The sequence below is a fragment of the Tenrec ecaudatus genome, chromosome 12 (genome assembly GCF_050624435.1).
Source record: "Tenrec ecaudatus isolate mTenEca1 chromosome 12, mTenEca1.hap1, whole genome shotgun sequence".
In the NCBI taxonomy this organism is placed as follows: domain Eukaryota; kingdom Metazoa; phylum Chordata; class Mammalia; order Afrosoricida; family Tenrecidae; genus Tenrec; species Tenrec ecaudatus.
In genome coordinates this window covers 21137984-21282162 of record NC_134541.1, presented here as the reverse complement: position 1 = coordinate 21282162, position 144179 = coordinate 21137984, and the positions used below count along the sequence as shown (strand labels likewise).

Sequence of the window (144179 nt, the reverse complement as noted above, 5' to 3'; positions counted from 1 at the left end):
TGCGCCACTAAGCATCTCTAGAGTCCCGGTGGTGGTGGCTTTGAAGGTCCTGGAGCTGGCTCCAGCTGACAGCGAGCCTGGGTCCCGCAGAATGCAAGCCTGCCCTGTTCCATGCCACCCTCACCCTCACTGCTGTTCTTGAGTCCATTGTTACAGCCACGGGCCAGGCCGCATGGAGGGTCTTCCTTTGTTTCTTTTGGTTTTTTGGCTGATCCTCAGCTTTACCAAACATGATGTCCTTCTCCAGCCCCTGTTCCTTCCTGATGAACAGGTCCACAGTACCTGAAGCAACATCTCGCCATCCTCGCTTCTCAGGACCATTCTGGCTGTAGTTCTTCCTAAGCTTTTGCGAACCATGAATCACACACCTGTGGGCTTCGTAGCAGTCATGGTGAACAGGGAAATAGGATCCACCCCATGAGTCATAGCACTGTCAATTATAAAAAAGCAAGACAACGTGCCCTGCCAGAACATGCCTATTGCTAATAGTAAAATGCAGAAGGAGTTTCTTCGGGGGTGGGTCGCGGTGGAGAGGGTGGGAAAGGAGTTCTCCCAGAAAGATCACTATGAGCGGAATACGTGGACACTGTCCTCAGTAAGAGCCTGACAGTGCGTCACAAGCTGTCTCTTAGAGCTGTTTTCTAGAACTGTCCTCAAAGGTCTGGCTTAGCGAAAACCGCTACTCCTGGAAATCCCTCTGGGTTTCAGCACTGTAAAATATTTCATCGGTTAAGCATGATGAAGAATCAGGGGTTACATGGTAGGTGTCCTCTATGCATTCTTGAGTTTGGGAAATTTCTATATATATTTCAGTTTAAGAAATTTACTTTAGATTTGCGGGAAAGTTGCAAAATTTGTAGAGACCCTTGTCCCTGTCATCCCGCTTCCCTCTCATTAATACCTGCCATCGCCATAATATAATGATCTGGAACAGGCCGGTAGTATTGCTGCATGATTAATTCAGCTGACACATTCAAAGGTTTGACAAACTAGCTAAAACGTTTCGTTTGGATTTGAGAGGCACCGAGCTGGGTTCTTTCCGAAGGTGGGTACTCAGACAGCAGGGCCAGTTTCTCATGAAGACTACTGCTAGTTGTTCACAGCAGAAGCATCCCATCTACATAGAAGCTCAGCTGCATCTCAGGCTCGGGCACAGGCCATGCAGCAAGTCAATGATGGCAAAGGCAAAACATCTCTAGTTAAATCCTAGAGGACAGAGAGTGATTGAAATGCACATACACCTGGAGAGGGTGTGTAAACTGATACAACCATTTTTAGACAATTATTTATTACCATCTAGTCGAGCTACACAAATAGAGACCCCATAATCCAGCCAGTGTGCTCCTAGAGACAGAAATGCCTGCAAGTGTTCACTCAGAGACCCCTACTAGAATATTCATAGCAACGGTTTCTCAATATAGAAACCCCAAGTGCTCATCAACAGTAGAGTTGAACAACCACATTGCGGCATAAATTCACACCAGAAAATGCTATACCCCAATGCCTATGAACAATTGACCACTTCAGGGCCACCTCTACCTCAGCGCTATTGTGGTTACAGGCCACTGCAATACAGTGAGTGTCGAAAGAAAGTGAGTCACACACATATTTTGGGGTGCACTGTAAACATAATGTTACATTTAAAAGCTTGAACTATTGAGCGTATTGCCCAGACATGACACAGAGACACGGCGTCAGCAAGGGATACAGGAAACCTAGGGAATCTGTGCTCATGCAGGATGAGCTTCATCCTGGGACACAAGTTAAGAGCCAGTGTGTGGCTGGGTCAGGGTTGGGCCTAGGATGAGGGCTCAATCACTAATGGTTGCCTTTGCTCCCTGACTCCGGTGTGATCACTGCAATTCCAGGACCGAGCCACTTGGGACCTCCATTTGACATGTCTCTAAGTGAGAAACTTCTGGAGGGAGGGAGCTGGTGGACCCAGGGTGAGCCTGAGCGGGATGGGGTCAGGGGAGGACACTGCTTTAAGAGAGATGAGATCTGAGGCTGCAAGATTGTCAGCCCAGTTCACAGCCTCAGAGCAGTTGCACTTCCTCCTTCGCAAAAATAAACATGATGTGGAGGCGGAATTACCTTCTGAGAGACCTAGCAGCCTCACTGGTTAGATGAATGGGAAATATGAGTCAACAGAGGCACTGCAGGAACCGGCCAGGGGCCCCCTCCCCACCTCCACCTCCAGGCATCTTCCCACCACTTCTATCCCAGCTAGCCAAGATGAAGGACAAACAGACCAGCTAAAGTGGGAACATCCTGGGAAAGAGACCTGGGGAATGGGGTGGGAATTGGCTCTGAGGTAAGGACTGAATGAAGGAGCTCCAAGAACCAAAGTTACAGGAGCATGCTCCCTGGAGGGAAGAATGAGAGGCCAAGGCACAAGCTTGAATGGCCGTGTGGGTGTGGACGGCGGCTCTGGTTCTGCACAGGACTCTGGCATTGGCCCATTTCCTTGGGCACCAGAGCTAGGGGAACTAGAATGAGGCTGCCCATACCAGGGTCTGCCAGCCATTGCGCAACACACATCCAGTCAACATCTGTGTGTCCTGCTCCACTGGAGTCTTGAGCGGACCAGCACTGTTGGGTAGCACTTGATGCAATGATAGATATCTTCATTTTTTAAAAAATTTTTTTGATAGATATCATCTCTAGCTAAGTTGTCCATGATGGTAGCCAGGAGCCATGGCTCTAGACTGAGAACAGAAGTGGAGGAGAATGGTTTTCCAACCTTCTTTTCCCTTCCTTCTAGTGTCTGCAGCCTCTTCTTGGACTTCGGGCTATGTCGATAAGTCGACATTGTAAGGGGTTTGAATTCCACGGGCCATACACTCGGATGAAACAAATCGGTAAAGATACCTTATTTTGGCATAATTGGATTTCCTTTCTATCGCAAGCATCTATCCTGTCTAGTGGCAGACGTGCTCTAAATAAATTCAAGTTTCAATGAAGTCAAATGAGAGTTTCCTCTTTCCCCAAAGGGTGTCTAATTCTTGTGTAGGTCAGAGTGCATTGGTGGTACCCAAGCATTGTGGAAGGGGGACATTTGGGGTCTTAGGGAGCCACAGCACCTACTGACGTCCAATGTTCAATCCAAGTCCTTTTCTCTATTTTTTTCCTCCCTCATGTGTTTGAAATGAACTTGGGTCCCTAAAAACTCCTAGTCCTCTTCTGCTTTACTTTTTCTCCTTTTTTCAGCCACTCAGACCCCTGTTTAGATCTGAGGGGTCAGGAATGTGGTAGGGTTTTAAGTAGTCCATGTCCTTTTCATTCAATCTTTTCTTTAATCTCCAAACGTCAATCCTAATCTGTACTATTCCCAGCATTCCTGCAGGGGGAGGAGAGGTCAGTCAAATGTCCCTTCTCAGAGACCCATAGCAGCATCCAACCTGCCCACAGACCCCATGTTTCCTTCCTATCTCCTTCATTACAATACAATTAGCTGCCATGGATTGAACACTTCCTATGCACCAGGTATATTCTAAGAACTTTAAAACCTGTTAGCCCATTCCTACTTCCTAATAACACCAGGAGGTAGGCACTCTTATTAGCCCCATTTAACAGATGAAAAACCAAGACCCAGAGACATAGCATGAAAACACTCACACAGAAAGTATCCTTTGGCTAGGACCTAAAAAAAAGTCAACATTTTGCCATGCATTTACCCAGCAATACTGCTTCTAGAAGGGGATCCCGAAAAGTACTGGCAAAAGCCTGGAATGCCCAAGACTGCTCGCAGTGTTCTTTGTAATAGCAAGAGGCCAGGAACTGCCCACATGCCCGTCAGCAGGGGACAAAGTGAATAAATTACGTGAACAAACGCAGTGCATTTACACAGTAGGGTACGGTGCAGCTTTGAAAGAGAACGAAGCCTAGCTAGATACTCATTTTACGTGATGTAAAACCCATGAACCCAAGGCTGCTGAGTCAATTCTGACTCATTGTTACCCTGTAGGACAGAGTAGAACGGCCCAGGGGATTTTCTGAGCTGTGATCTTTATGAAGTTCTGACTGCCTCAGCTTTCTCCCTTGGGGCAGTTGGTGAGTTCGAACTAGTGACATTGCTTGAGGGAAAGACGAGCGTCCTACATATGGTTGCAAACCTTGTGGTGAGCAGCCCAGTGCTTACACAACAGCGCCACCAGGGCTCCTTGTGTGTGTATGTGTATACATGCAAAGCTACATACATACATGCACACAAGCCGGTTGTATATTGTAGATGGCTATATATCTATACACACACGGCATAAATACATAAAGCTAGAAAGTCGAAGCCCTGATAGTGCTGTAATTGAGCAGTAAGCTGTTATATAGTCACAAAAGCTGGCATTTCGTGAGAATGTGGAAGGGATGCTCAATGAAAGCTGACATGGGAAAACAGAGAGAGAGAGCTTGTGCCTGATTGTTTTACTGCTCAGCCGATATTGATTCTCAAATATATATCAGCGGGGTGCTCGAGCGCTGCACTACCAGGGACCCTTGCTGCGTGCATATCTCCATCATCACTTTCCCTCAAGTCTAACCCATGTGTGTCTGCGTAGAATGGGGTACCTGTGCCAAGCCGACTTTTCACAAGCTGATTTCTTACCAAGACTTGCTAATCTTTTGGTTCACAGCGGAGGATTAACCATCAACCCTCCCTACCCGCACACTCGTCCCCCCCAAAGGATTCTGGGGTTGACCTGAGAAACTAGCATGGGATTCGGCTGCTATCAGTCGATGCTCACCCAGATGACTGTGAGCCAGCTGGGGTCCCTCAGAGTGGCCCTGGACAAAGCGGGGCGGTGTTCCAGGCAGAAGGCGTGTCTGCGCCCCAGGCCTCCTCTTCCTGAGTCCAGGCTAGAATTGGTGCCATGGCCAGGGACTTGGGGTTCTCCTGTGAGAGGATATTGCTCAAGAGGAATGAGTGAAACGTCACTGGGGGCTGGCACCTGTCACTTCCACACAGAGCGCGTCACCTGGCCAAGCCCAATCTCTGCAGGGTAAGGACGTACTCTCCTCCCACAGGGCAGAGGCCCGAGAGTAAATATTTGCGGGCGAGTCATACAGCCTACCATAAACTCCCTCTCTTTTGTTCCCCCTCAGCGGCCACATCCATTGCGTCATCTGTCCATGTCTCACGAGATGCCCTCTTTCAGGAATCAGTGAAGGAAGAAAGGAGGGAGGGAATTGTGTCTTCCAAGTCAGGAAGATCCTTCCCCTTCTTCAAATGAGGAACCTCCCCTCAGAGAGGGGAAGTAACACAAGGCCTCCCAAGTCCCTAAGCCCCCACCTGCTCTGGTCCCCCGCAGAGTGGTGGGAGTGAGAGGAAGCTAGTTTCTGAGCCTCAGGCCCCAGTTGAGAAAGCCTTTCTGCCCTCTCACTGCGGCTCCATCCTCGGTGATCACTCCAGAGGGAATCTACCCAGAGTCTCCGGGCTGAACTGAGTCGGGCTGAGTCTTACTCCACAACAGGTGAGACCTTGCTTCATCATTTCCGGCCGGAACCCGAAATGCTCAGCGTATGCTGAGCTAGTGAGTCATTGACCCCACTGAGCTTTACTTGCTGACTAAGTGTACTGTGACATTCTGCCTCCCCCACCCTGGCTGTGCCCGCCCCAAAGGTTCAGACAGCGGCTCTGAGCTTCCTTGGACACCCTGCCATGCCGAACTCTGAGTTTGGCACACGACAGAGCTCAACAGATCGGACTAGGCATGTGGGCCGTCTGGGAGGGCATGCGTCAGTCAGCGTTGAGCTTGATTTGCCAGGCCAGCGTTTCTCAGGACTTGCCTTCTCTGGTGTCAATATTGATGGCATTCACAACGTGTACAGATTGTTTCTGTAATCAAAGGAGAGCCAAAACCACCAGGAAACATTTTAAAGTTCATGTGATCGAGCAAAGAGCAATCCCTGGCTGGTTGTTCGGGAACTCCTGAAAACCATCTTCCTGCTGGTTCCTACTCCCACACGTTGCCAGAAAGCCCGTGTGCAGAAACACTGAGTCAATTCCCCACCCCTCCTTCAGGCAGCAAGCCGACAACACCTGCCACTTGCCAAAGGTGGAGTGTGCCACCAGGGTGACAGGCAGGAAAACAAGTGGTGGCCAGAGTCAGCGAAGCCTGCATTTATACCATAGCTGCCATGGACAGAGCCCTGACTGTGGGCCAGACACCGTGCGAAAGGCTCCCCGGGGATTATCACGTTTAATCTGCACAACCAGCCCAGGCCTCTGGAGCTATTCTTAACCTCTCTTACAGCCGGGGAAACTGGAGTGCGGAGAGGCGAAGGAACTTGCCCAAGGTCACTTAACTAGCAGCTGGTGGAACTGGCATTTCAGGCCAGAGTCCGTGCTCTGAACCACTACCCCACACTGCCGCCCACCAGGGACTAGTCCAAATTCCACTGGGCAGCTAGAGCCTGAGTCAGAATTCAAACCACGCGAGGTTCCTCTGCCTCCAAAGCATATGATCGGCACAGAGATGACCGACTTCTAACTTTGCATCCGTCCCCATTTCTGTATCCAACTCTGACTTGCTGGGTGACCTTGGGTTACAGTTTCCAGGGTGGCAAAATTGGAAGAGCATTGCTTCCTCCTTAAGGCTGTTGTTGTCTGCTGGTCGTGAGTGAGTCTACTCCTACTGGCAGTGACTTTAACGAAATGTTGCTTGGTCCTACACCATCGCCATGCCTGTTGGTGTGTCTGAGCCCATCCGTGTAGCCCTTGGGTAGTGTTTTCCAGCCTGGCTGGCTCATCTGCCAGCACCATACTGGATAAGATTCTGCTGTGACCCGCAAGGTTTTCCCTGGCTAATTTTTGGAAGTAAATCTCTAGGCTGTTCTTCCTAGTCTATCTGAGTCTAGAAGTGCGGAGGAAACCAATCCACCATGGCAGACCCCTCGGGTATTTGAAATCCTAGGGACATCACCTCCAGATCCTCGCAGCATGGCAGCTCCACAGCGTGCCAAGCTGGCAGTGGGTGTTGGCCAGAGGGTGGTAGAGAGGCTTGTATGGAGAGAGAGTTCCTCCCATGGAACAAGGTAGACACACTGCCAAGATGTGCCTGTTCTTTTCTGCTTTCCAGGAGTTCAGTGCACACGGCCAAGTGGACGTGGGAGCGCGTCTGTCTGGGGAGCTGGCGGAGGACCAAAGATGCACTGGAGGCTGCAGAGCCAGGAGATGGCCGGAGTCTGAGCAGAGAGTGAAAAGTCAAGGGCTACTGTGTCCTCAGAAGATTCCTGAGGGAACACTGAACCAAACAACCCCCAGAAAGAGGGGAGCTTCGTTCGTCATCTTTCCCGTTTTCCCTTCCTGGACTCGGCCCAGAGCCTCTTCTTTATCTTGTCAGGATTTTTGCCCTCTACCTCAGGAAAAAGCCGCCGGTGAGCTGACGGCGAGCCAAGCCTTCTGGGAAGTGATGTCTTTGGTAGGTCAAGTACCGGGAAGAGGGTTTCAGGAGAGAGGGACAGCAGCAGGGAAGGACTCAGCTGGAAGACCCTCCTGGAACCAATGCAGAAGCTGAGGCCCAAGTTTCGTGCTTGTATTAGTGACATTGTTAAGACGAGACAGTAGCCTGTACTCTACATTCCTGCCGGCCGGCCCAGGGTCCTGCTCACTCACGGCCCGCTCTAGGACTCCCTGGGCAGAGCGGGGCCTGAGTCCAGGGGTGACTGGAGGTGGGAGCAGTAGCGGTAAAACAGTGTGCATTAGCCCACGTAGGACATGAGAATGACAAGGCTTCTGAAGGCAAAGAACCAATGCTTCCTGATAACCAAGTGTGTTGCCCCGGCAAACCATCACACTGACTCTGGAAGACGAGGCGCTTGAGGCCCCTGAGCCCCACTCTCAGAACTCTTCTGACGAGACCCCTCCAACCACTCTGTCTTCAAGAGCCCCACGTGCACCGCCACAAGCTTCTCACACCGACCTGAATGCATCCTCCTCACTCTGACTCTACTGCCCAGACATCATTGCTGGGCACTGCCAAGTCCATTTCAACACAGAGTGACTCTACCATTGCGAGCAGAACTGCCTCATAGAAGATTCTAGGTGGAAATCTCTATGGGAGATCAACAGTCTTGCTCCTGCAGAGCCACTGGGTGGATTCAAACTGCCAACCTTTGGGTTAGCAGTCGAGCACTTCACAGTTGTGCCCCAGGGCCCCTTGCCCAGGCACTAGCTCCCCTCAATTCTAAGGCGTGTAACAGAGTTCCAGCTGTCATCAGCTCGCTCCTGGATGACTCCTACAGCTTTGGAACAAGGAGGTGGGTGGCGGTGTCTCCCTGGCCCCACTTTCTCCCTACACCATCTATGACGTCAGAGTATCTTCCCCCAGTGAAAATCTCCATCCTGCACCCAACTGAAAAGCCTTCTCAGTGCCTGGGAGACAAACCTCTCACCCGAGCTTGGCAACCACCAACCCACTCCCGCTGCCAAAATTCTGACCTTTGCTGCTTACTCTGGCCCCGCCCCCACCCCCAGTCCCCAACACACACCCTGCCTTCAACATCCTAGAGTATTTTCAGTTTCTTTTTCACATCAGGGCCTTGGCACGTGCTGTTTTCGCTGCCTTCCCCTGACAAACGCCTTCTCGTCTTTCAAAGCCTAGTTTAGTCCCCACCTCCTCAGCAACTGTCCCACCAATGATCGCCCGGCATTCCCCTACACTTCCTTCACATCACATCCCCCCCAACCCCCTCCCCCGTCACCCAACCACTTCCCCACTATCACTGTGCCCGGGCAGCACTGGCCAAGAGGAGAATCTGTGTCCCCTGTGTACTTTTAAGCTTTCTTTCTCCCCCCTCAAAAAAAACCCAAACGTCTTATTGGGACCTACACCTCCATTTAACAACCCCCCTCCCCCGGTACATCCTCCCCTAGAAACCCTTATTCTACTCCCTGTACCTATAGGTTCATCAGTCCTGGGTTTCATATACTGAAAAACATGTAACAAAAATTCAAGAGCCCCCCCACCCCCAATGACAAAACGCACGAGAAAAACCCCAATGTGAACAAACAGAAAATGTTGAAAACACACACCAGGCCAATGTGCATCAGAGGGGGATCGACGACAAGGTTGTAACTGTTCACGTCAGATTTCTCCTTTTGATCTTCTAGAGTCAACTCTCCAGTGCGCTCTGTTTGGTAACCAGTTTCTTCCCATCCCTCCTTTATGGACACAGGAAATTCCCTGGAGGCTTATTTCCTTTGTAGGTCTCAAGTTGAAGCTTTCTTAGAGTCACATTACTGAAAAAAAGAAATCCATGAAGTTAATTTTTGGGATATCTTTTCATCCAATACTTTCAAGAGTATTTCGACCCAGGATCAGTATGTTGCTAACAGGTGTTGAGCTCACTCCTGACTCGTGACCCCAAGCGCAATGGAACGAGACAAGCGTGACCCATAAGCTTTTCACTGGTGAGCTTTTCAGAAGTAGATCACCAGGCCTTTCTTCCTAGTCTATCTTAGTCTGGAGGCTCCACTGAAACCTGCTCAGCATCATGGTAACAGGCAAGCCTCCACTGCCAGACAGGCGGTGGGTGCATATGAAGTGCAATAGTCGCAAACTGGACCTAGGTCTCCCACACGGACAGCAATATTTCTACCACTGACCTCTCCCCTGTCATCCATATGAACATTATGAATGTGATGTTTTGTTTTGATACGGGTCCTATGACATCAAAATGCAATGTATGTTTTACACTCGGCACATCTCACTTTGAACCAGCCACGTTTCAATAGCCCCGTGTACTGGTGGTCATAGCCTAGGGAACACCCACAGGACAGGGTGCTTCCAGCTAACTGGCCTGTGGTAATGATTCTGAGAAGTCATGAGGAGAACTACTCCTAGGCTTCTGGAAAGGGGTGGGGAGAAGATATCAAGTCAGAGAAAGCTCGAAAATGCAAAGTGAAACAGGGGTTCCTTTTGCAGAACCTGAGTCTCCACTGTGCTCAAGTGAGACATGGTGGTGGAAACAGGCCCGAGAGCAGGCAGCGTTTTCCTCCACTTTTTGAGCTCAGGTCTCTCTGTGTGAAGCATCGCTGGAGATTCGTGTCTTGTGGAAGGTTCCATGGTAAATGCTGGCTTAACCACAGCTGTGATTCATCGGAAAGAGCGCAGGAAGAACCAGGGGTTCTGGGAGCCCACCTCATCGTGCACTGCTGAGTCTAGCCCAGAGAAGCACCCCAAACCTGATTGAATTAACTAAATCTGGGAGGCCCCAAAAGAGTACATACATGCAGCCATACCCAAGACCTTTATTAAGATCATATTTGGGACTAGAATTAGGTGAACGAAATTGCAGTACATTTGCTCTCAAGCACAGTTTGTTTTTAAAAGAACACTAATTGGTCAGTTATATCTAGAGGTTATGTGTTGGGCTGCTAACCACATCAGCAGTTCAATACCACAAGCTGCTCCGCAGGAGACTGATGAGGCTTTCTACTCCCATGAAAGAGCTTCTGGCTAGGAAACTCACAGGGGCCGTTCTGCCCTGTTCTGTAGGGTTGCCGTGAGTTAGAACCACCTGGATGGTTGTGAGGCTGTCTTAGAGTCTGGAACATGAGTCGATGGACCTGTGAAACAGTAACTTCTGTGACACCGTGACAGTTGAAGGGACCCTGGTTGTCTCGTGGCTATGCATGGGCTGCAGTCTGCAAGGTCTGTCACTCAGAACCACCAGCCACTCCTCGGGAGACAGATGGGGCTTTTTGTGCCTGTAAAGAGTTCCAGACTCAGAAATGCACAGGGGCAGTCCTAGCCTGTCCTCTAGGGTCACTATGAGTCGATGCGGATGGCAGAGAGTTTGGTTTCTTGGTTATGACGATTGAATGTTCTACTACTGGCCAAAGGGTTGATAGTTCAAGTCCATCCAAGGATGCCTGGGAAGACAGTCCTGCAATCTACTTCCGAACGGTCACGGGCTTCACAACCCTGTGGAGAGAGCAGTTTGATTCTGTGCAAAGGGGTCAGGCACCACGAGTTGGAATTGGCAATGAACAACAACAAAGGGGTGGTCAGCAGGCCTTGGTGGTTCGGCAACCAGAGTTCTTCCCTTCCATGCAGGACTCAGATGCGATCCCTGGCCAGCATGCTCAGCCACTCTCCAGTCAGCGCAGGCTGGTGCTGTTGAGAGGACAAAGCGGGGCCAGGAAGAAAGACCTGTTGACCTGCTTCTAAAGCTGGCTATTGACAATCCCGTGGGTCGCAGAGATCTACTCCCTAACTGACCATAGACCTGGCTCAGGACCGCACAGGGCTTTGTTTCAAGGAGCATTGGGGGGAGGGGGAGTTGGGGGCTGGCTCCTGGCTAACAACTGCAGGAATGATGAAGGCTGCAGTTCTGTGTGGAGAGGAAGTGCCTCTGGGCCCCCCTACCAAATCTCTAATTTCCCTCTTTCAAAACTGGAGGGGGGAGGAGGGGAAAGGAAGCGCAGGCATCAGAACCTGAGCTGGACAGGAAGTCATGGTATGTGGACGCAGGCAGGTGCAGGCCCGTTATTAAGCATATACCTTGAGATTCTGGAGGGGAGGACTTGTTTACGGCCAAAGACTCTCTAACTTCAGAGAATTCTTGAACCATTTGACTCCTGGTCAACATCTGGTCAAAGAATAATCTAAACAGTCCATTGGCAATCAGTTGAAATGTGTGGGTAGGTGGCAAACAAGAGGTTCTGGGCGCAATACCAGGCAAGAGAAGTCTGCTGTGAGAAGTCACCGGGACAGCAGCTATTTGTGGGGAATGACAGGAAGGAAGCACAAAGTCGGGGTCCTGGTACTGTGATGTCCACCAATGGTCAGTTCAGTTGGTGAAAATTCACCAAGCTGCACACTTTTTTAAAGATCATTTTATCGGGGCTCTTATAACAACCCATACATCAATTTATCAAGCATATTTGTACATATGTTGCCATCATTATTTTCTAAACATTTACATTCTGCTTGAGTCCTTGGTATCAGCTCCTCTTTGTGACCCCTTGATAAATTATAAATTATTTTGATATCTTATACCAGGGGTGTCAAACTGGTGGCCTGCGGGCCGCATGCGGCCCCCGAGGTAATTTTTGTGCCCCACGTTGCTCTGAAATAAAATGTAATAAGGGACCACCAGTTTGACACCCCTGTCTTACCCCAACCACTGGCTTACTCCCTCCTCTCCCCACCTTCCCCCTACCCTCCTGGTATCGATACTCCCATTTCTGTTCCTGAAGGATTTATCTGACCTGGATAAACCAGTTGTACATGCTCCGGACTAGCCCACAGTGAAAGGCAGGATTGGGGTCATGATGGTGGGGAGTGAGGAAGCCTCAAGGAAGCAGAGGAATATTGTGTGTTTCATCAGTGCTGTACTTCATGCTGGTTGACTCATCCCTTCCCTGTGTCCCTTCTGTGAGGGGATGTCCCAATGTCTACAGATGTGTTTGGGGTCTCTGCTCCAACAGCCCTCATTCTCAACAATATGTTTTTTTTTTCTTTTTTGGTTGTGTTTGGGGTCTTCTGATGCCTGTTACCTGATTCTATCTATACCTCATGATCACACAGGCTGGTGTGCTTCTTCCATGTGGGCTGTTGCTTCTCAGCTAGATGGCCGCTTATTTATCTTCAAGCCTGTAAGACCCCATACGCTATATCTTTTGATAGCCGGGCACCATCATCTTTCTTCACCACATTTGCTTATGCATCCATTTTGTCTTCAGCGATTGTGCCGGGAGGGTGAACATCACCGAATGCCAGGCTGCTAAAACAAAGTGTTCTTGCATTGAGGGAGGGCTTCAGCAGAGGCCAAAGTCCCTCCACTTCCTCAATGTATTGCCATATAAATATATGTACCTATGCCAATACCTCTATTTTTAAGAATTAATATATTTACATAGTGTACACCTATTTATACCTGTATCCATAGCTTTGCTTCCTAAATCATTCCTCTGTTTCCTTTTATCTTCCTCCTTTCCCACCATCATGCTCACCCTTCGTTTGCCTCTTAGTAATTACTCTCAGCTAGATTGCTTTTGCTCCAAACCCCCAGGATCTCTACGTCTTCTTCATTTTTTATTTTAATTCCCTAGTTGTTCCCCTGCCTATGGCATTGTTTGCTCACCAATCCCTTCCCCTGCCTCTTCCTCCCCCTAAGTCCCTCTGGAACCTTCAGTCCTGTTGCCTTCTACTCAAGCTTGCTTCCCATGCCTATCTCATATAGGTAGGCAAAACAACAATAACTTAGACAATACAAAAAGAAAGCAAAATTGACTAAAAAAAGGAAAAAATACATAGAAAAATATATCTTAAATAATAACTATTAAAAAATGAAAAAGCGTAGATAATTCCAGGTTTGTCTGCTGACCTTTATGACTAGCTCCCCACTGGCCCTGGGGGGAGTTCCGGAAACTGCCCCTCCTAGCCTGAAGTCTATTTTGGGGGCTATTCAGGGGCTTTGTGGCTTTGCTTTGCTCCAGTTGTTGATCTGTTATACTCCCTTCTTGGTTCGCATAGAAGCTAGAAAAAAAGAACTTGTGTTTTTGACTACCTACCTCTTTATTACACTAAGAAAAGAATGTGTGGAGGATAGTTAGATGATTAACCCAACTGAAACTGTCGGGCTGTTCTGAGATTGGGCAGGGGAGGAAGAGGTTAACTGTCAGCCAGATGTTTCTCGTGCAGGGCCTAAGGAACATGTGTTCTGGCTCAGAGGGCAGTCAGCTGTACTGTAGAGAGAGCTCTAACCTTCCACAGGCATGCCTGACGGAATCAGACTAATTCTCTTGGAGCCTCCAGGTACCTGGAAGTAACTGGTACTGGGGCTATAAAAGCTTGGGCTCTGTGTCTCCATGCCAAGCGTAGAGCCTGGCACAAATCAGGTGCTCAACTCAGAGTCTCCGACCTTGATTTTCAGATGCACAGTCCTCAAAGTGTCCAGGCAGGCTGTGAGAAAGGGATGGAGCGCCCCATTTACGGCTAGCGAGGGTGATGGAGGTTGACACGGCTCAGCTGAGAATGGAAGGGGAAATGAAACCCTTGCATGGCTCACACACACTCCAGCAACTGCAAAGACACCACCTGGGGTCGGCTGATGGTGTGAATGCGGGAGAAAGAGGAAACTTCAGAGAGGTGGGAGGTGGTGAAGAAGGTGGGTTTCGGGTGGCAGATATGGGGGGAGGTCAAAGGAAATAACCGTTAAGCATGACAGGCAATAACGCCATGGTTGCAGGGCAAGTAAACCCTGCACTTAGAACTCTGTGGCATGGTCAAAACACATACCCAGCCAGTTCTCTCATCTGTAAAGACGTAGACCATAACAGTCCCTTCCTTTCTGGGTTGTTGGGCAGATGAAATCAGTTGATGCGTGGAGAATATTATATAAACCATGTAGTTCCTATTAATACTACTCGTGGTACTGAGAATAGTGTGGCGATGACACACTTCTGAAAGGAGACCAGGTGGACTAATTTTGGCATGAATACTACCAGAAATCTCAAAGGGAGAGGAGAAGGGAAAGAGAGTAGTTAGAAGGGGAGGTTCTTAGGCATCAGGAGAGCAATTTCTAAAAATGTTTATCAACTTACATTCAAAATACTGTATTTAAGAATATATGTATTTTGAGGGGTACAAGAAGAAGATCCCTAACCCACATCAAGTTCTCCAAAAGACCTATGAGCAGAATTACTGCTCTAGAGAAGAAGGCCCGAAATAAGAAAGCAGATGAGTTCAATATGTCATTTACAAGAAACATGCCTCAAACACAAGGTCCAAAATGACACACACATAAAAAAAATCAAAGGATAAGAAAATGCATACCAAGCTAACAGCAATTTAAAAATCAAGAGTAGCTATGTTAATTTCTGATAAAACAGATGCCAAAGTAAAAGCCATCAGGAGAGACAAAGACCATTACATAAAGATTAAAGCCATAATTTAACAATAAGACATAACCATAATAAACATCTATGCACCCAATGAAAGACCCTCCAAATACAAGAGACAAAAAGACAATACTACAGTAATACCGGGAGACTTCAATACATCCTCCTAGAGGAAAGACAGATCAACTAGAAAGAAAATCAACAAAGACATGGAAGTACTAAACAATACAATGAATCAACTTGATTTTTAAGTTCATACATTTTTTGGTTCATATATTTTAAATTCAGATAGCACAACCCACCTTTTCAGGTCACCATGATATAAAATGAGAAATCAACAATATAAAAATCAAGGGGGGGAGGATATCAGGGGAGGGAAGGAAAAAAAATGAGGAGCTGATGCCAGGGGCTTAGGTGGAGAGCAAATGTTTTGAGAATGATGAGGGCAATGAAGGTACAGATGTGCTTTACACAAATGATGTATGTATGGATTGTGATAAGAGTTGTATGATCCCCTAATAAACTATTAAAAAAAAGAAAAAGAAATTCCTATAAAAAATAAAATAAAATTGGAGCCACGGGGGTGAGTTCAGCAGTGGTTAAGGGCCATAGCCTTAGGGATTCCCTTATTCTCTACATGTTCAGTGAACCTGGTGTCTTTCACTACTTGAGGTCTGCCCTACATTTTACTCCCACTGCACCCGGGACTTTCTAATGGGGCCCCATTTGATAGAGGAGGTAAATAGTAGGTTGAATGCTAGCAATGGGACATGGTTTCAAATCTTGTCTGTTTAAGAGTTGGATTGCAGAAAAACCCAAATTTTAACAGATTCTCCCAACCCTCTTGCAGGGAAATTCCTTTTAGACTCAGTCATCACCTTTCGGCAAACCAGCCCATCAGGACAAACAAGACCATTTTGAGGAGCAGTGACGCTTAAGACCTTTAGTAAAAACCCAACGATGTCTCTCTGCTTCCTGTGACCCAGGCCTCTTTTTACCCTTCCTGGAAGATTGTAATAAACCTGTTGTAATAAATCGTAATAAACCCATTGAAGCTTTCCTGCGTTTGCTACAGAGTGTAGCGTATATAATTTGCTTTCTTTTCACTGAATTCCTGAAGCAGCCTTGGGAGTTTTCAAACCCAGTGTTTCCTTCTGTCAAGTTCTTCCAGAAATAAACTTAGGATTTCTTGAAAAAAATCAATTACATGGAAATTGAAAAACATCTTACTTAAAAACCACTGGGTAATTGAAGAAATAAAGAGTGCAAATTTTCAAATTCCTGCAAACAATGAGAACAAAATACAACATACCGAAGCCTTTTGGATGCAGCACCGGCAGTGAGTACTCAGAGGGCGATTTACAGCAGTAAGTGTGCTCATCAAAAGAGAACCCAAATCAGCACCTTCACCCAAGACCCACAGCAACTAGACTAAGAGCACCAAAGCAAACCCTTAGGTACTAGAAGAAGAGAAATAATAAAAAGGGGGTAGAGATGTACAGATGTGCTTTATACAATTGATGTATGTATATGTATGGATTGTGATAAGAGTTGTATGAGCCCCTAATAAAATGTTTTTTTAAAAAAGTGAAAAAAAAAGGGGGTAGAAATTAATGAACCAAAATAAAACAAAAACAAGGGAAAAAATCAACAGGAAGTTGATTCTTTGAAAGAAATAACAAAATTAACACCGGCAAATTTAACAAAAGAGGGAAGGCAAATATTACCAATGAAACGTGATATGGGCAATATCACAACAAAACAAACTGAAATTAAAAAAAGATAGTTACACAATATTATGAGGAACTGTATTCCAACAAATTACAAATCTTAGAAGAAAAGGATACACTTCAAGAAGTGTATTGCCTACATGAATAAACTCAAATTCATATAGAAAACCTCAACAGACCTATAACACAAGAAGTAGAGCAGGCCATTAAAAAATCCCAAGAACAGTGCCCTTGTTCTCTGCCTTTCTCTGCGCTAGCCACTGACGCCTCCCGGTGCTCGCCAACCTTGGGCCCGCTACCTCCCGAAGAGAGATCACCATGTCTTCAATTAAATTGCGGAGTTCTGATGGAGAGATATTTGAAGTCGATGTGGAAATTGCCAAGCAATCTGTGACCATCAAGACCATGTTGGAAGATTTGGGAATGGATGATGAAGGAGGTGATGATCCTGTTCCTTTACCAAATGTTAATGCAGCAATATTAAAAAAGGTCATTCAGTGGTGCACCCACCACAAGGATGACCCTCCTCCTCCTGAGGATGATGAGAACAAAGAGAAAAGAACAGATGATATCCCACTTTGGGACCAAGAGTTCCTGAAAGTTGACCAGGGAACACTTTTTGAACTTATTCTGGCTGCAAACTACTTAGACATTAAAGGTTTGTTTGACGTTACTGCAAGACCGTTGCCAATATGATCAAGGGGAAATCTCCTGAGGAGATTCGCAAGACCTTCAATATCAAAAATGACTTTCCTGAAGAGGAGGAAGCCCAAGTGCGCAAAGAGAACCAGTGGTGTGAAGAGAAGAGAGACGCCGTGCCTGACACTGTAACACTGTGAGGATCATTCCAAGTACTAGTTGCACCGCTCTGTTTGTAATTGTTGATATTCGACAAAACAGTAGGCAAATGGCAGCAGCACATCTATTGTATTGGCAGAATATTGCTCTCATTCCATGTGGAGTATGGATTCTAAAATGTATAACTGAGATTCTCCTGGTGTGATCAAAAATTTTGTTTTTCTCTTAATAAACTGAACTGTGGGTTCTCTATAGAAAGTGGTATTTCGGGCTTTCCCTCTTTTTGTAAAGTGATTTCTGCCTAGTTTGCTGTCTAGTTAACTTGAGCAACCTTTTAAAATTAGGCAGTGTAAATAAAACAACATGCAAAGTTTGCAGAAGTAGACTTAACAAAAGTATTATCTTTATTCATGTACTGGGCACCGGAAAGGGGCTAGTTAAGGTACATAGTCTGCATGGGATTATTAGGATCGTTGCCAGCCCCCTAGAGTTGAGGAGTACCCCTGGTCTTGGTTAGCTGTATGTAGCAAGACTCCCTTAACTGAATCTGAGGACTGTGTGTTGTTTTTAATCCTCAGCTTTGAATATTTTAGCCAGATACTCAGTTATCACCCAGTTTATGTTTTTGTGGTGCGAAATGTAACTAGACAGTTTGTTAGCTTTTTAATTAAAACAGACACTTAACTCAAAAAAAATCCCAAGAACAAAAAGTCCAGGACCCAATCATTTTACGGAGGAATTCTACTAAGCATTTAGAGAAGAGTCAACACTAATTTTACACAAAATATTCCAGAATACAGAAAATAACAACATGCTACCAAACTCATTTAATGAAGTAAGTATAACCCTAATATCAAAACCAGGCAAAGACATCACCAGAGCAGAAAACTATAGACTAATATACTTTATGGACAAAGATGTAAAATTCTCCTTAAAAATTCTAGCTAGTATAAGTCAACAAAATGTATTTTAAATAATACATCGTGATCAAGTAGAATTTATACCAAGTCTGCAAGGATGGTTCAATATTAGAAAAATAATCCATTTTTCTATCATGTAAATAAGACAAAAGAAAATCATATAATCATGCCAATTGAGGCAGAAAGGTAATTTGATAAAACTCAACATTCATTTTCTATAAAACTCTCAATAAAATAGGAATAGAATGGAAATTCCACAATATAATGAAGGCCTCATACACAAAACCAGTGATCAGCCTTTCACTCAACGGAGAAAACGGAAAGCATTCCCCCTCCTAATGGACACCAGACAGGACAGGACTGTCCTTTATCACAGCTCTTACTTTATATAGTCCTGGGAATATTAGCCAGAGGTTTAAACATCACGAAGAAATCAAATGCATTCAAGTTGAAAAATAAGAAGTAAAATTCTCTCTGTTTGCCGATGATATGATTTTATATAGAGAAAACCCCAAAGACTCATTAAAAAAAGTTACTGGAACTAATTGGAAAACGTGGCCATGTGGCAGACTATAAGATCAACATGCCTCAGAGCAGCCAATGCACAGAGAGGACCGTAGGGCCAGCCCCACCACGGGACAGGACCTCCTCACTGACCCACCCCTCCAGGGCGCAACACTAAGGGCATGCAGCAGAACAGCAAGGGGGAAAAGCAATGAAGTACCCGGGGAAAACCAAAAATAGACTTTGGGGTCAGGGCATGGCACCCCATCAGACTTGACTGGAAAACACTCCTAAAGGTCAACAAACAGATATGGAACTATTTACAAGCATTTCTTTGTTTGTCGTTTGTTTTTGCTGTTGTTTTGATTTTTGTTTTCTTTTGTTGTTTTGCTTTGTCTTGTTTTTGTGCTTATTATTGTCTCTGCCTGTCTATCTAGATAAGACAGGTAGGATAAACAATCCAGAGGAGAAAACAATGGGACTGGCAGTTCTGGGGGGGACAAGGGAGAGGGGAAGGTGGGGGGGGAAGGAAGGAGGATGTTAACAAACCCAGGGACAAGGGAACGAGTCATCTAAAATCGATGGGAAGGAGGGTGTAGGAGGCCTGGTGGGGTTTGATCAAGGGCACTGTAGCCAAGAGGAATTACTGAAGCCCGAGTGAAGGCTGAACATGATATAGGGATAAAAGGAAAGTAAAAGGAAATAGAGGGGGAAAAGACTAGGAGACAAAGAACATTTATAGAGGTCTAAATATAAGCATGTACATATGTAAATATATTTATATATAACAATAGGGAACTAGATCTATGTACATATATTTGTATGTTAAGTATTAAGGTAGCAGACAGACATTGGGCCTCTACTCCCTCATTCTGTGATGCTCACCTTCCCAACACGATCGCTGAAGACAAAGTGGGTTCATAAGCATCTGTGGTGAAGAAAGCTGATGATATAGAGATAGTGTCTGGGGTCTTAAAGGCTTGAAGGTAAACAAGCGGCCATCTAGCTCAGAAGCAACAAAGCCCACATGGAAGAAGCACATCAGTCTGTGTGATCACGAGGTGTCAAAGGGATGAGGTATCAGGCATCAAAGAACAAAAAATCATATCATTGTGATGAGGGGGAGTGCGCAGTGGAGACCCAAAGCCCATCTGTTGGCAACTGGACATCCCCTTGCAGAAGGGTCACGGGGAGGAGACGAGCCAGTCAAGGTGCAGTATAGCACCGATGAAACATACAACTTTCCTCTAGTTCTTCAATGCTTCCTCCTCTCCGCCACCCCCACTATCATGATCCCAACTCTACCTTACAAATCTGGCTAGACCAGAAGATGTACACTGATACACACTGGAAATAGAGGGAATCCAGGACAGAAAAACCCCTTAGGACCAATGAGAGTAGTGATATCAGTAGGGTAAGGGAAAGGTGGAGGGAGAAAGGGGGAACCAATCACAATGATCTACAGATAACACCCTCCCAGGGGGATGGACAACAGAAAAGTGGGTGAAGGGTGACAGTGTTTGGTGTAAGACATGCAAAAAAATTTATAACTTATCATGGGTTCATAAGGGAGGGAGGGTGCAGGAGGGGAGCAATGAACTGATACCACGGTCTCGAGTAGAAAGAAAAAGTCTTGAAAATGATGATGGGAATATATGTACAGATGTGCTTGACACAATAGACGTCTGTATGGATTGTGTAAGAGCCCCAATAAAATGATTTTAAAAATCAACATACAGATATCAATAGGATTCTTGTATATTAAGGAAGAATACTCTGAAAATAAACATTTTAAACAGTACCATTTATAATAACCTCCCAAGAGATAAAATATCTAAGAATAAGTGTAATGAGAGAAACAAAAGATTCATACCAAAAAAACCCACTGCTACAAGAAACAAATGGATCCATTTTTCATGTTCATGAATATGAAGACAGTATAGTGAAAACGTCAATATTATCTAAAACAATATATTAATACAATGCAATAAACACAGTACAATTTTTATCCAATTTCCAGCACAATTCTTCAAAGAAATGGAAAAAATGAATCACCAACTCTATATGGAAAGGAAAGAAGTCCAGGATAAGCAAACCATCGCTAAAAAACAAAAACAAAGTAGCAGGTCTCTCATTTGCCAATTCCAGAACGTATCACACCATCTCGGTAATCAAAACAGCTTGGGGTTAGTACAGTGATAAATATGTAGACCAATGAATTCTAACAGAGAACCCAGGGGTGAATCTGACCACGTACAAATACCTGATTTTTGATAAAGAACGGAGATACTTTAAATGGGGAAGAGAGTCTTTTCAACAAATGGTGCTGGGACAAAATAGATCTCCACCTGCACAAAACTGAACAGGACCCATTACACCATGCACAAAAGCGAACTCAAGATGAATGAAAGACTTCAATATAAACTTTAGAACTGCAAATTAAGTATCATCAGTGAAAAGATAGGGACAAAATTAAGGACACTTATACAAGGCATAAACGCGCTACCAGACATAATGAGAAACACCCACCCTGTGAAGACAAAATGAAAGACTGGAATCTCCTAAACATACAACACCTATGTACATCAGAAGACTGCCTCAAAAAATAAAAAGAGAACCCACAGACTGGGAAAAATTTGGCAATGATACATTGAATAAGGGCTAATCTCAAAAATCTATAGAAAAGTGTGATATCTCAATAAGAAAAACACCAATTAGGCACTTAAAAAACAAACAAACAAACAGAAGACATGAATAGACAACTCACCAAAGATGACATCCAGGGGTCAGCAATCAAGTGAAGAAATGCTCTTGATCATTAGCTATAAGAGAAATGCAATTGAAAAGAACAATGACATGGACACTGACAGCAAAATTTAAAAATAGCAATAATAATAACAATTGCAGGAGAGGATGTGAAGAGATTGAAAACACAGACATGGCTGGTGGGATTTCAGGATTGTACAGTCACCGTGGAGAACAGCGTGGCACTTCCTTAAACAAATGCAAACAGAAGCATCAAATCACCCAGTAATCTCTCCACTAGATGTATACCCCAAAGAAACAGAGACCAAAACGTGAACAGACACATGCACACCCATATTTATTGCAATGCTATCCACAATAGCAAAAAGATGGAAATAGTCAAAAAGCCCGTCTGTGGAAGATGGATAAATAAACTCTGGTACATACACACAATGGGATATTGTTGTGTTGCTGCTGTTGTTAGGTGCCATTGATTCAGTTCCAATCTACAGAGACCCCGTGCACAACAGAAGGAAACACTGCCTGGTCCTGTGCCGTCCTCACAATTGTTCCTGTACCTGAGCCCGTGGCTGCAGCCGCTGTGTCAATGCAGTTGATTGAGGGCCTTTCTCCTTTTGCTGCCCTCCTCTTTAGCAAGCGTGATGTCCTGCAGGCACTGGTCTCTCCTGACCGCGCGTCCAAACAGACGTGGGATTCAAGTAATTTACCAACCAGTTCACTGATGACGGTATGAAATAGAAATTGTTTATTAAATTTTATTTATTAAATTTAAATATTTATTAAATATAAAAACCCCATATACTGAAAGGTAGCTTATTATTTCATACATACTTAAATAAGAACAATAAAAGAGGTACACATAACTAGATGATGTTATACGAAAGTTTTAAAATATTAATGAAAAAATACTAAATAATAGCTGACCAAAAAAAACAATCAAATTGCTATTTAAGATATTTTCATATTGCTTCTTGAATGGTGCCCTCACTTGCAATATTCTTCCCTTTTATCCGAGCAGCTCAGCGGTGCGGTGCAGCCTTACCCATCTTTCGCTGTGGGACTAGAACACCGCTCTGTCAGAGCTAGGCCAACTAGACAACAGTCACGGGGGCTGCTGTGTTGGAAACAGGCGACTCCTCTTCTCTGGACAAGCTCTGTACTTTCAGGTCTTTGAACACTTTCGGGAATTGCATACTTCACTCATTTGGGGCAGAACACACAGCTGATACAAATGACATGTCATCCTCTGATTGGTCCTTTTTCTCTTTATGTTTGTTTTCCTGAAGTAATAAATGCAAGGGTATAAAAATGTAGCATATCTCAAAAGTATTGGTTTTATGAAATGAATAAATAAATACAAGCATCGTTCTGTCTAAATTTTATACTAATGGGTGGAATGAACATTACTACAGGTTAAAATACGATATTGCACAGATGAATTAAAAAAAAAAGAATTAGGAATGTAAATTTGAGGTTTCTACATTGGGCAGCTGCCCAGCTGAGCATCTTAGAGAGAACCCTGATTACAAGCGCCATTTTAACAACCGGTTCGATGAACTCAACACAAAACTATGTACCGGTTCTGCTGAATCAATGTAGACCACTTGGATCCCACCACTTGTCCAGAATATGAAGGCCTTGTCATCCTTGCCTCTAAGGAGCACTCTGGCTGAACTTCCAAGACAAGTCAGTCTGTCCTTTTAGCAGTCCATGGTATTTTCAACATTCTTCCCCACCACCACCATTCAAAGGCATTGATTCTTGTTCAGTCTTCCTTATTCAATGTCCAACTTTCCCACGCATATGAGGAGATTGAAAGTACCATGCTAGGGACAGGTGCACTGTAGTTCTCAAAGTAACATCCTTGCTTTTCAATTCTCTAATGAGGTCTTGATCAACTCCTCTCTTGATCTCTTGACTGCTGCTTCCTGAACACTGATTATGGATCTAAGCAAGAAAAAGTCCTTGACAACTTCAAGCTGTTCTTTGTTTATCATGATGTTACCCATTAATCCAGTTGTGACGATTTAGGTCTTCCTTACATTGATTGGTAATCACACTGAAGGCTGCAATCCTTGATCGTTATCAGCGAGTGTTTTACCTCAAGTCCTTACTTTGAGCAAGCAAGGTTGTGTCATCTGCATGTTATTCTTCTTCCTATAGTCCAGCTTCCAAAAAGGAGACAACCAGCATGCCCGTCCGCGGAGAAATGGAAAGATGAACTCTGGTACACACATACAGTGGACTGCTATGCATCTATGTAAACCATGATGTAACTGTCAAACACCTCATGACCTGGATGAATTTGGAAGACATTATGCTCAGCAAAGACAGTCAATCTCGTAAAGAAAATTCATTTTCACAACAAAAGAAGCAGACTTTGAAGGATACCAGGAAGCCAGGGAAACGAGAGGGTCAAAGAGGCAGAAGGAAAAAGAAGATACAGCCACGCACACAGGGGTGGGGCGGGGGCGGTCTGTTCTGGGCTACGATCAGTGTTCTCTTTCCTGACCTCGGTGGTGGTGACCTGGGTATTTAGTTTCTAAAACTGCATTGAGTTATACCACTGTGTTTTGCAGACATTTCCCTATGGGTGTTATATTCCCCAATTAAAATAAATAACAGCATGAGTAGATGAGAGAAGAGGCCCACAATCCATCCATGGATGAAGTGAGCCATCTCCTTGAGTCTAAGAAATAGGATGGAAAGGAGAGCAGAGAGAAGAGGCAAAGGAGAGAGAGCTTGTTGGAATAAAGAACCAGGCCAACTCACAGCGGGATGGGTGGGGGTGGGGCAGTGCACTATGGCCCAGAGAAGACTTGAAGAGGCTGTTGCCTGTTGGCTGAGTGAGTGGATGGATGGGCAGGCAGCCCAAGCAAGCAGCTGAAGATTGGGGAAATGAGCGGGGCAGGCTGTGAGGGAATAAAACAGACCTTGACTGTGTGGGGTTGAGCGGAGAAATTCTTTCCAAGTGCCTGGCGTCATGGGAAAGGACTGTCATTCAGTGTGCCCTGTTCTCCGTCTGAAATATTCCTGGCTCTGTGGGTGAAGATGTACAAGGAAGTCCCTCTGTCAGGGGCGGAACTCTTTCCTGTTGCTTAGGTGACCCTCTTGGGGACACCCCAGGGTGGAGCTGGGTGGGCAGAGACTTTGCTCCCTGACAGTTGTGGTCTGTAAACCTGGCTTGGCCTCTGGAGTCATAACGATGACAGCATTTTTTAATTAATTTGGATTTAATACATAACTCGTGTCATTCCACAGTGCAGTCGCATCAAGTAGAATTGTACAATTGCTACCACAATCAGTTTCTAGACATTTTTTCCTACATGACCTCCTTGACATCGTCTCCCTTTTACCTCCTCCCCGCCATTGTCCCCCCTCCCCTGAAAATCCCTATTCTACATGCCGTCCCTATAAATTCATCTATCCTGGGTTTCATATACCGAAAAATGGAAAAGCATGTAGCACAACTTCAAGAGGGTGACCTTCAATGACATGACACCTCTGAGATGCACCCTAGTAGGAATAAACAAAAAAAACCAAACAAACCAAGCAATACAAACCCTCAATACATAAAATATTTCTTATATACCTATTCTGAGATTTCCACTAGGTGCTGGGGATGTGACTGTACATAAGAAATAGTTCCTGAGCTCCCGAAGATCTAGTTGGGGACATGAACAATGACCATGTCAAGCGTTAAGTGCTGGAATGGAGGACACGGATAGACTCATTCTGGGGTGACCTGCAAGATGGGACTCATGCCACTCACTTCAAAGTGTTCCTTGGCGCATTGCAGGTATCTAGTTTAAGTATATTAGGAGTTCATTGAAAACCATGAATTAACTCATGTATTCAACCAATATCAAGGAAGCACCATATATAAAAGGAGGAACCTTGGTGGTGTGGGGAGCTATGTGTTGGGTTGCCAACCACAAGGTGGAAGAGTCAAGCCCATCAGCCATCCCCTGAGAGCAAGAGGCCATCTGCTGCCATCCAGATGTTCAGCCTCAGAAGCCCTGGGGAGCAGTTTTACTCTGCACTAGACTATGGGGTTGGCGAAGAACACTGCCAAAAGAACAAACAGATCTGTCTTGGAAGAAGTATGGCCAGAATGTTCCTTAGAGACAAGGATGGTGAGACTGCATCTCACATACTTTGGACTTGTTATCAGGAAAGGCCAGTCCCTGGAGGAGGACAGCGTACTTGATAAAGTGGAGTGGCAGAGCAAACGAGGAAGGCCCTCGATGACACTGATGGACACAACGATTGTAACAGTGGGCTCAAACTTAAGAATAACTCTGAGGACGGTGCTGGATCAGGTGTTTCATTCTGTTGTACATCGGGTCGCCATGAGTCTGAACTGACTTGATGGAACCTGCCAACAGCACTATGGGGTCGCTATGAGCTGGAATCAACTCCGTGGCACTGGGTGGTCGCCGCTGTATAAGGAGCTCTGAGGGTGTAGTGACGAAGTACTCAGTACGTGGCTGATACACAGGTCAGTGGTTGAAACCCACAAGGGTGCTGAAGGGAAAAGATTAAGCTCTGCTCCTGTAAAGATGTACAGCCTCAGAAACCCTGTGAATCAGAGTAGACTTGTTAGCACTGAGGTTGGGTTTTGGTTTTATAGCTGATAAGGATCCCTGGTAGCCTTGTGGGCCAAGCATTGGGCTGCTAACTACAAGGTGGGAAGTTCAAACCCACCAGCCAATCCTGTCAACATTTGAGGTCTTAGAAACCCTAAGGAGCAGTTTTACCCTGTCCTCTAGGGTTGCTGTGAGTTGGTTGTCAACTCCATGCCAATGGGTTTGTTTTTATATGTGCCAAGCACCGCTTTAATGCTAAGCTGTGGACTAAAGAGGAAACACAAGCAAAAAAACCCAAAAAACCTCTGCCCTCGTCAAGCTTCCATTAGAAACAAACAATACACAAGTAAGTGAAATACCTTATTTAGTAGGTCATGATGAGCAGTGCTTTGGAGGAAAAAATCAAGGCGATAAGGAAAAGGAGAAGTACTGAAGGGAAGTGCCGTAATCTCTTTTTTTTTTTTACAATAATTTATTTTATTTTGGGGGGGGGGTGGTTGAGAAAAGGAGCCACGCGGCGGCAGGGTGGTTAAAGTGCTTGGCTGCTAACCGAAAGGTCTGCCCCACCCATTGCTACGGAGAGATATGACAGTCTACTGCCATGATGATTACAGTCCTGGAAACCCGATGGGGCAGTTCCACTGCACTCCGTCTGGCTAGAGTCGCCTAGGAGTCAGAAGCCACTGATGCCTAAGGGGGAGGTTGTGGCGAATACACACAGCCGAAACACACACTGCTTGGAGTCTCTGCACCCACAAGACAATGACACTGTTGACAGTCTATGGTGGTACAGCCATTCGTCTTTTTTTTTTTAAATCATTTTATTGGGGGCTCATAGTTATTCCTCCTTCGGTAACATAAATTCCTATGTAGCCCTACCCTCCCCAGGCTCCTATCTAATCTCTGTTCTTCAACTACCTTTTGATTCCTTATCCAACTAAAAAGGAAAACAAACCAGAATTGCCAGCCAGCCAATTCTGACTCATAGCAACCTTATGTGACTTGATAGCGATCTTAAAGAACAAAAAAAAAAAAAAAAAAAACGTTTGAGGAGGCTCTGACTTTAAAAGAAGAGTCTTGACGGAGGGTGGAGGGAAAGTGAGGGAGAAAGGGGAAACAGATTACAAGGATCTACATATAACCTCCTCCCTGGGGGACGGACAGTGGAGAAGTGGGTGAAGGGAGACGTCAAATGGTGTAAGATATGACAAAATAATGATAATTTATAAATGATGAAGGGTTCATGGGGGAGGGGGATCGGGGAGGGAGAGGGAAAATTGAGGAGCTGATACCAAGGGCTCAAGAAAAAAGCAAATGCTTTCAGAATGAGGAGGGAAACAAATATAAAAAGGTGCTCGACACGATGGATGGATGGATGGATGGATGGATGGATGGATGGATGGATGGATGGATGGATTGTGATGAGTTGTACAAGCCCCCAATAAAATGATTTTTTTTAAAAGAAGAAGAGTCTTGAAACATTGCATGGTAAGAAGATATGTAAGCCAGGAAGTGAAGGAGATGAGGCCCGTGGAGCAATTAAGGAGGAGACAGAAAGATCCACAAAGACAAAGATGCTAAGGCCGGAGGGTGAGTGGGGTGTTGGAGGTATTCGAGGTTGTCTAGACCAGACTGGCTGCCTAAAGGGAATTGACTAAATGAAGACAGTGGCCTCACTGGGAGGTCACTCATGGTGCTTCCCCACAGACCAGACTATACGGGATCCGGAGTAATGTTTACTATCAATTTTCACCAGAATCACATATGGTAAATATGGTGACAAATGGTTTAAATGCAGAATTCTTAGACTAGATGAATACTGACCACAAAATTGTTTTGTGACACTTTTTGATACTGGATTACAATATTAGTTACAACATTCTTAGTTTGCGTTAAGACTTTTACATTTTGTTCTTTCCCTGATAGCTACTCAACTCGCAAGGAAAAATATTATTGATATGGCTTTTCAAACACTAATTATCATAGTATTGTAGCTAAAATGCCAGCAAACTAGACCAACTCTGTGACTATAAAAACACCAGCAGTCAAAACAAAACACCAGAAACCAGTTGCGTGTGTTCAGGGAGTGTACATAAAGCCATGATCTTCAAAAGCATCCTTGTAATTGGGTACAACACAATGAAACACTGCTTGGTCCGGAATCATCCTCCCAATCACTGCTCTCTTTGAGCCCAATGGTGCAATCCATCGCATTAAGGATCTTTCTCTTTTTTTTGCTGACCTTCTGTGGGAGAAGATTGTTTTAAGATGAATTGTGGGAAAAGAATGCCCGGGCATCCGACGAACACAGTGCATTTACGGGAAACTTTATTTCCTTCTTCAAGTAGTACAAGACCCATGCATTTCACGGTTTAGGCAAGACCCGTGGGACGGAGCTGACAGCTCAACCCAAGGAGCTGAGGCCCTGCATGGTCTGATCTTCAACAAAGATAGTAAAACACTTTCTCTCCTCTTCTCGGGGAAACGGCTGAAAACCAGCATTTTGCAGGTGTCCAGTTATACTCCTTATTTCTGGCTTTATCTTCCCCTCCATAGACAAATTGGCTAAAATAATATGGATTCTTTGTTTGCTTTCAAAGAAATGTCAAGCAACCTTTGGCATGTGAACTTGTCACGGAATGCAGGGTATGTAACAAGTACTGTATATAAACTTGCCTTGAATAAAGTTCTGGACCTTGGAGTCCTGTCTCCTTGTGTCTCTAGTACCCCAACTTCATCTCTTCTCTTTATCTCTGCTATCTTTTTTAATTGGAACTCTACCCCTTCTCGACCCTGGTTTGATTTGTGAGCTGGCTCTCACAATGTTCTCCTTTACCAAGGATGATGTCCTTCCCCAGGAATGGTCTCTCCCGATAACATGTCCAAAGTATGTGAGCTATGTTGCCATCCTTTCTTCTAAGAAGCCTTCTGGCTATACTTCTTCCAAGACAGACTGGTTTGTTCTTCTGGTAGCTTATGGTCCTAATGTACTTCACCGAGACCATAATTCAAATGCTTCAATTCTTCTGCAATCTTCCTTACTCACTGTTCAACTTCCTTAAGCATGTGAGGTGATGGAAAAGATCATGGTCTGAATTAAGTGCACCTTCATCTTCAAAGTGACACCCTTGGCCTGACATTTTAAAGATTTCTCTTGAAGCAGATTTGCCCAGTGCCACGTCATTTAATTTCTTGACTGCTGCTTTCATGAGCATTGATTGTGAATTCAAGCAAAATGAAATTCTTGACAACTTTTTTCCACTTATCAAGATGTTACTTAAAAAAAAAAAAAGATGTTACCTATTCCTGCCCCCACCCCACCCCACCCCGCCCCCCTCGGGGGTATAAACAACAAAAAAGTGAGTGGAGACAGAGGACGATGTAAGATATGAGGATAATAGTAATTTATAACTTATCAAGGGTTCATGAGAGAGGGAGAGTAGGGGAGGGAGGGAAAAAAATAAGGAGCTGATACCATGGGCTTAAGTAGAAAGAAAATATTTAGAAAATGATGATAGCATCATATGTACAAAAGTGCTTAACACTATGGATGGCTGAATTGTGATAAGAGCTGTAAGAGCCCCCCCAAATTATATATATATATATATATATATATATATATATATATATATATATATATATATATATGTGTGTGTGTGTGTGTGTGTGTGTGTTTATATATGTTATCTATTGATCCGGTTGTCAGGATTTTGCTTTAATTTACATGGAGTTGAAATCCATACTAAAGGCTGAAATCCTTGCTCTTCATCAGTAAGTGGATCAAGTTTTTTGTGTTTTCAGTAAGCATAGTTGTGTCATCTGCATATCTCAGGTTGTTAATAAACCTTCTTCTAATCCTGATGCTCTTTTCTGCTTCATATAATCCAGCTTCTTGGATCATGTGCTCAGCATCCAGACTGAGTAAGCATGCTAAAAGGACATACCCCTGGTGCACACCTTTCCTCATTTTAAACAGGGCCACACTGTCCAACAACTGCCGCTTGTTTCAGGTACATTGCACATAAGTACAGCGGAGTACTCTGGAATTCCCATTTTTCTCAAGGTTATCAATAGTTTATTATGATCCACAGAATTGAATACTCTCACATCAGCAATAAAACACAAATAAACATCTCTCTGGTATTGTCTGCTTTCAGCCAAGATTCATTTGACATCAGCAACGATATATGTCTTGCTATGACATTCCTCTGAATCCTCTTGAATTTCTGGCAGCTCTCTGTCGATGCACTGCTGTGACCATTGCTGAATGACCTGCAGCAAGATTTACTTGAGGATGATATTAATGATATTGTTGTTAAGCTATCTCTTCTGTTGGGTCATCTTTCTTTGGAATGACTACAGATATGTATCTCTTCCAGTTGACTGGCCAGCTATCCTCAAAATTTCTTGACATTAGTGTGTTTCCAGTGCTCTAACAGACTATTAAGACATTTCAGTTGGTATTCCATCAGTTCCTGGAGTCTTGTTTTTGACTACTGCCTTCAATGCAGCTGAGACTTCTTTCAGGATCATTGGTTCCTGATCATATGCTACCTATTGAAATGGTTGCGTGTTGACCAGTTCTTTTTGGTACACTGACTCTTTGGATCCCTTCCATCATATTTTGATGCTTTCTTGTATCATTAAATATTTACCCATAGAATATTGCAACTCAAAGTTTGAATTTTTCTTTAATTCTTTCAGCTTGAGGAGCTTGTAAAAATTTGAATCTAAGAAGATTAGAAGTCATTGAAAATAAAGTGGAAGGCATCAAGATCATATCACGGGCACTAGTGAGCTGAAGTGGCCTGGGGCTGGCCATTTTGAATCAGGCAATCATATGGTTTACTTGGTCAGGGATGACAAATTCACAAAGAATAGCATCTAAAAGAACATTTCAAGATCTACCTTGAAAAATAATTATAATTTATAAATTACCAAGGATTTGTGAGGGAGGGAAATGGGGGAATGAGGAGTTGATACCAAAGACTCAAGTAGAAAGAAAATGTTTTGAAAACGATGATAGCAACAAATGCACAAATGTGCTTGACACAATGGATGGATGGATGGATACGAGCCCCCAATAAAATGATGAAAAAGAAAAAAAGAGATCTATCTTGAAGTGCAATGCTGTCTGTGAGAAGATATTTATACATTTACAAGGAAAGTCAGTCAATACAATTATTGTTCAAATTTACACACCAACCACTAAGGCAACAGATGGAGAAACTGAAGACTTCTACCAACTCCTTCGACCAAAAACTAATCTAACATGCAATCAAGACACACTGATAACTAATGAGGATTAGAATATGAAGGTTGGAAACAAAGAGGAAGAAACAGTAGTTGGAAAATATGACCTTGGTGATACACATGAATTTGAAGATCAAACAAAGGACAGAGTTTTGCAAGATCCATGACTTCTTCATGGCAAATACCATTTTCAACAACACAAATGGTGTCTGTACACATAGAACGCACTAGATGAAATGCATAAAAAACAAACTGACTACATCTGCAGGAAGAGACGATGATGATTATATTAGCAGTCAAATTGAGGCCGGGGAAAACTGGAAGAAACCACCAATTGCTCTTATGTAACTTCAGACTGAAGCTGTAGAAAATTAAACCAAGTCCACAAGAGCCCAAATACGACCGTGAATCTATCCCACGTGAATTTCGAGAACATCTCAAGAACAGATTTGACTCTTTGAACACTGCTGACAGAAGACTTGAAGAGCTATGGGAAGACTTCAAGAACATCATACATAAGGAAAGAGATGATCATGAAAAAGGCAAGAAGGAAAAGATCGAAGTGGATGTTAGAAGAGACTCTGAAACTTGCTCTTGAATATAGAGCAGCTAAAAGACATAGAAGAAATGATGAAGTGAAAGAGCTGAACAGAAAATGTCCAAGGGAGTTCAAGAAGACAAAGCAACGTATTATCATGCAATGTGCAAAGACCTGAAGTTCGAAAGCCAAAAAGACACGAAGTCGGCATCAGGAAATATTAGTGGAACTTAACCACATTGCAAGAATCTTAAGAGGACCGTCCTGAGGCTGTGTCTTTAACCAGCTGGAAGGCGGAGGATCTGGTATCTGGTCTGTAGATCCTCTGCTGGCAGTTGAGTCCTGGAAACATAGAGGCAAACCATGCCTGGCTGGACTCTGCCCTTCCTTCGGGGCCTGAATAAGCTATCCTGAAAAACTAGTTCTCTGAATGAAGCCTTGAATGAGTGCTGGTAAGAAAGGACCCAGAAGCCCAGAAGAGTGGCTTTGAAGCGCCTGTGGTGGCCTCTTAGAGGCAGGGAGGAATGTCTTCTCCCAAAGGACCTGCCTCCTTCTTATCCAACCCAGAATTGCTGGTGCATCAGTTCATCTGTGCTAGCACCTTGTCAAGGGATGGTCCAAAGGAGCCTGAAGAACAGAAGTTGATTGCTTCCATTTGCAGTGAAATCTGTGAGAGCTGAAACACCATGGGTCTGCCTTCTGTTTCTGGGTCTCCCAACTTTCCTCCCTTTGACAGGGCGCAGTCTTACCACTCTCCCGCCACTCATCTCAGTGGAAAATATTTGAGTTGTCCTTCTCTGACAAGTTTCTGCCTTGCCCAGCTCTGTCTTTCCATAGGTTTTACTCTACATGAAATATCTAGGACAGCCATGTGTATAGAGACCAGAGTTGGTTGGTAGTTACCAGGTATAGGGAAGTGAAATCGATGATTTATGGCTCCCTCTTCTATTCATTTCTCCAATAAATGACTGGATGAAACCCATGCACATAAAAGTGATGTGGAAAGATTTGTTGGTGTCAGAATAGAGGGTAAAAGAAGGATAGGGAGTGGAGGCATGTCTGACCTCTGCCTTGTCCCAGCAGTCCCTGGGTTAGTAAGGAGCTGTACTCTTCTCCCTACTAAAGCCAAGGAGGCCTGAGATGTCCTCCACGCTGTTTATTAACCAGGGATGGGTGAGAAGGAGAGGCAAAGAGAACCCACCGAGTTTCCGTTAAAGGTTATGTGAAATTTTGCAAATGGGAAATGGTAATAGTTGGACAACGTGAAAAACATAACTAATGTCACGGAATTGTACATGTGAAGAGCATTGAAAGGGCAAAGCGTAAGACATGAAAAAAACAAGAATAATTTCTAAATTATCAAGGGTTCATGAGGGAGGGTGGGAGAGGGAGGGGGGAAATGAGGAGCTGACACCAAGGGCTCAAGCAAAAAGAAATTGTTTTGAAAATGATGATGGCAACAAATGTACAAATGCACTTGACACAATGGATGGATGCATGGCTTGTGATAAGAGTTTACGAGCCACAATAAAATGATTTATTAAAAAGAAAGAAAAGGCAAACGATTTATGCATATGTTTACCACAATTGAAAAAAAAATCTTGACTATAAAACAAGGAGGGAGGTGATTCTGATGAGTCTAGAAACTATGAATATGCCTTATTCATCATGAAACTAGCAAAAGCTCTCTCCTCCCTCACAGGTTACGTCAGTTACCGCATTAATGTCTTCTGTTTACAGCTGAGTTTCTTGAACAACTTGTCTCAACTTGCTATCTCTACTTCATCACCATCTCTCCATTCACTTTCTAACTCCTGCCCATCCCTAAAATTAGGGCTGTCCTTCTAGGGCCCTCCCGGATGACCTCATCATGTCTAATGACTTCAGGTCCCACCTCAAAGCTGACATCTCCAGTCCTCCCAAGTTCCAGGTTCAGGTATTCAACTGCCAACCAGACAGCTTGCCTTGGCTAATCTTCAGCATGTGGAGAACTGAACTTGGCCTCTCCCCCCGTACCAGACTCTCTCCACCTGGAACCAATCTTTGTGTATGCCGCTTCCAGCCACATCCTATACCTTCCCTCCTGCCCCTGACATTTATAACCATCACTGATAGGCCAACCCCATGCATGAATATCTTTTAAGCATGCATCTCTTTCTGATCTCCTGGCTCTTTTACTGACCAGCTTGCCAAAACCATCATCTTTGTCTATATTATGACAATAACCTTTTTAATTATGTAGTCTAGTAAGCCTCATTTTGACAACCTCAACTCCATTTTCTATACTGGAGGGTAATCTTTTCTAAACTGCATATTGATTATATTTTTCTACTAATTAAAACTCCTCGGTGAATCCTCATTGGCTTGAAAAATAAGTTCCCTAGAGCAGCCAGTCCACAGAGAGAACAACATGGCTGGCCCTACTATGAGACATGATGCCCCTCAGTGACTAAGGGCGATACAGGGGACAGCACCGGAGACACAGTGTGGGAATTGCACCTGACCTGATCCCACCACACCGAGGCAAATCACTGGGGGAGTGCAGCGGAACAGCAAGGGAATGGAGTGGCGAGGTCCCCAGGGAATGCTGAAAGTGGACTTTGGGGCCAGGGCGTGGTGCCCCAACAGACTGGACTGGAAAACGCTCCTAAGGGCCAGCAAACGATCCCTGAACTAACTACAAGCTTTTCTCTTATGAACTGTTTTGTTCTGTTCTTTGTCAGTGGTTTGTTTTTGTTGTTTTATTGTCTGGTTGTATACTGTTGCTTTGTTTTCCTCTGTCTTGTTTTCGTGCATGTTAGTGACTCCACAGGTCTGTCTGAATAGGACAGGCTGGATGAACTATCTGGAGGAAAAACAACGGGACTGACAGTTCCGGGGGGACTTGGGGTGGGGGGGTAGGGGGGTAAGGAAGTGGTGTTAACAAACCCAGGGACAAGGGAAAAACATGGGACCCCAAATGGTAGAGAAGGGGGAGTGGCAGGCCTGGTGGGAAATGATCAAGGGTAAGGTTGCTTAGAGAAGAGGTATACTCTAGACCAGGTGGCAATGAAGCATGGTAGTAGGGCAAGAGGAAAGTCAAGGGAGATGGAGGAAAGAGCTAGGAGTCAAAGGGCATTCATGGAGGTCTAGACAAAGACATGTACATGCAAATATATATAGGAGGATGGGGAAATAGATCTATGTGTCTATATTTATCGGTCAAGTATTAAGGTGGCGGAAGGACCTTGGGCCTCTACTCAAACACTCCCTCAATGCATGAATACCTTCTTTTATTAAATTGGAACTCTATGATGCTCACTCTCCCGACACAACGGCTGGAGCCAAAGTGGGTGAACAAGTAAATGTGGTGAAGAAAGCTGATGGTGCCCGGCTATCAAAAGAGATAGTGACTGGGGTCTTAAAGGCTTGAAGATAAACAAGCGGCCATCTAGCTCAGAAGCAACAAAGTCCACATGGAAGAACACACCAGCCTGTGTGATCGAGTGGTCCCAAAGGGATCAGTTACCAGGCATCAAAGAACAAAAAATCATATCATTGACTGCACACCTCCATGATAGGATCGCTGAAGACAAATGGGTGCATAAGCAAATGTGGTGAAGAAAGCTGATGGTGCCCGGCTATCAAAAGAGATAGTGTCTGGGGTCTTAAATGCTTGAAGGTGAACAAGCGGCCATCTAGCTCAGAAGCAAAAAAGCCCACATGGAAGAAGCACACCGGCCAGTGCGATCACGAGGTGTCAAGGGACCAGGTATAAGGCATCATGCAAAAAAAACAACGATATAAGTGTGTGTATATATGTGTATATGTATATATATACCATATTAAATGAAGGGGGAAGTGCAGAGTGGAGACCCAAGGCCCAAGTGTAGGCTAATGGAGATCCCCTCATAGAGGGGTTTAGGAGAGGAGATGGGTTAATTAGGGTGCGAGGTAGTACCTATGAAGAACACAGCTTTCCCCCAGATCCTGGATGCTTCCTCCCCCCAACTACCATGATCCGAATTCTACCTTGCAGGACTGGATAGGGCAGAGGCTGTACACTGGTACATATGAGGGCTGGAGGTACAGGGAATCCAGGGTGGATGATACCTTCAGGACCAAGGGTGTGAGGGGCGATGCTGGGAGAGTGGAGGGTGAGTGGGTTGGAAGGGGGGAACTGATTACAAGGATCCACATGTGACCTCTTCCCTGGGAGAGGGACAGCAGAGAAGGGGGGAAGGGAGACTCCGGATAGGGCAAGATATGACAAAATAACGAGGTATAAATTACCAAGGGCACATGAGGGAGGGGGGAAAGGGGAGGGAGGGGAAAAAAAAAGAGGACCTGATGCAAGGGGCTTAAGTGGAGAGCAAATGCTTTGAGAATGATTGGGGCAGGGAATGTATGGATGTGCTTTATACAATTGATGTATGTATATGTATGGATGGTGATAAGAGTTGTATGGGTCCCTAATAAAATGTAAAAAAAGAAAAGAGGAGAAAAAAATGATTAGGGCAGGGACTGTACAGATGTGCTTTATACAATTGATGTATGTATATGTATGAACTGTGATAAGAATTGTATGAGCCCCTAATAAATTGTTAAAATTAAAAAAATTTTTTAAAAAATGATTAGGGCAAAGAATGTACAGATGTGTTTTATACAATTGATGTATGTATATGTATGGATTGTGATAAGAGTTGTATGAGCCCCTAATAAAATGTTTTTTAATAAAAAAAAAGAAAAAGAAGTTCCCAACTTCTTAACCCAGATACGAGAGAACCTACATGCAGAGGTACACACACACACACACACACACACACACACACACACACAGAGAGAGAGAGAGAGAGAGAGAGAGAGAGAGAGAGAGAGAGAGAGAGAGAGACCTGACATGAATTGGGCCTTGCATAACTCATGTCTCACCACTCTTCCTCACACTCCATTCCTCAGCCATCCTGACTTCTCAATAATTTCCTGAGTAATCCATAAAAAATACCAGTTGCCATAGAATCTATTCTGATTCATGGTGACCCATGTGTTTCAGAGTAGACCTGTACTCTCTGGGGTTTTCAGTGGCTATGACTTTGGGGGAAGTACATTGTCACGACTTTCTGAGGTGCCTCTGGGTGGATTTGAACCACCAATCTTTTGGTTAGTTAGGAACACTGAACCATTTACACCTCCCAAGGACTCCAAATTAGCCATGCCTTCCCACTTTCCAAGTCTTTGCACATTGTCCTCTCACCCTGCAGTGTAGTGCCTATCTCTCTTCCTGGTTTTATCTTTTCTAATCTTCCCTCGGTTGACTTCCGTGCACACTGGCAAGCTTAATTTTAATGTCTTCACTAGGAAGCCTTGCCTGACTCCTCAATACTAGGATGATAGTTCCTCCAAAGGGCTCCTCTGCACCTTACTTCATCTCCTAAGCACTAATCCCACTAAGTGGCAATTACTTGTTCTCTTGTCTGTCCCAGCCACCAGGCCTGAACTCCTGGAGGGTAGAGACCTTGTCTGTCTGGTTCAGGGTTGCATCCCCAGTACCAAGTATAACACATCTGGCTCTGTGTGTGTGTGTGCATGTGCATGTGTTTTGCAATAAAGAGATAGGGCTCACTGAGAACCACAGCAAAAGAGGACAGACAATTACAGAAGTAGGTATTTGGGTAGACTCCACAGACGGAGTACCCGCTAATGGGATACGGAGGACGGGATTAAAGGTCAACTCAAGAGACATAATATTTTGAGGCTCAATTAATTGAATAGGGTACAGCTATTCGCTGAGAAGGGAGGGGGCAGGTTCTGGGAAGTGTTGAACTCCATGCAAGGCAGGTTTGTAAATGTTTCTAAGGTTCTGAAAAGAAGTGGGGCTTGAGCTAAGCATCTGAGAGGCTCCCTACGAATGTCAATATAGAATCCGCAAAGCTATCCAGAAGAGTGTGTATAAAAGAGACAACGGAGGCTAGAAAGACCTGTAGAAGCAGGTACATTGTGCTGGGAGGAGAGGAGGAGGCAGACATGACATTCTGAGAGGTGGAAATAAAATCAGGACAATCAACGTTCCCTAGAGTCCATCCCCACCGTGGTATGAGGCCGGAAGGTAGGGAAGGGAACGCCCCATTTGGAAGCCTGCAGCCCCGATTAGCTTGGAGGCAGGGTCCACTGTGTCTGGGGGTAAGCGGTGAAGTAGAAACCAAACCAACCCACTGCCATAGAATCATTTTCCACTCACGGTGACCCCATAGAGGGTTTCTGAGGCTATACATTTTAGGGGAGCAGATAGTCTCGTCTTTCTCGGGCAGAGCAGCTAATGGGTTTGAACCACCAGCGCTGCCGTTATGAAGCAGAAGAGGCAGCAAGTGTAGACCATTCTTCCCAAATATTTCAAACAGGAAGGAGGGGAACTTGGGAGGCAATATCGGGGGAAGAAACTGGAGTCTACGCATCCATCTGCCACTCAATAGCTATGTGACTTTAGGCAAGGTGATTCAACCTTCCTAAACCTTTGTTTCCCTGTCTATAAAAGGGTAGAACACATAAGTACCTGCTTCTTATGCATATTTGTGAATATTTAATGAGATAATGGAGGCGAACCCCTTAGTACAGGGCAGGAAGTATGGCACATAATTCATTAATGTGAGCTACGGTCTTAACCCACCCCTCGTTGGTCCCTTTGTTGTACTGTGGTGGCTTGTGTTTTCCTCTGAGACCAGAGGCTACGTATGACACCAGCCTTTCCAGGACCAGGAGTGTCACTCATGATGGATAGGTTTCAGTGGAGCTTCCAGATTAAGACAGCCGAAGAAGAAAAGCCTAGAGATCTACTTCTGAAAATTAGCCAATAAAAACCTTCGGATCACAACCAACCAAACATTGTTTGGCCCATTTACCTTGGACACATGATCAGGAGGGCTGAAGGAAGGCACCAGAAAGATCACTCACGGAAGGAGGACTTCCTGTTTGTTGGAGCAGCGTTCTGTCCAGCGAGGGTAAGGGAGACGCTTCGTGAGCTGGACTGTCACGACAGCCACAGCAATGGACCCAAACATACCGGCAATCATGAGGATGACTCAGCATCCGTTAACATTGCGTTCTTGTGCAGATAAGGTCACTGTGAGTCAGAGCCAACTTCATCGCAGCTATCTAGTATCTTTAATAGGGTCAAGGGAAGAAATTGAATGGAGTGTTGCAGAAAAGGAGAAGCTGCCCATTGTGGCAGTTACATAACCTGGAGTCAACTTGCCAAGGGGTGGAGTCTAGCTTGTCAATCAGTTCTTGGCTTGATGACTTCACTTGGAGGCTCTAAGGAGAAAAATAGCTCACTGGAGACCAGACACACGCTCTGCTGCTTGTCTCTCTGCTACACGTTCCTGTTGACAAGCTTGATGGAGCTACACTGACAGAGCCAGAGCCCTGGAGCTGGAGGACCCACGTGGAGATCTCTGCCAGTGCTGAGATGCTTCCATCGCCACTGGATTCACAAGACTTTCCATCTATTGGTCTGTGATCTTCCTGCTGCGTTGAGTCTGAAGAGGAATTTATAGACTGGTATCGGACATGTGGGCTAATATTGGACTTAGGGCCTTGGTCTAGACTTGACTGTGGTGTTTTCTTAATATACAATTACTCTTTTATATAAAGCTCTTTCTTATACACATATGAGTGTCTATGAATTCGTTTCTCTAGTCTACCCAGACTAACACACCCATAAAAGAAGGAGAGAAACCAGGGGAAACTGGCTCTGGAAGATTCAGAGATGATGGGACTGAGGACTTGAGAGCTAGTTTGAGGCAACAAGGAGGTCGATATTTTCAAAAGCTAAGTTTCCATCCACAGGTTAGTAAGGTTGGCATTTCTGTTTCTTTTTCTTGGGGAATCATGCTGAGTCAGCTGGGGAGTTTCTATCACGTTTGGAATGTTCCAGTGTTTCCTGGAGCCCTCCCTGTCTGCTGTCTTCCAGCTGGAGGCAGATGGGCTGAGCAGCTTCAGGATGTCCCTGCAGCACACACTGAGGGAAATTCAGAGAAAGCTGCTGTCACAGCCTCACCTTGGCCTGTATCCCAGACTCTGGCCCAATTCCTACTATCTTTTTCTCAGTCTTCCCATTCCAAATGATCTTCCCTGAGCCAAATGGAAACTCTTGCAAGGCTTCCAGGGGGCTCCCAACTGACCTGCCCATTTCCAGTATCAGCTCTGCCAAACTGTCCCCACTCTGCTGCCGGTGACTGAACTAAACCTTCTTGCAGCTCACCTGCAGTAGCTCCTAGAGTAACACCTGGCTTTCGGCGGGCCTCTGCCACCTGCCCAGCCTAGTATTATGGATGCCTTCATTTCCCCCTCTGCTACTTGTTCACTAAAGGCAGGCAACACTCTTGATTCCCTGCAATTATAAAGGCCCTTCCTCCTCCTGCAATGCCTCCTCTTCTTCTCCACTGGCCAGTCTCCTGCCTCATCCTCAGTAATGGGATCCAGAGGGAAGTCTTTTCTAATAATGACCCCGCCACTACTACTGCTGTGTTGGATATTCCTCCCCCATCCCCGCATTCCCATAGCAACTGGTGGTTGGCCACCTCTTCCCTATCATCCTTGTGCCTTATGGTAACACTCAGAGAACATGTCTGTCTTGTTATCAGCCTAGGAATGCCTCCAACATGGGGATTAGATCTTATTAATAGCTGTATCCAAGGCTTAGCATAGTACCAGTCTACCTTTTGGCTTGTGCTCAGGGGAATGGTGGCTGAATGAATAATGTCCTCATTGTGGAAATAATGCCTTCTGGTAGGACGACAAAGGAAGTACGAAGTGGGCCGCTCTCCCCTGATGGCCCTGAGCCACATGTCCAGGCTCCTACATCATTGTTGTCTGATTTTACTCTATAATTCGTGGACCACCAGCTTTGGGGGTGATCTTTCTTATTTCACAAAATTCAATCTTTGCTGAGTTGTTTCATGACTAGATGGCAAAGGGAGTTTCTGGTTGTTGATGGGATTGCCGGCCTAAGTCTCCTTTCTAGAGCATCGAGAAGTTCTTCTCTGAGGGTGTCCAAATCTCAAAAGAACAGCAGGCTCTCTGCTATCGAAAGATTGGCCGCATTAAGAATGTGCAGGCAGATAAGGACCTAAGTGGCAGGAGGGATGTTCTGGGGCCCTGGTGTGAGAAACTCCATTGAGTGGGGGTTGGGAACCAAGTGATAAGAGAGGCCCAGAGAGAGCACAGGAGGTCAGCAAGCATAGATTAAGAGTAAATTAAGATTTCGCATTAGAGCCCTTGGTTTCAAGTGGAATGCCAGAGCTCTGTTGAGCAACTGGGGGAGTTTATTTAAAGCTACCAGAACAGGAATACAATCAGACTTCAGGAAAAGAGGAAATGGGGCCTTGAATTCCTCCAAAGTCTCCTCTCTATTCTTGCTGTCCATCTATCATCTATCTATCTATCCGTCTGCCTGCCTTCCTGCCTACCCGAGTTTTCCTTACATCTCTGGTCCTATTACAGGAAATGACCTCAGAAGAGCTCCCTGGTTTATATCCTAGAGATTCACCCCCAAGGAGAGAGACCAAATCACATTCACTTTCCCCATTTCCAAGATTCGGGGAGATTAATTGAAGGGGCACAGCTTAGTAAAAGGCCCATCCTGCTCCAAACAACTGAGGGATAGCATTAGCCTGTGGAACCCTGGGCATTTGCAGCTGCATGCAGTCTGGGGAAAGTGTGCAGAAAGATCACTGTGTCACTGCAGCCTCCTGGCAACCTCGTGTGTGTCAGAGTAAAGTTATACTCCATTGGGCTCCCTGTCTTGCTTTAACGCGATACTTCATGGTGTTTTCCGTGAAAGTTTACAGCGCAAATGAGGTGGCAATTGCTACGCAAAACGTTCGTTGACTTAGTTACACTTCCCACAGTGTCCACATTCTCCTTTAACTCTCTTCTGGTTGTTCCGTTTCCTATAGTGCATATAGCAAAACAGACACCATGGTGTCCTTCTTCAAGATAACAGGTAACAATTCTCTCCAGATAACATGTCCCAAGCAGGTGAGCATTCTGGATGTACTTCCTCCAAGACAAGGTTGTTCTATTGGCAGTTAACTGCACTTTGCATATTCTTCGCCCACACCATAATTGCACACATCAATCCTCTGCTTCTTCCTTAAGGCATTCTTTGAATTTCCCGTGCATCTGAGGCCACCAAAAGTCCCATGGCTTGGGTCAGGCACACCTTTGTTCTCAAAGTGACGTCTTTCCTCCTCAACACTTTGAAGAGGTCTTGGGTAGCAGATTTGCCCAGTCCAATACATCGTTTGGTTTCCAGACTGCTGCTTTCATGAACGTTGATTGTGGATCCAAGTAAACTGAAATCCTTGACAACTTCAATATTTTCTTCGTTTATCATGGTGTGGTTTATCGGTCCAATATTAGGATTTTTATTTTCCTTACACTGAGGTACATCCGTACTAACGGAGATATTCTCATCTTCAATAGTATATGCTTCAAGTCCTCCTTACTTTCTGCAAGCAAGGTTGTGTCACGACACCAGTATACTAAAGGTTATTAAGGAGCCTTCCTTCAATCCTGACGGTGGGTTCCTTTTCAGGTAGACCAGCTTCTTAGATCATTTGCTGAGCATCCAGAGTGAATGCATTTGGTAAAAGGACACCACCCAGACACACACCATTCTTGGTTGTTAAACCCTTTAGTATTCCCTTGTTCTAGTCCAATAACTGCCTTGTGGTCTATACACAGGTTCTTCATGAGCACAACGAGCGTTCTGAAATTCTCATTCTTCACCACGTTACCCATTATTTGTTATAATTCACACAGCTGAGTGTCTGTGTGTAGTTAACAAAGCACTGTCAAACATCTTTCTAGTCATTTCAGCTTTCAGAGAAGATCCATCGACATCAGCAATGCCATCTCTTGCTCTATGTCCTCGTCTAATCTAGTTTGAATTTCTGACAGTTCCTTTTTTAAAAAACTCATTTTATTGGGGACTCTTATAACAATCCATACACCAATTGTATCAAGCACATTTGTACACACGTTGCCAACATCATGCAAACATTTTCTTCCTATTTGAGCTCTTCGTATTTAGCTCTTCTTCCCCGCCCCCTCCTTCACTCAACCTCCTACCTCGTGAACCCTTGATAAATTATATATTATTATTATTTCCCTTATTAAATCATCTTATTGGGGGCTCTTACAGCTCTTATAACGATCCATACAAACTATTATTCTCATACCTCACACCGTGGGTGCTGTCTCACCCATGTTTCTGTTGTTCTTCTCCTTGGGCGGGGGGTGAGGTTATATGTTGATCATTACGATCGGTTCCTGATTTTCTCCCTCCTTTCCCCACACCTTCTCCCTACCCTTGTGGCATCACTACTTCCATTTCAGTTCCGGAGGGGGTTATCAGTCCTGGATTGTGTGTGTAGAGTTCTTGCCTGGGCCTTGAGAGCGCCGGTCTAGCTGGACTTGTAAGGCAGAGCTGGCGTCGTGATATTGCGGGTGAGAAAGACTGAAGGAACCTGAGGAATATTGTGTGTCTCGTCGGAGCTATACTACGGGCTGTTCTTTTTTGACGTACTGATGCAATCCTTTAAAAAATTATCTTCAGTACTATTTTACTGTCATGCAAGGTTGGTGCTATTGCTTGGCAATTTCCATATTCTATTGGATCACCTGTCTTTTTAATGGGCACAAATATGGATGTCTTCGACTCAGGCAGTTACCCAGGTAGCTGTCTTCCAAATCCCTTGGTAAAAATGAGTGAACAGTGCTAATGTTGGATGAGTTTGTAGAAGCATCTTAATTGGCATCCCAACAATTTCTAGAGGCCTGTTTCTCATCCATAGATCCAGGTCAAGTTGGACTTCTTTCTTCAGTTCCATCACTTTTTGAAATGGGGAACACTGACCAGTTCTTTTTGGTACTGTGATGCTGTGTGTTCTTCTGATGCCTCTTATGTTTGCTATTTTGTGCACAAAAACAAACACCAAGCCCACTGAGGTTCAATTGAGTGAATTCTGACCCATTTTGCTTTCTTGTTATGTAATGTTTTCGATATCACCCCATAACTCATCGGATCATTCGTGTTCAAGGCATCAAATCTGTTCTCTTTTCTTTCTTTCTTTTTTTTTTTGGGAGGGGGTGCCCGGATTTGAACTGTTCTCTTTTCAAGAGCAAGTTTCAGTGTAGAATTGCTCCAGAGCGCTTCCAAAAGTTTAAACGATCAATAATTTAACTAGAGGCTTAAATGTTTTTATCTTCAATTCTTTCAACTTGAGAAATGCCTAGCATCTTCTTCCCTTTTGGCTTTTTTTTTTTTTGGAACCATTTTATTAGGGGCTCATACAAGTCTTATCACAATCCATCCATACATCAATTGTGTAAAGCACATTTGTACATTCATTGCCCTCATAATTCTCAAAACATTTTCTCTCCACTTAAGCCCCTGGCATCAGCTCCTCATTTTTTCCCCTTCCCGCCCGCCCCCCCCCTCCATTGTGAAGCCTTGATAATTTATAAATTACTATTTGTCATATCTTACACTGTCTGACCTCTCCCTTTTAGCTTTCTAACTCTTTGCAAATTTTATTTAAATGCTCCATCTTCTCCAGTTTCTCTGAGGGAGAAAGATGAGACTTTCTGTTCGTATAAAGATTTACAGCCTCAGAAACCCAAAGGGGCAGCTCTACTCTGTCCCTCAGTGTTGCTATATGAGTCACAAATAACCCAATGGCAGTAAGTTTGGGTTTTTTGTTTGGTCTTCTCCAGGCTCCTTGACATCTTCTGTTCATCACTTTTACGTAATAATTTCTTTCATTAGCTTTAGGCAAGTTTTAAAGTCTCTTCTGACATCTACTTTGATCTTTTCTGTCTTTTTTGTGACTTTTTGCTTTCTTTGGGAGAAAGATGAAGCTTTCTACTCCCATACAGTTACAGTCTTGGAAACTGACAGGGCACTTCTACCCTGTCTCACAGAATAGCTATGAGTTAACAGTGACTTGATGGCAGGGAGGTTTTCTTCTTCTTCAGGTATTGTGTCCTTGATGTCAACCTACAACATGTCTGGTCTTCTGTCATTAACATTTAATACATCAAATGTATATTTCAGTTTGCCTCTAAATTCTGGGTGAATGTACTTAAGAGGAGTACTTGGTGAATTCAGAGACAACCTCAGTGCAGCTAAAGCAAATGGCATAAAAGACAAAGTAAAAGAACTGAACAGATCTCAAAGGGCAGCTGGAGAAGACAAAGTAAAACATTTCAATAAAATATACAAAGACCTGGAGTTAGAAAATAAAACCACACTTGACATTTCTTAAGCTGAGAGAACTGAAGAGAATATCAAGCCTTGAGTTACATTATTGGAGCATTCCATGGACAAAATACTGTATGATGCAGTAAGCATGGAAAGAAGAGGTAAGGAACACAAAGAACAACAGTCCCCAAACAATTGATTAATGATTTTGAAAGACGTTCATGTCTAAACTGCACTGAAGGCACTGGGGGAGGAAAAAAAGTCCAATAATTGATGGAATACCAATTGGGCTCTTTCAACTAACTGGTCCAGCCAGAAATTCAAGCTGGACTTGGAAGAGGACATGGAACAAGGGATATCATTGCTGACATCAGATGGATGTTGTTTGAAAACAGAAAGTACCCGAAAGACATTTACTTGTATCTTATTGACCGTACAAAGGTGTTGAACTGTGTAGATCATAACAAACTATTGGTATCATTGAGAAAAATGGGAATTCCAGAGCACTCAGTTGTGGTCATGAAAAATCTGTGCATATAAAAATAGGGCAGTGCCTCTTAATTTCACTGCCATTAAGTCGATTCCAACTCATAGCAACCCTAGAGGACAGGGTAGAACTTTCCTTTTGAGTTTCTCAGACTCTTTACAGGAGTAGAAAGGCCCATCTTTCTCCCTCAAAGTGGCTGGTGGTTTTTAACTGCGGACCTCACAGCAAGCAGCCCAACTTGTAAACACTCTGCCAGCAGGGCTCTTGATGTTGGAACAGACGGGGATACTAAATGGTTTAAAATCAAGAAAGGTGTGTGTCTGGATTGTCTTATTTCTCTATTCAATCTTCACCAGCTGATTATATGTATTCAGATTATATATGACCTCAAAAGAAGAATGTGACATCAGGATTGGAGGAAAGGTCATAAATATCCTGCTTTGTAATGGCTGTGTTATCCTGGGTAGACTAGAGAAACAAATTCATAGACACATATGTATAAGAAAGGGGCTTATGTACAAGAGCAGTTGAATATTGAGAAAAGGTAACATCTCAGTCCAGATCAATTCCATAAATCCGATATTAGCCCATATATCTGAAACAATCTATAAAGTCCTCTTCAAACTCACGAAACACATGCAATGATGCTGAATGCAGGAGGATCACAGGCCAGTGGTTTGGAAGTGTTGTGGATCCAGTGGCGTTGTAAGCATCTCAGCGTTGGCAGGGTCTCTACATGGCTTCTCTGGCTCCAGAGGTCTGGTCGCATCAGAGTAGGTCCATGTGGCTTCTCCAGCTCCCAGGTCATGGAGTCTATCAGCGCAGTGCCAGGTGTCTTGTTAATAGAGCATCTCCAAGGGAGTGAGCAGAGAGAGAGAGAAGTGTCTCCTGCTTACACGGAGGAAATACAGGAGTTCCCGGAATTCTCAGGAGAAGGCCATGCTCACACAGAGGCCTCATTGGTTCTATCTTGACAGACCAGATTCCACCCCTGACTCCTAATCCTCTCAAATTGACACCAGATTATGTAACTACCACAATGACTGATGACACCGAGCTTCTCTTGTCTCTTTCCTAAACGTAGTCAGTTTGACTCCTGTGTGCTTCACCTGCCAAGGTCTAAATATGTGTAGCCATCACTTATTTTATTGAAAAATGTCTTTCAGTGACACAGCCGTCATTCCCTTCTCTAGACAAAAGGCGGTGGCTCGAGCCCACCAGCACAGAGATCTGGTTCTGATTACAGCCTCACTTGTCCTATGTGGCATTTCTGTTAGATAGGGTCCGCAGCAGTCAGAACCCACTCCCTCCCAGGGGTTTTGTTTTGGGTATACAAGGAAAATGAAGCTAACAGAAACCAACTCACGACCATCCAGTTGATTCCCACTCGACCCTATAGGACTGGGTAGAGCTGCCCTTGTGGGTTTCCGAGACTAACACTTTACGGGAGTAGAAACCCAGTCTTTCTCCCGTTGGAGTGGCTGGTGGTTTTGAACTCCTGTCCTTGTGGTTAGCAGCCCGATGCATAACCACTCAACTTACCTTCCAAATAGTTTGCAGAAGAAGAATTCACTTCAGAGGGCAGCACTGAAGCTACAGCTCAGGGAGAGGGACATGTCTGATCAGAGCACACAGGAGTAAATGAAGGGAGAGGAGGAGAGAGTGGAACACATCCTGGCCCACCAAGTCCTGAGGATGCAACAGATCAGCAAGGGGAACAGAACAACGAAGTCCCTAGGGAATACCAAAAATAGACTTTGGGAACAGGGCATGGCACCCCATCAGACTCGACTGGAAAACACTCCTAAGGTTAACAAAAAGACCTTGAACTATTTACAGGCTTTTCTTTTTTTTTTCTTTTGCCATTTTTGTTGTTGTTGCTGTTGTTTTGTTTTCTTTTGTTTTGCTCTGTTTTGTTTTTTGTGAGTATTATTATCTCTTCAGGTTTATCTAGATAAGATAGGCGAGATAAACAATTTGGAGGAGAACACAATGGGACCATCAGTTCAGGGGTTGATGGAATTGGGGGAGGCAGGGGAAATGAAGTGGGTGTTAACAAACCCAGGGGACAAGGGAACAACAAGTGATCCAAAATCGATGGAGAGGAGTGTATAGGAGGCCTGGTAGGGCTTGATCAAGGGCAATGTAACAGAGAGGAATTACAGAAACCCAAATAAAGGCTGAGCATGACAGTGGGACAAGAGGAAAGTAAAAAGAAAGAGAGGAAAGAACTAGGAGGCAAAGGTCATTTATAGAGGTCTAAATACAGGAATGTACATATGTAAATATATTTATATATGATGATGGGGAAAATGCATATATTTATAGGTTTAGTATCAAAGTAGCAGAAGGGCCTCAACTCAAGTACTCTCTCAATGCAAGAACATTTTGTTCTGTTAAACTGGCATTCCAGGATGTTCACCTTCCCGACACAATTGCTGAAGACAAAGTGAGCACATAATAAAATGTGGTGAAGAAAGCTGATGGTGTCCAGCTATCAAAAGATATAGTGAAAAAAAAAAAGATATAGTGTCTGGGGTCTTAAAGGCTTGAAGATAAACAAGCGGCCATCTAGCTGAGAAGCAACAAAGCCCACATGGAAGAAGCTCACCAGCCTGTGTGATCACGAGATGTCGATAGGATCAGGTATCAGGCATCAAAGAACAAAAAAATCATATCATTGTGAATGAAGGGGAGTGGGAAGTGGAGACCCAAAATTCATCTGTTGGCAACTGGACATCCCTTTACAGAAGGGTGTCCGGGAGGGAACAAGCCAGTCAGGGTGCAGTATAGCAATGATAAAACATACAACTTTCCTCTAGTTCTTTAATGTCTCCTCTCACCCATGATTATTATCCCAATTCTACCTTACAAATCCAGCTAGACCAGAGGATGCACACTGGTACAGATAAGAACTTAAAACATAGGAAATCCAGGACATATAAACTCCTTTGGACCAATAATGAGAGTAGTGATACCAGGAGGGGAAGGGGAAGGTTGGGTAGAAAGGGGTGAACCATCACAATGATCTACATATAACCCCTTGCCTGGAGGATGGACAACAGAAAAGTGAGTGAAGGGAGACATTGGACAGTGTAAGACTTCGCAAAATAATTATAATTTATAAATTATCAAGGGTTCGTGAAGAAGGGTGGGGTAGAGAATAAAGAGCTGATACCAAGGTCTGAAGTACAAAGAAAATGTTTTGAGAATGATGATGGTTATCCTTACCTGGCAGGGGAGATACTGTGATCATGAAGGTGGTTTTCCCAGCGCGAGGTTTATCCATTGCACTCCGGATGTGCTGACCCCTGCCATTTCCCCAAATGTGGGAAACTTGACTGCATAATTTGTGGTAGTGGGGGACTAAGTTCACATTCTCCCCCTAAGGAAAAAAAAAAAAAAGAATGATGGCAACAAATGTAAAATGTGCTTGACTCAATGGACGCACGAATGGATTGTGATAAGAGTTGAAAGAGCCCCCCCCCCCCAAAATGACTAAAAACAACAATATAGTTTGCAGAGCCAGGACTTGTTAATCTCCAGCCCTTGCCCTTGGTCCCCCACTCAGTACATTTCCTGCTGCATTGTAGATGTTCAATACCTATTTGTAGAATGGGATGGATATGATTAGGCTCCTCATGACCCACGGGTATAAATGCTCTGCGGAAAATTGAAGCTAAATTGGACCCGGGGCTGATTGAAAAAAATTCAAACGATTTTTTACAAGTGTGCATGTTATCATCTAGTAATGGGAAGGCTTGGACAAAGGATGGGGGAGGTTCCGCTGGCCCAGTTGGCATCAGGGCCAGGTTGTCTAGGGAAGAGGCGCTGGTGAGCGCATTGGGACCCGCGCTGGCGAGGTACTGGCCGCTCTGAGCTTCCCAGGCTTGCGTTAGAGGCCCATGCGGGGTCCCGCCATGGCCTTTAAAGGCCTACCACGTGGCCGCGCCGCCCGCCCGGGTCCGGAGACGCCGTCCTGGCAGCGCCTGCGCACGACCGATGGCGTTGGGTGGAGCGACGCTCCGGGTTTCCGAGAAAGGCGCCGGGAGTGGAAAGGAAGGTTGCTCCGGGTGGGCGGCCGTGGGAGGAGCCAGCGGCAGATGCAAATCGCCGCGGCGCGCGAGGGCTAGGGGCGTGGCTTGCCATGCAAAACCAGATCCGCCTTGGGAGCCGCGAAGGGGCGGGCTCGAAGAGCCTCCCTCGTTCCGCGAGTTCCTGACGTCGCGGACGTCCCGTTTAAAAGCGGCCGCGCAGGCGCAGTGAGGCGAAATGCGAACTTAGGCTGTTACACAACTGCTGGGGTCTGCTCTCGCCGCCCGCCCGGCCGTCAGTCAGCGTCGCTGCCGTCGTTTGCTGTCGCGGCCCTTCCAGGAGTCCCAGGCCCGCCGCCGCCGCTGCTTATCCGCGCCTCCGGGAGCCTCCGAGAGCCGTGGGCTGTCAGCAAAGCCATTCCCGACCGCCTGCGTCTCCTCCGCACCCCTCGCCTCCTGCCGCGCTTGCCGCTCCGACCGACATGAGCGGGGACCACCTCCACAACGATTCCCAGGTACGGCCCGGCCCGCGCCGCCCGCCCCGGACGCCGCCCGGCCCCTCCGCGACCCCCGGCGCAGGCCCGGCCCGGCCGCTTTGACAGGCCGGAGTCCCCGGCGAGGGGCCGCCCGCCGGACGAGGCTGGCTCGCTAGGCCGCGGGCGAGAGCCACGAAGTTACAGTTTGCGGGCTGGGGGATGACCGCCTTTTGAGGCCGTTCCCGGGGCTCCCTCATCCCAGGGGCTGCAGAAGTGGGGGTGGGGGCGGCGTCTGGGCCCGCCGCCCGGGAGAGGGGGGGCGTTTAATTCGCCTGTTGTTTCATATTTCCTCCTTTTCTTTCTCCAGATCGAAGCGGATTTCCGATTGAACGGTGAGTGTGCCCCCGCCCCAGCCCCTCGACCCCGCCCCGACCCCGGGCGCCCCGCCGCCGGCCGGCTCACCCCGCGCCGGGCCGGGGCCGGTCGGAGGACCAGACATGGCGTCCCAGAGACTAAGTCCCAGCTCCTTGCTTACCGGCCCCATTGTTCCCATCGGGCCACCTCTGGACCCCCTTTCCGGGGGCCCCAGCCCCCCCAAGTCTCGGCCCTCCCAAGAGGGGGCAACGGAGACCCCGTAGAGCCCGCCGCCCGGCCTCGGGGACCCTTCCCGGGCCCGGATTCCTCCCGGGAAAGTCGCCTTGTCGACGGTCGGGACTTAGTCTCTGCGCCATTTTCTTTTTCTCTCTGCTCTCCTTTCTGTGCCTGAGTCTCTTTCTCTCCCTCCCTCGGCTCCTTGCTCGAGCTGCCCGGAAAGCTGTCTCTGCAGAGCGAAGCCGTGCGAGCCACAGCCCTCTTCCCCTGGGAGGGAGGGTGGGAGATGGAATTTTTTTTTCTTCGTCCCCCCCCCCAGTTGGAACTTTATTGTGGTGTTCCCTTTCTGCTACTTGTTTCCTTTTCTGGTTCCAGAACGAAAGATTGCCTTCGCAACTGTTGATTCCCCCACTCCACCCCCATTCTTCCTCCCCCTCTTGGTGAGATGTTTTGCTTGTGATAGGAATTCGAGGCACCGAAAAAAAACCTTCCTTTGTGGAATTCTCCCTATTTCGAGGCTTCTTTCCCAAGTTAATAATAGCGTGTATAAAGGCGACAGCACCTCCCTTCCAAAAGTTTCCAAGTTCTCCCTGGGCCATCCATTGTAAATGTTGGACTATGGCAGGTTTTAATTATTATTGTTATTTATTGTTATTTTTAACTTAAAAGTAGTAGTGGCTGGAACTTCTCTCTCTCAGTGAGGTTCTCAAGGCAGTTTTTCCTAGAAACGGAGTTTAGTGTAGTTGTCACAGGAAAGGTTATTGAGCATCTCATCTGCACGTGGGCTGTTGGTTTCTTCATTTGGACTGTGGGGAAAGGAGGTTAAAACCGATTTTAGTTAGTGAAGCAAAAAGTGGTTGTAGTACCTACCTCTACTTCCTGATCATTTCCCAGAAGGCATTGTTTCCCAGGTCTCAAGGGCTGGCTTGCTTTTCCCAGTCCTTTATAATTTTACCCATTTTCCACCAAATCAAAACATTGATTCAAACAAGTATTTGCAACTCAGTTGCCCAGAGAAGATTGTGTAATAAAAAGCTCATCCTTGCAGACTTCTCCCTGAAGAAGGTACCCTCTGCACTGTGCTGGGAAATCCCTCCTGAGTCTGATGGGCCTAATCCTATTCCATTGAGTTTGGGTTCCCGGAACCTTTTGGTGGATGGGAGAAGGGATTGAGTAGGCTTTCTGATATTGTAATCAGCAGGGTAGTCCATTGTGTTATCTTGCTTTACTGGGGAGCAGTCTTAGGTTCAGGTTTTGAAGTGCTCTAGTAAGAGATGGTACTCCACTGGGAGAGAATCCTGCTGGAGTGGCATGTAATGAGTGCCACTTCCACCTCACCCACCCACCATGTTCTCCATAGAGTTGACCCCACCACTACAGCACTACTCTTACCCTCGAGTCATTCAGTCTTTTGGAGGAGACATAAGTAATTAACTATAAGGGAGGTGCTGGGGCTCATTTATACTCAGAGGGCTTTGGGAGCACACAGGACTTAATTTCACTGGGGGTGGGGAAATGAGAGGAGGTAACTTATGAGTTGGGTCTTGTGCAACACTAAGTACTGAGAGAATTGTCAGTAGTTGTTTTTTAACTTGCCAGTCAAGCCAACTCACCAGGATTTTAAAGGGAAGACACCAGGCCCCAGGTGTCCAGACAAGTCTCCCAAAGCATGTTTCCTTAGGATGTGACTGATTAGGATGTCAAAGGCCTTGGACTTCCCTTAGAGCAGTGGTTCTCAACTTTCCTCATGCTGCGACCCTTTAATACAGTTCCTCATGTTGTGGTGACACCCCCCCCCCCAACCATAAAATTATTTTTGCTGTATTTGGCTACTGCTATGAATCTGGCGACCCCTGTGAAAGGGTCATTCGACCCCAAAAGGGTTGCGACCCACAGGTTGAGAATGGCTGCCTTAGAGGAAGGTGGCATCTTAATAAAGCAGGCTTCTGACTAAGCTGGGAAGCAGTAATATATTTAGTGATAAAAGAAAAAAAGTTGGCCCTTCCTTATGAGTAAGTTCTGCTCTTAACTTGAATTCTACTAAGGAGCTATTGAATATGTGAAGTGTTGTGGGCCAGGTCTTTACTTTTATTGCCATTTTTTATAGGCAGTGAGGCAAGATTGCTAGAGTTGAAGGCTGTGTCTGCAGTAATAGTGGCTGGCTGTTGTACACTAACTGCCTGCCAGGCACTGTTTTTAGCTCTTTCCATGCATTCTCTAATTCAACCTTTGGATGGGTGTTTAGGTTTAGGATCCTTAGGATTAGGTTCTGTTATCTACATTTGATTGCCCAAGGGCAGTGGATTGTGGGCTGCAAAGTACTTGATCTTCAGCACTCTAGTCTGAGGGTGTTAAAAAGCCTAGGATCTTTGCTTTCCTGTAGAGCTGAGGAAGGAAAGCGGAGATTATCTGCCTGCTTGGCACTTGTTTAATTTTAAGCTAAATCTGGCAAAACAAAACTGTTTTCACAATCTCTACTTTTCTCTTCCAAGTGTAAATACTGAAGTAATTATTTTTGTGAATATTATCTGGAGGAATGATGTAGTGTTGCTGTGTTTGTTCTACCAAGTTAGGTCCATGGGTTCCTAGTGATTGCTTTGTGTAACTATGAAAGACAGTAGTTTTAAAAATCAGTGTTAATTGTGTCAGACTGATAGGGATATTTGTGTTCAGAGGAGTTTGCTTAAGCATGGTTTTAAGCAGACATAACCCATTTTACAGATAAAATGCAAATTTATATGTTAAAGTCAAATATTCCTTATCTAGCCTGCCTTCAACCCATAAAATTGAAAAGATTTGTTTTTCCTGTGGAACTAGTTCATGCTTTACAATAGTACATTGTTGCAGTTAGGAATTTAGAACATCCTGGCCCCTACTGGATGGAGTGCTGGAAGCCTCTGCTATTTGTGAATGTTGTTTAAATTTTGAGGGTGAGCTAGCTGGGAGTTTTAAGGAGCAGAACACATAACCTCTCTCTTAGCTAAATGAAGATTCGAAGGGTTGGTATCTAACTGGTAGGTAGGTCTAAAGGCTTTTTGGGTTCTGTAGAATTGATAATGATAACACGGTGGGGTGTTAATGATCCTTACTTTGTGTAAAGGGCTTGAAATTGTGGGACTTGGGGGCCCCCCAACACTGCTGATCAATAATGTCACCATTAAGTAATTCTAGGAAATATGTAGGGTGTCTTGGTTTGACATGTTCTGTTAATTCTAGTTAGCTTCATGGATCGATACTGGATAGGGGAATTAAATATAAATTTAACTGCCAAAGGACAGTTGTACTTTTGTGCTGTTTCTGTACAGGAGTTGTAGTTGGGAAGGCTGATGATGTAACTGTTTGAAAATTACTGTCATACTTTTTTCCTTAAACCTGAGGAGGATGGCACCTCCAGATGAAATCTGGCACATCTTCAGGCTCAGTGCAGAAACACTGAAATGTATGGCTCCTGTGTTGTCTTACCTTCCCTTTGTAGCTCCTTTTCACAATATGTTGCTGTAGAACCTTTATACTCGGAAACAAAATTCACTTGTTTGTACAACATTCATTCTTTAGATGCCTAGCAGATCAGGTCTCACAAATTTTAGACCTAGATGTTCCTGGTAAAAAGAAAATCCAAACTATTCCCAGAATCAAGCTTCCTGCCCTCACACTGACTCAGGCTCATAGCAACCCCACAGGACAGCGTGGAACTGCTCCATATGCCCTCCTCGGCTGTTAATCTTGACAAGAGCAACTGGTCCCTTTCCCCCCACCCCACTGGTCTTCTAGTTAGCAGCTGGGGCTTAACCACAGTGTCCTCACAATTCCTTTAAAACAAAGTTAAGGAGGCAAAGAGATCTCACGGTCTAAAAGGTGAAAATTAGATGTTTATGACCATCCATCCACTCCTGTTTTTTTTTTTTTTGGATAAAGCGAAACAGAGTGGGACCTGGGTGGGGTGGAAGGGCTCAGTCAGATTTTTAACCCCCCTCATTGTCAGTATAAAAATGGGGAATTGTGAGAATTTGAAAGAGAAATTTAGTAATTTGCTCTGGGTCATAGTGAATTAGTGCTGATTTATGAGCACCAGAAGTTTTCTTTTTTGTTTTGTTTTTGTCTTTTAATTGGCATTTTAAAGCTTACATTCAAAAATTGGGTTGTGGTATTAGACACTTTTCAGTAGGGATGTTGGGGCTTTTTATGGTCTGCCTTTTGAGTCTAAAAGTGTTAGGAAAACTTTGTTGTATAACTGTTACAGTAACATGTGTTTGCTGCTGCTAGGGGTGTTGGAAAGGATTTTGTACTTTCTGCTTGTTTCCAGTCACACTGAAGTGTCGATGTGTGGGGATCTTTAATATTTTTTACCAGAGTTTTAGTCAGGTTCCAATTCACCTGGATAGATTGATTATGATGTAATTATCTTTGAAATAAGGCTGTGGGGCTGCTGGAAGAACAATTTGAGTGGAGGTGTCTGCTGAAAGAAATAAAATAGTCAATGCATTGTATTTGGAGGTGGACAAGAACCAGTTGGGTGAATTTTCTGTACCTTCTGATTCTGATAATTTGACTGCCTCTCATAATTACTTTGAAGCTCTTAGCTTTGCATAATAAAGGCATTTGATCAAACATGGCTGCTTATGGTAAAAAGTTTAGGATGGGAGAAGTTCCAAACTGGTTCCTGAAGGAAGTGAATGAGGTTTTGTGTTTAAGGGAAACTTTCAGATTGTGTTGAAACTTGGAAAAAGTGTTTGCTCTGTTTCCTTGCCTTGTAAATCTGGAGCTGAAGAAGCAGCTGCCCATCCTCTGGCTCCAAGCCAGTGTCTGAAGTAGGAAGTCTAAAATAGATGCCACTGGCATGGAATAATTAGCATTTTGCTAGACCCCTTTCTGCTCCCACCCATGCTTGTCTAGGTGCAACCTGTGTGCTTTCAGTTGGATGGTGGGGTGGGTAGGGCCTGGCCACTGAGGAAGAGGGATGAAGGCGGGAAGGAGTTAGCTAACAACCTGATGAAGTGGAAGAATTTTATAGGTGACGGTAGGTTAGCCATGACCGGTGTTTTGGGTAGTGTTTTAGAAGATTGTCAGTAATTTGCTGAAATGATTTAATAACAACTAGATACTGTCGAACATGATTTTTATTCTGTCTGTTTCATTAAGATCCTAATATTTTCACACTTAGAAAAGGTGACATTGGTGGATAGACTGAGAAAATTGAAAATTAAGATAGACCAGCCCTATCTAATTGTATAGTCTAATTGTGTAGTAAGTGTCCACATCTGTATCTGAGCATGTGCCGCCTCCAAATTTAAGTAAAGGAGGAATTCCATGGGAGATAATTAAATTTTCGTTGTAATTTCTTTTTGTTAGCTAAGTATTTTTGTTCTAAATTTTCAGATCCATTCACTTAACTCCCTGCTACCTTTACCTTGATGTCCTGTATTTGAGAGTATTTCATAGTGTATATGAGTTAAAGTCATAGCACAGAACATAGTTATTTCATTTACATTGCTTTTCTGCCCTTCTCTGTTAGATTTGGGGGTATGAATATATCTCTACCAATTTATCATTGTTTCTCTGAGCCTTTGGTGTTAAACTTTGGACATTTTCCTATATTTTAAAAACAAACCAGGCAACACTTCTCACATGTCCTTTGTACTGTCCCCATTTATACTTTATACATTACACTGGATTTTTGGATTTTCAGAGCCTTCAAATTATACCAAAGTGTGAGTCTGTATGTAGGTTATGGATCTTTAAAACTTTTGCCATACTTACAGTCAGTAAGGTTCAAATTCACTTGGCTAGATGGGTTCAAATGTAATTGTCTTTTCTGGAATGAGATTGTGGGACTGTTTGAAGTAAGTATTGTCGGGAGATGGATGGACCCTGATATAAAGATCAGTCGATTGAATTTAGAGGTGGAAACTAGAGTGAATTTTCTGTGTCCTATGATTTAGATTATTGTTTTTCTTAGCAGAAAGATGCCCAGGCCTTTTTTTAAAAAAAATAATAAAATAGGTGGGGCTAGTTTTATGTTCTAAGTTAGGCCTGCATTTTGAATAATTTATCATTTGTCTCTTAGTAAAAGTCCAGTTCGTATAACTTCTCAGACAATGTTACTGGCTAGGCTGGAGACTAGTATATGCTTGAGAAATGGAGTCATTTTCACTTGTAGATCTTAACTGGCTAAGATCCCTTATTTCACCCAACCCTAAGAAAGGAACTTCTTTGTTGTTTTTTTGTAGTAAGCTGAGCTTTCGGTCAGCAGCACAAGGGCAAGTGGAGGGAGGGGACTGATGATGAGAGCTTACTAGACACCACATTTTTATATGCACTAAATCTCAAATTTAATGGGGAATAGTACAGATTGCAGAAGCTTCTCGGAGGATGAGAAACCAGGAAAGGACATTTTTTCTTTTTGCTCTATCCTGCCTACCTTTTTTTGGGTAGCAATATTAAAGTCCATAGTCTAGAAAGCTACCTGGGCTGTGATTAGTAACCATCTAGCACAGATATTAAAGCCTGCCCTTACCTGTTGGCAGAGATAGCTTGGATTCCTTGCCACCTGGAGCATTGTGTCTCTAAGAGATACTTTGGTGTCAAAACTAGCACCAGATTGCTATCTTAGGTATAGGGGTGTCTAGGGAAGCCTTGAGGGGTGGGGGGAGATAAGTTTCTCTTGAGTAGCTGTAATAGAAAATTGGAATAAAAGTAAGAAACATTGATAAGGCTCTGGTAACAGTGAAACTTTGCCTAGGCACCGAGCCTTGTTTCTCATCTATAAATGGGGATAATAGTTGTATGCAGCTAAACCATTGAGTTAAATGAGTATATATATGGATGTTTCTCTGTCTACATGTTGTACAATTTATGTTTTGGTCACCCTGCTTCTCTGAAATGGTGCTTTAGTTTGAATGCTGATTTTGAGGACTCAGACCTCTGGTATTTATTTTCTGCTAATGTTTTAAATTTTCTTGAAAATTACTCAGAGGACAGTATGTAACTATTTTGGTTGAGTCTGCTGAACTAGAGTCATTTCCAAGTATAAACAATTTTGATGTAAAAGGTGATTTATCTGTTTCCAGGTGTAGAGTAAGCAGAATGTTTGTGAAGGGGTTTCAGAAGGTCAGAGAAATGAATGAAAAGATAGTGGAAATTTTCCATGAACTTTTTGAAGCTTCCCCATATTTCCTACTGTTTTTCAGAACAGGTCTAAGGTTGTATTGGTCAGTACTGAAAGAACTCCCAACAGTAAAGATAGCCCCAGAAATGAAGAAATCCTAATTTATCCACCATGTTACAGAACTATAGATTTAAAAATACATAGGTTAAGATAGCCAGAGCCTCTTTAGGTGCATTTAACAAGTGAAAACACCAAGTTCATTCTTTGTTTTTATCCATGAAACTTAATATTCTTAGGTCACTGTATTATTTTCTTTTTTTTCTTTTATAATTGTGTTTACTTTTAAAAAAATCTTTTTATTGGGGCGCATAAGGCTCTTATCACAATCTGTACATACATCAATTGAGCAAAGCACCCTTATACATTCGTTGCACTCGTCATTCTCATAATTCACCCTCCACTTGGGTTCCTGGATCAATACATTATTTTCAAAGACCATTATTTTATACCCCTCCTCTTCAATTGAAAAGACTAAAATTGAACCTGTGAGTTATCTTAATTTCCCACTGATTCAAACTGCTTAAAGGGACCAACTGAACAAGAATCCCATAAATAAGAAAGGTGTCAGTATGAGAATTCAGTAGCAAAGTCCTTGCTGGCAGTTGTATCATGAGTAGGCGTTTAGAGGTTACATGAACAAAACTTACACAGTCAGCTCATGATTCGAGTTGAATGCTGAATCTCCTTGAACTTGTTATTTTAAAAGTGCTACTTAAGGGAATAAACCACGGTTGTTTGGATCATATTAGAGATCTTATACCATTGACAATATTAAAGATTTTATACCATTGACCAAAAAGGATTATCACAGGAGCATCACCAGCAGAAGGTGTGTACCTGTCAATCAGTTGAGGTGCAGAGTGGCCCATTGTGACAGACTCCACGGTGCTTCCTAGATCACAGGTCTTTTCTCCCATTGGCAGTTTAAACTGCCAAACTTACGGTTAGGAGTCCTGTGCCTAAAAATTATGCAACCAGGATCTCTTGTAACAAGGTCCCATTTTAATGTTCACTTGAGATAGACTGGGGAAATTAATTTTACAGGATGAAAATGGCAGAATATGGTCTGCTTTTTCAATAGAGTCTTCAAGAGTCAATGTCCCAGGAAAATCGGGTTCTTAAAAACTGGGATGTTCTGGCTCTGTTGCCCTCAGTGAGTATCCATAGAAGATTGGGCTTTAAAACCTTCCAAACTTGGGCTTCTCTCATACTTGTTTTCTTTGACTTAGAATGTGAATGAAGTGGGACGTGGAATGGGGTCCAACTCCCTGTCAAATAAGACAATCATGGCAGTGGAAAGGACAGACTTAAGAGTCGGGAATTTCGAGTCCTTGATCACAATAGCCAGATCTTTCAACATGTTACCCTCAGAGCCTTACTTCCTCATCTGTAAAATAGGTAAATAAACTCTTCCCAAGGTGGAGATTAAAGAGTGTGTGAGTTTTAGCTGATGAAGGTGAATCTCAGAACAAAACTTTTAGTTCTCGCCAGTGTTTAAACAAACAAAAACATCTTTTTCAGAGATGCTTTTATTCAAAGGGAACACCTTTTATTCTTTTACATTTGGGTGGAAGCCTATGTAAGATTTTTTTTACCCCAGGTTGATTTGTGCAAGGGTAGAAGTTTCCAAGAGTCTCCGATAATGATACTTTTGCTTGGACTGAGCCAGGCTGGCTCAGGGAGTTCTTGACTTGCTGTGCCTTTGGGACAACTTCATTCACCAGCTCTAGCACCTGTGGTGTCTAGACCATGTTTCTCATAATTTAGTTACTGCTTAAGAATAACATTCCCCCTGTGGGGATAATGTGATATTTACAAATATATGTAAGAAGCTAGAAATTGAATGTTTAATTATAAAATGGAAATTTTAATAGGCTGTATTGGTTTATTTACACATTGAGACGTGTGAATACTTGTAACTACTAGACACTGCTGAACGGATCACAGCGTGTAAACTCTGAAATTAGTAAGTTTGAGGTATGCAGACTCCCTCTTGTTGAGGTTCCAGATTTATTATCGGAGCTCAATAAAAGGCTCTTGTTGTACTAGAGTACATGGGGACAGGAGGTACTTTCTAGCAGTTAATATTTTACTATCAGTGAAAGTGACATCTCCATTTATATACAATTCTGGGAGGAATTTTTGTTTAATCCCCCCCCTCCCCCCCCCCGCCTCAAGAAATTGGAAACATTGAGTGCTAGATTTCAAATGATGCCCACACTGGCTTTGTAACTGCTCTAAAAACTATCTTTTAGGATAATCAATGTGCTCATTAGATATTTTCCATTGTAATAGAAGAACTATTTACAGTTGGGTTCTGTGTGCTATTTCCCATTCTTTATATCAGATCTGTGTGAGGAATTTTAGAGAAGTAGCTTTCAGATATCTGAAGAGGTGGATTGTCAGGCAGACTAGAAATGCTCACGTTCTGTACATCAGATCCCTTTGACTGCTGCTTAATTCAAGTAATTGTTGGGAATCATTTAAATTCTTGAACTGAATTGCCTGAAATAAAGTATATTAATACCTCTTTCAAGAGCCCTTGTAGTGCTGTAGTACGTGTCCTGCTGCTAACAGGAAAGGTGATCAGTTCAAACCCACCAGCTGCTCCACGGGAGAAAGCTATAGCAGATTGCTTCTGGAAAGATTAAGGACTTTGGAAACCATGGGGGGTTGGGGTGGACAGTGATTTTACTTTGTTCATCCTACAGGTTTGCCCTAAGCAGGGACATCTCAGCGGTAGGTTAGTACCTTAACTCATCAAGTGCAGTGATGAGGGTAATACACTAATGCTGCTTAGCTCCTTAGGGAAGGTGTGGAGTGCACAGGGGTGTAACAGTAATCTGAGAGTTACAGATAAAGGGGGAAAAAGGTGAGATTGAATGTGAGACTTGCTGCACTGCCTTGGTCTGGGCTTTTTGCAGGCGTGGGTGCAATGACAGTGCCTCTTGGGAGTTAACTAACATTCAGAAACAAGATCCTCTCGGGGAATTGATTGAAACCTCAGAATCTATTTCTTAATTTTTCATGGTTCTAGTTAACCAGGAAAGAAAATGGGCGAGGAGAAGCAAACATTGGCAACTACTAATAACTGTACCTTTTAGACCTGATTGCAACTAAAAGTTCTCCTAGGCCATAAACTCTAGCTCTTTGAGAAATTGTCCACTTAAGCTGTCTGAAAGTTTTAAGGCTCTTACAGGTTAGGAACAGACAGCCCAGGTTCAGTTGGCAGTGGTTTGATCATAATGGTTTGTTTTCCCTTGTTTAAAAAGCACCTTCTCTTTTCTTCAGAACCTTAAAGCCCTGTTAGCACCAGCCTAACCCAGAATGTCAAAAAAGATGGTCAGTCAGCGAACCTGTTAGTTTTCTCTGTGCAGAAACATTCTATTTGAGCATATGAAACAAGCTCAAATTTTTCCTTCTAGTTCTGAAACGTAACTTACTAAATTTGGGGTTGGGGGGGATTGAGAACTTTAAAAATGTTTACTAATGTACACAGCAAAACACTAACCAACTCCAACATTTCTGCATATAATATTTAGTAACATTGATTATATTTTGGTTTTTATTTTTACATCCATTCTCACCTTCCCATTTCAAATCCTTTTCTCAACCATTAATATAGACTCCCTGCCCCTAGGGTTCCTATCTACCCTTTTATTTTAAAAATAGCACAAATGCTTTAGACATTGACTAGTTAAGGTTTTAGCCATTTTACCAGTTGTGTTTGTGTTGGTGGATCTTGTCTCAGGGCGTAGTTTCATTCAGCCTCCATGGCTCCAGGAAGTCTAGAATCCATGGATCTTAAAAGTATATTTGGCAGTTTTCTCCTTTTCACGAGAATTTTTTAGAATGTTTAATAAAATGTTCACTTACGGTAACTAAGCACTAGCCAGTTTTTTTAATCTCGTGGCAAAGTAGACTTCTGTTCATAGAGGCCATCAGCCACTCTTCATACCTTTTATTTCTGACTCTTTATTCACTTGTTATTCCAGGTGAATATAGACTAATTGTTGTGCCTGTTGATTGATGACCTCTATAAACTTTTAAGACCCCAAGGTACCTATGCAGCAACACAGGTAGAACAAAAGTCCTGGTACCCATGAAATCATGACCATCAACATTCAAACAAAGCCAAACCCCATGAAGTTCTCCTTCTATATAGCAGCTTTAGCAGGTGCTCTTATTGTAAATATAATAGTTTTTTTGGCCAGATAGTTTTATGGAGGGCCTTCAAAAAGACAGTAGAAAAATCAGTTGCATTTAATTCTATTTTCCATGAGCATTTCTATTTTAAATGTTCCCTTGTATGTTAATCAGCTGTGCAGACCTATACCCTTAATCAGTGTAATTTTTCTTCACTGTTAACTACCTCCGTACAATCTTATCGCCACCCCTGGTAACCACTAGTAAACTTTGATCTCAAATACAGTTGCCTTTTAAAAACTTACCTTTAGTGAGATGAAATAGTTGTCACTTTGTGACTGACTTCACTCAACATAATGTCTTCAAGCTCCGTCAGAATTGTAGCATGTATCAAGACTGCAGGCCTGAATAGTGTTCCACTGTGTAGGAAATATATGCATGAACTGAATTTTGTTTATCCACTCCTCTGTTGATGAGCATTTAGATGGTTTCTCCTTTTGGCTATTCTGAATAATAATACTGCAGCAAAGTGTCATGTCTGCTTTTAAAAGTAGGGGTGTACACCTAGGAGTTGAATTGTTGGGTCATATGGTAGTTATTTTAGTTTCTTGGAGAACTGCCATACTCTTGTTCATAAATGGCTGTACCATTTCCCTACATTCTCAACAACATTTGTTGTTTTCTATGTTTATCTTAGTAGGCATGAATATCTGATTGTGGTTTTAATTTGCATCTCTAGTGGCTAATAAAACTGAGCATCTTTTAACTTTGGTGGCTTCCTTTAAATAGATTCTCTGTTGGGTGAAATGCTGTTCAAGAAAGTCTTTGTCCATTTAGTACATTAAGTCTGGAGTTAGTGTCTATAATTTATGTCTCAAACACTGTGAAGCTTACATTTTGGAAGGAATAGTTTAAAGTTATAGTACTTTAGTGACTGGAAACAAAAAGTACTTGCATAAGGCTAGCAGAATGTCAGGTAGCGTTCATGCTAATTTGTTGTTGGGTGCCATTGAATGGGTTCTGTCCCTTAGTGATCTTATTATGCACAACAGAACAAGACACTGCCTGGACCTGCACCATATATAATATATATGTACATATATATAACTGTATTTATATATATTTTTTGAGCCCATTCAGCCAGTGGCAGTCCGTCTTGTTGAGGGCCTGCCTTCCTCTCCCTCACTGCCGTCTGCTTCAAAAACACAATGTCTTTCTCGAGGGACTGGTCTCCTGATGGCAGCATGTCAAAAGTCTCACCATCTTAGCCTCTAAGGAACACTCTGGCTGTACTTGTTTGTTCTAGTACTCCATGTTACTCTCAATACTCTCTAGCACTACAATTCATAGGCACCCATTCTTCAGTCTCCCTTATTTGGTGTCCTGGTTATACATAAATAAATATCCTTACAAACACTACTGTGCAAAAACAAAGCTAGTTATGCAATGTATGCTTATGGAATATTTGATTTTTAAAATCTACAGCAAACCTCAATCTCTGTTTCCCAGAAATAGAGTTCGGAATGCATTCTGACCCTTCAGCTCTACAATTATGTCCTATACAAACATTTACCATGGAAAGTTTCTTGATTATGTGGCATTGGTAAGATTAAGATAGGTATACCTAACACATCTCCATTTTATGAATTTATTTTGAACTCAGAGTTAGAAACACCTCAGTTGCCTTTCCAGGAAGGCTATGTAAACACAAGCCAGAAATAACCATTCCTCTCCCCCCCCCTTCCCCCCCCCCGGACTTCCACTGAACCTTTGCTTGTTTCTACCAGCTTTTCTATTCTGTAGAAATTTGTGTGCTAGATTACCTATTAGGAAGTGGGCAAGGACACCCTTTTAGGGTATATCATGATCACGTTCAACAGATGTTTAAGCTGTAACTTGAGAAACGCTGAGAGATATCACATTTTAAATATACCCTTTTAACAATCTCAAGTGATTCTTTATAAGTAAATGCAGATAAACCATAAAACCACCTTTGGAGAAAAAAGTGATCTGTGTGGATATTACTGCCCTTTTTGGCTAAGTTGTATATTTGACTTCTATTGGGTGATGCAAATAGGTAAGTTGGAACCTATTTGCTGTCGCCTGAGAAGAAAGGTATGGTGATAGGCTCCCAAAAGGTCACAGCCTTGAAAAACCCTACAGAGGGTCTACTCTTGAACACATGGAGTCACCCATAAGTTGAAAGTGACCCAAGGGCGACTCTTGGTTTTTGTTGGTTTTAATTGGTCAAGCTACGTTTATGGGATTCTTTAAAAAGGATGACAACAGTGTTTGTCAATATGTTTATGAAAGTTTGATAACTAGGTTATTGAACTAGCAAAGATAGTTAGCTGCCTTTGCTGCCATTTTAGCTTTTAGTTCCCTCAGACTCCTAATTCCATTTTCATATTTATATGTTTAACAAACTTTAATTTGTCACATCTTTTAGGATTGTATGATTAAGCGTAGTACCGTGCTTTTTACTAGGAGTGGTAACATGGGGTTTCATGAGGTTAATGGGGTGTTAGCATAGTTGGTGGAATGCTGAGTATCCAAATGAAGTCATTGCCTCCAGGTTAGATTAATTGGGGTCATCAGCTACCAAAGGCACTTAGTGAAAATGGAATCACTGAGTAGAGAGCAGTGGTTTTCAGCTAACCTCCGTGTGTCTCCTGGTCTGCACCAGCAGTAGTAGTAGCAGGATTGAAATTGGTTGTAAATGCCAATTCTTCAGCCTTATTCAGACAAACTGAGTCAACATTGGCTTGTGAGGACTCAGCAGTCTGGGTTTTAGCAAGTCCAGCGGGTGATCTGATGGCATGCCCACGGTTCAGAATTACTAGAAAGAGATTTGTGTCTATTAGAAAAGAATCTAAGTCAGGCCAGGTACATGTAGTTTGTTTGTTTTTTACATATTTGTGGAGATTAATTCATTCAGTCTTTACAAGAGAGGACACATTTACAGAACAAGGGCAAGTATTCCGAGGTTTCTAAACTGGACTGCCTGTAGAATATCATCTAATGAGAGATAATAGGTAGTCTTTTAAGTCCACTAGTAAAAGAATAATAGTGTTTGGAGTTGGGTAAACCTGGGTCTGGGTTCAACTCTTGTTTATTGTGTGGCCTTGAACAAATCACAACTCCTCACTCCCCCTTATTCACGATATGATTTTTTGTTCCCATGATACCTGATCCCTTCAACACCTCATGATCGCACAGGCTGGTGTGCTTCTTCCATGTGGGCTTGATTGCTTCTTAGCTAGATGGCTGCTTGTTTACCTTTAAGCCTTTAAGACCCCAGATCCTATACCTGGGCACCATCAGCTTTCTTCACCCCATTTGCTTATGCACCCACTTTGTCTTCAGCAATTGTGTAGGGAAGGTGAGCATCATGGAATGCCAGTTTAACAGAACAAAGTATTCTTGCATTGAGGGAGTACTTGAATGTAGGCCCAATGTCCATCTGCTACCTTAATACTAAGCCTATCAATATATGCACATAGATCTATTTCCCCATCCTCATATATAAATATATTTACATATGTACATGCCTTTATTTAGACCTCTATAAATGCCCTTTGCCTCCTAGCTCTTGCCTCTATTTCCTTTTACATTCCCCTTGTCCCACTATCATGCTCAACCTTCTTTTGGGTTTCAGTAATTCCTCTCGGTTACATTACCCTTAGTCACACCCTGCCAGGTCTTTTACACTCCTCACCACCAATTTGGATCACTTGTTGTTCCCTTGTCCCTGGGTTTGTTAACACCATTACCTTTCCCCCCACTTCCCCCTCTCCTATGTCCCTCTGGAACTGTTGGTTCTGTTTTCTCCTCTACATTGTTCATTCAGCCAACCTAATTAAACAGACCTGCTGGGATAGTAACATGTACAAAAGCAAGACAGAGCAAAACCAAGCAACAAAATAAAACAACCACAAGCCAATGACAAAAAAAAAACACACAACACAACAGCAAGAAAGAAAAGTTAGTTCAAGGACTGTTTATTGGCCTTTAGAAGTGTTTTTCAGTGGAGTCTGATGGGGTGCCAAGCCCTGGCCCCAAAGCCTTCTTTTGGTATTCCCTGGGGACTTCGTTGCTTTGTTCTCCTTGCTGTTCTGTTTCACACCCTTCGTGTTTTGCCTCGGTGTGGTGGGATCAGTTAGGGCAGAATTCCCAGACTGTGTCTCCAGTGTTATCCCCTGTAGGGCTATGGGCCAGTGAGGGATGCCGTGTCTCAAAGTGCGGCTGGCCATATGGTCTTCTCTGTGCATCGGCTGCTCTGAGGAATATCATCCTCAAGGCTCAGTGGGCCAGGATGTGCTCCACTCTCTTTTTCCTCCCGCTTCATTTGCTCCCGTGTGCTCAGATCGGACATGTCCTTCCCCTTAGTTGCAGATACAATGCTGTCTTCAGAAATAAATTTTTCTGGGGGTAGGGGCAGGTGTCCACATAGTTGGGATTGGGATCGGCTCCTGGTTAAATTCACTTTTAATACAAGTTATGTAATCACCATCAGTTGTAGTGCTCACCATCCCATCTCCTCCTCTCTTCCACACCACATCCCTACTACCCCTATCAGCCTTTTCATCAGTTCTTATTTCTATGCATGTACTCCTGTGCTTCACAAGCTGGAAAACCCATAGAAACAATGAAAAGCAAAGTGATATGGATAAAATAATAATAATACAAAGATAAAAATGTGAATAGTGGCTATGAAAGAAAACACTATCATGAATATTTAAAAGGCCAGGTAAAAATTTTTTGTCATGGAACTAGCAAGAAATACTTGCACCTAAAAGAATTTCAGGTTGGGCCAAGAAGGGAAGGTCAGCTGACCCAAGTAAAAAGTTCTATCCAGTAGCATCAGGATGACTGTGATCCCTCTGTCAGTAATGCTGCTCAAGGCCATTGTCTATGGCTAGAGGGGATCTGCCCTCCATGTGATCGCAGATGGGTTCTGGATGGCGTTGGGGTTATTAAAGATACTTTTAAAAGGGTAGTATAGCCCACAACCTCATTTGAAGTTAAAACTTTTAGTATGCAGCCTACAAAAACATTAGTGCACCTTTGTCAATCTGTAATAAGTGAATGAGTGACTATACAGGGTAGAGATTATATAGCAAACTAAAAAGCCAGAGATTTAACTCACCACAGTGCTGCTTACAGTAAAAGCCAGAAGTCACCTTCTTCATCCAATTTAGGGTCATCTTGTTACTATTCCAACATGGACATGACAACATATTAGAATGGATACATTTTACTGTCATAATGATGAAGCAAAATGGGACTATACTTATGAGTTGGTTTTGGTAGAAGGAAATGGAAAAGGAATGCAATAAAAAGCTGATTTTTTAAAAAACATTGTTCAGGCAGTGTCTCCAGTATTATGCACTTATCAGTCCTGAGATAAGTTAGAACTACTAATATAGTTACAATACTACTTCTACTTAACTGTTGAAGAAACAGGTTCAGATCTCAGATGTTAACTACAGTAGTTCAAACCTATGTAGTTAGAAAGCAGCAGAGCTGCTTGTCATCGGCAGTAGCCAGCGTTCTTAAATGTGACACACAAGGATCTAAGGGGAACAGCTGCCTCCAGGGAATTCTAGGCAACCTTGTAGTTTCAGACTGAGACCTCGCATCTCAGAGAAGAGGACTTACCTTTCTTTGATGATGGAATCCAAGGCCAGCTGCACTTTAATGTGGAATCTTTCCCCTGGTAAGGGAACGTGGCTTCGCCGTGCAGCAAAGACTCTTGGGTGGTTTAATGGGTGGCAACACCCCAGCTTGTGCTTGGAGCCGAATAGTCCAGATCCGTAAAACCTCCATTTAATCTGAGTAGTTAAGTGACCTTTGGGGTAATGATTGAATAAGAAGTCCCTTTATTTTAGAATGCTCCCTGCAGATGATATTTTACAAGGAATTATCAACAGTAAGTCACCATTTAAAAAAAAATTCCCACTTCATGTGATAGGTAACATAACTAGCTTGTGGACCTTGTACTGACTTTCCTTCAGCATTTTCATTCACTTGCTTTGCTAGTTTTTAACAACTTTTACATCAAGTGGATGACCGTTCATAGGCTAGGTGAAGGAAGGATAATGATGAGGGCCAGGCTGAGCCTGTAGATCTTTTAAGAATTGGCAAAATTTTAGGCAGAAGAGAGGAGCTCTAGGTAGAGGGACTAGTCTCCAGTTATGCAGTAATCTTGAGACAGGTGCATTGGGCACTAGTGGCTGGTGCATGCTTCAGCAGGCAGCGCCTGCTTTTGTAAGTCCATGAGTTAAGAGTAGATTTAGCATTTTAAAAATAGAAATCAAAAGTAGAACAATATATTGTGGCATAGGAATATTAAATTTAAATGAAACTCACCTGTTTACATACAATCTATGACTTCTCCCCTTTTTTGGGTGGGGAGGGGGGTGCTGAGGCAGGTGGACAGTGGCTCACAAAGCTTAAGCTACTGACTGCTTGCCCCTTCACAGGTTAAGTTTGCTAACCCATTTGATTGTTTAGCACGAGCTGGTTTGCTTACCTGATTGCATAGTTTGTGTCCCATCACAGGAAGCTCTGAACTTTTTTTCCTTTTTAGATGGTAGTTGCCAACTGCTGAAGGAATTAGGGTCAATTTATTGTGAGCTTGCAGAGTAACTAAGGCTTAATCTATCTTTTTTTTTTCAATCCATTTTTATTTTTCCCACTGGGCCCACTGGCAATGCTCAGTTCCCTACTATTATTCCAACAATAAAGAAATTTTGTGTTCTCTCCCACTTCCTGTATTAAGTTATCTGTGACCATTGTGTGTGTGTGTGTGTGTGTGTGTGTGTGTGTGTATACACATACACCTTCCTCTCAAATAAGGGTTGGAAGGGGTAGCATGTAAAAATAGCCTTTTTCTCTCAACTCTGTTCTCAGCTGTGAACTTTAATAAAGAAAAAAAATCCCCAGGGACTGACTCAGCACTTTTGGCCTGCCTTTTCAAGGAATAGAGAGACCAACTGAAGTAGAAACTGAAAATAGTATGTGTCCATTATTGTTGGAGGCTGGTGTTTGGTATCACGTAATTATGGGTTAAGTGTCGGGGTGTTAGGGCAAGGTTGATGATTCAGACACAAACTCAATAGCTGTGCCTTCATGAGGCTGACTATAAAGAATTACAGTCTTGGACCATCCATCCATCCATCCATCTATCTAGGGTCACTGTGGTTTGGAACCAGCTCTGTAGCAGCCACTACTGTTCAGAGGACTTGGCATCGGGCTAACAGTAAGGCACAAGGATTTTCAAAATGTGATTCTGGACAGTCTGGATTATAAACACTTGGAGTGCTCTGTTCATGCAATGTCTGGGAAGGAGTCCAGTGCTCAGGAAAGCTGGAGAACCACTGTTCTCACCTCTCACACATTGTCACATTAGTATGTGAGGTGACCCATGGCCAAGGTTAGTCATTGTACCACAGTCTATATTTTTTTTTTCCCTTTCACTTACCTAAATCTATTTGGAACATGACAGTTTTGAAAGATCATAGCATTCTTGTGGCTGGAAATATCAACTATTAGAACAGACCTAGACTCAAGAAAAGTTAACTAAGACTCCCAGGATACTGCTAGAAGGGGTCGGAGATGCACCAGGCTGGTTCTCGGGACTGATTTTCAGAAAATGTCATTCAGTGAACAGCCAACTGACTCAGCTTGTCTTTGAGTCTCCCACTGAGCTGAATTTCTGTTGCTAATAAGGGCAACATTCAGAAGAGACAATTTGGTGAGAGGGAGGCTCTCAAGTAGAAAGAAAATGTTTTGGAAATGATAGTAACATGTAGAAGTGTGGGTGATACAATTGAATTATGGGTTGTTAAAAGATGTGTAAGAGCCCTGAATAAAATGATTAATTTTTAAAAAAGATAATTTGGTAATCCCATCATTTGACTCAGGACACTTGTTTTGCTTGTTTGCCTTTTAAAGATAACTGATAAGAAGTGGGAAAGGATGAACTAGGTTTTAAGAAACATAATGGGAGGAAAGGGATGGGAGTAAGTTAAAATGGTGCCTAGGCAGGAAGAGGCTGGAAAGACAGATTACGGTAATTGCAGTGTTGTAAAAGTTTAAAGGGAGCCAGAGAAATTTAAATTCCACAAGTAGACCAGAAGAGAAAACATCCTCTGGCTATTTAACCCCTTTTTTGCTTGGGTGTGAGGCTGCCGTTTTGCTACTGTTCTCACATAGCTGCTGGTGACTGACAAGCAAGGGAGCTTTTCTTTTTGACTTTAGTTACATTTTTTTCTCAATATATGGACACTGAAAAAATAGCCATAGGCTTTAGAAATTTTAAGTTGTGTTGTAGACCTGATAAAACCAAAATGGAAAATGCTGGGTTTCTGACTTGGAACAACTAAAAGCTTTTATTTAAATAATTCCGCATATGAACTGTTCATTTCTGTTCATGAGATGCATGCTTATTTTACAGGCAGACTTACTACTGGACTTACAGGCAACTTTCCCTTTTAATATTATATAAATATGCCCATACTTGGAAACAAGTTCTTCATCAGAATTAACCTTCACGTGTTGCAACTTGGCATCTTTGAAGCCATTGAGAAAGTTGGAGCCTTTCCTAGGTACTAAACCCACTGTCCTGTTGTCGATTCCCACTCTCAGCAACCCCATGGGACATAGTGGAACCGCCCCGGAGGCTTTCCCAGGTTTCTAGAAGCAGACTGTGCTCTCGCTCTCGCTCTCTCGCATCGAGTGGCTATGTGGGAACTGCTGCTGCCTGTTAAGGTTGGCAGCTGAGCCCTTAACCACAGTGCTACCAGGGCTCCTCTTGATTGTACTAAAGGAAGGCTAAATAAGAATTGGAAGTATCCTAAACTTAACAATTCAACTTACACATTTTGGAACTGATCTGATTTGGTACTGGGACCTGCCTGTACCGAATAATGAGAAATGTGACTTGACACTTTGCATCGCAATTGGCAACTTTAATTTTAGCAAGTTTGTCCCTCTATTTGCTTGGCCATCATAACGTATTTCAGCTGCAACATTACATTCTGATTCTGGGACCTCGTTGGGGAAAGTTCAGGGAAACTTGGGCATACTTTTGGAGGTGCCTTTCCCCCTCCTTCAGAGTTACTCATGGAAGGATTTGGGCAGGGACTCTGTTTTGTTTTCTGAGGCATTCTTCCACCCAGAACATTACCTGACAGGGTTGGTTCTGAAGAAATCTGAATGAGAGAGTATTGTGGTTTTTAACTTCCTTGACAGAAGTATTTTGTACTCCGGCCTGCTGTCTTGTCAGCTGGAAATGGTTTTGTTTTCTTGGCTTAAGAATGCCAGTCTCTAATGGAACTCCATCAGGTTTAATAATGAACTCATGTGTCCACTACAAAAGGCCTTGTTTATAGTAGGAAAGGTCTTCAGACATTTCTTGGACAATTGGAATTCAAAGATGATAGAATTTTCCAACAACCTTCTTGAAGCTCCCTTGTACACATGAGAACGAAAATTAATTTGGATTTTGAAGACTTGGAAATGCTTAGTATCTCATTCTCGAGTTTTTACAGGTTTTTGTTAGAGCTGAAACTTCCCAACATTTTTCTTTTTAATTCCATGGCTTTTTTCATTCCAAATGAACTTTTGGTTGTTCAACCAGGAAATGCCTCTGTCCGGCTTACCTTTTCAATGGCTGTATAAACTGCCCTGGAATTTTGAGAGTATGCTCATTGAGAATTATTCTAAAATAGTTATAAAAGGGCTTTTATTTATTTATTTATTATCATTTTATTGGGAGCTCATACAACTCTTACCACAATCCATACATACACCCATTGTGTCAAGCACGTTTGTACATTCATTACCCTCATCATTCTCAAAACATTTGCTCTCCACGTAAGCCGCTGGCATCAGTTCCTCATTTTGCCCCCTCCCTGCTCCCTCCCTCCTCCCTCATGAACCCTTGATAATTTATAGATTATTATTTTGTCATCTTACACTGTTCAACGTCTCCCTTCACCCACTTGTCTGTTGTTTGACCCCCAGGGAGGAGGTTATATGTAGATCCCTATAATCGGTCCCCCCTTTCTATCCCACCTTCCCTCCACCCTCCATGTATCGCCATACTCACCCCTGGTCCTGAAGGGATCATCTGTCCTGGATTCCCTGTGTTTCCAGTTCCTATCTGTACCAGTGTATATCCTCTGGTTTAGCCAGATTTATAAGGTAGAATTGGGATCATGATGGGGTTGGGGGGAGAGGGAGGAAGCATTCAGGAACTAGAGGAAAGTTGTGTGTTTCAGAGTCGCTACATTGCACCCTGACTGGCTCGCCTCCTCCCACCACCCTTCATAAGGGGATGTCCAGTTGCCTCGAGATGGGCTTTGAGTCCCTACTCCTCACCCCCCCTCATTCACAATGATAGTTTTGGTTCTGATGATGCCTGATATCTGATCCCTTCAACACCTTGTGATGGCACAGGCTGGTGTGCTTCTTCCATGTGGGCTTTGTTGCTTCTTAGCTAGATGGGCGCTTGTTTACCTTCAAGCCTGTAATACCCCAGATGCTCTATCTTTTGATAACCGGGCTCCATCAGCTTTCACCATCACATTTGCTTATGCACCCCTTTGTCTTCAGTGATTGTGTCGGGAAAGTGAGAATCATGAAATGCCATTTCAATAGAATAAAGTATTCTTGCATTCAGGAAGTACTTGAGTAAAGGCCCAGTGTCCATCTGCTACCTTAATACTAAACCTATAAATATGTGCACATAAATTTATTTCCTCATCCTCATATATAAATATAATTACATATGTACATGCCTGTATTTAGAGCTCTGTAAGTGCCCTTCCCTCCTAGCTCTTTCCTCTCTTTCCTTTTACTTCTTGTCCCACTATCATGCTCAGCCTTCCTTTGGGTTTCAGTACTTCCTCATGGTTACATTACCCTTGATCACGTCCTACCAGGCCTCCTACACCCACCTCACCACTGATTTGAATCACTTGTTGTTCCTTTGTCCCTGGGTTTAACACCACTTCCTTTTCCCCCACCTCTCTCTCTACCATGTCCCCCCAGAACAGTTGGCCTCGTTGTTTTATCCAGATTGTTCATCCAGCCTATCTTATTTAGATAGACCTGCGGAGATAATAACATGCACAAAATCAGGACAGAGCAAAACAGAGTAACAAAGGAAAACAAAACAACAAAAAGCCACTAACAAAACAAAAACCACAACAAAAAAGATAAGCTTTAGTTCAAGGACTATTTTTTGGCCCTTAGGAGTGTTTTCCAATGGAGTCCAATGGGATGCCAAGCTCTGGCCCTAAAGTCTATTTTTGGTATTCCCTGGGGACTTCGTCGATCTGTTCCCCTTGTTCTGTTGCATGCCCTCGATGTGGTGGGATCAGATCGAGTGGAATTCCCACACTGTGTCTCCAGTGTTGTACCCTAAAAGGACTCTTCTATGGACTATAGATTGGAATCTGCCATTATTAAAGTGAATCAATCACCAATTAGTTTCTGTAAATTGAAACTGGACCAACATTGTTAAGAGTGAGATATAGATGTGTGTGTGCGCACACACATGAGTGCTCCTATGGACAAGAAGGTGGTGGTTGAATTCCTTCACCTCTCAGCCATCTTCCCCCTTCAATGACTGATCTTCAGACTTTCCCTGACTCCTTTTAAATGAACATTAAGTTCCTGAGGATATTCATAACTCTCCTGATTACCTGTCATGGTCACTGAGACCAGCTTGTTATCTGCCCTAGACAAAACAAGCCTTCTTGTAAAGTACAGGAACATAAGAATTTTGGATATAAATGCTGAATTTATTTAAACTCCAGTTCCTAGAGATGTGATATTTGTGTGTTTGAAGGTCAGGGAGAAAGGAGAAGATAATAGAGTTGATGCTAGTAGAAAATAATGGATATTGAACAACTGAAAAATATCTTTTTAAAAATTAATTCGTCACCTTGTGGGCTCTTCCAGGAGGTTCTTATGTTCACTTTGCTAAAGCACCAGCAGGTTTTTAAGTGAAAGGTGAGCAAAAACTATCTTTTGATGACAATGTATTCTGAGTGCTTTGGGGGGACGACTTTAAAAAAAAATTATTGGAGCTCTTAAAGATATTATATAACTAAAAAAAATTTTTTAAAAAGATATTATATAACAATCCATGGTTCAATTAGATCAAGCATTATTGTACAATTGTGACTCATCAGTTTCAAAACAGTTCTTTCTTCATGAACTCTCTTGATACTAACTCCCCTTTGTCCCATCCCTCTCCTACCCTACCCCCAGGAACCCTTATATATTACTATTTACCATCCGATTTATATGTTCGTTTACAATTGTTATTCCCCTCAAGTAGGGTTGTACAGTCATCATTGCTATCAGCCCCCCTACCCTCTTCTTGTACCCTCAGGAAATCATTACTCCCTTTACTGTTTCTGAAGGGTTATTTATATTGGCATTCGCACATCGAATGCTGATTATACAAATGAACATACGCAGGTCTAACACAATTAATGAGGTAAAACAACGACAATAATAGGGGAAATAGTAAAGAACTAGAGGAGAGTGATGTGTGTTTTATCAGTGCTGTACTGCACACTGGATATATCATCCATTTCATGTGGCCCTTCTGTGAGGGACTGCCCAATTGTCTTACAGGTGGGTTTTGGGTCTCCAATTTGTCCATGCACCTTCACGTCAATTTGATTGCTTGTTTTTGAGCTTCTGGTACCTATTCCCATCAACACCTCATAATCACACAGGTTGGTGTGTTTCTTCCATGTGTGGGCTTTGTTGCTTCTCTGCTAGATGGCCACTTGTTTAACTTCAAGCCATTAAGACCCCAGACGCTATATCTTTTAATAGCTGAGCACACCAGCTTTCTTTACCTCATTTGCTTATGCTCTCCCCATTTTGTCTTAAGTGATCTGTTGGGAAGGTGAGTATTATACATTACCACATTATTAGAACAAAATGTTCTTGTGCTTAGGCAAGATTTAAGTAGAGGCTCCAGATCCATCTGCTTCCTAGTTGTGATATACACACATACACCTATTTTTATATATTTATATACGAGGGGCTACCCCACCCAAAACCCAGAATTGTACTGGGTAGAGCTTTCGTAGTATGCATTTTCCCCACTAGGCAAGTATTAAGCAACTCACTCTGAGTTAGTGAACCTGATGGCTTCACCTGGGAAGGTTCTCTGTAGTCACAGTGAATTTTTCGTAAAATCAGTTTTGCTCGAACCTCTTTTTAAAAACTGTGATGACCTAGAACAGTGTGGGGCTATGAAATTTTGTTCCTGCTTAGGAAAAATGCTGCAGAAACTTGTGATGTTGAATACAGCTTACAAGGACAGCACTATGGGGGAAACACAAGTGTAGGAGTGTTTCTCATTTCAAAAAAGGTGAAATGTCAATTGATGACAAACCTTGTTCTGAACGTCTCTCAATTTCCTAAACTGACAAAAATGTCGACTGTTAATTAAGCTTTCTATTTAGAGATTCTGAGGATTGCTGAACAGTGTATGGCAAAAACTGCCTGATTTGTGGCAGACAGGACTGGTTTTGCCACCACCACAACACACCTGCTCATGCAGCCATCACCATGTGCCAGTTTTGGGCAAAATAACCGCATTCCTCTGGCACCCGCTGTACCTGAATCACCTGAACTTGTAACTTGATGCTACTTTTTATTCCCCAAAATGAAAAGGGACATGAAAGGACAACAATTTGATGGTGTAGGGAAAAAAATGGAGGTTCTGTTAACCAACCAAACAGATGAGTTTGAAAAATGTTTCCAATAATAGAACCACAGATTTGACAAATGTATTAAGTGTAATGGAGAGTAATTTGAAGGTGATATGGTTGTTTTGTAAAATAAAATTTAAATACGTAGCTTTAGGGGAAAATCAGTTTTTTGGTGGGTACCCTTTTGTACTTACATATATATTTATATATATAATTAATAAATTTCTATTTTTATTTCCTCTTGCCCGCCATCATGTTTACCCATTGTTCACCTCTTAGTTATTCCTCTCCGATACATTTCAATTGATTAAACACAATCAGGAATGCTATACATTCCTCTCCATCATTTTTAGAACCCTTACTATTCCTTTGTCCCTGTCGTTACTGGCTCACTGCTCACCTCCCTTCACCTCCTCCACTCCCATGCCCCCCAGAACCATACGTCGTATCACTGTCTCTTTGAGATTGTTTAGACACCAAAGAAAAAAGACCGACCATACAAATTGTACCAAGTCTGTTATCCTGACCCAGAGTAGATGAGTATCTCTGTTAGTGAGCAGGCCCTGTTTATAATCCATCAGTCCAATCCTCTTTTCTTCAGGCTTCCATATCCCAGGACTGTTTTTCTAATCGCACTTAATACGGTTTTAGTCCATTATTTGGGACTAAGAGGCATGCCTTCTACAAGTTCCCATTACTCTTCCTGCAGTCAGGGATGTAGCTGTCTCCCCACCTCCCCCCCACCCCACCCCACACACTCCTTTAGATTTTCAGTGATGTCCCCTTGTGAGTAACTCCCAACCAGTTTCGATGAGGGGCGAAGCACTCTCCCCAAGCCAAAAATCTACAATTGGGATTCCTCAGGGACTTTGTGGCTCTGCTCCCATTGCTGGTCTGTTACACACACACACACACACACACACACACACACACACACACCACCCCCCCTACCCCCCCCCCATGTGGCCACATGGACCAGACTGGCCAATTTCCTGAACTGTATCTTCAGTGCTGTCCTTTGCTGCTGTCATCTAGGGAAGGGATGTAATGTCTAGCTGAGACCAACCCTGTGATCCTCTGAATGAACTGCTCCAAGCAGGAACATTGTCCTCAAGGATTGGCACACCGCAATGAGGTCTGCTCTCCATTTCCTGTGGATAGATTAACAATACCCTTCCCTTGGATGGATTAGTGCCCTCGTCCCCCATTGCCGGCCATCTTCCCCCCCCCACCCCTCTGTGGGCTGTAAAGGCATACCGGTGCTATCTGTTCTTTATATTTTTTTAATGAGTATGCATCTTGGGTTTGGTCTGCTTCCTGCCAGAGTATCTGGTTCTCAACCTGGGAACGGTGCTATATGCATTTCTCTCTAGGTCTGTCTGTTCTGCTGCTTGAACTTATCCTCAGTGAGCTCATGGTTTTGCCCTTTTGTCTATGGATAACTTCACTCAGCATAAAATCCTTCAACTATCCACGAGAGGAGGTGTTTTTATCTTTTCATCACTCTTTTAGGGATGTGTAGTGCTCTATTGTGTGTATATACTAGAGGTTTTTAATCTATTCATCTGTTAATGAAAATTTAAGGTGTTTCTAATTCTTTGTGGTTGTGAACTGCACAGTGATTAACATTGGAGCTCAGATGTCTGGTCGTGGTTTGTTTGTTATTTCTTCTGGGAATATACCCAGTAGTAGAATTGCTGGGTCTTAAGGTTAACGCAATTTCCATTTGTTTTGGGTATTGCTAAATCGCTTTCCAAGGTGATTGTAAGTCTCTATAAGACCCCTAGCAGTGAATGAGTGTTCCCAGCTCACCACCCCTCCTCTAACATTTATTTTCGGATTTTTTAAATTGGGTTGCCTTTGTGGGTATTAGGTGGTATCATAGCTGTTTTCATTTGCGTTTCCTGGGTGGCTAATGATCGGCAACATTTTCTAATGTGCTTATTGACCATTCAGGTTTCCTGGGGAAGGCAGTTTTGATTGTGTATCTCCATTCTTCACCCACCCCACACTTGTCTGTAGAGGAGTCCATCCATCATATTGTCCAGCTAGTCAGTCTCAGAACCTGTTATCAAAAATTAGTGTAAAGGAGCCTGCATTAACAAAGGAGTCTTCTTTATATTGTGTAAAAGGAAGCAAAAAATTCTTTTCTTCCCTGATAGGATTAATTCAGTAGTTTAAAAGAACGGCAAATACCGTGAAAGCTTGGAGTAGTTGATAAAATTATTACGTATTCCATGTGGATTCTTAGCTTTTTCTCTCTTGAGAAGCTGTAAATGTTGGTGCTTGGTTCACAGCATGACTGCTTTAGAAACCTGTGTGGACTAAGATTAGCAACACTGACACTATTAGACACCCAGTGAGTGACTGCAGGCAAACGCGTGCAAATGTGTTTCTGTACGGGGATTGCTGGTGGTACTTGTCAGAACCCAGAAGCCAGAAGAACCTACAGGAAGGAGTGTTAGAACAGGCTGAACTTTTCTTTGTAAATAGGGGTTTTTTTCTTCCTAGAAAGTACAGGAATGAAATCAGAAGTATTGGAAAGAAGACATTAAATATGATGATAACCTTTTCTCCATGTTAGACTAGCTGAGCATGGTCTATTGGGACCAGTTGCCGCTTCAAATTCACAAACAGCCCAAATCCTAAATTGTATGAAACGATTGGTTTAAATAATAGCTGTGTCATTGATAACTGTCAACAAGTCCAATTTCTTGGAGATTAGTGAAGAATTTTCATACAATCATAACAAAGCATTTTGTTGTTTATTGAGATAAAATTCTTGAAGGCTACTTAAATTTTATGAGCCCTAGTTTCAGAAGTTCACCAAGGCCACTGGTTATCTCTGCCATAGCAGGAAATGAATGGGAACTTGAAGCTTTTAACCACTGACCTCCCTTACCCAAGGTGTCTCAGTAAGTGGCAGGGTAATGATTTGAATCAGGTCTGTATCACTGTTCAAGCAATCTTCTTTGCCCAGTTTCCTTCAGAGTTCCTTCCCAACCACCAGAGTTTAGCTAAGATGTTTGTGTTTCATCTCATTCTTGAACATGTTTAACAAAGTATTTCATGGACTTGGCTTCCTTTCCCACACAATATGTATAGGTGCCTGGGTTCCCTGTGGAGTGTGAGTGCTTCCTTTTTGCCTGGCTTGACCTGGATCTGTCCACTTGGGGGCGGGGGTGGGGGTGGGGGTGGGGGGTTAACTGCATGTTATTTCCAAATCTGTAGCTTCATTGTCTTCTTGAGAATAGGCTAGTTTTCAGGGACTTGATAACCAATTGGATCAAATTTTGCGGAATTTATTTGAGACTAGAACTTCTTAAGTTTGGTTTCCTTTCTGTCTAAGCAGCGGATTGGGCCTCTAAAGCTAGAAATGTGAGTGTATCTTTGTTTGCTTTGGGGACATAATAGCCTCAAACAAAAAATAAGAACTATTGCCATCAAGTCAACTCCAGTGCATAGCAATCCAATGTGACATTCAAAAATCAAAACAAACCCAAAAAACTGGCACATCTTTGTGCCAAGGGACACTGGCAACTGTGTACCCATTGTGCCACCAGGGCTCCTCAGATAACTGGGATTTTATATTGAGTTGACTCTTGTCTCCTAGCAGGAAGTAGAAGGTAGGGCTCGTTCAATTTTGCTCAATCATGAGGAATAAAATTTTCAGCAATAATAATATAGTACGTTTTGTGTCCCTTTTCCCCATCATACATATATGTATATATGCCTGTATTTAGACCTCTGTAAATTCCCTTTGCCTCCTAGTTCTTTCCTCTTTCCTTTTACTTTCTTCTTGTCCCACTATCATGCTCAGCCTTCATTTGGGTTTCAGTAATTCCTCTCTGGTACATTGATTGCCTTTGATCAAACCCTACCAGGCCTCCCACATCCTCCTCACTATTGATTTTAGATCGCTTGTTCCCTGTCTCTGCCTTTGTTAACACCTCCTCCCTTTCCCCTGCCCCTCCCTCTCCCATGCTGCCCCCTGGAACTGTTGCTCTTGCTATTTTCTCCTCCAGATTGTTTATCCCACCTATCTTATGTAGACAGACCTGCAGAGATAATAATAGGCACAAAAAACAAGACAGCAAAACAAGGCAACAAAAGAAAACAAAACAAGAAAAAGACCCAAAAAAGAGAAAAACTTATAAATAGTTCAAGGTCTGTTTATTGACCTTTAGGAGTGTTTTCTAGTTGAGTCTGATGGAGTGCCGTGCCCTGTCCCCAAAGTCTATTTTTTGTATTCCCTGTGGATTTCACTTTTCTGGTCCTTTGCTTTTTTGTTGCATACCCTTAATGTTTTGCTTCAGTGTCACCAGTATTGTCCCCTGTAGCGCTATGGGTCAGCGAGGGACGTCATGTCTCATAACGGGGCCGGGGCCGGCCCTATGGACCTCTCTGCTTTGGCTGTTCTGAGCGGGAATATCGTCCTCAGGACTTGGTGGGCCAGGATGCGTTCCACTCTCACCTCCTCTCCTTTCATGTGCTCCTGTGTGCTCTGATCAGACTGTCCCTCTCCCTGAGCTGTAACTTCAGTGCTGTCCTCTGAAGTGAATTCTTCTGCGGGAGGGAGGGGGGGCTGTCCACATAGTTGAGATTTGGGCCAGCCCTGCAGACTTCTCTGCTGGTTCTTTGCTTCATGCCGGTATGCCTACATTTTGTGCCTTTTATTATTAAATACCGTATATACTCGAGTTTAAGCAGAGTTTTTAAATGCCGTTTTTGTGGTAAAATTACGTGCCTCAGTGTATATTGGAGTCGGCTTATACTCGAGTGTATAGGCAATACTTTGATAAAATATTTATACAGCACATTTACAGCTGTAGCTCTGAAAGTTGAAAATAGAAAAATTCTAATAGAATTCCCCCAGGTGTTCTTACTTTAAAAGTGTTTCCTTACACTCTTTTCTTAATCTGCTTTTTCCGTCTCCTTTCCTTGTTACTTGTCCTGCATCTTACCTTTGCCACCATCCACTCTTTTCTAAAGGTACACCTTGGAGGTAGATTCTCATGGGATTGTTGGCGGGGAAGGAGGTTTTGTTAGAGGCAACAAATTAAGCGACATTTCAATATTGGACCAAATTTTGCTGGACTCAATTACTACCAGCTTTACCCAATGCCTCGATAGGCATTACAACAGTGAGATTCAGCTTACTTCTTTGATAATGACCCATGAGTTTGAACCGGTGTTACTTCTCCAACAGCACTTCATGTCACTTTCATTTTTTATTTGCGTTATAATGGCTTTTCTTTCTAGAATTTTACTGTGAATTGGACAAAGGGTTAGAGAACAGACCAGTTTTCCATTCAGTAGTTTATGCCCATGTTTTCTCCTTGATTGCAGTTCCCACAGTGTAATATCGCCCTACATTACTTGTTTTCATTTCTTCTTAACCTCTCTGAACTTTGTCCTTTTGATCTCAAATAGTTGATTATTCTAAGGTGTATGTACTTCCTTAGTGTTATTGTTCCCCATAGAGATATATTATTTATATATCTATATATTTGGAAATTTGACATGAAGGTGAATTTATTTTCATACCTGAAGAGTGGTGACCAAGAGCCACGGTCTGGGATTTCATCAGTTTCTTTCTGCCCGACCTCTAAGCCTGGCCTTTTTTGTAATTTTGAGTTTTGTTCCAGTTTTTCCCCCATTCTGCCCAGGACTTCCTAATGTGACCCTTTTCAGAGCAGTTAGTGGGCACCACATGTTCTTCTGGTCTCAGGGTTGTGGGTGGAGCCTGCTATTCACAAGGTCCGCGAGTTGTTTATTGGACTAATGTTTACAGCTATTCCGTTTTCTTCGCTCTTTCTTCCCCCTGTAGTTGCGCCTGTCCACCTATTTTGCCCAGCCTTGCCCCACTGCCTTCCTGGATATGTTTGCAGCAGAGGGCCGCACTCCTACAGACATCTCGGCCAAATCTGCAGAGTTGCGGGTCAAGTGCAACTTAAATTCTGAGATAGTGAATGAGTTAAAAATAAGCCTAGAGGGGGAAAATAAGCCTTTAGATTTGACGAAATGCCATAATTTTACACAAATGCATGTTTTTTTGGTGGGTTTCACAAACTGCAATACTCTTTCATGTTATTTCCTGTACATGATGTGTGTTGTGCATGTGCATGCATTATGCATTTTATGTGAAAAATAGGGTATATGACACTCCCTATGCTCCTCCCCCAATTATACAAATTAGAGGTGATAAATATAAAAAGTACTGGTGCCTGTTGATGAAATTAACCCTCATTATAATTCTGAATCCTGTACTAAAACAGATGCCTTCCATCATTACTTGTTTGGTAACTGGATGTTTTGTGATTTCTTGACTTGCACTCTTCATTATTCTGTCCGTCAGCTTCTCCTGAGTTATATTTGCATCAATCCGATCTTTTAAGTAGCAAGATCCCTCCTCCAATCTGTCTGTCAGGTTCTACTTAGTTATATTTGCATTGATCAAATCTTTTAAGTAGCAAGATCTCTTCTCCAAATCATTTTAACAGTATTTGTTCTTAGGCCCAGCTAAGGGTAAAACCCCTCAAGGCATTGGTATGCTGTCCAAAGCAAATGACTTTGCTGTTAGGGATATTTTTGGCATGTTCTTAGTAGCTTTGCACTTCCCCAGTTCTCATCCAACCAATATGTCCAGTCAGACGCTCCACGTTTTTAACCTTAAGTCGAGTAGAACTTCATCAGGGTCGCCATGCTCCTGGGGTTTCTCTCTCACGGTTTGGTTCTGTACAGCGCTGGCTACTTCTGCAGATCCCTTTCATTTTCCTAATCATTGGACCCAAAGCCAAAGTCCTCTGCCCTCCCTGCATTTTGCACATGTAGACGATGTGCTCTCCAAACAGGATCTACTTCCGCCCACCTCCCCTTAAAACTTTTTTCTTTCTCGGTCCATATTTTTTTCCTACATTGCTGCAAAAGCCTCTAGCTAGTGATTTTACTTCGGCTCCTCTACCCACACCTACTTTCAATTAATCTTCCTAAGTATGGCTTTTCTTTTGTTCCTTTTCTGCTTGAAGTGGCTCCTTGTTACCCTTTAGAGTAGGACAGCCTGACTTTTGGGTTAATTTTATTGGTCAAATTTTTCTTTTAACTGTGTAACCCAAGTCCTTTTCTTAAAGCTAGCCTAGGTTTTTCCGTGTATCCTCATATAATAACACCAAAAAAAAAACACCCTGAAAAAAGCTTAGGAAAGATGTTTAGTTTTTATTATGAACCATTTGAAGCTGATAGAACAGTGGAGAAAGCATAGCAAGTGCCCATGTGTCCATCACCCAACTTCAACCACTATTAACTGCCGATCTGTTAGCAATCTCTGTCCCATGGGGGCTAATTTAAAGCTAATTCACCCATAAATAGGTCAGTATTTATCTTTAAAAAAATAATTGCTACCTAGGTTTACCCCGGTGCACATCATTTATATAGTCTTCATGTGAGTTGGTCATTTAATTTGTGTAAACCCTCTGGTGTTCAGGAGGCACCCCATTTGATTTGTGGGCATTCTGTGTGTGCTGACCCATATTTGCCTCTTTTGTTTTTTCCCAGGTCCCAGCCTGTCATGCGGAGCTATCCAGAGTAAGTTTATGTCTCTTCTATATATTATACTATAATCCACATACTAGTCATGCGGATATTTGAAGTTATCTCCATATATTATACTTTCTATTAGCTCTACCAGGAGCCCTGGTGATATAGTGAGTTCCATGTTCTGCGGTGAGATTAGCAGTTCAAAACACGGTGGCTCCATAGGAGAAAGGAGGAACCTTTTTACTTCTGTAAAGGCTTGCAGGCTCTGAAGTCCACAGGGACAGTTCTACCCTGTCCTATAGGGTTCCTATGGGTTGCACTAAATTGGGTGACAGTTTTTCGAGCTGTTTGCCAGTACATAGTGCAATGTGAGCACACAGTAGGACGGAGGGATAGTTGCAGTACAGCTAAGTCAACATAGGTCTTGCACCAGTGAGACCTAGGTCAGACATACCTGTCCCCCAAGTCCTAAGTTCCTCATCAGACATTGGATTCTACAGTTTGGAATGGCAATTGCTTTTTTACAAAAAGCTTGGGGACCTGACTTAAAATCAGTTTTGAAATTTCAGGCTTAAGAAATGAGTAGCAGTATTATTACCATACTGGTTACCTTAAATTTATGTGGAAATAATCTAGTTTGCCATTTACTTACTTCCTTTAAATTTAGTACATTTTAGTAACGTTTAAACTACTCTATCTTTTGCTTAACACTAGTACTTGTTAAAATAAAATTTTAAGCTTGGTAATTAAAAATATTGCTTCATTTTGGTTAGGTAAAGTGATTTGTCATTTAAAAATTTGATGAGGCAAATTCTGTAAGTTGCTCAGAAAGTATTGTCACTAAAATGACTGACACCTTTGTTAAGTAAAAGTATCAAAATGTAGAACTTTGGTTTCTCATAACATCCATTAAGGTCCATACACTTCTGGAAGCAATGTTTCTATCTCTAACCTTTTCCCAAAGAATTCTATGCTATTCTGTTTATACCACATTAAAATGGCACATCCTTAAGGGATATGTTCCTTTTCAATGTTCTTTGAGTTTGGGGAACAGAAAAAGTGTGAAGAGGCAAGGTCAGTGCTATAGGATGGGCAAGGTCAGGTGACAGTAGAACTGCCTCATGGGGGTTTATAGACTGTAATCTTAGGAGAGCAGATCGCCAGGGCTTTCTCCCAAGGTGACCCTGTGTTAGGCCATCAACCTTTTACCTAAGAAGTGAAAGAATGCTTAATTGTTGCACCACCAGGACACCTTGAATGCACATAAAAAGGTGCTTAACAGTAAGCACTGTTTAAAAAAAAACAAAAAAACAGTAAGCACTGTTTAATATGCAGGGAAATGAAAGACTGACAATACTAGGCATTGATGAAAATTTGAAGTACTTGGAATTCTAATTAATGTATTGCTGCTGGAAAGGCATAATGGTACAACCGCTTTGTCAATGTGTTATATATAATATGACTTGTGTGTTGCTGCGATGCTGGAGTGTTACCACCTGTACTTCAGATAGCAGAAGGACCAACTAACAATGATGGTCAGGGTTCAATGAGATGCATGGGCTAGAAAGGCCCGGAGATCTGAAAATTAGCGAGCGAAGATCCTATGGAGTAGAACAATATTTTTCCATTGACTGGGCTTTTAAAACATGTCTATAATCACGAATGAGGTGCAGAATCAGGCAACATTTCGTTAACTGTTCTTGAGTTGGCTCAGTGACATTTCACTCTTGTCTTTTTTGCCCAGAAGAAATGACAGTTTTGTTAATCCTCAACAGCAAATGTATTTGTAATACTCAGAAACAACTCATATCCCTCAACATGTGAATAGATAAAATAAAAATAGAATGTTATGTGCCATCAAGTTGTTTTTGATTCATAGGGACCCCGTGTAGAACTGCTGAACTGCGGCCTCCTATTTGTTCTCGGCTGTGATTATTACATGATCAGATCAAGTGGTCTTTCCTCGGCAAAGCCACTTGATGGGATTGAGTCTCCAGCTTTTCAATCGTCTACCCAATTCTTTACCATTTTACCACCAGGCTATAGAATGAAATGAACTACTAATAAATTCAACAACGTGGATGAAAGGCATAAAAAAGTAAATTCATTTTTATCCCATTTCTGTCAAATTGTTACGAAATTGAGACAAGCTGTTCAATAGTGCTTACAGTTTCGTGATTACCTTGGGTTTGGGGACAGAAGGTAGGGATTGGCTGGGAAGGGGGTACAAGAGAAAACCTTTTGAGGTAATGAATGTTTTCTGAATCTTCATTGTCTGTTTTCAGAACTCATTCTTATGTCTACATGTATTCTGTTGAATGAATTATCATCTAGTGGATAGACACTTAAGTCTTTTAAAATGAGTATTTTTCATTGTGTAAAAATTATATTTTATCAAAATTGATTATAAACACTATTGAAGTTTGGGTTTCCCAGGAGTTGTACAGATCCACAGCTATCTGGAAAATTGTGCTAAAAGGTTTCTTTGTGATATATTGACTTAGAATTACCTAATAATAGATCTAGGAAGAGAGAAGTCAAATTTGGGGGTTCCTTTCATAGTAGAATTGGTTTTCTTCCCCTCAAGCTTGTGTGCAACACAATGGGCGAGTTTTAGAACCAGGGCAAGGGGGATGCCTGATTTGGAACTTCATAGTGAAATCTTTCCTTCCCAGTGGAATATAGTGTTAAGGCTATCATGCCTTATGAGACCTGCTTGTCTAGGTAGGTGAGCTTCTTTTAATTGACTCCTTTTCTGTGGTTGCAGATTCTCACAAACACAAAGATAAACACAAAGACCGAGAACATCGCCACAAAGAACACAAGAAGGACAAGGAAAAGGACCGAGAAAAGTCCAAGCATAGCAACAGGTAAGGGCTGCATTAGAAGTGGATTGGCTCACTTGCAGTAGGTCTTAACTTGAACAGAAAGCAAGCAGGGACTATATATTTGTCCCTGCAGTTGCTAATAGGATAGCCTTCGTTAATTTAGGCATTACATGGACTGCCATTGTTCAGTTCAAGGATGTGCGAAAAAAAGATGGTGAACTTTATTTTTAACTTATAAATATTATTTTTGAATCAAGTCAACCATGGATTCAAGTGTCTGAAGTGTTCATTTGATAGTTTTAATTGATAAAAGTAACTGGACTGAAGACCTGAATTTTTAAATTATTTTTAATGTGAGCTGCACTTTAAAGGTAAAGATTCTTAACTTGGATCTTAGTGGAGTGTGAGCCTCTGAAATTAAGCACATTAGCTTGCCTAGGTCAGATTTTCCTGAAAAGGGTTCCTAAATTTGATCAGATTATTAACTATATTAACATTCAACAAAGTAGGTTCTAGGACAAAGAAAAAATACTAGGTAGGGATAAACATTAATATCATAATAAGTATCAAGGAGTAACAAGTATTTATATACTAATATCAGGGGTTCGGTATAAAGTAGAAACAAAAAAGATAAAAATAAGCAAACCTACAGTTACAGATAAGAGATTTTGTTTACTCCCTTCTCGATAATTGGTAGTGCAAGTAGGAAATCCATAGCATTTACAGAAGACCCCTGAGTATCATCAACCAACTTGGTCCGATTGATATTAATATAGAATAGTCTGTCTAACAGCAAAGGAGCCCTGTTGCGCAGTGGGTTTACCAAAGGAGCAGCAGTTCACACTTACCAGCTTCTCCTTACATGGGGGAAAGACAAAGTCTGCTTTTGTAAAGATTTTTATCTTTGGAAATCCTGTGGAGCAGTTCGACTTTGCCTTAGTAAGAAGCAAGCTATACGGTCTGTCTTTCCAACTGCACAGACAGGAGCCCAACCCTCCAATTTTAGATCCCTTTTCCCTTGGCTTTTGTGCTTCTCTGCTTCCCATTCTCTGATTACGCCTTCTAGTGAAGATGGTAATTCATTAACGCTCTGGGCTCTGACTATCTTCCCTCTGTTACCTTTCTCCATTTACTCCCTCATATTCTCTCGTATTCTGCAGCCAGTCACTCTGAACACAGCATGCTTTCTGATACCCATTGGCCTTCAAACATAATGTTGACAATTTGGAAAACTCGTATTGTCCTTCTCATAACATTTTCCTAGTTGTCATTTAGCATTGCCTCGTTCAGGTACCCTTCATCCCCCACTACTCTTCTTGTGGTGTCTTGACATTTACCTGAATATACCCTAATGAAGCAGCAATTACAGACTTAACAGGTCACCCAAAAGGTTGGTGGTTAGGACCCACCCAGCAGCTCTGGGAAAAGAACCTGGTAGCCTGTTTTCGTAAAGGTGACAGCCAAGAGAAAGTATGAGATCATTCTACTCTGTCCCATGGGATTGCTGTCAATCAAAATTGATGCAGTGGTACAATATCAACATGTAACACCTTCAACACCACCCTGTGACACTGGTCACCAAATTTTGTTACTTGTAATTGTCTCTACTTGTTTGTATACCTGAGTTGGAGTCTTTAATTCCTAAGAATAGATTTAGGGTCTGTCATACTCAGTTTTCAATCAATGAGATAGCATGTACACAAATCCCCCCCTCCACCCAGTCTTCTCTGTAGTCTCGTCACCTTCTCAGTCTTCTACAGGCTATTTCCCTTTGACTCTCACTTTTCAAGCAACTCTAGCCTTCCTGCCAAGTGTGTGCCATGCTAGTTGATCCAGTGATGTGCCCCCCAAAAGGAAAGATGATTTTGACTATGAAGAACTTCATCATCTTAAACTGGCATATTTATGAAATACTGCGATGGCAAAGTGCTAATTTTTGTTACTAGAAATCTCTAAAAAGACTCTTTATAGTACAAGCCCCCATTAAAATAATTTTTAAAAGAGAGAGAAAAATAAGTAAATAAAATTGTTGTAAATTAAAAAAAGACTATAAAAGCCATAGTATGGGGGAAAAAAGAAACGTGTTATAAACATGATATCCTGTGGCACATCCTTATTTCTACCAAATATAATTTTGATTGGGGTTGGCGAGAGATGCCCTAAATGGCTGTGGAACAGATAATCTCCTATTTTATCAGAATCTCTTAACCACCAAAAAAAAAAAAAAAAGATATGTCCTTGATGCCATTTTTCTTGAGAAACCCACCACACCCCTTCATTGCTTTTACCTAGTAGAAGGTCTGGTCCTGGCTCCGGCACATATTACATGATCTTGGGTAGTTAGCTAATGTTCCTCAGTTTCCTCTTAGTATATGCTTCAGAGAAAATCATTGGGGGGTGATAGGGTGGGGGCGTGTCAAAAAATATATAACTCTTTAACCAAAAACTGTTATAAAAATGAGAAGAGATTGTGTAGCTACAAAAAGCATCCTTTCCCAGGATTATGTGACCAAAGTAAATTCAGGAACTTATTTCATGCATTTTTTATGCGCTTTAATATTTCCTTCACTTTTAATCCAAATAACTTAAGAAAATAGTATGTTGAGCAGTAACCCGAACCACTGAATTTCTGTTTACATGTGACTAAATCTAGCCCAGCGTCTATAATTTACATGTGAGTAACTTTAAGATCCATTTGAGTAGAAGGTATATTGTAAAGAAAACTTTTAAATATTTACTGTTTCAACCTCAATGGGTTCAGTGCTGCTTTGCAACAAAGTATGTATATTTATATTCCAGTAAAATACCGTATACTCCATTCTTGTTAAATTACTCCTTACCTTCTAATGTTGCGACTTTCTTCAGTTTACTTCTGCAGCATATTACAGAAACTGAGAATAATAGGTTAGTCACCTCTGAAGTCCAGAATCATTAGGACAACCCAGCATATTTTATTCCAGAATGCTTGTTTGTTTCAACTCTTTGCTCATCAGCCCTAGCTAATTTTGTCACTGTATTATGCGGGCACGAGCTCTGCGGGTCGCTCACTTGGCTGTATACCAGCACCTATCGTTTGTTCTCAGCCTAGACGGAGGGCCCTAACTCAGAGGTGTTTTTCTTCTGTGCAGTAGCAGCACTGCATGCACGGAGTGGCCCCATAGCCGGAAAGCCGCTTTCCTTGTCTCCTGTGGCCCGCCTTACAGAAGAGTTCACCTTAAGTATTTGATTTCCTCTGTACTGCCTCACCGGAGGTGCGGAATAAAGAAGTGATTAACATCATCTCATTTTCTCTTTGTGTGGACAGTAGTGTCAGGTAATTACACAAAGTCACACAGCATATGGTAGAGAGGATGGGAGTTTTGGCGCTCCTGAGTCCTGGTATGTTTTCTCCACTATAGCATTCCAATAAAGAAAGAAAAATTCTATTGGTCAGATTAGTTATGTGAGCAGACTGTCTTAATGTTAACACAAAAATACCTTTCTCACACTGATAATGTAAAAAACTGCCTCTTTTCATTGGGTCCCAGTTCCCTTATTTATTTGGTCCCACTAGCCTTATCTCACTAAATTCTGATGATCTGTAAAACACTTCTCTGACTATCCTGACCGGCATGTCAAAGGAAATGTTCACTCCAAAGTCAAGTAAAAGTACTTTTCTCATTTATCTTTGTCGGCAATCCTTGCCGTTAGCATTAATGTTTCACATTTCTGGTCCTCACACAAAATCAGAGGTGTCTTCAAAGTGTTGATGGAAAATAAAGAAGTAACAGATAATGGAATCTTCCCATCAGTTTTTGGAAGTCCTCGCCCATAAATTAAACCCCACAAAACCAACAAGGAACCACTTTGCTTATGGAATTGGGCCAGAGTCCCTGGTACAAGGTAGAGTTCTGATTTGGAAACCCAGAGGGTCAGCTGTACTCTGTCCCATAAAGTTACTAGGAGTCAGAATTGACTTGATGGCAGAAATTATTCTAGATGAAAATCAGTAGCTGTTCTATAGTTTTTGACTGTGTCTATCCTTTGCTAATTTTAAACTTGGCACTAAATACTAGTGACAAATTGTCGAAAGCCAGACTACTGCTGCTTTGCTACAGCAAGGAAGTGCTTTTCCAGCCACATTGGCAGCACTTCTCTACACTGTCTGAGACACTTGGGAGAATGATTAATGTTAATTTTGGTTCCTAATTTCTCCAGTTCCAGATTTTTGCTGAATTCAGAATTGAGAGAATATAGGATATTCAATCAATCCTCTTGGATTAAGTATCTGGTTCTTTAGGTTGGTGATAATTTTTCTGAAAGTCATCAAATTTAAAAGATGTGTTTTCATTTTTGGAGTTCAGGGCCTCACACAATCAACATATCCCTATATCAGCCTGTTGGGGCCAGGGTATGGTGGAATGGACAATTCATATTGGCAAATAGTGAAGGTTGGGTATATCTTGTTCATCTTGTGACTCCTGACACGTGATCTTGTATTTCAAGTTCATTTTTTACTTTAGCATATTTATTGTATATAGGAAAGTAGGAAAATCTGTATACAGGCTAGCATCTTTTTAAAAAGGCTGTCAATAGGGAGGAAGGGGGGGGAATGAGTTGATATCAAGGGTTTAAGTAGAAAGTAGGTGTCTTGAGAATGTTGATGGCAACATATGTACAAATGTGCTTGACATAACTGATGTATGGATGGATTGTGAAAAGAGTTCTATGCACCCCTAATAAAATGATTTTTTAAAAGGCTGTCAATACATGAACTCTCCTATACTGCTAAAAATGTCCTTCATCTTATTTTTAATGGAGAAGGTTAAAGTCCTTTTAGCTGCTTTGAAAAACCAACCCTGGTTTTAAAATTTTAGGAAAAAATGCGTTAATTAGATCTTTTAAGTGGCCTCAAATTGGCTCCATTGTCTACTGAAGGCAAATCATGTTTCTGTGAGATGATGGTAGGCAGCATTGTGTTCAGAAACCTAATGCTTGGGCCCCATAAACACAAAGTGTGACAACTCTGGAGAATGCCTTGTGCCATGGCTGTTCTTCAATTTGAATCATCTGGGCTCGGATTCAAACCTGCGCTCGCATCTGAGCACTGAAAAAGTAGAAAACCGTTTGAGACTGCAGGAGAACGTGAGTTTCTTTGCGAAGTCATATGGATAGTTCACCCCGTTGTGGTCATTTCAATTAATTAAGCATACTGCAGAGATTTTAACTTCTTTTATAGGCATGTTGAATTACCTCAATATATTTCCTCCTGGTTAGCAAGCAGAGATTTTACTGACTCCCTCTGCTAGGTTTTTTTTGGGGTGGTGGTGGTGGTGGTGGTGGTGGTGGTATGGGGTGGGGTAGGTGTTCATAGAATGTCTCACTGCATTGTTTAAACAAATGCACACACACACACCACCCCCTCCTCATTCCAACCCCCTCCCCGGGACTGAAAGCCAGAGAGTTTATAAGGTCCCTGTGCTGTGATGGCCAGAGGTCTGTTTCTCAGTGAAACAAACTGGATTTCTAAAGATGGCTTTCCCTGAGGAAAAAAAGCAAGGAGCAAGGGAGAAGGGTGGTACATATAGGAAGGCAGAGCCTTCCTGAGCTTACTGGAACCTTGAATTTGGAAACCACTTGAAAATCTGTAATTTCCCATGTCCAAGATCTCTAGTGTAGAAGTTTCTACGAGCCGTTTTAACCTTTGATATGGAATCTACCTTAAGTAGTGTTACCCATTAAGTTTAATGGTATCAGTTTAGTGGTAGCTACTCTGAACCTGGAAATAGAAGTACCAAGTTTAAATATCAGCTTTGTTTCTCACTAACACTGTATCTTTGAGTTTTTTTAACCAGTAAAGCCTATTTCTCACCTCACATGAGTGTTGTGATATTTGAGTGAAATAATAAGGGTAAAAACACCAAGCATGAGACTTGTTTAGAAAGTCTCTCACTCTTACTCTCAGAGAAAAAGTTATTTGTCTACCAATAATATGGATATATTTTTTTATTTCTACTCTAGACAAAACTTCTTGCTAGCTGGCCATTAATGTCCCAAAATTTTTAAATAAAAAAGTGATACTGCTTATATAATGGAATACTGAATTCAAACATTTTGCTGTTAATATCAAACCATGTGCTTGTAGTTGCATATCTACTCCTCTGAAGAATCAGTTGCAACCTTGCTGCCTTACCAAGGTCATTCAGAAGCTAGAGAAATTACTGAGAACTGGTAATAAGAGTGACAAGGGCAACTGGGAGAATACAAAGTAACAGGGAATTCTTCGATTAAACATTGTTCTTTTGGTAGAAGAACACAAAATATGAAAACTCAGTAGAGAGATGTCAGGCTGTTGCTAAAAAACAAAAGGATGTGGTTGAGACTGGAAACAGTTTTTAAAAGTTGGATTCTGTAAAATTGATATTTAAATGTGTGGTACCCTAGACATCAGAGGAGGCTTGTATGTTGCTATCATGCTGAACAAGTCTCAGTGATGCTTCCAAACTAAACATATTTAGAAGACGGATCCGAGGCTTTACTTCCCCTCCATTGAAAACCCTGTAGAACACAACTGTTTGATCTGTTGATCACAAGGATGACACATTCTGTTCATTTGTGCACAGCATCAGTACACAGCCCAGTGAGGACTATGACAGTGGAACAGCAGTGTTGAGGGTCGGATTTGTTTTTGTCCTCACCACCTGTCTCCCACTCAGCCTGTTGCTTCTACCAGTCTCCATTAAAGCCCCCTATGGATAGATTTCTAGCATGTTTGCATATACCCTAGACTCCTCTCGAGTTGTTGCTAGTTGTGTGAACAGAAATGTGCATGACGGCAGGGCTGGTCCTGGTTCGGTGGCTCTCTGCCTAGCTGGATGCCATCATTTGATTCTGCTTCTCCCCTTTTTTACCCTCTGGGTATCCAAGTAGGCTAGCCAAATCCATTTAGAACCAAGTCCATGAAATGTTGATAAATAAAATCTATGTTTCTGGGCTGACGGTGCTAAGTGTAACAGGCGAGAACTACAGTTAATTGTGAGAAAGGCCAGGAGCCCATTGGCCTCTTTATCTGGGTCAGTTGGCCCCACATCCTGGCTTCCCCATTTCATTGCTCTTGAACTTGAGTTCTCTTACTCACCTATAAAATACATTGATGGGTGAGATGAGCAAAGTTTCTATACTACGTTTACTACAGTGAAGAAATCAGAGTGTCTACTTACTCCTTTTTTCCCTTTGTTATTGGGTCCCTCTGACTCTCAGCGACCCCATATAGGGTTTCTGAGGCTGTAATTTTTGAATAGGAGCAGACAGCTGCATCTTTATCTTTTTTAAAAATCATTTTATTGGCGGCTCGTAGAATTCTTATCCCAGTCTATACATCTATCCATTGTGTCATGTACATTTGTTGCCATCATCGTTCTCAAAACATTTGCTTTCTACCTGAGCCCTTAATATCAGCTCCTCATTTTCCCCTCTCCTTCCCCACTAACCCCTCCCTCATGAACCCCAATAATCCACAAATTATTATTTTGTCATATCTTACACTGTCCGACGTCTCCCTTCACCCAATTTTCTGTTGTCCATCCCCCAGGGAGGAGGTCACATATAGATCCTTGTAATTGGTTCCCCCTCTATATCCCTCCACCCTCCACGTATCGCCACTCTCACCACTGGTCCTGAATGGGTCATCTGTCCTGGGTTTCCTGTGAATGCTACATCTTTTTCTTGCAGAGCTGTTTGGACCACCAACTTTGCCACTAGCCGTCCATTGTGTACCGAGCAGCTCTACAGTCGTTTTATGTACTCTTCTTTTCATTGTGGTAGAAAACCTTTTTTGGCGAATGTTCATTTTGTTTTGTTTTCTTGGCTGCTGTTTTGAGAAACCCCCAAACGAACACATTTATATAATCTTAAATTACTTCCCTAAGATTAGGCTGTCTACTCCCATAAAGATTTATAGTCTCAAAAAAAAAAGATGTATAGTCTCAGAAACCCTACAGAGTAATTCTATTTTGTCTTCTATATGGGGTCACTATGAGAAGAAATTGATTTGATTTGAAGGCAGTGGGTTTTAAGAGCACGTTTTAGAGCCTAAGGTCCGAACATAGGAATATGTTAATTGCCCTTGCCTCATAATGTCATATTTCACTTTCTAAAGGAGCAGTGCCTTGTTATAGCTCCACCAGTAGATCCATAAAATCCTGTATAAATGCAAGGCTCATAAACATTTAGCATAGATGATTTCTCACCACAACAGGTCATACATAGAAGGTGCCTTTTTCTGTGGGGAGTTATAAACATGATCTAGACGCCTGTAGTGGTGTGCACAGTGACCTTTGCTGTATCCTAACAGTTACATTAAAATATTTGGCCTCGTTTGTTTAGAATTACTCTCTTTGTTGGGTTCTTTTGCAAAATAAAAAATCCTCAAGCAAGATAAAGAGATTTAGACATAGCCAAGAGCCTCTACTGAAACCTTCCATCAGGACTGTATTTAAAGCATTCTGTTTCCATGGTTTGTGTTATCTTAGAGCAGGGGTGTCGAACTCAGTTAAAACGTGGGCCATTTGGTCCAATAGACAAGATTCACGGGGGCCACATAACATTTACAAGTTTTGTTAAATTTATATGTTGAAGTGAGGATTCAGGAATATGGATAGGATAATTAAAATACTATATAATTGCCTTTATTTAAAGATTTATTTTATTTTACATACTTATAAAACTAAAATTATTCTTTTTTTGCCTGAAACTTGCCAGCGCTTTCCTCCTGCTAGTTTTCACTTACCTCTTAATGTGTGACCAGAAAATATAACAAAGTGACTAATAAAACGCACAAAATGTTGGACAGCTGACAAACGTGATGCACAATCATAATGGCTTCCCTCTAAAAATGTTAGCTAGCGCTGCCGCTTGGTATGATTAACAGCACAACCCAGAGCGCACGTTTTAACTATTTCACTATTGGGATCTGTCTTCAGTAGTTAAAGGATTAACGAGGGAATTGTGTGTGCGGTATTGCTGCGATCTCCCCTAAGCACTGTTTTCTTCATAACAATTTTTCCTATCTTCATTTTATTTCAGAGCATTGCGGGCCACAAAAAATTTCCTCGAGGCCCTCATGCAGCTCCTTGGGCCGCCAGTTTGACACCCTCTCTTAGCCCTATAAGACCAAGCGCCACCTTGTAACATTTAATTATAACGTTTATTATAAATCCATGGACAAATGTGACAATTTGGTTACATTTTTAAAACATAGCAAATTATATGTTATTAATATATTTTGGTTATACATATTGATAACTATGAAAGTAAAGAATAAAAAATTTTTTTTCCTGAAATTAAAAATTCATGCATTATAGGGTTAGAGTATCTTGTGAGTTGATCTTGTGTGACCAACCTCTGTGATCCCTACTTTGAGTTAACTCTGTTTCTTATTTTTCACAGTGAACATAAAGATTCTGAAAAGAAACACAAAGAGAAGGAGAAAACCAAACACAAAGATGGCAGCTCGGAAAAGCATAAAGACAAGCACAAAGACAGAGACAAGGAAAAAAGAAAGGAGGAAAAGGTACAGTATTTTTAAGTGGTGCTGAAAAATACAAAACAGTCTATTTTTGTTTTCTTTTTTAAAAGCAGGTAGTAAGAATATCTTCATTGCACAGTTATTTTTTTGTAACGTAAGGTTTGTTGTCAGGTGTGAAAGGGTCTTCGTTAAGAGACTCGAGCTGACTCCTGACTTTGGAAGACTAAATCCATTGCCATCATGTTTCTCACCCTTAACACATCTGTCCATGTTTCTGCTGTATTTGTTCTCTATGGTGAATGGAGAGAGGTATCACAGGTAGTAGCATTCTGGGACTGTTCCTTTTTTTCTTTGAGGGAAAGTGCCTGATTTGGGGAGGACCTACTGCCATGTTGAGGGCTCGTCCGTTTGTGACGAACCTTTTCATGCACTCATCTTTCTGGGATGGAATACTATGGTATGCAGATCTTTAAAGAAAACATTACTGCTTTTATCGTTTTTGTATTAATGCAGTCAATACTTGACAAATTCAGGCAATTTGAAATTGGAAATGCAGTGGGAAGAAAACAACTCCTTTTCATCTCTGACTTAACTGCCCTCTATCTTCCCTCATTGTCTTTTGTGCCCTTCAGATACTCTCAGGTGTATGTGTGTCTGTGTGAGGATTTTTGAACGATCGTGTCTGAACAGTGTATAGTGGATAGTTTAGGAGAGGGAGGAGAATACGGCTATACTTTGCCTGAATCAGAGAAAGCAAGAAATAGACTTTTTTTCTTCTCGGCACTGCCAATGGCAAATCCTTGGGAGGGTGGAGTGTATTTTTTGAGGGAAAGAGACCTACCATGATTTATAGGCAACAATTTTGAAAGGTTGTTTTCCAATTAATTGGGCAAATACTCATCCTGAAGAACTTTCTAAAACTAGTCTTAGAACAATGTCCAGTGCCTTAGTTTCACTCAATTGCCAACCTGGGATCAAGATGCCCAAGAGTTGAAAAGTCCTGTTCCTCTAAGAGAGCGCGCTGCTGCTTCAGAGTCCATCCTCTCAAGATACTAATCCTATACTGCCTTTTGACCTTTTAGATTAGAGCTTCTGGAGATGCAAAAATAAAGAAGGAAAAGGAAAATGGCTTCTCTAGGTAAGATCCTCTGCTCTGTTGACTTTACCTTCCCTATGCATGTCCCGCAAGTCAGCTGCCCACTTGCAGTGTTGCACATTAGTGGAGCGCTTTAATCATCTGGAGTGACACATTTTCCAGGAAGTTCTTTGAGTGGGGAAAATGTAGAGGAGATGAGTGAGTACATAAAAGTCCCCCTTTTTATTATAGATTTTAGTGTACATAAGCTGGTGTAGCCTCCTCACTATCTGATACCAGAACATTTTCATCACCCTAAAAAGAAAGTCCATATCCATTAGCATTCGCTCCCATCTTCTCCTCTCAGTCTCTCTCAATCACGAACCTGTAGGTTTGTTTATTGGCAGGAAGAGATTCTAACTTAAACTTAAATTTTTGGGATGGAAGTAGGTTAGGAGCTATATAATAAATTTTAAATCTATATGCACCTGTAGTTCACCCTGAGTTCTATGTATAATGAATAATCATATAGATGTTACTTCACCTGAATTTCAGATAGCTCTTTCAAATACTGTAAGTTTATGATCATATAGTTGTACTCCATTGAATAATAAGATGTATTGCACTGTCTCCTGCAATGTGTTTTGCTTCCTTAAAACTTTAAACTTGCAGTTTGATTTGAGAAGAGATTGAAAACTCATGCCCTCTACCCAAAGTCCTTTAGTCAAGGAGCAGCAGATGCCCTCTTCAGTCATGTTTTGTAACTGTTCGAGGAAAGAGAATATAAAAGCCAAGGAGGCATTAAAGCTGTAAGCTCCCTGGGAATTCTGATTCCCTTAGCTACAATGACTGTGGTAATAGGGTAACTCATCGTTATTTGTGACAATACCCAGGTCTTGTACTAATTAATACTAAGATATGAACAGACGCTGGATATCGTATGTAACCCTCGGTTCCGTTTCAGGCTTTTGGGGATAAAGGATTAGGAACCACACCTTCAGCCTGGGTGTGTGGATCACTTTGCTGGATAGCTTGCTGGCTTACCCCCTTTTCTTGTAGGGAGTCCATAGGCTTTGGCAGTTTTTTTAGTGCTTTGTTGGAAGACTGGTTTCCTTTAGGTCTTGTGACCCTTTTCACTTATTTTTTACTGTCACCTGTGACAGTAATAGGACCTAGCAATTATTTTGCTAGTTGATAAATGAAAATGAAGAGTTAGGTATTTTTGTACTTGGGTAGGGTCACGTCCGGGATTTCAGAGTGGAGGTCAGGTGTGTGAGGTAGGGCTGGTGGGAGACAGCTATAGAAATTGCAATTTACCTAGTGTTCTAAATTAAAGAAGAAAATCAATGTCTTTAAATCATCATTGTGAGGCACTCTTTGTGTCTAAAATGAATAAATCCAAGCGGGAAGTTCTGTGTAGGTGTCCTAATTTTATCAGTATCGTTCTTGTTTTCCTATAGCTGGATTTTGAGATATATTGTTAGCAGATTTTTTAGAGCTTGAGGCACTTCGTTTGGAAGTAAATTTTTACTCTTATTACTGAAGCCTGAATTTTAGCTTTTTTTTTCTTTTGTATTTTAGCTTTTCAAGTATAATGATAATCGGTTCATATTGTTTGGGGATCTATATATTATAAACCCAAACCAAACTCATTTCTATCGACTGATGCCAACTCATAGCAACCATCCAAGAGAGGGTAGATCTTTCCCTGTGCGTTTCTGAGGCTGCAGTAGAAAGCCTCTTCCTTCTCTAGAGAAGTGGCTGGTGGAACTTGTGGTTCACAAGCCAGTACAGAACCACGATGCCATCAGAGCCCCTTCAGAGGCTTAAATAGATCATGTATAAAAGGCAAGGTTTATTTACGTTCTTTTCACGTTTATCGTGCTGTGAAATGAAATCTACAATATTATGAAAGACTTTACCTCAGTATAAGTGTCCTGAACCCCAATCTTGATGTATCTCTTCCCGATCCATGTAATGGGCATTTCATGTTGTCGGCCTTCACAGGTTGTAGTGAAAATTAAGGGAGAAAAAGTTCTTATGGGAAACCTTGAGGTTATATTGTTGTTTCCCTCCCATTAGATGTCTAAGTGGGCTGCTTTGTCTTTATATATGTAACTCATGTAGGGTAGGTGTTCTCACCTCTTGGTGACCAGCAGCTTTTTTCTCCTTAGTCCACCACGAATTAAGGATGAACCTGAAGATGATGGCTATTTTGCTCCTCCTAAAGAAGAGATAAAGCCATTGAAGAGACCGCGAGATGAGAATGAGTGAGTGTTTCTTATGTTTGGCATTTGAGAAAGGGAGTGGCTTAAAGCATAAGCACCGTGTATGTCTCGGAAAAACCATTAGTTGACTTTTCATTCATTTGAATTTGTGATTGATGTGGACAAGTGATTTCTCCTTGAATCATAATATGAAAAGTGGGGTTTGCTAAATAAATAAATATTGTGCTAGAGATGTACATGGACAATTGTGGTGGGGGAGTCAGAAAGTTTGTGGAACCGTGAAATCCGAGGCTAATACAATTTTACCACAAATTTTTGATGATTCTTGTGTGTCTGTATTGTAAAACAGAACAACAACAAACCCTATTTTCCTGATTATAAAGGTAATGCCTATTTATTGTCTATAATTCAAGTGGTGCAGAGTTCCTGATGAACATTTAAGTTAATTGCAAACATTTCCCCAACCAACTTTAACTATCAACACATACTAAGTGAAATTTCGTTTGTATAGAAGTAATAAAATTGCCTTTACTAAAAATTTGAAGGTTTACAATGTTCCTCTTTTATCAGTGAAGTGGATTTCTACTACTTATTTTCAGTTCATTCTAGGAATCTACAAACAATGAGGTAGAACGTGGGTGTAGGGAGAAGAGAGAGACACACAGTAAACTTCATACTGTACGGAATTCATCTCTTTCCCTTCCCAGCCAGTTTCTTCTGTTAGGTACCCATTGGTTTGGTTTCAGACTTCTACCTTAACTTATATGATGGTTGTTGCTGCCTATTACCCTTCTATTCCACTTCCTTTCCATGCTATATATAATACAATGTTTATTTTAGAGCCTGTACAAGGTGATGACTATTGGTCCTTGGTCTAGCCTTCATGCCATTTACTCTGTGTCCAGTCCTGTTGCCCTTGAGAAAGCTCAGCCAAGAATAACAACCACCACACCTGCCTTGAAGATTCCAAGAGTTTGGAAATCTTGATCCTGAGTGAGAACTGAAAACTTCTGAGTCATTTTAATGTCATATTCATGTCCCTCTTTCTAGTGCTGACTATAAGCCTAAGAAAATTAAAACAGAAGATACCAAGAAGGAGAAAAAGCGAAAACTAGAGGAAGAAGAGGTTAGTAAAGAGACATGGTCCCACTGTGGCTTGAATTTGGGAGTAAATGTTTCCATAAAACAGTTTTTGAAGGCAAATAGGGTTTGGTCTGTTGTTTTGCTAACACTGGCAGGGGGGAGTGGCAAGGCAACACACACACCCCACAGGGAAGGAAGGAATAACTGCTCCTAAAGTTAAAGCCCTTTTAGTTAGCCATAACCCTCCTCGACTCTCTTCTGCTAGCCTTCCTAGCCTAAGAAACTCATGCCTGCTCCTAACAGTTGAGAAGAATTTTCTTGAGAAACTGCGGCTGCATCCTACAAGAAAGGCCTTAAGGAGGAGGATACATTGAACACCCTAATGGGGGTACGAACTGTAGAGAAGTGATCCGCTCCAGATGTCAACGATTGGGGTTCCCTGACAGCTTGGCGAGTCTTTGTCATGTATTGAGAAGATCCAGGAGAAACAGTCACAAGAAACTACATTGTGCCTTACAGTGTGGGGGGTTTCCCCTGTGAATGTTCTTTGGTGCTCTCTCACCTTTAGCAGATAACTGTCTTTAGCTTCCCTTTTTAAAACCTTCTAGTGTGTGTCCCTTGAAGGTAGCTGTGTGCCACCACTGCTCCCCACGGGCTCCCAGCGCTGCTGCTCATTGTGCGCCTCCCTGCTCCAATCAACGAGTGTTCTGGCCACACTGGCCTCCGTGGTTTCCTTTACGCACAAAGCCCATGCTGTTCCCTCTGCTGGAAACATGCATACTCTTTCCTCCAGTTCCAGGCTTATGACCTTTCATTTAAAGTACTTTTCCAAGGGCTCTACTGATGTTTGTGGTAGGCTAAGAATAAAATAAAATGTGGTCTTTTGGAACTTTTTCTTACAGGAAACATTATTAGCAAGGAATCAAAGAAAGCTGTGTCAGAAATGCATGCACTCTACTGGGAGCCGATGGCTGAGCGAGTGTAACCCTTAGACTGCATTTGACATTAGCCACCGACTCAGGCAGAATGCTCTCAGTCTTGCAAAGCGAAGGACTTGAAATAACAGCAATAATGATTGGATTTTAGTCAAGGTCAGTGAGTCTCAGGGCCTGCCGTAGTGGTAGTTAGGATACTATTAGTAACTCCAATTAATTAAATGCGTGCTAGGCACTAGCCTACATATTTAATATGTACCTACCCTTACAACTATAACGTTATTAGTATTTCCACTTTACAGGTAGAGAAATAGAAGCGCATTCAGGTTAAATCTTTTGCCTTGGTTCACAGTTACTAACTGGTAAAACTAGTATTTGAACCTGTGCAGTCTGCTGCCAGAGTTCGTTAGAACACTGTCTTCTAAACTCTCATACCTGCCTTTCCTCTAACTTCTCAATGAGGGCGGAACTATCTACAAAGAGGTCACAGTAAGAATATTAATGAGTTCATAACCAGGATAGAGATGGCTAGCTAGCTCCTGGATGTAGAGAATTGCAGTTTTACCTGACAACTAGTCATTTATTCCTTTAGAAGAGAGGGTGGCACGTCTTTGTCATGTTATCTATCGGAAGCAATAGTCCCTGGAGAAGAACAACATGCTTGGTGAAGTAGAGGACCAGTGAAAGAAGAGGAAACCCATCAACAGATGAATTGGCATAGTGACCACAAGGGGCTTAAATGTAGCACCGGTTGTGAGGAGGTATAAGGCCAGGCAGTACTTCATCTTGTTCGAGGAGTCACTGAGTTGGAACCAGCTTGATGACACCAAACAACAAGGATTATAATTGGCAGGAATTCAAGTTCGTGAGAGCCTACTTTTAGTTCTCCATGCTTCTCTATTGTTTTCATGTTCATATTACATTTGTGCAAGATAAGGTCTCTGAATTTGGAAGCTATTAGTAATAATGGTTAAACCACTTGGAAGAAAAGAATGATGGACTTCATCTTTTATTTTATTTAGCTGCTCTCTCCTTTCGGGAAAGAAAATACAGACTGGAAGGTCTTGGGAAATGATACAGTTTTGTGATAGGGACCCCAGATGGCAGGATCAGTTGCTAAGCTGGTTCTTTTATATCTCCCATGTTTGTTTGTTTCTGGGAATTTTTTTAAGTCTCTCGGTGACTGATTACCCCATTTGAAGCTTGAAAATATACATTGTAGCCAGTGGTTTCCTGATGGCACCATCTGCATGCCTGTTCAGAAGCTTTTAAGAGAATGTCTCAACTAAAAAACATTTCCTTTTCCCGTTCACAGCCCTAAATAGTAAACATGTAAAGTACTGTTATTTTCTGGAGCCTTCCCCGTTTACTTTTACAAACTCAACTGCTGTCAAGTCAGTGCTGACTCATAGCGACCCCTCTGGGTTACCAAGACTGTGTTTACAGGACTAGAAACCCCAGTCTTCCTCCTGAAGAGCCTTGGGCTTAGTTTCAAACTGCCAACCATGTGTCTCGTAGCCCAACTACACCACGAAGCTTCAGATACTCTTAAGCTTTCTTAAATACACATGTGGCATTATATATAGGTTTTCTCTCTGGTTATTTGCTTATAGGTCAAGTTTATTCCTATCTTTATTGTTACCTAGTTATTCCTTTGAGTCACATTCTGTTTATTTTTCTTATATACTTGGACACCCCACTACCAAATTATGGTCAGTTGTATGACCTTGAGCCGATAACAGACCTTCTCTTTCAAAGTTTATTCATTGTAACTTGAAGAGGTCAAATCAAACTTAGAAGAGTTCTTTCCTGCTCTACCTTCCTGTAGCTGATTTTAAAACTACCTCTCCTTTGTATGCCTGACTTATAATGGCTTAGGTTATCTTAAATATTGGCAAAGGGAAGCATTCTTCAAAAAAGTTGATTTTGCTGAATTGGAGTCCCACCCACCCACCAGTGAATATCATATAGTTGTGTGAGTCTGTGTGTGTGTGATTTACCTCATGTGTTGTGGAGTTGCATTTTTAGGTGATGTTCTCTTTAATTATATGTCTCTCTTACTAGGGTATGTAGGGTCTCAGTTCAGAAGGAAGCATAGAGAAACTCCTTCATTTCAGGACCTCCCAAATATTGCTCACTATGTGATAAGTCTGTAGAAACCAACGGGTGATGTGATAGAAAGTATCCTCGACTAGAGTGAATGGGAAATATTCTTTTCATATTGAAATTTAGGTACCTGACATGAAAGCTTCCCATCTCACTCACTATTGGATTGCCTTGGAAGAGGTTTAGTTGAGCAGATGTAAAACAAGTAAGGTTAATAGACTAGGATTATTTGCCCTAGTAGTGGTTTTCTCAATTCCTTTGTTGTTAAAAATTTCCATGGCTCTTTCCTTGCACACGTGGTTTAATTGATTTCTAAAGTAATTGGGATACTCAAGAAAATAAAGCTCCAGAGCAGAATCTTAGGAAATGTATTCTGTCAAACAGTGGAATTGTACCCCAAGACCTTTAGTTCTAATATGAGTCTAGTTCTTTCTTTTACAGTTTCAAAGTTTTTCTTCTTAATGCCCCGCCCCAGCCAAACGACTTCTAGCTCTGTGGTGAACCCTTGTTTACGTATTCTCATCATGCTTCTTTGTAGGATGGTAAATTGAAAAAACCCAAGAGTAAAGATAAAGATAAAAAAGTTCCTGAACCAGATAACAAGAAAAAGAAGCCGAAGAAAGAAGAGGAGCAGAAGTGGAAATGGTAACACCTGGGCACTGGGTCAAAGTCTTAGCTCTCTTATTCCACAACCTCCTTGAACAAGACAGTGGGTTTTTAAAGTCAGTAGCCTGATCCTGGGGAGGGGGCTGGGGGGGGCGGGGTGAGCACTTAGGAGTGCTTTGTTTTTAATAAAATAAAGCTATTGAAATTTAAGAGGTTATTAATGGAGGTCTGTGGTGGATTCTCAACAAGTGCATGTTCTTTGTCATCAGTAGCTCGTTACTATGTTGGTATTTCCCCTTTCCCTTTGGAGCCTTGGCTGTGTTGGACCCCAAAACAAAGAGGCTTACCCTATCCCAGCTGGTATGTGAACAAGTAGGTGCCCTTAAGGAGTTTAATTTCCCATTTTACTTTTTGTGGATTGAAATCCTTACCAGTGTTGCCATTTTTTTTAATTTCGCGAGACCATGACCTTTGATTTTTAATCTTGTTTGGGATTAAGATTTGTCTTTAAAATTAATAATGTTTGGTTTGAAGGAGAACATTCTTTGCTACACTGGTGATGTTTTTCTCCAGTCCTTTTGCTAAACTTGCACAATGCTTGATCCACTGTGTTTAGAAGTAGAAACAGCAGGAGCACTTGGTCTCTTCAATGACAACTCAGAGGCTGCCCATTCTCGGAAGTCAGCGGGTTTGCCTCCATTCCATGACTCCACTGGCCATCTAGGCAGAGAATCTAAAAGGGCAGGCAGTCCAATTTTTACTATTCATATTGCAATGCTGCATAGATAATATACATACTTCACAGAAGCTTGGCAAATGTACATTTCCCCCATAGGAACAAGTGTTATGGCAGAACATACAAACTCCTCCATAAAGAAAACCTATTTTAAAAACACAAGTACCCCTATTAATAAGTGTTCCCCATTATAGCTATATAGGATTTCAGTCACTGACTGGGTTAAGTACACCTTTGTGTTATGACTGGCTTGTTGGAACATAAACCCCATCTCAATTCTAAGCAGTTGATTCTTCACAAAGACTTAGAAGCTGGGGACTTAAAAGACATTGCCAGGTGTTAGGTAGGTCTTAAAAAAAGGGTTTGAGCTCAACAAAAGTTAACAAGCTATAAGGAGTTATGGTTATAATATCTGAATACCTACTGTTAAAAGATAAGGACCGGTAAATGCAATCATTGATAGCAATAAACTTATGGAATATGGATCATTCACATTTCTCTCTAATCAGATAAATTGATCTTACCCTTAGCTTCTAGGAATTTGTGGCGTGTGGCTTTTATTTCTGATTGGTAAAATATGCCCTAGGTAGTATTGTACAGTACACCGCGTGGAGCTTGTTAACTGCATTAAAGGGACATGACTTTGGACAGTGGGTATTGCTTGTCCTGTCTTAGGCATTTCTAGCATGCTTGCCCTTTCAGCCTTTCAAATAAATCTTATTGTAAAATTCATTACTAACTTGAATCTGCAAGTCATGTGTGTCATAGAGAAATCATTTTAATGTCTGAAAGTGGCTTTTTAAAAAATTCATCTTACTGTGGTAAAGTAGATAATTGTGGCGTAGTGGCTACGTATTGGGCTGCTACTTCAAGGTCAGCAGTTTGAAACCAACCAACTATTCCTTGGGAGCAAGGGAGCTGGGCTTTCCACTTCCACCAGGAGTTATACAGTCTCGGTGACTCACAGCAGCAGTTCTGTGCTGTCCTCTTAGTCAGCATTAGTTGACTCTTAAAATGTGAGGGTGAGGACATGAAGCAATCGCAATATGTAATTCTTAATTGGACCCTGGCCTATAAATTTTTATATAATTGGGAATTTTAAAGTGTATTGATTGGGTATTAGAATGATACTAGAGAATTCCTTACCTGTACTAAGTTGTGATAATAGTTATGTCAGAACAGGGGCAGTTATGAGCCCAGAATTGGCTTGATGGCCGTGAGTGTGCATTATTTTAGTTCATCAGAATAAAAACTGCGACTTAAAAAGATAAAAGTCATGTAAGAGATATTTGCTAAACTGTCTGGAGGTCAGGTAGTATGTCAGCCATTTATTTGGAAATCGGTTCAGCCAAAATAGGAAACTTGACAAGAGTCTAAGTTATTACATACAGGCAGTTATCTTTGATTGCCTGAACGTGCCAGAAACTCACTGTTCTCTCCCACTGAATTTTATTTCCCAACCTTTCTTTTCAATTCTGTACTTCTGTTGTGTCCCCTGTCCTCTCACTTCTCCAGTCTCAGGAAGCCTTTTCCTCCATCGTAATAGCTAAGACATATCTCTGCTATGTATACCATCATGGTAAAACTGACTTGAAACCAGTTCAAAACAATGGAGTTAGAGAGCCAGCAGAAACAACCAAATCTCTTATGCAGCAGATTTTGACCTGAGTAGGCACTAGGCAATGATGCCCTGCTCAAAGATGGGACTGACTGTGCTTCTTTAAAAATGTCAGCTGCCGTCTTTAAAGGGGCCAAACCCTGGCCAAAATTTGCCATAACTCCTGCCATTTCCATATGTTGTGGAGCTATTTGAACGACAGTCTCTTTTGTCGTGTGTGGTGTGTGTGTGTGTGTTTTGTATTTTCTACCGTCCACTCTCTGCACGCACCAAAAATTTGTGGAAGTCTTATTATTTAATACTTACTTTCTAAGAACTCTTCGAAGCTCCCTGATTGTGTGTAGGAGCAGCCCTGGAGTATATTGGTATCTTCCCAGGCTGCAAACCTCAAGGTCAGCAGTTCGAAATGAATAGCCACCCCACAGAAGAAAGACAAGGCTGTCCGCTCCTGTAAAGAACCACAGTCTAGAAAAGCACAGGGGCAACTCTCCCCTGTCGTCTAAAGTCACAGTGAGTCAGCATTGAGTCACTGGCAGTGAGTTTGGTTTTTTGGATGTATGTCTGTAATAATTGTAGTTTGTGGTTGAGAACATAGACCAATACAGCAGATCACAGGTTTACAGTTCAGTGACATTGAGTACATTCTTTGATTTGGGTGGCCATTCTCAGCTTTGACTTCTGAGTTGTTTCTCCCCAGCAGCATAAATTACTGTCCCCTTAAATTCTTGCCTAATATTCCAAGTTGCTATTTTCTATTTTTTCTTGTAGATAGTTCTTCAAAAAGCATAATACTCCAAGCAGAAATTGTTTACTAGTTGAAGGCTTTAGGAGAGTGATGGTTTACCAATGAGCACAGGGCAATTGCTTCAGGGATTCATCCTAGCTCTAGGAAATCTGCAGTCTGTGAGGGTTGTGTATTCCATTCTGCAGGATTTTGCCATAAAATCCTCAATCAAAATGTTTGGTATTGATCCAGTTCTTCTGCTCTCATGGCCAAGGTAGGGAGTGGAGAGGAGCGGTTGTTCTTGGAGGAAATAAGCCTCATACTCCTTATTTTTCTCATGTAATTGACTCCTATTCTTCTGTTACTCCAAGTAGAAACCAATTACTGTATGGTATACCTTGAATGGCCATATGAAGGCGTGTAAGATCCAAAGCACCACACAACAGACTAGGAGTTCAATCGATCACTAGACATGCTATTAGGCCAACTAACTGTTCCCGAAACGGAACAAATCTCCAAACTAAAACCTATGAGCATCTGGGCTGAATGTAATAATCCTCTGGTGACTCATGATTGCTGTTGCCGATCTAAATGTATCTACCACACATTTTGCCAGTTCAACTTTTTATGTGTACAAATTATTGACAGCAATTAACAATAATCAGCTGTGCAGCCTACTCTTAACATGCTGTCTCTTTTCACCATTAGCTATCCTCTCTCCTTGTCCTGCGTAATTACTAATAAACTTTGGTCTCTGTACACTTTTTTTTTATACAAGTGAAAGCACAGAATATTTGTCCCTTTTAATTGTATATTTTTTACTCAGTCGTGCCTTTCAGATCCATTCACACTGTTTCAAGTATCAGGGCTTCCTTTCGCTTGATGCGAAACTACTCCATGCTGTATAATACCACGTTTTGTTTTTCCATCCATGTCCTGGTGGGCATTTATATTATTTCCACTTTACTATCGTGAATTGTTCTGCAATGAAAATTGGTATGCAAGCCTCTATTTGAGACTCTGCTTTTAAGTCTTTTGGAGGCTTTAGAAACTTCATGATATTAAAAGATAATTGGATTTTTCCTTAAACCGTAGCCTTCCTTATTGACTATGTAGTGGAATTACTGGGTTGTCTGCCTCGAGTCTGGTATTGGTAAAGAGTATTGAAAATACTGAGGTCTACCAGAAGAAGAAACAAATATGCCTTGGAAGAAGTATACCAGTCCTCAGAATTGAGGATGATGAGACTTTTGTCTTAATGTTCTTCAGCCATAGCAGGAGAGACCAGTCCCTTAAAAAGGACATCATCTTTTGTAGAGTTACAAGTTCAGTGAAAAAGAAGATCATCAAGGAGGGGGGTTGATAGTAATGGTGCTCACATAGCCACGATTGTGAGGATTTTGCAAGATCAGGCAGTGTTCCTTCTGTGCTGAATTGGCTTACTGTGAGTCAGAGATGACACTACAGTACCTAACAATTACTGCATAGGAAAGAGGTTTAAAAAAATTTTAGAAAACGAAATCATCCTTTAATTCCCTTTTTTCCCCGATGAATGCTTTAAAGCCCCTCATATTTCCCTCTTTAATTGATTATTCCATATTGGATATGATTGCTGGAGTTTTGACAGTGTTTTAAATCTGGTTCTTACATATGGATGGAGTCCATTGTCTTCCCAGAACACCAGTGAGCTGAGGAGGTCTTATTGTCCCGTTTGTTGTGCTTGGGTGGCTTAGAGTCCATTCTGACTCTTAATGGCCTTGTGTACAACAGAAAGAAGTATTTGACCATCCTCACAGATGTTCTTCAGTTTATTGTTGTAGCCCCTGTGTTAATCCATTTGTTTGAGAGTCTTTTTCTTACCCAAATCCTTTTCTAGGGACTGCTCTCTCCTGACAAGTTATCCATAGTACGTGAGATGACGCCTGGCCATCCTTGTTTCTGAGGAGCACTCTGGTTGTGCTTTATACGACATACCTGTTGTTCTTGTGTCAATCCATGTTCTTCACCAGCACCATAGTCCAAATGCCTCCATGTTTCTTGAGTCTTCCTTATTCCTTGTCTAACTTTCACATACATGAGGTGGTTGAAAATATCATCATTTTGCGCAGGTGAACCTTAGTCCTTAAAGTAACATCCTTGCTTTTTCCAGCAGATTTACCCAAGGCAATGCATCCTTGAATCTTTTCAGTGCTGCTCATTGATGGTGGATTGAAGCAAGATGAAATCCTTGAAAATTTCCATCTTTTCTCCTTGTTCATATTACCTATTGATCCAGTTGAGGGTTTGGTGTTCTTTACATCGATTTGCGAACTGTACTAAGTCTGCAGCTTTCATCCTCATCAGCCAGTACCTCATGTCCTCGCTTTTCACAAGCTAAGTTCTGTCATCTGTACATTTCAAGTCGTCAATAAGCTTTTCTCTATTTGCTCAGCATACAGATTGAATAAGTATGGGGATAGGATGCAACCCTGACACACACCTTTCCCAATTTTCAACCAGTCAATATCTCTTTGTTCTGTTCACTACACTGCCTTTTGATCCATGTCTAAGTTCTACATGAGCACAATGAATTGTTCTGGAATTCTCATCACGGCTAACCAGTTTGTTGAGCAAAACCTCTTTCTTGAGTTTTCTGTTTTCAGTCAAGATGCATAGGATGTCAGCCATCATAATCAGTTATTACATGTCCACTATTTTAACCTGAATTTCTGACAGTTTCTTGTCCGTGTCCTGCTGCCACCTTTGTTGGAATTCTTCAGCAAACTTTTCTTGTATTTGATGAATGGATACTGTTCTTTAATTTGTGCATTTGATGGGTCACTTTTCTATGGAATGCATACAAATAGGGATCTCTTCCAGTCAGTTGGCCAGGTAGCTGTTTTCTGAATTAATTAGCATAGACAAGTGCTCCCAGTGCTTCAACAGCTTGTTGACACATCTCAGTGGGTAGTCCATTAATTCCCAGTGCCTTGTTTTAGGCTAATGCTTTCAGTGCCATTTGTATTTCTTCAGTACCATTGGTACTTGCCCATATGCTACCTCCCGAAATGGTGGAATGGCAACCAGTTCTTTTGCTTCGATGACTGTATATTCTTTCTTTAACCCCCCCCCTTTTCTGGTCAAGGAGGCTTATTAGGGAAGTTAATAGTAAGGATACTATTGGTCTTCTCAACCAGCAGCCAAGTCTCTCAATGGTTGTGAGCCTCTCAACCACATGATAGCCACATCCTTCCCTTCCACGTCTTTATCTCTCAGCCATGTGGTCCCTTAGCCTTTGCCTCCATAGACCAGGAAGCCAGTTGTCCTCTCACTCTTTCTGTCCCACAGTTGCATATTCTTAGTCTGAAGATGGTGCCCCGTAGTCTCTGAGCCCACAGTCTGTGATGCATATGGTCTCAGCAGCCTCCACCACTTCAGACCGAGATCATGCTCTTCCACGATTCTTTGTTTCTTAAGCTGCTGCTGCTTCAACAATGGCTCATCCATATTAGCTAGGGGAATTGTAACGAGAACTGACCACTATTTATTATTGAAATTTTCTTGAGTTCTTCCAGTTTAAGATATTCTGAGAGTGTTTTTACCTTCCTGAATTTCTAACTATGCCTTTACATATTTCATTATAATATTTTGACTTTACCTTCTGGAGCTGCCCCTTGACATTTTCTGTTTCGCTCATTTCTTACACTTGCCTTAGCTACTCTGTGATCAAGAACAAGTTTCAGGGCCTCTTCTGACGTTCACTTTGGTCTTTGCATTCTTTCTGGCCTTTTTCATGAGCTTTTGTTCCCTTCATGTATGATCTTAATGTCATCCCACACCCCATCAGGTCTTCTGTCATTAGAGTTCAAATATATTTTCTTCAGCTTCAACCTGAACTTGCATATGAGCACTTGATGGTCTATTCACAGTCACCCCTGGCCTCGTTTTAGTTGACGAGCCTTCTCCATGTCTGTTCTCTCACACAGATTAAGTCAGAATTATTTCGGTGAGAAATCTTACAGTTACCTGTTTATGTTGTTGAAAAAGGTACTTGTTATGAACAGATCATTGGTCTTGCAAAATTCTATCGTGATCTCCAGCTTCGTTTCTCTCACCAAGACCATATTTTCCAACCTTTGTTCCTTCCAACTTTTGCATTCTAATCACTGCTAGTTATCACTGCTTCTTGATTGTATGTTTGCTCCATTTCAGACTAAAGACATTGGTAAAATTCTTAAATTTTTTCATCACTATCTTCAGTGATTGGGTGTAAATTCAAATAATATTTGTATTGGCTGGATTTGCTTGTATGCACATAGACAACATTGTATTTGATGATCTAGAAATGTCCTTTTTGGCAATGAGTGCAACACTATTCCTCTTGATTGTGTAATGCCCAGTAGATAGTAAACAATATGGTTGTTTTGATTCAAAATGCTAATGACAGTTATTTTTAGCTCGCTTAACACCTAGGAAGTCAATCTTTTGCATTCCATTTCATTTTTTACTATTTTTAATTTTCCTAGATTCATACTTCATACACTGAAAGCTCAGTTACTAATAAATGTTTGCAGATGTTTTTTCTCTTTTGAGGAATGCCCTATCAGCAAATGAAGTTCTTGAAGGCTTTCTTCTACCCAAGTCATTATAGTCAACTCTATTTTGAGAGGGCAGCTCTTCCTCGCATATTTTGAGTGCCTTCTAACCCTATATCTTCTAACCCTATCTATATCTGGCAATGCTCTGCTGCTAGTCATGAGGATTTTAGTATTTGACCATGTTCCTTTGCTATCTATAAGGTTGCCACTGGCTAATTCCTCTGAAATGGACACCTTCTTTGTAGTCCTTCTCGTTCCTTCTTTGTAGTCTGTTTTTACTCTGAAAGCTCTGCCAAAATCTGGTCTCTTTGGGTGATCCTGCTTGTATTTGAAATACTAATCACATAGCTTCCAGCGTCATAGCAACACATAAGCCACCACAGTATGACAAACTTGGCAGTCAAGTGGTGAGGTTCTGTCACTTCATTGGTTATGATCTCAATATTTGGGGAGCATTCACTAACCAAAGTCATTGTACCTTTTCAAGGTGGGAAGAAGAGCGCTATCCTGAAGGCATCAAGTGGAAATTTCTAGAACATAAAGGTCCAGTATTTGCTCCACCATATGAGCCTCTTCCAGAGGCTGTCAAGTTTTACTATGATGGTGAGTTGTCCCACAGTTGTCCAGTTTGGGGTTAATCTAAGAATATGCTCTGTTGAGGGTGAAGACAAGGAATGATCTTTTACTATCTCCCTCTTGTTTCGCTCTTCACGGCCTGTGTAGCGTTTCAAAGGTGGTGAGAAAGGAGCTTGTCATGTCCTGGCTGCATAGTCCAAACCAGTGCTATGGGACTGATGACATGTGGTTTGGAAACTGAGCACGTGTATCTGAATTTCATTTACAGAGAACTGATCTTTGCATTGCAGTTCATTAGAAAAGTTTTGCTTGAATAGAGTGTTGGGTGTGTGTCCCCCTTTCCCTTCTGTGCTTTCAAGGTTCACCAGAGTGGATCTGAACTCATTCACTATCTGTGGAGTGGGATTAAGTGATTGTGAAATACATGGTATGCTAATCAAGCTTAGAGATGCACTGGGCTGAAAAGCATCACTGGTAAACTTTAAAAGAGCATCTTCTTATCCACCAACAATGGTCTCTTGGTCATGTCTATAGATGTAGGTTTTTGGTTATACTGAAGGACTGGGTTACCAAAGGAGGGAACTGCTTAACCTGACAAACTGAAACTCCTTCTTTTAAGTTACATGCTTATGTAAATGTGCTATGTTCAGCTGGATCAGATCCAGCAGTGGATCTCACTGACTTACTGTCTCGGGACTTTTGCAGTTCATAGCCTCAACTAACAACCACATCGATATTTTGACCCGTGTTGACCAGAAAGTACAAGACAGAATCGGCTCTCAACGCAGGACACTTAATGCAGCCTCAAATATTATTCAAGCCAAACCTTCTGTGTTAGTCTGGGTTGACTAGAGAAACTCATGGACACTGATGTGTGTATAAGAGCTTTATATATAAGAGCACTTGAACATTGAGGAAAAAGTCCCAGCCCAGTGCAGATTAAGTCCATAAGTCCGATAGTAGCCCATATGTCCACCAATCTATAAATTCCTCTTCAGACTCAAGAAACACATGCAATGATGCCAAATGCAGGACAATCACAAACCAGTGGGTGGAAAGTCTTATGGATCCGGTGGCAGTGTAAGTATCTCAGTACTGGCAGGGGTCTCCGTGGTTCCTCCAGCTCAGGGAACTAGCGTAGTTCCATGTGTCTTCTCAGTTGCAATGTCTTGCATAGAGTGGAGAGAGAGCGAGCGAGAGAGTGAGATATGGTATCTCCGCCTCCAAGGAGGAATACCAGAGTTCCCAGAATTCTCAGGAGAAAGCCATGCCCCACAGAAGCCACATTGACCATGATCTGATTGACAGGCTAGAATCCACCCCTTCACTCTTAATCCTCTCACATGGACCATTGATTTTATAACTACCATAGATTTAATGTTGCTTGGATCCACAATCAATGCTCTTGGAAGCAACAGTCAAGAAATCATAGGGCACATTGCATTGGGCAAGTTTTACAAGACCTCTCTAAAATGTTCAAAAGCAAAGATGTCATATTGAAGACAGGTGCACCTGACCCAGCTATTGTGTTTTTAATCATCTCATATGCACATGTAAACTAGACATTGAAAAAGGCAGACTGATGTATTTAGACTATGATGTTGGCGAAGCTTATTGAAATACCATAAACTTCCAAAAGACCCAATAAATCTGTCTTGCAAGAAGTGTAGCCAGAATGGGTTCTCCACATGGCTCCTCCAGCTCCAAGGTTCCATCCAATATGCCTCCATGTGACTGGTTGTATGGGAATGAGTGTGTATCTTGCCTCCACTCCAGCGAGCTGTTTATCTCCTTAGCACCTCCAGATGAGGTCATCAAACTGTAGCCTAATTGACAGGCTAAACTCCACCCCGTCACTCTTTAAGTATCAAGTTGTCAACAGATTATGTAACTAACACAACTTTTAAGAGAAAGAACCTAGAACCTTGAGTCTTGGAAGAGTGCCTCGTGTGGGCTGAGCAGGGGCTTTACAAAGCTCAACTAGCAACCCCTCACTGAGAGCCACAGTGACAGCGGGACAAACCCTCACTGAGAGCCACAGTGACAGCGGGACAAACCCTCACCGAGAGCCACAGTGACAGCGGGACAAACCCTCACCGAGAGCCACAGTGACAGCGGGACAAACCCTCACCGAGAGCCACAGTGACAGCGGGACAAACCCTCACCGAGAGCCACAGTGACAGCGGGACAAACCCTCACCGAGAGCCACAGTGACAGCGGGGCAAACCCTCACCGAGAGCCACAGTGACAGTGGGGCAAACCCTCACCGAGAGCCACAGTGACAGCGGGGCAAACCCTCACTGAGAGCCACAGTGACAGCGGGACAAACCCTCACTGAGAGCAACAGTGACAGCGGGGCAAACCCTCACCGAGAGCCACAGTGACAGCAGGGCAAACCCTCACCAAGAGCCACAGTGACAGCGGGGCAAACCCTCACTGAGCCACAGTGACAGCGGGACAAACCCTCACTGAGAGCCACAGTGACAGCGGGGCAAACTCTCACTGAGAGCCACAGTGACAGCGGGGCAAACCCTCAGAGCCACAGTGACGGCAGGACAAACCTCACTGAGAGCCACAGTGACAGCGGGAACGCAGGATTCCATATCTTGGGCTTCCCTCCCTGACTTTTCAAGATGGAACAGTTGCTGAGCTGGTTTTTCTCCTAAACTGTACCCTAGTACTAACGTATTAGCGGCTCCTGCTCCGGGACTTCATTTCTTGGGGCTTCTGACTTTGAATACTAAGTTTGCAGGAAGCCAAGTCAAATTTGGTTGATGACAGTAGCTGCTGACTCTGGGGAAGGGAATTCCCACATTTCTTTAGAGCTTGCCAGGGCAGGAAGCCTACAGTATGGACTGGCTGAGGCAGTGGGTTGCTGCCACTTCCCAGGACCTCCAATTCTCAGCTCTTACTCACCAGTTCCCTGGAACTTTAAGTCATTTGCCATTTTGCTGCAGGGAGGCATCATTTCGTGTTTACGCGCCTCTAAAACAAGAGTTAAAAAAAAAAAATCCTCCACCTGCAGAAATCAAAAAACTGCCCCCCTTCCCCCAAACTGCTGATACTTGGTTTAGTTTACACCAAATGGACCCAGGAACGGTTAGCATTTTTCTTTTATATATTTTTAATAGTTATGCAATTAATGCATTCCTTTATATTGGAAGTATGTAACAATTTTACTCTTAACTTTGGTCCAGAAGAGTGAAGGAGTTCTGAGTAACTTTCGGAAACTCAAAAGTAGCTCAAAACGTCTCTTTCAAAGGCAGGAGCGTCAGGGCATGTAGAGGGGGATCGTTGCGCCACCTGTTGGTCTTTTAAGTTATGACTTGAAAGGATGCACTTTGTGCTACAATTCCCAGAATCCCTAGTTTGGCATGCTAGCTCACCAACTACCCTACCATAAGATGAAATGTCTTCAGAGTTTTGAAATGAGCACTTTTCTGGTTACACCTTGCTTTTATAGGCTGCAATTGAGAAACTTTTGGTCAGTTATGAATACCTATGTAATAATTACAGTATTGGAATTATAGCGGTAGAATTCAATATTTCATTTCATTTTGAATATAGCCAAAAGTCATTATCATCATTATTATTAGTATTGCATGGAGTTGTTCCAGATGTAAAGTTGGATTTTCATGCAGGGAGAAAAAGGAAATTGGCCCTAAGAGTACTGTTAAAGATACTCTACTTGAAAAGTGGATTCAATTCCTAAGTACTTTTCCTTTACGGCTTTGTGAGCTGGTTGAGGCACACAGAGCCTTCGGTCCCATGCAGATGATCCTTTCCAGTTAGCGCTTGCATTGGGTGACACCGGGCTCCTTTAGAACAGCTCTAGCATAAACAGCCCTCCCTGTGCTCCACATGGGCCCACTGCCCTAAAAGACATGGCCTTGCAAGCCCTTCTTCTCCAGCAGCAAGCCCACGCTCTGACGGCTGCCCGTTCCTGCTTGTTGAGTGCGTTTCCAACAAACTTTTCCAGGTGATTCCTTTGCTGTTTGTCGCAACCACATTTTTAGAGTAGCAGGGCTCTAGAGGTAGGTCTTACTAATTAGGCTCTGCCTGTGGGAAGTTTGGGCCTGGCTGCAATGGCCATCTGTTTTCATTCATCGAGCACCCACCTAACTTTTAAGAAGAAAGATGTCTTTTTTTTTGGCCTGTAATTTCTTTCTTCTAATCCCTGCCCTATCCCTCCCCTTCTGCATAGGATGGAGAATGCTTAGTGTAGCATTGGCAGGAGACTCTGAGGATTTGAATTTTAAAAACCATTGAAGAGGTGTAAGGGAACTTGCTTACTGGACAAAGGAGGAGTTGCTGGGCCTCCCTCAGGTTATTGTTGCCCTGATCAGGCACTTGGGAACAATTTACTGGCAGTCTCCAGAGAATGACCTAGGTAAATAACTACTAGAGGAATGGATGTAGAGGAAACCAGTGTGTTGTCCCTCTTAGTGTGTCGCCAGACCTTGCTTTGCCTTCTGTAGGAAGGTGAGGAAGCAATCTGCAGAGCTTGTTACTGGTGTGTAGAGCCTGAGAACTGCACCTAACTTTCTGAACCACTCTTCCTCTAGGTAAAGTCATGAAGCTGAGCCCCAAAGCCGAAGAAGTAGCTACATTCTTTGCAAAAATGCTCGACCATGAATATACGACTAAGGAAATATTTAGGAAAAATTTCTTTAAAGACTGGAGAAAGGTATTATAGCTGATACATTAGTATTTTAGCATCTTGCAAGAATGTTGACCGAGTACTAAGTACTAAGCTATAATTTTGCCTCCATATCCCTGATGTCAAAATTTGGATTTTATGAATTTTATGGTATTAGCAGTTTATCTTTTTTCTGTTTGTGTGTTGTATTATAGAGGATTTATATTCTGGTGGAATGCCTATCTTATTTCCCCCTCACATGGTGTTGGTTTTTATTGTGGTTGTGTGCCTTCAAGTCACTTCATTTCTTAGCGTCAGTGGAAGACTGTAGAGCTGCTCATAGGGTTTCCTAGGCTGTCATCTGCTCAGAGCAAATCACCAAGTCTTTTCTGCTGTCAAGCAGTCAAACGTTTCAACCATTGGGGCCCCACAGCTCCTTCGTATGGCTGTGCAAAACAAACCTCAGCTCCCGTTGAGCAAAGGGAGGTTTGTCTCTACAGGTCTGCCTCCTGCTGCTGCTGTTACATAGAGAGAGGCTAATCTGATGTCCCATTCTCTATGGATTCTTGGTTATTTATGTGAGGTACTTCGTTGCTATAGCTGTGTAGCTGATTTCAGAACATTCCCAATATCATTCCTGATTTTAATCATGGTAGATAGAGGCCAAGTTGACGTTTATTTTCTGAACTTGTTAATGCAAGTAAAGTTTAATGAGTAAGCTAAGGTGACGTTTCTATGTATAGGGCCTGTTCTCCTGTACCTTCAGTGGTGCCCAGTCATCGTTCTTAAGCTGCGATACTCATCTTTTGGACTTTGTGGTTGTGTGCTAGGGAGCCCAAGAAGCTACATAAGAATCTTTTTGGGGAGATATGATTTGAAACATAATTTATAGTAAATAAGTATTCTATGAAAGTCCAAAGCAATAATTTTTTTTCTTCCAAAAACCACACACCAATCCAGACACCTAGAGAAAGGATGCTTCATGTAATTGCAAAGAAACAGAGAGACTTAGACTATCAACCATTTTTAATTACCATTCCTTCCCACTTTAAATAGTCTCTTAAACTTAATAAATACTATGTCATCAAATTGTACAGCATTCTTAGTGTCCTTTTCTAAATGGCTATCACTATTAATATAAACTGTTTCCAAAGCAGACATCCCCTTTCCTACTCCTGGTTGCTATTTTTGGTTACTGTATATTTGCTTCTTTCACACAAGAAACAATGCGTTACTGCCCTTCTGCCCAGCATGCTGCATCTCAGGTTCATCAGTGTTGGGCCATCATCAGAACTTCACTTCTCTCTTCAATCATCCTGTGTACACCATATTTTGCCTATCCGTTCACTTTGATAGACATTTTAGTTTTCCCAACTTTCTGACTCTTCTGAAAAATTCTGTGACGAATTTCACTGTACAGGTTTGTTTGTGCTCCTGCCTTCACGGCTTCTGGGTCGACACCTAGCATTGGGACTGCTGGTTTATAGGACAATTCTTGTTCCTTTTGTTGTTGTTGTTGTAACGTTTCCCCCTTTCCTATTCTGGCTAGGAAATGACTAATGAAGAGAAGAATATCATCACCAACTTAAGCAAATGTGATTTCAACCAGATGAGCCAGTATTTCAAAGCCCAGTCAGAAGCACGGAAACAGATGAGCAAAGAAGAAAAACTGGTATCTAAGACTTTTTTAAGCCTCGGGGGGATTTTGGACTTGTGATTGGTTATCTTATTTTCTCTTGGTATTTACATGTACAATTTTATATCACTCTATACTAAATATTTGGGATTTCAGCTTGGTAACATTTTAAGTGTTCTTAATTAGTTTTCACTTAGACTGAAAACTGAATAGTGTTTTGTTAAATGGCTAAATATAAAAACCCTGGTGCTCTACTGATGTAGAAACCAACTACTAATTCCAATAATACATAGTATTTAAGGACGGGCAGCTCTGCCCTAAGTGGCTGCTGGTTGCTAAGAAGTAAACCAAGTCAACTTGTACTAACCATGCACTTCCCTGTCTTGATCTGCTTTATTTTACTCTGGAATTCAGCCTTGCTCCTCCACCTCCATCTTCCAGCCTGATCATTTTCTCTGTCAGGAGCTATCTATCACATTATACCAAACAGGAAACCTCAATGCCAGTTGATCAAGGAAAATCTGGCCCTCTGCAGGTTCTTATAAATGGACTGCTTGTTAGTGTAAATAAAGTTTTATTGGAAACAACCACACCCATCTGTTTACACTGGTGACTGCTTTCATCTTTCATACAACAGCAACGGGGTGAGCAATGCCCCTAAGCATAAATATTTTCTCTCCTGAAGTGCTGACACCTTGAACCACAGAAATCCAGACTAGAATCTCATTTTCTTAAAATGGGTGAACAAGTTAAAGACTAAGCAATTTTTGTACTTCCAAGAACTGTGGTTTCAGTATTTTAAAGGGCTTAATACATGCTTGCTTTATGTTTCATTGTGTGGTAGCACCCACTCAGCTTGGTTTTAAAATTAATGATAGGACCCTGGTGGCATAGTGGTTACATGTTGCATAAAGTCAGTTGTTTGAAACCGCCTGCTGCTCCTTGAGAGAAAGAAGAGGCTTTCTGCTCCATATAAAGAGTTGCAGTCTTGGAAACCCATAGGGGCATTTCTGCCCTGTGCTATAGGGTCACTGTGAGTCAACGTCGACTTGATGGCCGTGAGCTTGAAGTTGATAGGAATGATAGTTGTCTCTGACTTTGCTCTCTCAGTGTTATCTCCAGGATCACAAGCTACTGAAATTTGGTGTTTTTACTTTATAGTGTTTTTAAACTTAACTTTGTTCTTGGAATAATGACTCTAAAGGTAAAACCATTTGCTATAGAGTCAGTTATGACTCCTGGTGATCTCATGTGTCAGAGGGGAACTCTGACCAACCCACAGGCTTCTAAATGGTGGGTTTTATCAAGTAGCTCATGAGGCCTTTCTTTAAGGCCCCTCTGACTGGACTCCGCCTTTCATGGGTACACATTTAACTGTTGGCACTGCTAGGGACTCTTGGCATATCACCTTGGGAGAGCCCCTATCAAGGACTCCTGCTTCCAGAAAGTCCTGAGTCTTCCCACCCACAAAAGAAGCTCACTTACATCCTCATGGTCATGGAATACATTCTGACTTACAGCAACACAATAGGACAGAGTAGAACTGCCCCTTTGGGTTTCCCAGAGGACTATAACTCTGTGGGAGGCCTCTGTCTTCTGAGGAGCAACTGATGAGTTCCAACTGCTGACCCTGCGCCCTCAGAGCGCCTTCCATAAAGCAGTATGACTTTATGAAATTGAATCTGGAAATAAAAAAAGTCAATAGAAGGTAAAAAAAAAAGCCCCAAATCCTTTTTATTTGTCCTCTGGCTCAAGAATTACAAAGTGTGCTATATGTACATACCCATTTACTTGGGAAAGAATCTGACGGGTTCATCGTATGAAACTTGATAACCCATGTGAAATAAATAAACCGTGTTCCACTGAATGCATCTGAAGCCAACTAGAAAAACCTATCAGAGACTTCTGTTAGACATCAACCCCCCACCCCCACCCCATCTCTCTATTAATCAAAGGGCATACATCCTTTAAGATTTTGGTCTCTAATTCAAGTCCATCTTTTTCAGACTTTTGGGGGGATTTTAATGTCAGTTCAAGGGGAAAATCCACCAGAACATTCCTTTATTTCAATTATTTTGTAAGTGACTTTAGACCTTTCTCTACCATGACCTGTTCCTCCTCCCAAAAGAGAAACTATGTCAACATACCCAGCAATTTGAATGTATTTTGAGTACTTCATTGTTATCTTCCAGAAAATCAAAGAGGAAAATGAAAAATTACTGAAAGAATATGGCTTCTGTATTATGGATAACCACAAAGAAAGAATTGCCAATTTCAAGATAGAGCCTCCTGGGCTTTTCCGAGGCCGGGGTAACCACCCCAAGATGGGCATGCTGAAGAGAAGGATCATGCCAGAGGACATAATCATCAACTGTAGCAAGTGCGTGCACAGCCCATCCTGTGGGCGGGCAGAGGGTTTCCTGGTTGTTAGTGATAGGTCCACATAGAGGAGTGGGGGGGGGGGCATTTTGGAGTATAACAATGTTTCTAGGTGTATGTTTCCAACTGTTGAAGAGAGGAATCTTATCAAATATAGTCCTAGCAGATTTGGCCACGGAAGGCAGAATGGTTTAACCCACCCCCTTTTGTATTTCCACAGAGATGCCAAGGTTCCTTCACCTCCCCCAGGACATAAGTGGAAAGAGGTCCGGCATGATAATAAGGTTACTTGGCTGGTCTCCTGGACAGAGAACATCCAGGGATCTATTAAGTACATTATGCTGAACCCAAGTTCACGAATCAAGGTAAAGTAATGACTCCAGATTCATAACCCTTCCTGGAGCTGATACCGTTTTGTTGAAATGCAATGTTCTCACCATCTGAGTTCACTTAGTCAAACTAGAAATCCTCACCAAAAGGAGGACCATGTACTTTGCAGGTAGCATTTCTGGTTCGCAAGGCACTATCAGATTGTTACTTTATGTTGTCAGCTTATTATTCACAGAACATATGTTGTACCAGGGGTTCTTTTGGTAGTAAGCAAGACAGATGGTCTCCTGCCCTCATTTATTGTTTATCATCCAGTTGTCAGAATGTGATGGAAGAGTGTAGTACGTGTATCCTAGTCTGACAGTGCTCTTCCTCCCCATTCCTGGCCCTGAACAAAGGAATGCCTTTACTTTGTATCAGGAGTAAAGATAGTCTGGTCTGATTTCACCAGGACCTAGGTAGGTATATGAAAAGGCTTTAAAACGTTTATGTGGTAATTCCATTTTTTCACGAACTTTTCACAGTCCACTTCTATCGGTGAGTATATTGTATAGCTCTGTTCAGTAACCATTTTATTTATACTGTTAATGAAAGGGAAAACTCCCCTTCTCAATCAAACTTCCTTCAGACATACCATGGAAGGCTGAATTAAAACAACCACCTGCACAACCAAACTCACTTCCATCAAGTCAATTCTGGCTCATAAAGGGAAAACTTTATGTCCGTTTCCTGTCTTTCTATTTCTGCACCAGTAACCTTTATTATTGCTTGATATAAAGTCTAACAATTGATAGGCTAACTTTCTTCATATTTGTGTTTGATTTCTTTGTCTTGGATTTCTTAACCCTCTTGCTCAATACGAATTTTAGGATCTAGTTGCCAAGAGCATAAAGGTAGAATGTCATCGCAAGCTTGATGATGACAAACTTACTGGGACTAAAAGGACCGACATTCGAGCAACAGAGCTTAAAAATTTTAATTTTTAATTCAATAAAAGTTCCTTTTAAGTAATCAAGAAAAAAAAAACAAGCAAGTTGTAAACTGGGAGGAAATATATTTGCATGAAGCTCACCTGGGAAAAGAGAGCTCCTCAGAGCTCTTGTCGTACGCATTTTCCCTGCCAGGCAAGTATCCAGCAACTTACTCTGAGTTAGTTCACACAGTGGGCTTCGCCTGGGAAGGTTCTCTCTAGTCACGGTGAATTTTTTTTTTTCATGAAAATGTAGTTGTGCTTGCTCTTTATTTTTTGTGATGGTGGATTTAAGAGAACAGTGAGGCTGTGAATTTTTGTTTCATGCTCAAGAAAGATGCCATAGAAACTGTTGTGAAGTTGAGAACACAGCTTACAAGGACAGGCTATGGGAAAGACTCAGTGTGTGAGTGGTTTTCTCATGACAAACCTCATTCTGGACATCTGTCACTTCCAGAACAGATGAGAATTTCAACAAAATGTGTGCATTTTCACGCAAAGATAACTTAAGCTTGACGGTGGACCATTGAAGAGATGGGGAAGTTATCTGGACTGTCTTGGAGCTCAGTTCAGTGAATTTTGACAGAAGATTTGGGAATGGGAAGGGTGGCTGCAAAATTTGTGTCTTTGGTTCTGAATGACCAGCAAAAAAAGAGTGTCAAGTGGGAACATGCTTTGTTTTGAAGCAACCCAGACTTGTTCCCCAAGGTCATTACTGGTGATAGACACGGTGCTATTCTCGTGACCCTGACACCAAACATCAATCAAGCCAGTGGAAGATGCCATCATCACCTCGCCCAAAAAAGCTTGTCAAGTGAAATCAAAGATCAAGACACATGCTTATTTGTTTTGCTTTTGATGTGAGGGGGATAGTGCATTAGAGTTTTTATCGATCAGGTCAGACTGTTAATCCAAGCTTTCTATTTAGAGGGCCTAAAAAGATTGCTGAATCATGTGTGACCAAAAGAAAGGCCTGATTTGTGGCAGATGGGACTGGATTTTCCATCCAGACAATGTGCCAGCTCACGCAGCCATCTCAGTGCACCCATTTTTAGCAAATATTAGCATGCCTTTCTTGTCCCATGCACTTTACTCACCTGACCTCACTCCATGCAACATTTATTTTTTCCGCCAATGTAGAGGGACATGAAGGACAGCGATTTGATGCCATAGAAGAGGTGAAGAAAAAATGAGGGAGGTGTTATCAGCCATCCAAACAGATGAGTTGAAAAATGTTTCCAAGAGTGGAATAGCAGATTTGACGAACTAGATGGTGCCCAACGACCAAAGCTCACTGCTCTCAAAGGGATCGCAGTAGGAGGTCCTGGATAGTTGTCGTTGTTAGGTTTTGTCCAGTTAGATCTGTCTCACAGTGACCCTGTCTGCATAGTAGAATGCCTGGTCCTGGGCCCTCTTCACTATTAAGTTTGAACCCGTGGTTGCAACTGCTATTTAAATCCATCATACCCAAGGTCTCTTTTTCACTGACCCTCTACTTTATCAAGCATCATGTCCCTTTCCAGGGCCTGGTCTCTCCTATTAGGCTGTCCACAGTGCCCTGCTTCACAGGAGCGTTCTGGATGTACTTTTAACAGAATTGTTCTTCTAACAGTCCGGAGTACTTGAAATATTTTTTGCCAGTGTCAGAACTAAAATACATTAATTCTGTGGTCTTGGGTAGAATGGGCAACATTGTGGAACAAAATTAAAAAGACCCAGCTTACTGATTCAAAATTAGAGACTGATGAAATACCTGAGACTAAGGCCTTTCAACGCCCTTCCCATTTGGAACTGAATATTTCTCTTGCTCAACTTTACAGCTGTAAGTGATAGACAAACCTATCAGGTGCGTTGTGCAGCCCTGTGTTCTATTCGCCCCCAGGGATAAAGCTCAAGGCCAGCAGGAAGGGATATAGAAGGAGGATGAATGGAAAGGATAAATGGGGAAGAATGCTGTCACATTGTGGTGATTGCAATAGGTGTTAGAAAACAAAGTGTACAAACTGTTGAATGGAAAACCAGTTTGATTTATAAAGTTTCATGCAAGCCACAACAAAAGTTTTTTAAAAAAAACAGGCAGTAGACTTGAACAAATACTTTACAAAAGTTGAAACAGGATTGGCTAATAAGCACAAATAATGTTTGAAATTCGTCGAATAAAAAGTAAATTTAAGCCATGATGAAATAATGAATATGTCGATAAAGGACTTCTATAAGAACGCCATAGATGGGAACAACTAGGGAGTTAAAAGCAACAACAGGAGGATGTAGAAATCCTTGGGTGGTTGGAGCAACAGCAATCTAGCTGAGAGGAATTACTAAGAGGTGGAAGAAAGGCAAGTATGATGGGGCAGTAGGAAGGTAAAAAGAAACAGGAAAGATCTAGGAAGCAAAGCTATGGATAAGGTAAACATAGTTATGCACTTATGTAAATGTATTAATTCATAAAAATAGAGGTATTGATGTAGGCACATGCATTTATATGGCAATAGGTTAAGGAAGTGGACAGACTTTGGCCTCTTCCCAAGCCCTCCCTCAGCACAGGAACACTGTTCTAACAACCTGGCATTCTGTTGATGCTCACACTCCCAACACAATCATTAAAGACAATGGGTGCTCAAGCAAATGTGGTGAAGAAAGCTGATGGTGCCCAGCTATCAAAAGATACAGCATCTGGGGTCTTGCACACTTGAAGTTAAACAAGCAGCCATCTAACAGAGAAGCAACAAACCCACACGGAAGAAACACATCACCCTGTGTGATCCTGAGGTGTTGAAGGAGCCAGGTAACAGGCACCAGAAGACCACAAACAAACAAAAACCACATTGTCAGGAATGAGAGGGGTCGGAGCAGCGCCCCAGACCCATCTGTAGACAATAGGACATCCCTTCACAGAATGGTCACAAGGAAGGGATGATTCAACCAGGCACAGTATCGTACCGATGAAACATAATATTCCTATAGTTCTTTAAGGCTTCCTTACCCCCCGCTACTAGGACCCCATTCCTGCCTCAGTTCAGACTGGAACAAAGCACATACAACTGGTACAAATAAAAGCCCAGGAGACACGGAATCCAGATTAGATAAACCCCTCAGGAACAGAATTGGGAGTAGCGATACCAGGAAGGTAGAAGGTGAAGGGAGGAGGATGGCGGAACTGATTGCAATAATTGAGACAGTCTCCCTGTTGGTGTAAGACATGAAAACAATAATAATTTATAAGTTACTGGGGTCATGAGGTGGGTAGGGAAGGGAAAAAAGAGCTGATACCAAGGGTTCAATTAGAAAGTAAATTTTAGAAAATTATGGCAACATAATGTACAAGTATGCTTGATAAAATTGATGCAAGATCCCACAATAAAATGATTTTTTAAGTTCATATTAACATTTTATTCATAAAATGAATGTACTTTTCCAAACCAAAATATATACGACAAATTTTTATTAAAAATTTTTGCAATTAAAGGAATCATTTAATTGAAGGTTTAAAAAAAATCCCAGAGGAGCAGCAATTACTAGATGAAAATAGAGATCTTACATTTGTCTGACCAAATACTTATTTCCAGAATATGTAAGAACGCATATAAAAGTAGCTGAGTTTCTTCCTGTAAATGTGACACTGATAAGGAAATATAGTTTGTTGTGTCTTTCATTTAAAGGAACTTAAGTTTGGGGTTTTCCTCTTCTGTGGAATTCTAAACAAAGACTCTCATAGAATCACCAGGCAAGTGAGCAGGAAAGAGCCCTATGAGTCATCACCCTCCGCAAATCAGAGACTGGGGAGGGGCAGGTGCTGAGGTTATAGCCCACTTCCTTATCTCCCACGGAGTACACATCCTCACCTCCCTCTCTGAGCCCTGCTGAGTGCTTAAAAAGCCTATTTTAGAAAAAGAAATTCATGTAGGCCCACCATAAAAGAGAGAAAGTCACTCAAAGAACACTAGATTTAATTATGTACATTCGTTTTTATTCATATGGAGGGATCACTGAGTAAAAGAAGAAATGGGGTTAAGGACAGCCCTCCATATCTTGTTCTACTGAGTTGGCTTGGGGTTCAGACAGGGCTTGCGTGGAGATAATGTGCTCGGGGACAGAAAGCAGAGTTGCCATACCTGCTAGAGGCTGGCCCAAGGCGTTGCTGGTTACCCCGTCCCATCCCACCCCAGCACCCCGATAAGATAGCATCCAGGCTGTGCACTGGATCTTCTGTTTGTGTACTTGGACGTAGAAACCATGATCATGGAGGTTTATTACAGATGCAAGGAGAACTTGTATCACACCTTTTTTTACTCCCCGTCTTAAGTGTCAGCATACACATAAAGGAAACAATAAGAAATTTTGAACTCACCAGTGTTCGAACATGGTCTTCTGCAGCAGCAACGATTAAGTCCCTGTTAAATACCCACACACATCAGGTAGTTAATGAACTGCTTGCTTTATAGTTAGACACGTACGTAAAAACGAATACACGTGTAGTCTGGGGGAGTACTGGCTATCCATAGCATAGCACACCTGTGTGAGCTTTAGGTCTGGAAGTGGAAGACCTTGCAGTGAGTTCCCCTTTCCCACAAGGTCCAAAGGCCAGTTAACATGATCCTGGTTCTTGAGAGCAGCTCTGGTGGAGAGCAGAGCACCTTGTGTTCTTCAGTTCCTCCTGTGCTCTGGGCTGGTAATTTAGCGTACCCCTTGTTGAGAGTTTAGTTCCACTCAGCACAACGGCTGGTGTCTTTCTTTAGCACTGATCTCTTCCTTCGCTACTGTTTGTGTTTTTGTACCCCATTTAATAAACCTTTTAGAACAACTTTTTAAACCTTAAAAATGTTTTAGTATTCTTAGAAACACTGTGTACCTCTATATCTTATCAAGAAACCTTTCTGAATGCAGAGATTCGAAAATGGTGAATGATCATGGCTGCTCCTGGAATTCATGTCTTTCTTTGTAATTACATGGTGTAATCTCTGGCTCTGCTTTTTTATCAGACTGTGAATGGGTCTCTTGAATTTAATGGAATTCAGTCCTAGCAGTGAATGAAGAGTTGGGATGTTGAGACACCCTTTGTGTTCTAAGAGATTTTATGCCCTTTGTGCTGACAGGAAAAGTCCGTTTGGGGGACGTGCCGTCAGACTTTATCCAAGGACAGAAATTTCACAGCGTGAAAGGCTGGGCTTTATCAGCAGTTAGAGAGGAGCCAGTGTACTTGACAGTGAAATGGGTAGCAAGAGCATAATGCTCAGACAGTCCTTGGACAAAGTGTGTTTTATCTACTTTCCCTTAAGCAATCTGCTTTTGTTGTTGGCTCTTTGCAGGGTGAGAAAGACTGGCAAAAATATGAAACTGCTCGGCGGCTCAAGAAGTGTGTAGACAAGATCCGAAACCAGTACAGAGAAGACTGGAAGTCCAAAGAGATGAAAGTCCGGCAGAGAGCTGTAGCCCTGTACTTCATCGACAAGGTGAGGGCGACTTCCTCCTGGCATCAACTGCTGGGTGCTGTTCAACATGTAGGCAGCATTCAGTCAGCTCCAGGCACTGTACTAAGGCCCGTTGAGGCCATGGCAGCCCACAGGGCCTCTTACTATTGAGAGTAGGAATGGAATTCTACCCCGGTGTACCTGTTGCTCTCCTGAAGGCCACTGCTTGCTGGGAAGGGTCTTGATGTGTCAGAAATACTGTTGAGGTTTCCTAATTCAGTGCCTTCCAAACTGTGTGACTGAGCCACAATAAAACATCCAATTTCTACCACAAACTTAGCGCAATATTTGTGTGAGCCTACACAGAAACAAGGTAGAAGTAACTGCAGCTCCTAGAGGGTAAACCGTCTGCTACTGAGTCATGACTACAATGTGAACAGCAGTGTCCAGAGGATATCAGTTTCCTCCCTCTCTTTAAAACAGCGGTTCTCAACCTGGGGGTCGAACGACCCTTTCACAGGGGTTGCCCAATTCATAACAGCAGCAAAACGACAGTTGTGAAGTAGAGACGAAAATAATGTTATGGTTGGGGGGTCACCACCACATGAGAAATTGGATTAAAGGGTTGCGGCATGAGGAAGGTTGAGAACCACTGCTTTAAAAGAAGAATATTTGGTGAGTTCTCCCTGCTTTGCACTGCTGCTAGTGCAGCATAATATTTGAACTGTCTCAAAAGTACACTCACTTAAGCATAGCTTTGTGGACTGTGATTATCCATCGTAGAAGCACTTCATCGTTGGCCATCTTGGTTTTTTGCCTTGTATTTTTGTTCCAAAGAGAAATGAGTTTCCTAGAACTCTTCAGTGATTCCACTCTCTTCATTTACCTCTTTTTCTTTCCTCCCTGCACAGCTTGCTCTGAGAGCAGGTAACGAGAAGGAAGAAGGAGAAACAGCAGACACTGTGGGTTGCTGCTCACTGCGAGTGGAGCACATCAATCTGCACCCCGAGTTGGACGGTCAGGAATATGTGGTCGAGTTTGACTTCCTTGGGAAGGACTCGATCCGATATTATAACAAGGTCCCTGTTGAAAAGCGGGTAAGTTGTTGTGGACTTTGGTCCCTGTCCTGATTTTTTTTTTTTTTCAGCCATTCATTCACTCACTCAGTGAGTGTTTTCTGGTGTGTTTTGTACCCTATTTGGGCACTAAAAAATGGCTGGTGTTGTTATGTGTATTTTTACCACAGTTAGAAACAAAATAATTACGTGAATAACAATGAATACAAGGAAGAAAATGTTCCAGAATTAACTAGTGATCATTGTAAAACTCTTCTTGATATGGTTGAATTATTCAGTTGTATGACGTGGGTGAGCTGCTTACAAAGAGAAGAAAGAAAAGTGGCTGAGAGAAGAGAGAGAGATGGTTGGTGTCTTATGTACCTTCCTTGTTAAAATCAGCCCGGTGTATTTGCAGTTTTAACGATGTGGTCACACCTCGGCCTACCCTGGCCATGCTGCATATTTATTTGTCACCTTTGCAGCTTTGCTCACTCTCCTCAGTTCCTGGCTGAATGAAGATGTATCCCTTTGTTGCCTAGTTCCCTGAGCCCTGTAGATACAGCTCCAGTGAGCCCCAGCCTAATAGGACACAAAGTACTAGGCTTGACTCAGACTCACAGAGCTATGCCTTTAAATCAGCTCATCCCCAGTCTGATGTTTAATCAGCAGTTATATCTTTTTGGCTGCAGAAATTACTATAGTTGAACCTAGAGTGTACCTACAATGAAGCAAGAAAGGCTATCAGTAGATCCACAGACAGAACTGAAATGTGGGAACAGTAGAAAGTGCGTTATCGTGAAGCTATGACGAAGCACTGTGGCTGTGTAAAGGAGCATATCCTCAGGAAATAGACATTGAAGTATTTTATAGAGGGGAAGGGCCACGAGATGTAACATTTATTGTGTGCATACACACCATGCTGTACAGATTAGCAGGGGGAGAAATGTTTTAATATTTAGATTCAAGATTATTGAATTTGGATTTAAGGTGAATGGGCCCTGCTTTCACTTGAGATACGCAGACGTGTATATAATATTTGGGGAAAGCAAACTTGTAAGCGTGTAGTTATTTCCAAAAGATTAACGTAGATTCACCTCCCCCCAAAACCAATCTCATTGCCATTGATTCAATTTTGACTCCTGTGGACCACATAGGACAGTGAAGAACTGCCCTTTCAGCTTCCTGAGAGTTTAATTTTTTTTTTTAAGATCATGTTATTGAGGATTCTTACAGGTCTTTTAAGAATCCATACATCAATTGCATCAAACATATTTGTACATATGTTGTCATTATTTTCTAAATACTTATATTCTATTTGAGTCATTGGTATAAGCTCCTCTTTTTACCCTCCTTGCCCACCCTCCTGACCCCTTACTAAATTATAAATTATTATTAATTTCATATCTTACACCTACTACTGCCTCCCTTCCCCTTTGGTTTCTTCCCCACTCCTCTCCATACCTTCCTCCTACTCTCCTGTTATTGCTATGCCCATTTCTGTCCCTGAGGGCTTTATCTGACCTGGATTCCTTGTGTCCTGAGCTCTTCTCTGTGTCTGTGTACATGTTCCGGCCTAGCCTGCAGTGAAAGGCAGCATTCGGGTCATGATAGTGGGGGTGCGGGAAGGCTCAAGGATTCCGAGGACTATTGTGTGTTTCATTGTACTGCACCCTCGTTGACTCATCCTTTCCTTGTGACCCTTCTGTGAGGGGATGGCCTTTGTCTATAAATGGGTTTTGGGTGTCTGCTCCAACCCTCTTGTTCTCAACATTGGTTTGTTTGTTTGGGGAGACTTTAAATCTTAACAGGAGTAAACAGGCTCATCTTTTGTCATGAAGTAATAATAAGGCTTTTCTTATGCCTTTCAGGTTTTTAAGAACCTACAACTGTTCATGGAGAACAAGCAGCCAGAGGATGATCTTTTTGACCGACTCAATGTGAGTGAAAGAAATGCCTTTCTGGCTGGGGACAGGTCCCGGCAGGAGCCTTAGAAGCTCCTGAAGGAGAACTTGCCTGCCAGGGGTAACATGGGCTTCCGCAGCAGCCTTTCACACACCACAGCCTTTCGTGGGAGCAGGCAGCCTCATTTTTCTATTCGAGTAGCTGGCGGATTTGAACCACCAACACATTGCAGTTAGCAGCCTGTCTTTTATCCTTTACTGACCCCTAGAGAGCCTTCCCTTGGCACAATGCCCAGCAGCCTCTGCTAGAAAACCCCAGACCTGTCCCTGATTGGTGTCTTAGCGGGGAAGATCTTATCTGTGAAGGGCCCATTGCGTTACTTGTACTTGCTTTCTCAAGATTTAAGTACTTCATAGGGAGATATCGCTATAAGACTATTGTGGATTTTTTAAAACTCTCCTCTGATTATCTGCCAATAGAGAATAAACCTTGCTTGTTCTGAGCGCACGGGAGTAAAGGACTCCTGGAGCTTGTTAGAAATGGTAGGCTGTGGTGTGGCCTTTACTTTATTTAGCCTGATAGCCTTTCTGGTTCTTTGTCTCCTCCAGACTGGCATTCTGAATAAGCATCTTCAGGATCTCATGGAGGGCTTGACAGCCAAGGTGTTCCGTACGTACAATGCCTCCATCACGCTACAGCAGCAGCTCAAAGAACTCACAGCCCGTAAGTATTCTTTGCCAGACAGGGCCTACATCTTACCAGTGGTGTCCAGTGCCCTTGTTTAGCTGTGTTAAACCTAGATCAGTTCCACTTTTCCTCCTTAGTTTCGTGACTGGCAATCCCTTTCCTCCTTATTCTGGTTAAGCCCTAATCCTGAGTTATGTAAACATCACCTTGGTGTGTCCTGTCTGCCCTCACCCCCACCTTATAGATTGACTCCATGGAGTGCTGACTGGCTTTCCACCCGGGCTGAAGGTGCTGCCTATGTTTTATGTTTTGTGTGCATTACTGTAAAGCTTATAGGTGCCCCATTATTTTGTTAAATTGAAAGATTAAAATTGTTAACGGTTATTAGAAAAATACAGGCTCACACCTTTCCCTGGGGTTTTTGTTGTTTTTCTTTTTCCATGAGTTAGGTGATACTGTTCTAAGGACTAGCTTCTAGGAGCTTATCACCAAGATCCACAGACTTTTCCTGGAGCTCATTCACTACTAAGTTGTACTGTGTTTGTGTAAATATGCCAAGTGGCCTTGAAGCAATTTCCTGAATGGGGAGTACCACCCCCGTGGGGCTCTGGAACAATCAGAGGGAGACAGAGGTACAAAAGCAAGTGCCTACACTTAACTGTAATTGCTGGGAGGCACTGAGTTGGGTATTTTTTTTTTTTTTTTCTGGAAAAGGGGGTGATGGGCCAAATAAGAGTAAGCCAAAGATAGGTAGGTTGAGGGTATAGAATGGCAATAACAATAGTAAACATTTCTCTGATAGCATTTATTTTTACCATTTAAACACTACACCACCACTGTCTATTGGTCTTAGAAACCTCATGTCCCACTTCTATAGCTTAAGGTGGTTGACTTTCAGATTTTGGTGTTGTGCCCCAGAGGATACTTGAATTGAACCACCTAGATATGATCAGGGCCATCAGAATCATGGGGTGACACGCTAGGAAAGCAGTTCTCAACCCGTGGGTTGTGATTGACCCCTTTGAGGGTCGAACGACCCTTTCACAGGGTTGCCCGATTTATAACCGTTCAAAATGACAGTGAGGCAGTAGCAACGAAAATAATTTTATGGTTGGGGTCACCACAACATGAGGAACTGTATTAAAGGGTCGCGGCATTAGGAAGGTTGAGACCCACTGCTCTCGAGAAAGAAGTTTTGTGTCTCTTGGTGTCCAAACTGACCCTCTTACTATCGGGCTTTTGTTGTTTATTATTTAACAGCGGACGAGAACATCCCGGCAAAGATCCTTTCTTACAACCGTGCCAACCGAGCTGTTGCCATTCTTTGTAACCATCAGAGGGCACCACCAAAAACATTTGAGAAGTCCATGATGAACTTGCAGTCTAAGGTACTCGGGGTCTGGCTGGTGGCAGGTAGCAAATGGCTTCTGGGCAGTTCACTAGCCAACGAGAGATGTCTTCTGACGTAGTAGGAGGTCATCTCTGCTTCTGTTCTGGGAGAAAGGCCTGGTGCAGATTACAGGGAAATTTGACTGGATCTGTCCCTGATTGAGGTAGTGACCTGTCAGGGTGTTCTTGTTCAGACTGTATTTCATCTCTGACCAGAAGTTCTCCATGGGCCTTTTTCCAGTTTGAAAAGCCAGTTAACTGATGTACTCTCTGAAAAATTGCTTATTGCAATCCTTATATCTACACACGAAGACATGGATATAGAGTCTTCTTCACAAACCTTGCCACAGCCCCCAAATACAACAGTTCTCAAATTAGATTGTTTCAAGTTGAAAAGATAATGAAATAAAAAGATTGGGGTGGGGGGAGTCCCTTTAGTTCTAGCACATCTATTTTTATTTTTACATGTTCCATGGTAAGTCATATTTTTGTATAGATGATCACCAAACATCTGTTGCAGACTGGCTGTGTGCCAATTGCTGCCCTAGAAACAGCATAAAGCATAAAAAAGTGCGACTGACGTGCAGTCTAGTCAGTGCTCCTCTCCTCACTGTGCCCCTGCCTCTGTACTGGAGCTGTGTGCCACGAGGCACTTGAGCACCTGATCAGCATGTCTGTGTGAGTAATGGCTGTATCTACCACTCATCTGTCCGTTTGTTGTGCTGTGTGTGGCTGTGATGCTAGAAGTTCTGCCAGCAGCAGGCTCACCCGTGGTGAGCAGAGCTCCCAGACGCCACAGGCTGCGGACGGGGACCCCAACGATGCACTTCTGAAGGAATTGGCCCGTGGCACCTTCTGATTAGCAGCAGAACATTGTGACCCTCAAGGAGATAGGATGAAACCGTGACAGCACCATACAGCAGTGGCTGTGTATCCCTACCGTCTGTCAGCGTGTTGCACTGTGGTGCTTGCCTTGATGCTGGAAGCTGTGTCACCAATACTTCAAATACACCCACTCCTCACTTTCTAATCTATAAGTTCCACAGACCAGCCATAAGATTTCAGGCCCAAGAATGTTTTCCTCCTTTTGCAATAACTTCGAGATAAAACACCCAGGAGTGGAACACCTGGCTCAAAAGACATAAACAAGCTCTGGTTCATGCTCTAGATGCCACTTTGCTTCCCTGAAGGTGGTGTCCATGTCCATGCCCACTGTGGGGGGATAATAAAGGCTGCCTTAGGCCTCTTTTATCCTTGGCTTATTGTTAGAAGGCCGAAAGCCATGCATAGCACCGATCCTCGTGGCTCCACTTGCTGCGTTCTGCTACATGCCGGTTCTCTGGTTGTATTTACTCTCATCGGGTGGTCACTGCAGACCAGACACACACACGAAAATTCAGGTGTGGTTACCTAATGCTGAGACCCTTCCCTGGAGCAGGAGGAACTCTTTGGTTGATCTTGTTGGTCTCACTCTGGAACCACTGTTTTGTAGCCGAGGCTGCCTGCCAGGCGAGCCATCCACTCCTCGGAACCCTCCCTTGTGTGCCCACAAAGCAAACACGCCCCTGTTTGCCAAGTGAATCAATGGAGTCTTTGATGCTTTTGAGAAACTTTAGCATTGCCAATTTACCGTTCACAGAAATGGTTAAAGGACTATCGTTTGCTGCATTTCTGGCCCTACAAACAATCTGTCTTGCGGTGTCTGTGATGCTTTTATGTATAGAATCTGTTCGCTCAGCTTGTGTTTGGACAGCATACTGTTGGAAGTAAGCCATTCATAGTGAAATATACTTAATGAATCTTTCACAATGGTGCCCTCTGTTCCAGTCTCTGGCTATGTGCGTATATATCACAGACAATTCTAAGCTCGGGAAACAGCCCAGAGTACATGCGTCAGGCACGGGTTTACTCTGCAGAGGTTCCCTTGACCTCACAGGGTAGCATGTGCTCTCAGGTGTGGGTGACCACTGCTGTCTGTGAAGAACTGTCACATCCGGTGAGGCCACCTTCTTTGGCTTCAAGAATGGTAACAAGCGACAAAGGGGTAAAACTCCCATCTTCCTTTATAGAAAGAGACACCCCAGATTTCACTTGGAAAAAGATAGCAACAGTAAAAAATGTTTGCATTCCTCCATCCTGACGTGGGATTGACTTCCCACCCCAGGCCTCTCTGAAAGCAGGATGACAGTGCCGAGGCCTGCCAGCCAAGTATTGCTTTGATCTGGGACAAACCAGTGGAGCTGTTTGAATTTGGGGTTTCCTTTGTTGTTTAGTGTCATCAAGTTGGTTCTGACTTCTAGCAAACCAAGCACAACAGGCAGCACTGCCTGCTCCTGCGCCATCCTGGTAATTATTCTTAGGTTTAAGCTCATGGTTGCAGTCACTGTGTTAATCCATCTTGTCCAAGGCCTTTCCTTTTTTCGCTTCCCCTCTTCTTTATACCAAGTATGATGTCCTTCTCCAGGGACAGCCTGGTGTGTCCTGACAACATGGCTAAATTATGTGAGATGAAGTCTTGCCATCCTTGTTTCTACAGAGCATTTTGGCTGTTACTTTCCAGACAGATTAGTTTGTTCATGTGGCAGCCCATAGCCATATCAGTATTCTTCCCCATTACCATAATTCAAATGAATCAATTCTTTTTCAGTTTGCCTTTATTCCGTGTCCAACTTGGACATGCTTATGAAGCACTTGAAAATAACCATGGTTTGGGGTCAGGTATACATACCTTAGGCCTCAAAGTAACCAACCTCCTGGCTTTCAACACTTGTGCATCAGATTCACCCAATGAGTTATGTTGCTTGATCTCTTAATGGCTGCTTCCATGAGCTCAGTTGTGGATCTAAGCAAGACAAAATGCTTGACAACTTCATTTGTAATCTCTGTTTATCATGATGTTACGTTTTAGTCCAGTTGTGGGGATTTGGGTCTTTGCACACAGCCTTGGCATAGTCAATAAAACACATGCAAGCATCTTTCTGGTAGTCTCTACTGTCAGTCAGAATACACTTGACATCAGCAATGGTATGTATCCCTTTTTATACATCCTCTTGAGAATCTGACCTGAACCTCTGGAAGCTCCTTTGTCGGTGTACTGCTGTTACCATTGTTGGGTGATCTTCATAATTTTATTTCCATGGGTAATGATACAGTTCTTTAATTTGTGTATTCTGTTGGGTCACCTTTGGAATGGGTACAAATAGGGATCTCTTCTAGTCAGTTGGCCAAGTAGTAGCTGCCTTCCAAACTCCCTGGCAAAGATGAGTGATTGCTTCCAGTGCTTCATCAGCTTGCTGAAACATCTCAGTTGGTATTCTTTCAATGCCTGGAGCCTTGTTTTTGGCTAATGCTTTCGGTACAAATTTGTTTCTTTAGTACCATTTGTTCTTGCTCATATGCTACCTTGTATACAGTGACTTTCCATCTTACTTGGACGCTTCCTGCATCATTCCATATTTTTCCCATACAATCTTTCAATGTTGCAATTCAAGGCTTGAATTTTTTCTGAAATCCTTTCAGTTTAAGACAGTGATTCCGTGACCCTTTAATATAGTTCTTCATGTTGTGATAACACCCCCACCATAAAATTTTCATTGCTACTTCATAACTGTAGTTTTGCTACTTTATGAATCTGGCGACCCCGGTGAAAGGGTCTTGAGTAGAGGCCCAATGTCCTTTGCCTACCTTAATACATAAACCTATAAATATATGTACATAGACCTATTTTCCCCATCCTCATAAAAATATATTTGCATATGTGCATGTCTTTATTTAGATCTCTGTAAATGCCCTTGATATTTTCGTTCTTCCTAATGACCGTTTGCTTTTTTCAAGAATTATGTTCGTGAAGCGCCCCCCCCCCCCCCCCCCCCCCCGCAGCTCATCAGGTCTTCTTTCACTAGTTTGGTGTTCAGTGCACCAGTTCTCTGTTATTGAGATGGTCTCCAAATTCAGGTGGGATGTAATCAAGGTGGTATTTTGACTCACATGGATTGATTTTAAATGTATTCACCTTTAATTTGAACTTTACATATGCATAATTGATGGTCTGTTCCACAGTCAGCCTCTGGCTTGGTTTTGGCTGCTGATACCAAGCTTCTCCATGTAGTTCACATGTAGAGTTGCCTTTTATGTTGTTGGAAAAAGGTATTTTCTATGAATCAGCCGTCAGTCTTGGAAAATTCTATGCCAGCTTTAGCTTTGTTTCTATCACCATGATCATAATTTTCCAACTACTATTCCTACCTCTTTAGTCTCCAATGTTTGCATTCCAATCACCAGTAGTTACCAATCCCTCTTGAGTGGACAACCGTTAACTTCTTCATAGTCTGTTCTGCAAGTTCTGGTGATAGCTTTTTATGTTGAGGGACCCTGCTGGTGTTTTAAATACCAGTGACATAGCTTTCATAATCACAACAACACATAAGGCGCCACAATATGACAAATTGAGACAAGTGATAAATCTCTTTTAATTGTCGTTTTTTGGCCCCTGCCGGGTGTCTTTGAAAAGCCAGCACTTTTATCCAGAGGTGCGGGCTAAAACTGGGCAGTGTCTGAACTTGCTGAGTAGAAGGAAGACTCCTGTCTCCACCTTCCTGACGCGGGTCTCTGGCAGTGTTCACAGAGTGCATCTTAAACTGGCCATAGGGTCGGTCTGTCTGAGGCTTTTACTTGCAGTTTCCTCCAATGTGCTCCCTGGTTGAAAGATGAGGCTCCTGTTTCCCAGTCTTTTCCCAGAACCTGAAGGAACTTGAGGTCACTTCTTGAATACCTTGTTTTCCTGATGACTCAGTGAAAAGCAGACAGACAAACCACAGTCAGTTTATACCTAGTCTGTCCCGGGAAGCTACACGTGGCTGGTGGAGACACCTTCTGTCGGTTTCTGCCTTTGCAGTGGAGCCCTTCGCTTTCTCGTCTTGGCTCAATGTGCTCCTAATTCATACTGTTTTTTGCCCACGCAGATTGATGCCAAGAAGGATCAGCTAGCAGATGCCAGGAGAGATCTGAAGAGCGCCAAGGCTGATGCCAAGGTCATGAAGGATGCGAAGACCAAGAAGTATGTCCCTGGGATTTGGAAGTTAGAGGTTTAGACAAGCAGACAAAACAGCACCAGCCAGCATCTGGGGCCTCAGCTTTTCTAGCACTTGCAGCATTGCTTGCTTGGGGCTTTGATACCTTGGCTGCCCAGAATGAGAGTGGGTTGCGGTGTGATCTTTTGCTGAGGCCTGGTCTGATCCTCAACTGTTGTTCTTCAGGGTGGTGGAGTCCAAGAAAAAGGCTGTGCAGAGACTGGAGGAGCAGTTGATGAAGCTGGAAGTTCAGGCCACAGACCGAGAGGAGAATAAGCAAATTGCCTTGGGAACCTCCAAACTCAATTATCTGGACCCTCGGATCTCTGTGGCTTGGTAAGCTTTCATCCCACCCACCCCACTTGAGCTCCTGCTGCTGGCTCAGGAAAGGCCCAGATAGATCTCTGCCCACCCCTGCAGGCACCGGGTGTTTTCTGCACTCACACTCCAGCTGCCAAGATGCCCGGTAACAGCTTGGCTAGATGTCCTCTCCAGGTGCTCCAGGTCTGGCATTAAAAGTTGGTAACAAGAATACACGCTCTTGACCCTTTCCAAAATGAACAAGTATTTTAAAAATTTATACATGAACAAAACTTCAGAAAATTTTTAGAAAGAAAAGAGGAGAAATTTTAAAAGGAAAGGAAAGCAAATACAGATTTGACCAAGCTACGCAGAGAGAAAGACAATGGGCCTTTTTTAATACAAAGACAGGTAATTCCTCTTAACTGGCTGGCTTACTCATGCCTCTAACACACAGTCATGGGTGACATCCAGAAAGTTTTGGAAGAAACTTTATGGAAGAAAGTTCGCTAACTTTGGATTGTTGGTACCGTCTCCCGTGGCACCTGTTCCTTTGGGCTGTAAGACCCTCTGTCCCTGTACTCTGTCTGTTCTCTCGCCTCCGGTGGTGTAGGCATGGTTAGCTCTTGAAAGGAGGCAGCTTAGTACACTGGTTAAGAGTATGGTAACTGAAGCCAGCCCTGGTGGGTTTGAATTACAGCTCCATCACGTACTTAATACATATGACTATAAGCAAATGTCTCCTCATTTCCTCAGTAATTTCATATAATAATTACAAGGTAATAATTACCATCGGGGGGATCATTGTCAAGATTAAATTTATCATGGAAAGCCCCTAACCAAGTTGGTGTAAAGGACAAACCGGGCCCGGCTCAGTTCCCGTAGAAGGCACACTAACCTCCCCCGTCTCCCTTGCTTGCAGGTGCAAGAAGTGGGGCATCCCGATTGAGAAGATTTACAACAAAACCCAGCGGGAGAAGTTTGCCTGGGCCATTGACATGGCTGACGAGGACTACGAGTTTTAGTCAGTCTCAAGGGGCAGGGTTCTCTGATGAGGAACAACATGGTTTGAGGAAGATGGATAAACTGTGAGCCTCGCTTGCCCTTAAAATGAGGGAGGAGAGGCAGCAAGTCTTAACAAACCAACATCTTTGCGAAAAGATAAACCTGGAGATATTATAAGGGAGAGCTGAGCCAGTTGTCCTATGGACAACTTATTTAAAAATATTTCAGATATCAAAATTCTAGCTGTATGATTTGTTTTGAATTTTGTTTTTATTTTCAAGAGGGCAAGTGGATGGGAATTTGTCAGAGTTCTGCCTCTGCCAGGCAAATTCGCCATTTCACCGGAGGCGTTTGGATCTCTGAGCTACTGTATACGAAGTCCGATTATATTGGTGCGTTTTTACAGTTAGGGTTTTGCAATAACTTCTATATTTTAATAGAAATGAATTCCTAACTCTTCCCCCACCCCCACCCCACTTCAGGAATTTAAAATTAAGTAGAACAAAACCCCAGCGCACCTGTTACAGTCGTCACTATCTGTCGTCATGGGAATCAATTTTCATTAAACTTGAAGCAGTCGTGACATCGGCAGTGTTTGGTTCAGACACCTGTTCACAGAAGAGCATGATGGGAAAATGTTTCCTGACTTGAGTGTTCCTTTTTAAATGTGAATTTTTATTTCTTTTTAATTATTTTAAAATATTTAAACCTTTTTCTTGATCTTAAAGATCGTGTAGATTGGGGTTGGGAGGGATGAGGGGTGAGTGAGTCTAAGGATAATGAAATAATCAGTGACTGAATCCATTTTCCCATCATCCTTTGTTCTGAGCATTCTCTGTACCCTTGAATATATCCATCTTTTTCTTTTTAAACCCCAGTCTTTCACTTGAAAGATTTTATTGTATTAAAAAAACACACACACACAATACAATTCAAAAAATTTAGAGGAAAATGAGTATTTGGTCCAAAAAAGGAGAAAAATAATCAAGATTTTAGGGCTTTTATTTTTTATTTTATAATTGTGTAAAAAGAGGGGGCCTTAAAAGCAGAATTTTAATGTGAAGACATTTTTTGCTGTAATCATTAGTTTTAGAGGCATCGTTAGTTTAGCGTGTGTGCAGAGCCCGTTTCCCACATCTTCCCTCAAGTGTCTTCTATTTTTATCATGAATTCCCTTTTAATCAACTGTAGGCTATTTAAAATAAATTCCTACAACTTAACGGAAACTTAGTGCCTGCCTCTTTGTTACCCAGGGCTCAAGGCCAGCGTAGGGACCTTGGGCTGGGCTTGGGATGTGGTCTGACCATGCTGCTCTCAGGCAGGCTCCTCCCCTGGTGCTGAGCCTGGCATGGCAGGTGATAAACATCTGTCCTGCTGTGAGTATGGCTCCCAGCGAATCCAAAGTCCACACCCCTGGGGAAGAGAGGCAGGCCCTGGAAAGAAGGGAGGGGGTACAGGAGACCCAAGAATTGTATCTAAAGCTGAATATGGACAATGTGTCTTCAATAAGATGGAACCAGGTATAACCTAGAGGCTTTCTTCTCCGCCCCCCTCTCCATAAGTGCTGGCCACAGCAGAGGGAGCTGTGTTGGGTTTGCTGATGCGGCTAGTGTTAAGTCAGAACGGGCAGAATTCAGGACACCAGGCTAATTGGAGCACTATCCCAGAGCCTTCTCCTAGGAGAATGTAAGCTTTTTACTGCATTGGTTGGCTGGCTGGTTGAAAGTGGGAGGCAGGGATCTGCAGACTACTTCCTAATGTTCTCGGTGTACGAAAATTACTTCTCTCCTCATCCTAGATAGAGCAAACCTGGAATGGAGAAGGAAGTCAAAGTGGTCAGAATCAGTTGCTCAGTTATGTCTGGGGGTGAGACTTTGCTCGGCCTGGGCCTAGAAAGGCTGGTGTTGGCCACAAGTTCTGGGGCTCCTCCTTGGCAGTGTTTTATTGGCCCGTGAGAGAGGGAGGCAGCATTCATCTCAGGGAATAAAGGGGGCTGAGCATCCCTCATAATAGAGCCAAGAGGGCTGTGACCTAGGGTTGGTTTGTTTTTTTAATTCTGTGGGATTGGACTAACTAGACCACTGAACGGTTCCAATCAGTGTGCTTTATGACCGATGTGTGAGTGTGGAGTAAGTAAGTTGACCTCAGATCCTGTACTCGAACAGAACTTGCAAACCTGGAAGACAAACTTTGGTCTACAACTAGAAATCTGATGGAGGAAACCTGAGGCCAGGCACAAGATCTTTCTGATGAGCAGCAAGTGTCAACACCTACCTCTTACTGCAAGTCTTCTGAGGAGAGTTGCAGTGCAGCTTAGTCAGGAAGGATTGGGAAGAGCATCCTGGACACTGCAGGTCTGAAGAGCAAGATCAGAGACTGGGACGCTCATCTGACCGCTGAGGGTCAAAAGAAGCTGACCACAGGGAGTTGGGACCAATTCTAAGGGCCTTCCTTTGAAGGATACTTGAAAGGGAGGTCACACCCTTGCCTGTTAATCCAGTAGCTGTGTTCCTTCTTCCCACCAACAGCCACGTTCAGAGAGCAGAAAGCCAGATGAGAAGCTCCTCCCATTGGGTGGTACCCAAGTCCAGCTGTGGGCACAGGCAGATGGAGGAGTTGTCTACGAGGAGTAAGCGTCCATGTACGGGTGTTGGGGACTGACTTGGCTTCTCTCAGCCCTCATGTCTGGTCAGCAGTCCTGCCCATTCTCACTGCGTAAAGCAGTCAAATCCATCCTTAACCGTCAGATTAAAAAGCAAAACATTTCCACCTACCCTTTCCTTTTCACAAATAAGCAGCTGGATCAGGGCAGCTATATACTCCCAGCTCATGCCCCTAAACTATTTTCTGCCCCCACTGACCAAGGTGACCAGTTACGTTGGGAGAGATCAGGTCAATGGGCAGGTTCTTCATTTTGCATCATAAGTGCTTTGTGGCAGTGGGCATCTCTTTAATAGCTTTTATTGGGATATATTTTATATATATATATAATTAACACATCACATGTAATTTTACTGAATGGGGCAGTCAGCACAATATATCAGCTTTAGAACATCTTTATTCCCCATCCCAACCAGATCCCTCATGCCTATTTATGTACTCCTGTCCCCAGCTGCTGCCCGTTTATGAATGTGCCTTCTGTGGACAGTTTAATAGAAATGGACCATTCACTTTCCTAATACCATCTCTGGCGTCCATGAGGGCCCTCCCTCAGGTGGTTTGACTCCTGGCTTCCTGTCAGGCTGAGTTCCATAGGAGCCCTGGTGACATCGTAGTTGTGAGTTGGGCAGCTAACTGCAAGCTCAGCATTTTGAAACCACTGCCCACCCCTTGGGAAAGCTGAAGTTTCCTACTCCCATAAAGACTTAACAGCTGGTTACCTCGCGGGCACAGTTGTTCCCTGTAATACAGGGTTACTATGAGTTCTCAATGGCAGGGAGTTTGGTGTTTTTAATGAGTTCCTTAAATGTCCTCAAGTTTGTGTAGTGGATTGTATTTGAATGGAAAGCTGATGTCTCCCCTTTCTCTGTTCAAAGCCTATACTTTCCTAGGCTCCACTCACATTTCCAACTGCACCTCTGATTGAACATCCTTGCTGGCTACTGGCAGAGGCAGACCTGATAGGTCTTCTCTTTCTCCAAGCCTCCAAAGTGGAGCTCCAAGTTCTTGGGGCCTGCGTTTCCATCGGCACTAACACTGCGCCGGCGTGTACCCTGTCCCCCTAACCAGAAGCCAGTGTGCCTGCCTGCTCTCCCTGCTCCAACCAACCACTGGCCCCAAACACCAGAAGCCAGCAAACCTAGGCATCTCCTCCCGCACAAAAGGAAGGAGGAGTATGTTCATTTTCTTGCTGAGAAGAATCACCTCATATTTCAGGCCTAATTAAATCCGTCATAAATGGGCCTGTTTTGAACCCAGAAGTGTGCCCTCTTTTTTTGGGTGCAGGAAACATTACCCAGAAATGACCTCTTGCCAGGCTAGTTTGGGTTGCGCATAAGTAATCTCATGACGCAATAAAGGAGGCAAAGAAATTTTACACAGACTTGGCTATTTTTACAGTTCCAAATATTACTAAAAACAAGCCTTTAAAAGATTGCTAACTTGCAATAAATAGGTTGGGATTTGTTTTTGTCATTTTTCGGTTTGATAGCACTATAGTTCATAAATACTGTTAACACCAATTTCTGGGAAACACTGAATGTTTGCAGTGCATTGTCTTTGAGATGTGTGTCAGGAAGTGTGGAGGAATTAGTACGGAGAGCTTGGCATGAAATGAGCGGCCACAGTTCACTGTTGCAGCAGCCAAGTGGTGAGTGCCTGTTAGCTCACGGTTCCCTGCCGTCACTCAGGCACTGAATCCTCCACATGAAGCGTGTGGTCACTGGGGGGGCGGGGGGCAAGGAGAGAGCCACTTGTTTGAAGCGTACGTAAAAGTGGAATGGTGCTTAGGGGAACCTTTCCCGTCAGGGCATCCCATAACGATTCAAAGGTACCTTCACTGTTGCAATGGAATGGAACTCGGACACCATGGTGCGGTATGCCCCTCGAGAAGATCCCGAAAAGACAAAGCAACTGGTGACAGGAAGATGGACGGTTGCTGGGAGAATTGCCTGCCACGGGGCTTGCAGAGAGTGGTGGGAATGTTCTGTGGCTTACTGGGGTGGGAGTGCACTTGTCAAAAACTCGTCCAACTTTACGTTTAAGATGGGTGCATTTCATATGTGAGCGTTCTTCCCCAATAAAACTGATGTACCAAAGTGCTCTTTCTGCTTAGGAGGCGGAAGGAGTGGTGTGTTTTGAGAATAAAACCGCTCCAACAACAGCAACAGGTGCAGCATGGCCTGCGATTCACATAGGTTCTGAATACCATTTTTTACTGGAAATGTGAGTGGAAGAATTCGTATTTCTAAACATGTACTGTTTAAATATGTGATCCTATAACGCAGCGGTTCTCAGCCTCTAGGGGTTGAGACCCCTTTGGGAGTCGAATGACCCTTTCACAGGGGTCGCCTGATTCATAACAGTAGCAAAACAATTGCAGTGATGGAAGTACCAATGAAAATAGTTGTATGTTTGGGGGGGGGGGGTCACCACCACATGAGTAACTGTATTCAAGGGCCGCGGCATTAGGAAGGTTGAGAACCTCTGCTATACCTTATGTGTAACTTGATAAATGGTTATATGTGAACACACAATTGCATCTCAAAATGTACGTCATGAAAACCCAGGGTGATCTTGGTGTAAAAATGAAGAAACACTACTATTTGGAGCCACTTTAATTCACTGCCCTCTTCCCACCACCATCCACCTTAGCAGGCCTGGATAATAAAGGTCAGCCACCCCTGGGACCTTTCTCCTACTGAAGGGCTGTTGACATTACCTCGTGGTCCCTTTGCTTCAGGAATGGGAACTTGGGGACTGATGGAGCTCTTCCTGCT

The 144179-nt window shown here is 42.7% G+C and overlaps 1 protein-coding gene, 1 non-coding gene and 1 pseudogene across 2 annotated transcripts; all 3 read left to right on the top strand.

Annotated features, from left to right (window-relative positions):
• The first annotated feature begins 16893 nt into the window (after positions 1–16893).
• LOC142422193 (S-phase kinase-associated protein 1 pseudogene) lies at positions 16894–17414 on the top strand (annotated as a pseudogene).
• A 31479-nt stretch (positions 17415–48893) lies between these two features.
• LOC142423727 (U1 spliceosomal RNA) lies at positions 48894–49057 on the top strand. The gene has a single exon (XR_012779326.1). It is a non-coding gene; the product is annotated as a U1 spliceosomal RNA (small nuclear RNA).
• Positions 49058–49936: 879 nt separating this feature from the next.
• On the top strand, positions 49937–139961 carry TOP1 (DNA topoisomerase I). Its single transcript, XM_075528749.1, has 22 exons — positions 49937–50219; positions 50548–50572; positions 83391–83420; positions 86140–86242; positions 95627–95750; positions 96788–96843; positions 98955–99050; positions 100059–100134; positions 103671–103777; positions 111881–111996; positions 116535–116656; positions 118158–118280; positions 120437–120624; positions 120844–120988; positions 127230–127373; positions 128243–128428; positions 130258–130326; positions 130900–131014; positions 132239–132366; positions 137329–137423; positions 137623–137772; positions 138659–139961. The coding sequence occupies exons 1-22, from the start codon at positions 50187–50189 to the stop codon at positions 138759–138761; spliced, it is 2334 nt and encodes a 777-aa protein (XP_075384864.1). The 5' UTR covers positions 49937–50186; the 3' UTR covers positions 138762–139961.
• The last annotated feature ends 4218 nt before the right edge of the window (positions 139962–144179 follow it).

Excerpts from the sequence above, each read along its gene's own strand:
- TOP1 (XM_075528749.1), top strand. The coding sequence starts at position 50,187 with ATGAGCGGGGACCACCTCCACAACGATTCCCAG. Across the intron at positions 120,989-127,229 it reads ACCCAAGTTCACGAATCAAG|GGTGAGAAAGACTGGCAAAA; the intron begins GTAAAGTAATGA and ends GGCTCTTTGCAG. Across the intron at positions 137,773-138,658 it reads CCTCGGATCTCTGTGGCTTG|GTGCAAGAAGTGGGGCATCC; the intron begins GTAAGCTTTCAT and ends CCTTGCTTGCAG.